Source organism: Mchenga conophoros, linkage group LG1 (assembly GCF_057382185.1).
Source record: "Mchenga conophoros isolate Kocher_MC1m ecotype Shallow Benthic linkage group LG1, M_conophoros_male_GT1.1, whole genome shotgun sequence".
Classification (NCBI taxonomy): Eukaryota; Metazoa; Chordata; class Actinopteri; order Cichliformes; family Cichlidae; genus Mchenga; species Mchenga conophoros.
The window spans coordinates 3,441,538-3,585,716 of record NC_140526.1 but is presented as its reverse complement, the minus strand read 5'-3'; the positions used below and the strand labels follow the sequence as shown (position 1 = coordinate 3,585,716).

The 144,179-nt window shown below is 43.7% G+C and overlaps 2 protein-coding genes and 1 pseudogene across 9 annotated transcripts; all 3 read right to left on the bottom strand.

The window, feature by feature from the left end:
* Window positions 1-23,985: 23,985 nt before the first annotated feature.
* slc9a5 (solute carrier family 9 member A5) lies at window positions 23,986-46,470 on the bottom strand. The gene is made up of 16 exons (XM_085284995.1): window positions 45,949-46,470; window positions 40,903-41,205; window positions 39,784-39,947; window positions 37,535-37,613; window positions 37,283-37,460; window positions 36,845-37,065; window positions 36,234-36,436; window positions 34,493-34,582; window positions 34,342-34,412; window positions 34,121-34,247; window positions 31,849-31,940; window positions 31,573-31,699; window positions 31,227-31,376; window positions 29,429-29,498; window positions 29,138-29,263; window positions 23,986-28,369 (listed from the first exon to the last, which is right to left on the bottom strand). Exons 1-16 carry the CDS (start codon window positions 46,301-46,303, stop codon window positions 27,753-27,755), a joined length of 2,973 nt encoding a protein of 990 aa, XP_085141121.1. The 5' UTR covers window positions 46,304-46,470; the 3' UTR covers window positions 23,986-27,752.
* A 1,925-nt stretch (window positions 46,471-48,395) lies between these two features.
* fhod1 (formin homology 2 domain containing 1) lies at window positions 48,396-98,966 on the bottom strand. 7 transcript variants are annotated; one of them, XM_085284349.1, is made up of 28 exons: window positions 98,740-98,966; window positions 88,819-88,925; window positions 85,997-86,061; window positions 70,988-71,055; window positions 68,438-68,543; window positions 67,433-67,527; window positions 67,246-67,357; window positions 66,963-67,057; window positions 66,742-66,885; window positions 65,811-66,280; window positions 64,369-64,476; window positions 63,733-63,822; window positions 62,935-62,961; window positions 62,422-62,472; window positions 59,715-59,872; window positions 59,503-59,559; window positions 59,256-59,393; window positions 58,970-59,136; window positions 57,721-58,320; window positions 57,084-57,239; window positions 56,802-56,984; window positions 56,536-56,655; window positions 54,643-54,804; window positions 54,373-54,563; window positions 54,096-54,288; window positions 53,252-53,429; window positions 52,323-52,499; window positions 48,396-50,832 (listed from the first exon to the last, which is right to left on the bottom strand). In XM_085284349.1, the coding sequence occupies exons 1-28, from the start codon at window positions 98,908-98,910 to the stop codon at window positions 50,747-50,749; spliced, it is 4,275 nt and encodes a 1,424-aa protein (XP_085140475.1). In that variant the 5' UTR covers window positions 98,911-98,966; the 3' UTR covers window positions 48,396-50,746. The 7 variants fall into 7 exon arrangements, with proteins under 7 accessions (XP_085140475.1, XP_085140557.1, XP_085140715.1 ...); XM_085284431.1 differs by lacking the exon at window positions 62,935-62,961; XM_085284589.1 differs by lacking the exon at window positions 64,369-64,476.
* Window positions 98,967-101,017: 2,051 nt separating this feature from the next.
* On the bottom strand, window positions 101,018-118,361 carry LOC146582740 (protein NLRC3-like; annotated as a pseudogene). Its single transcript, XR_014893659.1, has 8 exons — window positions 118,332-118,361; window positions 108,480-108,707; window positions 106,589-108,368; window positions 105,567-105,741; window positions 104,717-104,890; window positions 102,856-103,181; window positions 102,462-102,635; window positions 101,018-101,348 (listed from the first exon to the last, which is right to left on the bottom strand). The product of XR_014893659.1 is annotated as a protein NLRC3-like (transcript).
* Between the last annotated feature and the right edge of the window lie 25,818 nt (window positions 118,362-144,179).

Sequence of the window (144,179 nt, the reverse complement as noted above, 5' to 3'; positions counted from 1 at the left end):
CCCTTTTTACTCAGTCTGGAATCACTTATGGAAGCTTCTCTCTTCCATCAACATCAATGTTAATGTTGTTTTATGGCTCATAAAAGCTGCACAACACATTTGTTTCTGCTCCAGTTGGACAGGAGAAAAAAAGAAAAAAAAAAAGACCCAACAGACTGCAACACAACAGTGAAATCAGCTGTGAAAACTCTTCACACGCACCGCTGGTCACACAAATTAGCACTTTTACCTGTCTGGAAAACACCTCTTGCAAAACTTGCCTGACATTCCAGGAATTCCCAGAGCCATAAACTTTGAAGGAGTAAACAGATGTTTTCTTTCAGTTCTTTTCCATTTTGTTCACTGTATTTATCACAGGGAGGGCGACTGATGGCTCCATCTGCCTCGATTCAGGTTTAAACAGTCTTTTAATGTCAACCAGAACAGAAAACATCAACAATTTTACCTGAAAGGGAGGATCTGACATACGTTCCATCAGAAAGAGAGAATTTAATCTGTTTTTACTCATCTGTGGATATATTCAGACATTCTGCAAACAAAGATGAGACTGTAACCGTTCAGCTGTGCTATTCACATATTTCAAACAACATTAAAAACAATCTTTTCCCTTTTTTTGATTGTGAATAAAGCCATCTTGCAGCACACCGACTGGAACTGCAGAACTCCTGGGAGAAGCACGAAAAAGCTGCAGATAAAGCCAGCACAGTGTGCAGAAACAGCAGGAGAAGAAGCAGGCTGACAGCTGAAAGGCACTCACTCACCCTGTGTTTGCAGCACGACGCCCACTCTCCTGCTCTCAGGACAAAGTTAATCCAAACTGAAACTCAAAAACACTCCAGATCTTGAGAGAGTAGCTGAGCTGTGACAGCAGAGCTAGCAGAGCCAGCGAAGCTCCATGCATGTGTTCGCAGAGAAGCTGCCTGACAAAAATCAAGCCTGCAGGCTCATCCAGCTCCACCCCCGGCTCTCTCCCCTCTCTCCCCCTTCTCCATTTGAAGCATGCGAGTCTCTATCAGATTCTCTGGATTTACCAAACAGCTGATAACACACACACACACACACACACACACACACACACACACACACGGCCTGAAGGTGCTGGCAGCAGTTAAGAGGACATTCTTGGGACAGTAAATCAAACCTTTAAATAGTACAGCCGAATGCTGCTGAACACCAACACAGAGGGAGAGCTCAAAGAGGCAGCACAGGATTCACACCACAGCTGCTACAAAAGGCTGGATGTGTGAGAGTTTTACAACAAATGAACAAACACATTAAAGCCAAATAAATTCCCACTTTACTGATCCAGACCATCAGCTCCAGGTACATCACCATGCTCAGGCTCTACAGCATGGCTATTCAACTAAGAAGTTAGTTGGGCCAGATTTTCAAACCGAGGAATTTATCTGGGCCAGATATTTTTTTGCAGCCAGTAAGCAGCAGATCATGATCAATTTCAAACCCACACAATTGTATTGAAAAACAAGTAATTTTTTTTTATTCCTTTTTCCCCTGTTAATCTGGTGACCTCACAAATGCACACCAAAAGGTCCATTTAAAAAAGGGGAGCTATAACTAAACTATTTTTTTTTGCACATTTGAAATAATAAAAAATACATTTTGATAATTCCCTTTCAAATTAAAATAAATATTTTGCTGACCACTCACTTTTCCTGCCATGGATGGAGCCCCATCCGTCACAAGTATACAGACACGCTTCATATCCAGACCATTTTCCTCAAAAAGAGCTGAAATCTTCTCAAACATTATTTCGCCAGCTGTGTGTCCCTCTAACGGTAGCAAGCCGAGCAATTTCCCATCCAAAAAAAACGGACATATATGCACAACTGTGCATTATCAGTTCTGTCTGTGAACCCATCTCCTGCTATAGATATTACATCAGTTTTCCTCAGGTCATCTAACAGCATTTCAAACTCGTTTGACGCCAGAACTTCATCTCTACGAACTGTCTGACAGGGGTACGATTTTTATAGCAGATGTCACACTTACTTTAATTTTTTCGTCACTTATCACCGCATCCACCACAGCCAGCATGCAGTATTTCACTGTTTCAGAATCTGTGAAAGGCCTTTTCTTCTTCGCCAAGAAGCAAACATGAAGGAAAGCTGCTGCAACTCTCTCTTGGACTGTACAGGACCCTCACCATGGTAGTACAACTCCGGTTGTAAGATTATTAAACTCGCAGTTAAACTGTACTTTTGCAGCCCTCTCCTGAGATTGCTCTGGAAAGTTTGTGTAGAAAGTCTGGTGTTTGTCATTGTGGTGCCTTCGTAAGTACAGCAACACACTCACTGCAAATTAAACACATTGGTTTGGCATTTGGATTTGGCGGTAAAATGAATAAGTATTTGTCAGTCCAGGCAGGGTTCATTGTCAATTTTGCGCTTTTGGACTGAGAAAGACATGCTGTTGTCGCATCATATATTACAATGATTGTTTAATATGTTTACATCACAGTGCATTGTGGGTTAAATATTGCTAGGCTACTAGGAGTGTTGCATTCATAGTCTACACTACGCTGTAGGAATTTTTAATTTTTTAAAAATTAATTTTTTGCGTTTTCTCTGTGTTTCTGCCAGGACCACAGGCAGGGCCACTCACAGGTTGCTTCTGGGCCGCATTGGACCCGCGGGCCACCATTTGAATAGGCTTGCTCTACAGCCATGAGATACAAGTTGAATTCAGACCATTTTGATCCTTCAGCATTTTTCTGTAGTGACCATAAAACTGCAGCTTTACCTCATGATCCAAAATAAGCAAAATAACAAATAAACAACTTATCAAAGAAGCAATTTTAAACTTTATCTTCAGGCACTTCGCTACAAGTAGCCGGTCAAAAATAACAAAACAGAAAAAAAAAAAAAAAAAACACACATCATATGTTCCCATTTCATTATATTAATCAATGAAAATACCAAAGATAGTACAGCTTGACATAAAATAGTATTTCTCCAGAGATTTATAAAATTTTCCAACATTTCTAGACATTACTAAACATGTTTTAAATTCTTGCAGACTGGTGGGAATTCACAAAACAAAAATATTTGAAACCACCTGAATCTTTAAAAGGAAGGGAAGGGCTACACTGAAATGTTAGGGCATTTAATTATTACTAGATTTACTCTAATGAAAGCTGCAGAATCAGGATTTTCTGGGCGAGTGAAGCCAACAGGATCGTTTTTAGAAGGAAAAGTGATTATTTTCAAATCTGTGCTCAGCTATTTTAGAAACTTCACAGTGTTGTGAGCTATTTAAGCGCCCCGAGGGCTCACACATCTGAGGAGAACAGAAAGAAAAACACTCAAACTCGCACCGAGGTGTTTTCATTTCATCAGGCAGCAGCTGCGAGGGATACGGTCAAAAATTCAGTCTGCCGTGTGCGGCGAGAACAAACCGAAATGTTAGACATTCCTGGAGTCCTTGGTCCTGCTACCATCAGCATCCGGCTGCCTTCATCTTTATAGAAATGAAGCAGCACAACTCGTCATCATCGCCACACAACATTCGGTCCTGAACACTTTGCCACAGAGCTGCTTAGACTCACGATTTTACTCCCTCTGATTACATAGTGCATGATTTTTAATTATAAAATTGCAAATAAATGAATTAGCTTTAATATATTTGTTTATCAAATGGCTGTAATTACAGTAAATAATAGAAACCATGCATTGACATCTGTTATGTAAGGGTTTGCTTTAACTCTATGCAGATCAATCCAGTCTGCGCCTTTTAGAAGAAAAAAAAAAAGTATTTCTAACAGAAATGCTCTCAGTACATAAATGAAGGCGCTGTATCTGAGCTATTAAAGTAAGATTTCAAACAATATACATCAATAAATCTCATAAATCACCAGTTTGATTGTCACAAATATCATTTTTGGGGCTGCTGAACTTGACTAAACTGTCATAAGGAGAGAGGCGGGGTACACCCTGGGCAGGTCGCCAGTCTATAGTAGGGCTGGGCCTAGGGGTGGGCGATATAAATTTGGCCAACGATAGAGATTTTGACTATACCGCTCTATTGCGATAGCGCATGTTGATGATGTCATCAAGCTGCGCCTGTTTTGGTCGAAAGCATCGCAGCGGCTAAAACCATTATCATCTGCAAATTATGCCGGGCGACAGTCACAGCAAAGAGATGAAGCACTTTTGACTTCCGTAACATTGATTCATTAATGTTGAATTCTCTCGCAGCTGTTCTATTCCCATGTTGTTGCAGTATATTAATAACTAACCTTGTATTGTGGATGAATAATCTCATTTGTTGTCCTGACTGAAGTTTGGCCCGTGTATAGCATCCTGCTATGCGATTGCGTTTGTCCTTGACCACCAGAATCCCTCACGTTAACTTTTATCGAGTGGAAAAAAGGTTAGCATTTATCCTCCAGCTTCACTGTGCTAATGTTATGGTAACATAGCTGTGTCGCTAGCAATCACGTAGCACAACATTATATACCAGGTAGTCCAACTTCAGTAACCCTGCAAACGCCACTGCTGTTTAGTTTTCTGTCTTTATTTATGTTGGAAGTGATAACAGAGCTGTACGTTTGAATTAGTTTCAAAAATCTCTCAGTCAGAACATGGTATGTGATGTTTAGGTGGAAACTAGTGAGCTAACTTCCGGTTAACTTCTAACTCCGTTAAATTTAATAACTTCTGTTTTCATGGATGCCTGGATGTTAAACTTAATTGTTACACCTGCTAAAGCAGCAACGCTGATGATTTTATTAAAGATGAAAGAATTCAGACCGTTTTTAACTCTCAGTGTTCGTTTGACTTTGGGACCTGAAGAAGACGGAGTTTTGGACCCAGATTTCTCCGTGAAGCTCCTCACTACAGCAGCCGTAATGCTCTGACAATCCATCAAAACATTTTTTAACAGATTTCTGCAGCCAAAATCGGTTCGAGGTAAGTAAGCACAACCAGAATTCATACATAAAGCACACTCTCGATTTTTGAGAAAATTATATCGCGATATGGATTTTAGGCCATATCGCCCAGCATTAGCTGGGCCATATTATACCGTTAACGGTAATACCGGTACAAGGTAACGATAAGAAAATGAAATATTGCGATAGAATATGGGTAAAACACGCATGCGCAGTGCCTTTGTTTTCATACGCACATGACCGAAAAAGGCAGCGGAGAATAAGAAGGGGGAAAGAGGACTGTTGAGTGAAACGGATGAACCAGAACTGGTTTGTAAAAAATGGTGCAACTTCACTGGTGTGAGTTTGTCCGTCAGATACACAGAAAAGCACATTTTTTTGTAGAACATGCAAGCGGGCCCTCGTTATTGCCGTATTTGTCGGACTAAGGTTCTCGTTAATCTGGGTGTAATCAGGGTCCAAAGTTAAACGATCACTGCAGCATCACTGAGAGTTAAAAACTGTGTAAATTCTTTCATTCTTAATAAAACGATCAGCGTTGCTGCTTTACAAGGTGTAACTATGAAGATTAACATCCAGGCATCTATGAAAACAGAATTTATTACATTTAACGGAGTTAGAAGCCAGCAGGAAGTTAGCGCAAGTTAGCTCGCTAATTACGCTAGTTACCTAAGCATGACATAGCATGTTCTGACTGAGAGATTTCTGAAAAAAATCAAACGTACCGCTCTGCTATCACTTCCAACATAAATGAAGACAGGAAACTAAACAGCAGTGACGTTTGTAGGGTTACTGAAGTTGGGCTAGCTGGTATATAATGATGTGCTACGTGATCGCTAGCAACACAGCTATGTTAGCATAATATAAACAGTGAAGCTGGAGGATGAACGCAAGCACTTTTCCACTCGATAAAAGTTAACTTGAAGCTTCCTGGTGGTCAGGAACAAATGCAATCGCATGGCAGGATGCTGTAAACGGACCAAACTTCAGTCAGGAGAACAACTGAGATAATCCATCCACAATAGAAGGTTAGTCATTAATATACTGCAACAACATGGGAATAGAGCAGCTGTGATAGAATACAGCATTAATGAATCAATGGTACAGAAGTGGAGGAAGCACGAAGAATGAGTTGAATAAAGTTTGATTTATCTGACTGCTTTGTTTCGCTTAATGTGCCTTATAATCCCGTGCACCTTATGGTCCAAAAAAATACGTATTTGACTTTATTTGGCACACTGCAGTATAATGTTGCAAAGCACCTCTTTTTAACTTCAGTGGATAATTATATGTGGTTATGCTCAGGATATTTCTACTGGAAATGCCTTTTGGTTAAACTTTCAGCAAGGAATTTGCATTTGCACTGTTAAATGTTTATATAGCTTTAATGCACATAAATAACAGCAGCTTGTTTAAGTGAAAATAAATGGATAGGGTTTTTTGTGCAAGTTGTGGAGTTGTATTTTGTCTCACAGAAATTATATCGTCAGTTATACTGTTATCGCAAATTTTCAAATATATATCGTGATATATTTTTTTGGCCATATTACCCTGCTCTAGTCTATAGTAGGGCTTCTTTTTTTAACTCAATAAATAAATAGAGTCAATACCAACCAAAATAAAAATACCTGCATGTATACAGAAGTAAATCCCAGTATTTGCACGCGAGTTTACGTGGTCCTCTGCATATGTGAGCTCAGTCTCCAGATGGGTTTAAAACAACAGAAGCAGAACTTCTTTAATCACAAAAATCAGGTGCTGTTGTGAAACTGAAGCATGACAGTAATCATATGAGCACTGACAGAGACAAAAACTGAATAGATAGAAACAAAAATGCAACAGGATACAGGGATGCATCCTCTGTCCTGAGGGTTATTGTTGTCTCCACTAATGCTAAGTGGCAGGTGGTCCTCCTTTAACCTTAAGAGGGTCTTTAGTGGTCTCACAGGGACCCCGCGGTGTCTCCGGGGAAAAGACACGAGGGGAAATCAGATCAAATGAATAAAAAGCAGCACAGGGAGCTCGGTAATGAGCGTATGTTGTAGGTCACAGCTGTGTTCTGCTGCAGTGACTGAGTTAAACACTCTGAGCCTCACAGTGATGCTCAGACCAAAAACAAAAAAAGGACACAAAACTAACGACAACAGAAGCATCAACTGAAACATCTCAGGGTTTCCACCAGAAAAGATGGAAGCTTCAACCAGCATCACAGGCAATTTAGTGTTGCACATAGTCAGTGCAAGTCTACCAACCTCTGTAATGTTATAAAAACAAGATGAAGACAGCCTATTCCGGCCAGAGATCAGAGTTATTGGACTATTTTAAACATTTTTACACAAGATTTAAGATTGAATAAACTAGAACTTATGTATTCAGTAGTTCAGTAATGTCTTAAATAACCCTTTTCTTTGCCACATGAGGCAAACCGGAGTATTCCTGCAAATAAATATTTCTGATGCCTCTTTTCCTCAAAAGTGCTCCCGTGAGGACTTGGTGGGTCAAGGACAGTCAAAAAGCAGCATGTGGAACCACCGCTCACATAAAGACTGCAGCTTGTAGCTCTTCTATCTAAAGCCCAGCAGAAGTTGACGTAGACCAGAGGCAACGCTGGGCTTCTAATGGACTCACAGCCAAATGCCAGGCACAGTTCAGATAGGAAGATCCAACTTAAATTTAAACATACAAACACCACCTTCATAACAGACTCAGCAGACCCAGACTGGATGAATACATCAAAGGATTAAAGGTTGCAAAGTGCGGACGCACTTCACCAAACACAAAGAAGCAGCTGTGAACTCTGTGGGAGTGTATTCACGTTAAAGAAGCCTGATGTTTAAATATAGCAACAGTCACCATAGCAGGTGTATATCAGACTGGATCGGCGACAGCAAGATTTATGAGCAACGGCTTTTATCTTCCCCTTTCAACTGTATTTACAGCAGGATAATCCTTTAGTGGGTGATGTTCTGTCTGTGGAGACTCTGTCCTCCAGGAAGGAAGCTGCCTGCAGTCTGTTCTCATTTACTGACAACACTCAGACCTCCATGAGACAAAAGCAGCAGCCAGGGTATCAATAACCAGGCACAGGATATCTGCCAATCAAATACTGACATATCAACCTAAGCACCAAAGTTGGTTTTTTGTTGGTTTTTTAGAAGAAACAGTTAGCCCCCAGTTAGCGCATCATTATATGTCAACTAGCCCAATTTCACAAACTTTCTTTCAAACATAGCTGGTATTTAGTTTTATGTTTTTATTTATAGCCAAAGTTATAAGGACTATATGAATTTTTACAGAAATACTTCAGCCAGAACATGGAACATCATCTTTAGCTGTAAACAAGCCAACTTCCTCTTTTTCATAGACACCTGTACTATAAAAGGCACAGTCAGTTGTTTTGTGTTAATTTAATAGAAATTATTGTACTTAGAAAAATACACTGATGAGTGTGTAATTATGTCTTGCAAAAATGGATGCATTCTCATGAACTCCAATTGAACTCCATTGAAAAATCAATCAGAGCAACCTATCACATTGTTGCATTTAATGAATTAAGTTTTTGGCATGTTCTAAGACTTTTTCCCCCAATAATTAAATCCAAGCTGTAAGAACCTGTGAATCAACAGGTGGCCGTGGGTTACTTTCATTTAAAATCTTTTTTTCCACGTGGTTGACAGAAAATCAAAGTGTTTGTCACCAACTCTGCTTCATGCTTTGTGTGAGGAATGTGAGGATTCAGCCAAACGGAGTATGAATAAAGAAACATTAACAGGAGGAGGAAGAGGTGGAGTTGATCAAATAAACCCTGCAGCGCTGGCAGAACCAGTGATTAATGACTGCTGGCAGGAGAGTCGGTTTGACTTTCTGTTCAATAAATATAATGACAGCATTAACAAGGCTGGAAGAATGGAAGCAACTTTTGGATCCATTATTGATGGGAGGAGCCCACACAACAGCAACTATTACAGATAAACACAAGTACTACTAAGTACTGGGACTATAAATCATTTTGGTCAATACCGAGATGCTCCTTATTTTACACGCTTAGACTTTTGCTTTGAAACAGTTACTGCAGATTTCCCTGAATCCAAAGTATAATTTAACTGAAGACACTAAATGAACTGTGTCTTTTTAAAGAGTTACAAAAGTAAAGTAAAGAAACTGTAAATGAAACTATACAATTTCTTTTTTTTACCTGATTAAAGTTGAAAGTCATGCAGGATCATTTTCAACAAATACTCCAATTAATCCAATTTAACAGACATCTGTGTATGATGGTGGGATTGTGAGACATCAACAGGCAGATATTGTTTTTGAGTGGATGCTCCAGACGTTGTGGAGCTCTCCTGGTTGACATGCCTTCAGAAAACTGAGTTTCTCTTTTTCAAGATGGAGGACCGCAGGGTGTGTTCCAGCTTCAAAGGGATTGCTATCCAGGCAAACGTCGAAGTCAATCTGGCTGTGGAACACTGGACCAGCTCTTTATCTCAGTTTGTCCAAACAGTGAACTTGGCTTCAGCCAATTCCTGCTGCGGGTTTTCAGGAGTAATATCAGGCTGTTGCTGCAGGTTATTTGCTCCCTTGACAATCATAGTGACAGTTTTTCCTTCTGGCAATAAGTCAACCTGTTTCCATGGAGCGTTGACATCATCAGGTCTGCCCTGTGTCAGTGATGTTTTGGTGCAGCCAAGGGGCAGAAGATGTGCAGTTCAGTTGTTTCAGGGTCTACTGCATTATCTCCTTTTCGTAGGTGATATACTGATAACATGACCAGCTGACACTGAACCACCTGTGATGACAATGAGTCTGAGGACATGGTCAGGTGTTTACTTGAAACCACAAATCCTTTAATCTAGTTCATAATTTCTACTTATGAAAATCAGCAAAGAAACAGATTAAAGAAGCAGGCTAATGTTATGATTTTAACACTTTACTTCTTCGCTGATATCAATCCACCCAAGTCAGCTAATTAAGGTGGAATGAATCTTTTACTGCTGTACGAGAAGAGATAACTGAGATTCCACTCTTGGAGATGGTGGGAAATAAACGCCTTCTCTTATCTTATACTTGCACTGTTTAAGTGTATGAAGTGGGCAACAGTCCCGAGTAAAGTACCATTACAGTTCATATAGCACTCCACTGTTCACGTCAAAGCGAACACTGCCTCGATGACGCTCCTTCAAACCCCATCTCCTTCCTGTTGGCAGTAAAAAGGCTCCCTGCCGCCGCTCTTTTCTTGCAGCGACTGCATATTTTGTCCTGCTGGTCTGTTGTGGTGAGCAGCTTCAGTTCAGTCCTGAACCCCGGCCTTGAAGAGGCCTCTGTGGAGTCTGCCTTGAATCCAAAGCTTTTATGTGTTGGCCAGGCTTCCCCGGAGGGCTCCTTAAAGGCAACACTTTAGCCTGACTGCAGCTTCAATGGCCTCAAAACGGCCCTCTTTTCATGTGACTGCTGAATATGGAGAGAAAAGGAAGAGGGGCAGGAGGGTGAACCGGGTCAGCTTGCTTCACAATCAGTGGCTTAAACCGCCCAGTCCCAGCTCCATTTATAAAGACTCCTAAATATAAAAGCAGTCTCCAAAAGTCAGCAAGGGTTTTCTGTTGTCTCACATACTGCACTTTTCAAAATCGTTTGAACACAATTACACTATAAACCTCAGTAACTGTAAGAAGGGCCGACATCGACTACCAACCGAAACTTAGCTTTATACCACTAAAAGCAGACTAAGTAAGGAAGCCCCACAACTGTAGGCAACCTTTAACGATCTTTCCACAGGCTTTGTTATAACTTGTACGTCTTTTAGATCTTGTTGACCAAAGGTTTTCCCTCCTCTTTCCTGACTCAGCACGAACCAAACTGAGTGATTTTAGGCTCTCTGGGAGTGGAAAAGGTGCACTGCTGCAAAGGAAAAAGCCTGGGCTTGATTTATAATCGCAGACAGCGAAGGCGAGGGGTGAAACTGACTATAAAACCACATGTTGGTTAGTTAACTGTCAATCACAAGCTGTTAGCCACCGAGCTTACCTCCTACTGAGTAAACCCCCAATCTGACTCTAAAAATGGTTGTAATTTATGAATTTCAACATTTATTGAAGTCATATTTAAAATTAACTTCAAGATTTAATTAACTGAACATCTTACAGGGTCACCCAGCTAATCACTCAGCCCTAAAAGAAACTTTTGTCAGTCATAAAACAAAATCTTGTGTTCAAAGAGTTTTTCTTACAGGAATTTTGAGAGCGGGTTCTTTGAGTTACTCTGGTTATTAATCCTGGACATGCAACTAAACAACTACATTTGATAACTACATTAGTGTAACACCTCTGAACCTGGTGATAGATAGATATTTCTCTCGTTATGCAATCACACTGCGTTTCATACGTGTGAACAAACACAATGGCATGCAGAGCAGTTTGGACGGGGCGTCCAGCGTGCAGTCACATGTAAAGTGGTGATTATCCAAATAGGCCTGCCTCGGTGGGCCCGTTCTGTGCCCTGTTGTATAATTACTGGTGCCGTGAGAGCTGAGAGGCACAGAGACATCTACAGGATGACAACAAATCTATAAAACAGTACATCTCTCTGCTCTGAGCTGTCCGAGTGACAAAACAGCTCATCGGAGAAGAATGTGAGCAGGTTTTCCACCTCGCAGAACAATTTCACACAGCCAATGAGGAGCAGGGCCAGGCTTGGAGCTAAGCCCTCATAGAATAGCTTCATTCTTGGCCGGCTGGTCCTGGTTCTGTTTCCAAAGAAAGGCAAGGACCTCCCAACTGGGCAGCCACATTCCCCTGTGGCTGAAGGATGGATTACTGACACATTATTTTTACTAACCGGAATAATCGCTGCTCCTTATGTAAAGGAAGACTCACTTACAGCTGCCATCAGATAGTAAATCTAACAATGAATAGTGCCATCTTTAAAGCTATTCTCCATGCACTGCATTTGAATAAACTATTACATAACTTTAGTAGGTCTACTTCTTCAGAAGAGTGTTTTTATTTTAGCTTTTGTGTGGCGAGCACGGCAAATGAATTAGTGTAACTATGGAGCAGGTATCTGTCCACTTTGGTTCACATATTACGGCGGGATAAATCATTTATTGCTGTATGATGATACGTCCCACCAGTGAAGCCTTTCTGTTCTCTTCATGCTGGAAGTGGCTGTCTCATCAGCAGCAGTTATGCTGTGTCGTTTTTATTGTTTCAGCCACACACTGTACATGAAGGAGGGCGGCTGACAATCATCCCACTCTTAATGAGCCATCAGTTTATGTCAATGGCAGCGATCACAGCCTGGTCAGAGCAGGACTAGCAGTTCTCCTACTACTCTCTTACAGCTGCAACTTCTGATTGGCTCAAGAGGTGCTCAGCAAAGAAATATTCCTCCTGGCTCCACTAGATTGTTTGATAAGGCACAGAAGGCTAAGCATAATATTTATAACATCAATCAATTTAATTCCATTTTAAAGAAGAGAAGAAGTGAGCAATTTTGGAATATCAAATATATTCAATATCAACTACACAGGTTACAATCATGTCAATCCACCTGTGTTTTAGTACTGACATATGATGTGATACACATGTGCACACATCACATTTCTGAGGTTTTACTCTAATATTACTATCTGGAGGCAGTGAGATATAACATTACAGGGATGTTCTAGGACAGCGACAACATCTGGATAAACAGGTACAGTTACTCAAACTTAAAACAAAGACCGCAATGTCCCATAACTCAGGCCAACAAGACACGCCCAGCATCTCCTGCAGACAGTCCACGTCTTCATTGCTTCATTGCGCAGAAGTAAATCATTATTACACTACTGCAGTGTGTTTCTCTTGTTATGGATAAATACTTGGTTAACCTCCTAGGACCTGGCGTCCACATATGTGGACATCACATTTTGGGTTATTTAGACCAAAATACTCAATTTTGCTCTACAAGGGCCTGATATCCTCTTACGAGGCAGCACAGTGGTTAGCACTGTTGGCGCACAGCAAGAAGGTCCTGAGTTCAATTCCACCACCAGGCCAGGGTCAGGACCCAATCAGCCCAAATATCAAAGAGAAATTAAAGATGCATGCCATGGAAGAGTTCGGGTCTTAGGAGGTTAAAGTTCATGATTTCCTATCATTTTTCACCACTTCTTTTCACAGAGAGACATTTTGAGCCATATAAGGTAAAAATGTACAATCTGAGTGGATCTCTAAAAGTTGATTCTGTTCATGAACAGAATCAACTTCTGGAGATTTACTTACCTGGATGACTGAGCATGCATCAAGATGAAATCTGAGTGGATGATGACATTTTTATTTTCCAGACTTTTAAAGAATACATCACAAACAGCAGCTGAGATATCAGTGGGCTCACACTATGCATGTCACAGGCCATGTGCATAAGATTTCAGAAAAGAAGATATGAGTGTGGGAGCTGAAGCGGCTCCATCAGAGAGTCTGAGCGGGCGTGTCCTCCTCATTATACACCCAGCTTCCTCAATCTGCTGTTTACAGCTGGCCGGCTGTCTGACAAAACTAACAATTAGCCTCAGATTTACACCCACCAAGCCAGGTGAGACTGCAGGCTTCATAAACAACTACATCCACTTAGCTGCTGAGTAGGCACGGGGAAAGGCAAGCAGGGTTACCCCGCTGACCTGCAACACATAAACATCCATCTCCTCGCCTGCTGGGTAAGGAGGGTCTTATACGCTGCTTCGAGCCCAGGCCTGCAGCTCAGCCGAGCACGGAGTCAGAGCGACGGTCCTGCATACACAGAGCCGTCAGTAATGACAGCACTCTGCTCTCTTCAATTACAATGCATGAATCATCACTTCCTTCAGCCTCAAGCTCTCTCATTAAAACTTTCTACATGTCTAAACACCCAGCCAGGCTTTATATACACAACACCAGGACTATGACATAACAGTGTCAGGCATCTTTATAAACCGGGGCTGAAGCAGGAATCTAGCTTTAATTTATCATTCACCTGGATAACTCTCAGCAATATTTATAAGCATGCATTACTCCAATATTAGGATTCCACAGATCAGGTGTTGGTGACCACATGCTGATTAATCATGTTCGGTTCCACACCGTTCTGTGTTTACTTCACCCAACAGCAGGGTGGCAGCAGTCTGGAGGTTGTTCCCACGTGCTGCACCAGCAGCTTTTCTTTGGTTTTTGGAAGTAAAGGAAGTTTTTGTTTTTTTTTTTGTTTTTTTTTACTTCCTTAATAAAAACCAAGGGGATAAATTCCTTTATTCAGGAACACTGTACATGTTAGAACCTGTTACTAACAAAGTGATAATAAAGTAACGTGATATTTAATCCCAGTATATTATTACCTATGTTGTCAATACAAAAGTGAGAGTAAGAAACAGTTTGAGCTCAATCTACTGACCCTGAAGGAAAAGTCAAGTGCGACATGATTTTTTAAATCTTGATACAGTATTTTCTATATGTTGATGACACACACCACACTAGTCAGTTTTCATAAATCATAGCACAGCACTGTTCTATGTCAGCCAAGTTGATCTTCAACAGGTTCTTCTCCGTATATCACGGTGAACACACCGTCTTTGCTCTGCTCACCCAGACTCAACACTGGGAGAAAAACTGAGCAGGAAACCTGATTTGTGACAAGGTGTTTAAAACTTTCTCTTTTGTTGTTCTGCTGTCTGATGCAGCAGAATCACTGCCTGCCAGGAAAGCGTCCATCGGCCTGCTGAGGTGTTGGTATGTGCTTTCCCTGGGGCTCAGGCCTTACTAGACTGTTGGAGAAGCCTGATGGAGGGCGAGGCTGTGATTCACAGGATAAACTCTGAGCAACAGCAGCAGCTGAGAGGTTAAAGGAGACGCAGATCTGAGAGCAGTTGTTGTAAAACAGATGTGTCATGCTCCAAGTCTGCGAAACAGGTGGGGTTTCCATTACAGCCCAACTTCCACCTCAGAGACTAAAGCTGCAGAGATAAATGCTGAGGGCTGCTTGTTTTCTTTTAATCATCAGCTGACAGCAGCTGAAGGAGGATTTTTTTTTCCCTTTTTAAACCAAATGCATATCGCGTGAGGTCACTGAAGCCTCCGTGACAGGATAAATCAACAGCAGGACACTTGAAAAGATACGAGGACGAATGACTGTTCTGGAGGTCACTTAAGAAGGAGAGGACAAACGGCTGCTGTGCGCCAAACACAAACACAGTGAACAGGAGCATGTGATTCTTCTTCCTCAGATACAAAGAGGTAAAACAGGCAGAGACACTGAAGGATATAAAAAGACTGGAAGACAGTAAATGTTAAAAATGCCAAAGACATGGAATCAGATCCAAACTACATTTGGCAGTGGGTGGGAATCTGACTCTAATCACACTCTTACCTGTGAAATCATTCACCTTGTCCCCACCCCCCAAACACACCTGTACATTTCATAGCATGCAGATGTTTGAGCATGAACTTGACTGAGCTGAAAGTGTCAATTATCTGAGACTACAGTGAGGCAATTCAGTATCAATCTCATAGTATTAATAACCTTAATTTGATGCATGAATGAGGATATGAGCCAAAAATGAGTAAAAACAAAATGAGCCATCATCAGTAACCTTGAGCATTGGTGATCCCCAACATCAACAAACACATGCAGCCCTACTCCACGAACAGCTAGCATCTGTGGCTAATAATGAAACGATTTCATGAATGTGGGAGCAATCCAGCAAACAAACAAACAAACGTGTCCGGCAGCTTTTGCAATCAGAATTATGACCTAAATGCACTGTGATGCCAAACAAGATCAGCTCTGTAAATTCTCTATAGGCTCCCCTTGTTCAGGGTTTATCTGTACATTTCTTCATTTCCATTTGTGCCATTTCAGTTATTACATGGTTATAGTTATACGTGGTATCCAGTAGGGGTGCAACGATATTCGTATCGATATTGAACCGTTCGATACAGTGCTTTCGGTTCGGTACGCATATGTATCGAACAATACAAAATTTGTAATTTATTTTATCAACTTTCCTTCTGACGATGCTGTCTGTGTTGAGCGCTCAGTGAATCTGCGTTCGACTACTCCGCCTAGGGTCGACAGTGCAGCCTAGGCGGAGTAGTCGAACGCAGATTCACTGAGCGCTCAACACAGACAGCATCGTCAGAAGGAAGAGCGCAGGGCAAGCTAGCGAGACAGAAGTTAAGCTCTCCTTACAACATGGACCTCCCCACCCTCATTCAGATCTGGCGTTTGGAATTATTTTGGTTTTCATGTGACGTATGACCCTGAAGGTAAGCGCGTCATGGACAAAAGTAAAACAGTATGTTGGATGTGCCACGCAATGCTCAATTACATGGGTGGGAACTAGTGTGTTAGCGCAGTTAGCTCGTTAACGTGTTGGCCGTCTAGCCCCATGCACGGGGCGATCGGCGGTAGCTCGTTAATGGAGATTTGCCGTGTTGTGGCGTTAAGGTCATTTCAACGAGATTAACCTGAAAGTACTAGCGGGAACACAACGAATATGACTGCACATTTACGCCGACATCATCCTAGTGCAAAGACAAGTGGAAGCAGAAAAAAACAACAAGCATGCTACTAACTTTAGCCGAGTCATTTAGACAGCTGTTTAATATGCTGCTGAGAATATAGCCCAGAAGAAGCGGATAGTATAGCTTTTATTTTGGAAAGAGACATTTCTCTGTAATAAACTCTCTTTTCCAAAGATGAGTGATTCCTCAATCAGATACAGGGCTCGCAATATCGCTAGCCCAAGTCCCGGGGCTAGCGATTTTTTCAGTCGGGCTACCAAAATCTATCTCTGCCCTGCCCGTCGGGCTATTGTAGGAAGGGAAAATATATGTCAATGCTTTTGCATTCTTTCGGAAATGTAGCTGGGTAATTATGTCATTGGCATCGGTGAGCCACTGTCAATATGTGACATATTGAAATCACGTTTGAATTTGCGCTTGTTTTTTTGCTTTCACTTTGCAATCGTGCGAACTGTGTATAGAGAGCGACAGCACTGATCTGTGAGTGATGATAATTTGTGCACCAATTCCTCTGACATCGTCTTATTAATCGTTAGCTTACTATGCAAACATGACAAGTGAAATCTCCCGCAGCTTAAACATGTGAGAGGTTGATCGCGCAGAGAATCACTGAGCTTATGTGAGTGCGCGTGTAAAAGCAGCAGGATATATATTTGACTACGATGACCTGGATGACTGAGAACCTTCACAGACAGATATATATTTTAGTTCTGCTGAGCCAAATAAGACAGGTCAGGGTGAAGAAGTGACAGCCAAATAAAAGCTTACCACAAAACGGAAAAGTTATGACAAATCAGACTATAAGGCAAAAAGAAAGTGCAGCTTTATGGTTTCATGGACAAAAGAATTTCTGTGGCTGCAATATGACGAGCTAAATAACCAGGGCTGCACATAAGTGGTCCGCAGGTGCGCATTTGCTGTCAAAATAAAAAACACGCACAAGGGTTAGGGTTAAATTTAAAAACTGTACTTTTGAGTTAAAATATATATTTATAATTTTAATAAATGACAAATTAAAAAGGCATGAACATTTTTTTTGTATCGAAAAAATATCGAACCGTGACACCAAAGTATCGAACCGACCGAACCGTGAATTTTGTGTATCGTTGCACCCCTAGTATCCAGTATAACAATGGCTATGGCAGGACAGTCTGAATCTGAGGTATACACTACAGAAAGAAAGAAAATGAGGCCGGCCAGCAGGGTAATGCTGTAAACACTTTCCTGATGAGTTTATAGTCTCGGTCGCCGGTTTACAGTCTTACTGAATCCAACTGGATGTTTGTTTTGTACATTCTGGCCTCTGCTAGTGCTCAGAGGACAATAAAGGATGATTGGGGATGATTTACTGTGAGACTGACAGTCCCTCAATTTCTCTGTCAGATCACTCGTCTTTGATTACATAACATAAAGATGGCAGAGGAGGCCAAGTTTTCACTCCTGGACAACACAAAGCGATACGTGATGTCGCTGTAACTATGTCCATCTTTAATTTAATGTCTCTGATGTGAGCGTGACAGTTTTGTAAATGTTAGAGCAATAATCACAGTGAAATGCTACAGATGTACACAGATGCTGAACAACAGAAGAATCCAGACTGAGAGACAGTGACTCTTAAGGTTCCCCCTGTGACGAGTCCAAATGTCTGCAAGTGTCTGTCAGCTGTTTAGACTCTGAAGGCTTCTCCTGGTTTGTGGGTCACATTCAAAAACATTTATCTGGCTCTGAATTCAGCCCAGAATTAAACTAAAGAAACCTTTCATTATAATATAAACAGAATGCCCATCCTTCACCTTTCTGTTTGAAATACTCCAAAATATTGACAAAGAGGCACATCGACGTTTGTCACATGGATTTCTTTCTTTTCCAACTACCAACTATAGTGGAACTGAAATGTGCAGCACTTAACAACAATAAAAAGAAAAAGAAAATCATACTTTCTGATAGAGACGAAGGTGAGCAGCAACTCTTCAGAGGCAGGAAAACATTACAGTTGGTGGATAATGAAAACAGTTTTATTAATCCTTAATCACAGATATAAGGTCTTTAAACTGCTGTACACTCACAGGGCTTTCCTGCTTGGAACGGGTGTTTGATGGTGTCAACAGTCTCCCTGTTATTTGTGGCTAGTAATAAAGAGATTGCACATAAAGCCCACATATACAAAACACTTAGCTGTGATCCATCTTTGGCAATTATTGTAAATATTACAAGAATCACTTTCGGTGTCACACAGAATGCAAGGGGTTAAAATGAAACGGTGAAATCTGACCGATTTACAACTTAAAGCACTCATAAATATTGTGTTTTACATCTGATTGCCTCAAGGCCTTAATACATCCTCCACACGATGCACTTGAACATATAAAAATGATGAGCACCTCTTTCATTGACTTTGGAGTGTTTTATCAACCTTTTTACATCTGTGGTGTTCCTGGTCATAAGTTACCGCCATAGGAAATGAATGGGAATCCACTCAACAACCACAGCCCCCCCTCCAGCCACCCCCCACCGGCCCCTGACCGGCCCACTGAAGGACCAAATGAAAGACCCACTTTACGACCTACTGAACAACCCACTAAGCAACCCATTGATCCACCCACTGAACTGAATTAAGTGGTGAAAAATGTTTGTTGTGCTAATTTAAGACCTGTTAAAACAGAATGGTCAATTTTGACCGGAAGACTAAAGTAAGGGGGTGGGGTGCACAGAATTGGAGGGTTAAATATTAAAAAGCTGAAGAACATCATTATTAGTTGACTACTGATAAAAAAAATGCTAGTTTTCATCTTTGCTGTCTCTAGTAAACTTTTTTCTCATAAATTTATGACCTATAAATCCCCCCCAAAAAAATCGCACATAAACAAACTGAAAAAAGCAGACCTACGCTTGAGACAGGTTAAATCCTACCATTAAAACCACCTGTACCATCTGCACTCATTTTGGACCTTAGACAGTACAAAAGTTGGACTCAAAACATAAACAATGCAGCTAAGCTGTCCAAGTTACAGCTGATCTGCAGTTTTATGTGACATTATGAATATTTTTGGTATATTATTTGTATCTACCAGGTATCACAATTAACAGCCAAAGCAACTGTTCCTTAACCACCCAACTAGGGCTGCTCAATTAATCGAATTTTAATCACGATTACGATCTGGGCTTTCAACGATCATTAAAAATGACTGAGCCGATTATTAGCCCCTCCCTCATTTATCCACGACACCTTAAAGGCCGGTCCGTGAAAATATTGTCGGGCATAAACCGTCCGTGGCGCAAAAAAGGTTGGAGACCGCTGATTAAGAGGACCCGAGGGAAGCTCGGAAAGCTAAGCAGAAGTTATTTGGAGAGTGACTGCCGTTGGTTGAAAAGAGAGTTTAAAAAAAAAAAAACTTCAGTGGTGTTGCACACTATTTTATATTATTTTTTTAAAGTCATTGTTAACCCTTTAAAGCCGGTCAGAGCAGCACGCTCCGTTTTGCGTAACTATTTTTAAATCCCTGTAGAACCTGAACCGTGTAAGCTAGCGCAATAATTTGTTTTGCATATGAAACCGGAGGAGTTGTACTTACATCTGATGCCATCAGCTTGTCCTCGGTCACGGTTTCCTTCCACATATAGCTTTGCAAAAATTGCATAAAAAGCGCTTGCAGGAACAAAAACATAATATTCCAGAAACACGCTTTGCCGATCCTATCAGCTGTTCGTAACACTTCCCACAGTGAAATGATGCACATGCTGTTTTCTTTGCAAATTTGCATCATAGGATTGTTTTTTGTTTTTCCTGCAGTATATAAAAATTGGTGTATCTCCAAAATAAAACTATGAAGACACTCAAAATAAATTTCCTGTTGTTGTAAACTATTTTTTGCAACTTTATTGTATTTAAAGTTTTGAGGGATAAACCTCTTAAATTTCTCCAAGTAGAAATATATGTAAACAAAACAAAAGCGATTTTCAATTTTTTTTGTAGTTTATTGCACTTTTTTGCAATTTATGTAATTACTATGGACTTAATGCATACATATTATTAAAATATGGGCTATAACAGTTGTATTGATGTATAGCAACTTGAAATGCTCCCACAAATGGCACTACAACATGTAAAAAAAATAATATAAGCTCTGGTGGACTTGGTTCCATAGTAGGTCTTAAAGGGTTAAATAAATATCGTCAAATAATCGTGATCTCAATTTCAGTGAAAATAATCGTGATTATCATTTTTGCCATAATCGAGCAGCCCTACACCCAACTTCCCAAAGTTCAACGTGCTCCTCCTAACTGTAGGGAGTAATTACAGCCAGTCGTCCACCCACTAAACACTGTTCCTACAGTATGTTTAAGGCGCAGGGCGTGCTGCTGCAGAGCTCACAGTTACACAACATGCAGCTCGAGGCTAAACTCTGGAAAGACATAATGAAAATCAGACAGGTTTACTGAAGGAGCTGAAAGTTACATCTGCAGGCCATCATAGAGCACAGAAAACTACAACTGAATACCGTCACACACAATCATCAGGCCCTGAAGGCAAAACTGTTACTTCCAAACACACCGCTAATGACTGTTATCCAACTTTAACCTGACATGGTATAAGATAGTGACACACACTGTCAATCCTGAGATCAAATCCAGAAGTTAGTGAAGAGACTTGATTATAAAAGGACTTAAAGTTTAAGCATTCAATAAAATAAAATGTCAGGAGTTTGTTTTTGTCTTTTATGAGAGAGACTAAATCCCTGCATGGCTTCCAAAAGTCCATTTACTGCTACAAGTATCAATGACAAAAGTTGTATAATTACCTATATTATTCATAACTAAATTTATTTTTTAAAATTAAAACAAAACAAAACATAAATTCAGACTTGTGAAAGCTTTATTCCATTTCTTAAAACTAAAGAGAGAGAGGCGCACGAGGCTAATTTCAGCTTAAAGGAAGCTAGCAAGAGTTAGCCAAACCGCCAAATACGTTAAACAACCGTTTGAATTACGAACTTCCGGTCAGGACTCTATCAGGCAGAAAACACAAAAATCTTCACCTCACGGCCACTGAGGAGCTGTCTCCATATTTAAGGACATACCCATCCTCCATTTAGGCTAACAAATTAGCTAACAGGTGTGGCTAATGTCAGGGAGTCAGGTTCAGCTTGAAACCGACCCTGGTGCGCGGTATCCGGTTGTGTGTGTGTGTCCACACTCACCACTGTTTGGAGTTCTTCCTTCAGCCAGGATTCAGGAACACTTGTCCTGCTTCAGCGCTTCATCACAAATCATCCTTCCAAATATATCCACAGGAGACCTACTTTCACCCCTTCACCTGCATGGCGTCTGCACTGTGCGTGCTCGCTCCACAGCGCCCTCTGCAGTCACGCAGCGTGCTGTGCTGAGCTGCATGTTTCAAGTAAAGGAAGAGCCAGGGTACAAACAGCTAAATTCAAATACCATGCACACCGTGCTTACTCATGCTACTCTCCATGAACTGTAGGAGGTATGACACAAAGTGGTTAGCGTACAGTACCACAGACACTGGTTGTATTTATTTTTTATTTGTAGTTTTCTATAAGGGTGTAAGAGGTCAGACTGAATTGGTCTGTTCAGGTCCTCAGGCTATATTTTGTATCTATTTAATGTCAAACAAGCAACAGCAGAAACTTTTCATTTATCAGTTTCATGAACTCGCTCATTGTTAAAGGGGAAAGAGCAACGATTCATTTGGTAAGGCATTACTGTTCATAGACAAGGTGAAGGAGCAGTGCTGATCAGTTCACCTGATATGTCTGAGAAAACACTCATTAATCTCTACCAAAGACAGATTTTCACTTTAAATTGGATGAAACAAGAGGTCATATGTCATATCAAGCTCATGTTAAAATAATAAAGAAAGCCTGCTTTACATGATGAGACTTTTCTGCTTATTTAAAGTAGGGAATAGTTTTGATGGATATAAAAAGTAAGACTGTGCTGAAAAACACAACAATTCTGTTTAAGGCACTGCTTATTTAAATAGTTTTGTGAATTTTGTGAAATCGGCTGATATTTTCTGTTTGACTTTGTAAAAAGTTTGAATTCATTTTTATGTTCGTTCAACTCAAATTCAAATTTGAACTTTTCCTTTTTAGGCTGCAGGACTGAATAAAAACAAGCTGTTCTAACTTTAAATTTCACATTTTTTAATTTCATCTGTTTGTAGTTTTTGCTGCACGTTAAATGACGTCTGCAGAGGTGAACTACAAAGCGAGCTGCATTCAGAGATAATCTGATTATCAGTCTCCTCGTCAAGACCTTGTTTGTGTACATACCAGCAGATCTGGCAGCAAATCAGGAACAACAAAAGTAAAGAGAAATATTTGTACAGTTTCAGCACGGCCAGATGAATGCATGTCGGTTCTTGTTTCAACATGATGCATACAGTACGTGCTGTAAGGCTTTGTTCAGAAGCACTGATACCATACAGCTCAACGGGTTTACATTTACACACAGCCCCTGGCTTGTTACAGCTATAACAAGCCAGGTATTTAACTTGGTAAATACCTGGCTCTGGTATTTAACTCTGACGCTTTTAAATGTTGAAAATACTCCTGAACCTTCTGAAATTAACTAAAGTTGTCGGCCCAATCTGAAGAAACAAAAACTATGAGTTTAACTGCCAAAAATATCTACTGTGTATTGTCCTGAAGAGATACCGACAGAAGCTAAAGAAGGGCTGAACTGTACTATGAGTGTAATACGGGTTTGTACCACAAGATGGTGCTGTGAGTGAACACAGCTTTATTTTAAATGGAAGGTCAGGAGAAGGGTTAAATTGAGCTGAAACAATAATTAAATCTGATTGGAAGTTTCATACAAAGTATGAATGAGTTCATTTTCATGTGCTGCAGTCTAGCACACACTCTGTCTGCCAGCTTAGGGTATGTAGCTGTATTTTCCAGAGAGGGGATGTTTGCCTTCTTTGCATCCATCATAGTAAAAGTCCTGCAAATGAAAAATCCTTCACAAGACCAGAGGTATTCTAAACCTACCGAGCGACATTAATGATGAAAATGTCAGAAGTGAAAAACTTCCCAGAGTATCGAATGTTTTACTGCTGTAACTGAAACCAGCAGAAAGAACATAAAGCACTGAAACTCTGGGGTGGAGCCGACTTTTAGTCCAGTACTGCACCGTTTGAGAACACTTCAAATTATGTTTACTTTACTAACATTTATTTTAGTGATGTCTGATATTCTGAAGGAGAACTGTAAAATAAATGTCAAGTAAAAATATAACATTTCGTCTTAAATGAGATGGAGCAGAAGGATAAAGTAGCATAAATTACTGTGTATTATAGTATTTCTGTGCACTGCTAAGGTACATTACAGTGTACAGGTGTAGTTTAAAAACATCTGTCCACTGATTGGTGGTTGCATTCTGAGGGCGTTTTAGGTTCTGTTACTCTGCACAGGTCTTGAGTAACAGTATCAGACGTAATGAAGCAAGTTTCCCTCAGACATTAAAAGTAAAGCATCAAAAGAGTAAAGCAGGTAGAATAAAGAAGCACGGAGACAGGTGGGCTCATTCAGAAAAACACTCCTCACATTTATTGACTCTTGGATCTCTGGGCCGAAGCCAAAGCTAACACACATTTGGCACAAAGACAGACACGATTCATTGGATTTTTCCAAACAACGGCCCGAATCACAGGCCTAACAGACGAAGACCTGCCGCTGTGCAGAACGTTCCCCTGTCTCAGAGATTCAGGCATCACTGCGGCAATGATCGACTGGACACGGCGAGGTCATCCCCTCGCATCCACCGCATCAGCTCCAGGTTCAAGTATGTTTACAGTGCGAAGACCTCTCTACAAGCAGCGACATGTTTCCTGTTATCACGGCTGCACCACGAGGCGACAGCAGAGACGAAGCAGATCACAGCAGCCTGCTGCAGCCACTCAGCGTGCACTTAATTCAGGTCTTTGCACTTCAGTTATTTACACATGCGCTGCTACTTTGTGTTAGCTTTTTCAAGGGGTAGCTTCAGCCTAACATGCAACGAGGAAGGAAAAAGAACAGAAGAAAGACCAAAATGTCTGGTTTGTGCTTGGGATGCCAACTTTACCTGTGTGAAGTTACAAAAACAGGATGCCACAAAAAATATGTATCGGTCGTTTTAAAGCAAAGCTGATTAATTTTTGAATCAAAATATTACAGGATTCTGAGATGTTCTCAGGCCCTTTGTTTTAAACGAAGGACAAAATAAAAATGTGTCAGTTCAGCGAGCTGGAACAGGCGTTGGCGTGTTTACTGAGGTTGAGATGTTGACATTTCTGTGAGTCAGGTGGCTTTGCAAAGACTTTTATTTACTCTGAATGTCTTAAATCCTGCACTCTAGTAAAATGAAAAACCTAACAGCAGCTATACTGTTAGGCAGGGAGTTTCAACTTAAAGATCAATAAACTGAAAATGAAAATTCTTTGGAAAATAAAGAAACTGTAACCTTCTTCCATCCTGCAGCTTCCTGTGTGACACTCACAGAGTTTTATAATTAGCTCACTCCGGCTGAAATGTTTTGAAGTGCAGGTCAAAGATTGATGTCGCTTCTGGGTCTGAAAAGTGAAGCCAGTGCAGAGCGTATTATTTCTAATGGCCAGCAGGGGGCGTCTCCTCTAATTGTAAAAACAAAACCCTATATTTGGATTTGTATGTATATGATTATTCTATATTTATTTCCTGATGAGTGCATCGTCTAAAACTCTGGTTTCAAGTTTTACTGAATACAACACGATGTTCATTTTGGAAATTATGGTCCCCTTTAAACTAAAACAGAGGATAAAGTCGGCTATGATTTACGGCACAGCTCTCTTGCAACTGTCAGAGCCACCTCAGCCCGAGGCTTCAAACATGATGCTGTCTTTTATATACAGTCTATGGAGCATCAGCACTGTGGAGAACAGTGAGATCTCATGTCAGTTTTTTGTTCTGTGTGCTTTCTGGATCGAGAGGCCGACGGGACTTTGAGGGTGAAGCTGAGCGGCTGCAGATGCTGCAGATTTGTGATCGGCTGACAGAGTAAAAGCAGCTCGATGAGACGTTAAGGCAAAAAAACATTCTTTGGCAAAACAAGAGAAAACTAAAGAAACATCACACAAACATGTTTGCCTGCTGGTGGGATAAGAACGTGCGGACGGCCCGGAGACTGTTGTCCACCTCTACACACACACACGCACACACACACGCACACACACACACACACGCACACACACACGCACACGCACACACACACACAGAGAGAAACACATGCAGTAAGACATGAACACTGAATCAACACACAGCTGAACACAGACACGACAGAGTAAGGCAGTTACAGACGGACGCACGCCATAGATATGTTCATTATGCTTGTTATTACACACTTTGGTCATTTAAAATAAACTATTCTGTAGATTTTATATGTCTGCAGTTTTACAAAATACATTTTCAGATTTTTACGGTTTACGAGCAGCTTTGACAGAATAAATACACACATTCAGATTCGGAGCAAAGCAAAGAACTCTGTCAGAAAAGCTTCTATCAGCTCAGGTTAAAGGGTGGCAGCAGGTGGAGGCCTTAACACTAGCATCCCCTCTGTGCAGCAGCGCCCCCTGCTGCTGTCTGCAGTTGGGTTTTACAATCTGCACCAGAAAATTTGCCTCAACCAGCAACTGATTAAAGGACATTTAAAGGGAAAAACAACCTCTGAATTTGTGAAGGTATTTGATTAGTAACAAATCAACATTAAACAGGTAAAATCAGGCCCAAGTCAGCAGCTGCAGAGAGGGGTTTGAATGCACTTTGCTACAACCAAGGACCAAGGATTATTTTTATTGTTTTATTCATAATCTGTGATTATATTGCACTCACTATGTCACTTATAACTCCTTCACTTTGTAATAAACTACATAAAATATGAAATTGTCCTCCAACTTGTAATCAAATGGACTTTGTTAATGTCCATCTGCAGCAAGAATATGCTGATACGTGATTACGTAGTCATAAATTGCAGATTTGATCAATAACACACAGATTTTCCTACGCAGACCTACAGCAGAGCAGCAGCGAGACTGAGAGCTGATTCTGTCCATGAGGCCACACAGAGATCAGACGGTTCACGTACAGACTCAAACAGACAGTGAAAGGATCAACTAAAGAAGTTTGTCTGCAGGACTTTCTGACAGAAAGACAAAGGCCACTTTGACTTCACGGCCCTGGTCGTGCTTTTAAAGTTACTTATAACTCTCTCCCTGTTTGCCATCCACTCTCAGACATCAGGATAAATAAAGCTGGCAAACATGTTTATGAGAGAGAAGAGCTGACAGGAAGCTGCATATTTAATCTTTACTAGAACGCTGATGTTTAAGGTGCCTCGGTTTTATGCCCACTGTGAGGACATCCATCTGTGGTGCTAGCGGTAGAGCTTTGTCTGATAATCACTGGGTTGGCAGGTTGATTCTAGGCTTGAGTCCCTCCGGATGGTGAACAGATAGTTAGTGTTTTGTGGCCTCTCCACTTTTAAAATGAATCAGAAAGCCTTGAAGGGAAACTTCTCTTGGCTCTGGACTTAGATGTTGATTAGCCTGCCACTAAAAATAGCTCCAAATAAATACACTATGTCCTCCTGTTTATCTGATAAAACTACAGAGAGCTTTCTGAAGGAATTACCAAACCTTTTCAGAAAGCTTTAAGGCTTCAGCACTGGGCTCAGAGCTGAGAGCCGCAGACTGAGAAGAAACGATCCTGATGAAACAGCAGCAGGAACTCAGCTAATTCACTCAATCATGTCCAAAAACTACAACCACGTGGAGCTTTGGAGTACCATCAGTCTGACCCCTTTACCCTGCTTTGAGGTCAAAAGACAAAACTCTGCATTTTTGAGGAAAATGAAAAGGCTAAAGAGGCGGAGACAGGAAGCTGAAAGCCACGAGAGACACATAAACACACAGCTGCTTTGAGTCTGAACATGAGATCTGATAAAATCTGTAACATCACACCGTTCACCTGCCTAACAGTCACCTGAATCTGAACACCTGTCTGCACCTGTGTCGGCTGGTGACGCGCAGATCAAAAGCAGCAGGTGACCTCTGACCTCTGCAGGTTGGTCACATGGAGCTCAGGCTACAGGAGAGAAGATCGGACCTGCTAAGAGGTGCAGCTGTGGGAGGATGGATGATGAGCTAGTTTCCTATTGGACGGCCTAACAGGAAGCACATCACCTGATGTCTGTGAGTATCCTGAAGCTGCTGATTGGTGGAGTCCAGCCCTGCTCTGCAGGTGGCTGATGTTCCACTGATCTGGCATCTGCTGTTACAGTTGGGTGGGGCCTCTGCTGTGAGGCTCAGGAGGGGGCGATGTCACCAGGCTCCTCAGGTACACACAGGGGGTCCTCCTCCTCCCAGAGCCAGGGGCGGAGCTAGGTGGCGGAGGTGGAGGCGGCAATGGCCCGGGGGGCTTCAGGGAAGACATGAGCGGCTGCATCTCCGCAGCCACTCCCCCTTCCACGTCCTCTTCTTCTTCCTCCTCCTCCTTCTTCTTGTCTGGGAAGAGGAACGAGCCCTGAGACACCTGAGGTCCGATGGAGAAAGTGCTGCCCGCTGCGCTGCCGGGTGGCGTGTAGGAAGCTGGGCGGGGTCCACCCAGCCTGGAGAGGGCGCTCACCCGTGGGTGGATGGGCTCAGCAGGGGCCGGTGGGGAAGAGATGCTCTCCAGAGAGGAGATGCTCTGGTTCCAGGCCTGCTGGAGGTCCACTGGGATGATCTTTGTGGCCTCCAAAGACACGCAGGGGGGAGGCGAGCCCAGACTGCCTTTCCACGGCAAATGACTGTCCTCACTGGTTGGTGAGGAGGGTGCGGGTGGTGGTGAGGGCGGTGCAGGTGGTGGTGGTGGTAGTAGCGGAATTTGACACCCTTCCAGAGCTGCTGGCACTGAAGGATGAGACACAACAGGGGGATAGTTACTGAGCAGCGAGGCTTGAAAGACTTAAAGGTTCACACTCTAAGAAAAGGAGGAGATTCTGATTCTGCTTTTAGTTAGTCATGTGACTTTAATCAGACGTTCACCTCAGGGACTGCAAATCAAAGATGGATGTAGCTTCTGGATCCAATAAGTAAAGCCAAGACTGAAGTGCCCAAAATCTGCAGTCTTCCTAGCAGCCAGCAGGGGGCGACCCCTCTGTTTTCTACAAGAAGTCTGGCTCAGTTAAAGTCTATGAGAACATGTCCCTAAAACTCACTTAATCTGTTAGCTCAGTAAACACTTCCTGATCACTTCACAGCTTTATTTGCCTGTTCAGTTCATTTTGTGAATGCAACATGATTTTAATTTTGTAATTTATGGTCCAAGGGCCGCTGTCCTGCAGGTTTTAGATGTGTCCTTGGTCCAACACAGCTGATTTAAATGTCTAAATGACCTCCTCAACATGTCTTGTAATGTCCTGGTAATGAAATAATCATTTGATTCAGTTGTGTTAACCCAGGGTGAGATCTAAAACCTGCAGGACACCGGCCCTTGAGGCCTGGAGTTGCCCACCCCTGCTTTAAAGCATGTCTTCCTTCGGATTAATAAGTTGCTACATTATGAGCTTACTGTGTCCCTCTGTCTGCCACTCCACTCCTCACTTATTACATCCAGATTCACACACACAAGAGAGTTTGAGGTCCACTGAGTTTTTGAGTGACACAGTGACGTTTTACCCGATTTGGGTCGCTGCTTTGGCGTCTCGGCCTTCCGAGCTATGAAGGTGATCCCGACGTCTTCGTCTTTCTCTGGATCTGAATGTTCAGCTTTGTCCTCCGTCTCCACGGGAACAACCACCGGATCTGAACACAAAGACAGAGAATCACGTCTGCTGATAGGTGGAGACATTAAAATCCTCTCTGATGGCAGAGGAATCTTTCCTTAGACGTTCAGAGCAGATGTGTGGATGCGTTGGTAAGTAGAAAGAGCCCGCTGAGGCTGCAGCGCGCTCTCTTTATTTGCGTTACCTTTGTCCTGCCAGCTGACGTTACGTCTGGGTTTATCGCTGCCGTCCTCCTTGACGTCGGATCCTCGCCGCTGTTGAAAGGGGAGAGAGCAAACGTAGTGAGCCACAACAGGAAGCAGCCGGCCTTCAATCAGCAGTCCTTCGTGACAGACAGCGGTAAAAGCCTCTGCGCTGTAATCCACCAACCGTTTCACAGTCTCAAATGTCATGTTACAGTTAAACAGACTGACGCAGGGATCCATGTGCACGTTTAGACATCTTTGTGAGGACAGAAAATTGGATTGCTACTATACTTGTGGGGACAAAGTGCCCGTCCCCACAAGTTTAAGACTCAAAATCTCTTTAAAACCTTTAAACGTTGTCTCTCTCTTTCATCTTCCAGCTGCGTCACTCAGTATGAAACGTTTACAAAAGTCTAAAATATAGATTTCCTTGGACCCGTCCAACGACCGATCCACCACGTGTCCATAGTAATCTGCGGACCGCACCGTGTCATTTAGAGGGCTGTTAGTGGTAAAATGGGATTCTTTGTGAAAACAGGTTCACTCCAGAATGTCTTTTTCTTTCTTTGTTTTTAAGAAATAATCCAGTCATTTTCTGTCCGTCTGGTTCTTTCTGTTTACTGAGCTTTCCGCACAGGTAGTCCGCTGCATCATGCCTGCATAAATAAAGCTGAATGAATAACTCGCACCTCCATAATCAGCTTCGCCCACACGACACAAACAGAGAAATTTCGCCATCCAGCTGATCCGTCAGCCTCTCTGTGATATTATGGACCTGAGCTGGAAACTAGCAGGACTTTACTGAGCTTACAGAAGATATACACCCAATAAAAATGCTCGATTTGGAGCAACGGTGAGAACAGATGCAGGTACTGCATGATGTGCACTTTAAGTCCCAAAACAAGCCCAGTGAGAGCAGAGCAAAGCCAAGCTTTAAACAACTGATGGGGTGATCGTGGCTCAAGAGTTGGGAGTTCGCCTTGTAATCGGAAGGTTATGGTTCTCGGTCGTTGTGTCCTTGGGCAAGACGCTTCACCAGTTGCCTACTGGTGGTGGTCAGAGGGCCCGGTGGCGCCAGTGTTCGGCAGCCTCGCCTCTGTCAGTGCGCCCCAGGGTGGCTGTGGCTACAACGTAGCTGCCATCACCAGTGTGTGAATGTGTGTGTGGATGACTGGATGTGTAAAGCGCTATACAAATACAGGCCATTTACCATAACCGATCAGTGCACAATGAGACTCACTCATTTCACAACACAATGACACTGTTTGTCTTCATAATCTTTACGCATAAAAATTTTGCTGTGACACCAAAGGAAACATTTTCCAGCTACAGTACAGTAGATGTAGAAGTAGAAACACTTTATGAAGTACATCTACTGTACTGTATTTTCCTCCATCATCATCATCATCATCAGGAGTCATCTGATCGTTCCAGATCCATTCAGTCCAAACAGAGCAGGTCATGGGTTTTCTCTTGATTTAAAAAAAAATACATTGTTCAGAGCATGCTCAGAAAAGTGATTCTTAATCTCAAGCATTTCACTTCCTGGTTCATTAAAGGTGAAAAAAAAATCCCAACCAAACTAGACAACCGCAAAAACCAGTCTGTAACGACAGCTGTTATTTCAGCATCACAATCATTCTGTTTAACAAGAAAGACCGAGGACCCTGGGACCGACTAAATCCTGGAACAGTCTAAAAGCTGTTCCTAAAAAACTGGCGTCTGGTGCACTAAGCAGAACTTTATGTTTTCTCTGGACTTTGGTTAAAGCTTGTTTCGGTGACTGATGCGTCTCACCTTTTTCAGGCTGCGTTCCTTCTTGTGGCGTTTGTATCGGGTGGATTTGAAGGTCTCCATGCGGCTCCTCATGTTCCTCTGAAACACCTCCCGGTCCTGGCGCTCCTGCTCCCCCAGCGGCATGAAGTGACGACTGTAGTGGGACTGATACTGAACACAGAGGACACCAGCCTCAGCCTCACGCACTCAAACACATTTCATTTCCCAGTGAGACCTGCTCCCCTGTCCTGATCTTCTTTAAAGATCTCAATAATGACTTTAAAGACCCTGAAACATCTTGAGTGCCCTCCAACACAATCTCCACAACTTTAAGAAACCTTGGGGCTCCAAGAAGGGAAAAACTTACCCGTCTCCTGGGTTTGTACAGGTTTCCAGCGAGGACATGGTGCGTCTCCATGTCCTCCTCCACTTTGGCTCCAGGAATGTTATCGATGACCTGGAGGTCCAGACACACACCGCTGCCGTTCTCACGTCTGGAACAGACAAACATCAGCGAGCATTCAGGCCAGTCAGAACTGAAAAGCTCACAAAGAGTTTGATAATTCACTTATCAAAGGGCACAGGGTGAAACCTGAAACTTTTATGAGTCCGGCAGGGCAGATTTTGCAGTCATGTGACTCACAGATAGTTTGTGACGTTGGTGACTTCGGGGAACGAGGCTCTGCTGGCCATCGAGGGCAGAGACAGTCTGGCTGAGGTCAGGACGTTCCCACCCTACACACACACACACACACACACACACACACACACACACACACACACACACACACACACACACTCTTCAAAACATGTCTTACTGCAGGTGCACTACTTGCAAATCACCTGGTGGTACAGTTTGGTGGTTCAAACGAAGCGGTGACCTCCACAAAATCAAATGAAACCAACAGCGAAGCACCAAAACTTGCAGTTCCTTTAATGACCACCAGAGGCCCCAGCACTCAGTCAGTCATAAACAGTATTCAATCTGAGACCCTCCTCATTTGTTACAACCCACAGTTAATGTTATTGTAAACATTTTTGTGGTTTTCTGACAGGCAAAGGGACATTTCACCCTGAAGTCAAATTAACAGGAGCCACCTGAGGAATTCCAAGCATGTCCCACTGGGAGGAAGCTCCAGGGTAGACCCAGAGTGGATATTCCCACCTGTTGTGCTGTTTATCCATCAAACTAAAAGTCTGTTTCCAGAAATGCTGACCTGGTTTCTAAGAAGTTTTCTGTAGGAAAAATGATAAAGTTACTGAATTTTTAAATGCTGCGTATGGATTTTTAGCGGTGGAGATTTTTGTGCTCTCCTAAAAACATATGATGGATCGTCATATAATAAAAAGGCTGTCTCGTTCCTGTTTTCCTCATAAATCTGGTCCAGGGGTTTTCCTCGTCTCAGCTGGTGGGCTGATAAATAAAACTCACCTCTGCTCTGACTCTAATGTCGGCCTCACGGGGGGACTGAGCGTTAGCCTGGAGGCCCCTCACTGTGTTTCAGGCTGATTTATTAAAACGCTCAGCTTGTGCAGGTGCGGGTCAGACTGTTTGTGTTTCACTCTGCTGACCAGGAAAGTTCACAGTCGTGAAAGGAGACGCCAACAAGTCCAAAATCAGAGCCAGCTCAGTCTGAGAACACTGAGACAGAATTTAAAGGAAGGACCTTAAAACTGGAAAATTTTCAAAGCCATAAAAGAGACGATTTCATGTCTTTTCACAGGCAATTTATCTCCAAAGGTGGGAAACTCTTTTGTCAGAGAGGTCAGTGTAGTTATTCTTCTTCTTCTTTCAGCTGGTTCCTTCAGGGGTCACCACAGCAGATCATCTGCCTCCATGTCACACATTCCCAGCATCCTCTTCTGTCACACCCACGCTCTGCACATCCTCCTCCTCTGAAGTCTTCCTCTTTTCCTCCTGCCTGTTAGCTCCATCTCCATCCTCCTTATATATCGCTCTCCCTGCTCTGCCTCTGTCTCTGATGTACTCATTTATAATCCTGGTCCAGCTCGGCCTCCATCTCCAAACCACACATCACAGCAGGTCTCACTGCCATCCTGTAAACCTTCGCTTTCACACTTGCTGCTGTCTTCTGTCACAACTCAACTCTGACACTCGTCTCCACCCACTCCACCCTGCCTGCACTCTCTTCTTCACCTCTCTCAAGCACCGTCCTCTCTGTTAATCACAGCGTTAAACTAGAACAGGAAAATTTTTTTATAAAAAAGCAAGTAGAGCAGAATGAAATAAAACAGAATAATACAAAATATAGTGTGTCAATAAGTAAAAGCTAAATAAAATAATACAATGAAAGATAACATTCCTGAATGAAATAAAAGTTCATAGAAAAAAAATCATTTTCTAAATATTTTCAAATTATATTTTCAAAGTAAAAACAAATGATGCTGTTTTCTTAATGCGTCTGGATTTGTACGAACTGATGCTCAGGGATCGACGAGTCTCTGTCATATTTTGAATGTTTCTAAAGTGTCGTCTTCCTCCTACACACAGCAAACCTCTGTCAGCTTCACACTGAAGCCTACTGACTCTAATTCTTGGTTTAGTTCTCCACCTGGTGGCTTTCAGAGGAACTGACAGAGACGGGACGTCATCGCTCATCGGTCCATGAAATATGCAAGTCACTGTCAGCAGAGAGGGATTATACCTCGTCGTTTACGGGCACGTGTGTGGTTCTCTTTATGAATCTGGTCCCTTTCATTTTCATTTTCTGAAAGTTTTCAGTGTTGGCAAAACCAAAAGCCATAACTGACTTTCATACATGTTATTGATATAAAACTACGATAGATGTAAAGCTGACACGCTTTAAAACTCTCTCGATGTGACAGTGAAGGACTTGCTGGCTGCTTTCCTTCTTTACACTTAATGTTAGTAATGCTTGGATGGTTTTTCCGACCTGGTCGATGACGCTGATGGCGTCTCTGATGTTGATCTTCTGATAAGCCTCCCACAGTTCACTCTTCCTGTAGACGGACTTCCTCAGCAGCAGCTTACTCAGGTAGTTCTTGTCAAACTGCTCCCACCTGAGCTCAGACAGGGCGACAGGTATGAAACACTTTGTCTCTGCAGCTTCCTCTGATGTTGCTGTAACATTGCAGTGATGTCGGGGACACTCACTTGTCTCTCCAGTGGTGATATCCCTGCAGTCCTGCGATGTCCTCCACCGCAGTCAGAATGTGGTCGAAGGCCTGGAGACAAAACATTAATGAGAAGGGCGACGGTGAAGAAGGTGAAGAAGAAGAGGAAAGGGGGAAGAAAAAGAAGTCACCCTCTCGTGGATCTCCTCGTTGATGGTAGGCTTCCTGTTGGTGGCACGAGGAACTTTGAGCCACTTCACCAGCGGTTTGATGGTCAGACCCTGATGACGAGAGAAGAGTCTCAGAGAGCTTCTGGTCAGAAGTATGTGGACACCTCCCCCAGGACCTTCTCTATTGCTAAAGTCGTGATGGCACTTCCAGTCTAGCATTTTAATCTCAAAGAGACATTTACCATCGAGGTGGCAGCAAACCCACCAAAACAGAGCCATCTATCTTCGCTGTACACGCGTCTGAATCCATTAAAGGTGGATTTACCAGCACTGGATTCTCCTGTGATGGAAGATTTAGTGGAATTTTCTTTTGCTTTTCTAAATATTCCTGAGCCTTGTAGCAGTGTTTTTGCCTTCTGGTGCTTCTTTTTGTACATATTAGATGAATTTAATGTATACTTTATTGATCCCTGTGGGGAAATTCCTCTCTGGATTTAACCCATTCACTCTATATAAGTATAAGCACTGATTCTACGACATTACAGTGGAGCTAAAACTGGTGCAATGTAGCCCTGCCTCATGTCTCAGCCCCCCAGAAGACTCACAGCCTCTGAAGCAGTGTTCCAGTTTCTTCTACTGTTTCTCTAAAACAGCTCATGAACTTGAGAAGTGATTTGGTCATAATCCAGAGATGAGTCAGCGTTATCCACGTCTAAGTCACGTTTTCGTTATTATCTAAGTGATAAACCATCATCTGTTGCACTCAGACGGTAACTCATTAACAGAAGACATTTGTGGGAATCACCACCGTCTGCTGAGGTCCGTGATTCATGATGGGAATCAAAGGTCCTTCAGCCTCAACGTCAACTCATGACTTACACCAAAGTATACTCTTTAGATTTAGTGTTTAGAATAGAACAGAATAGACTAAACAGACGCTAACTCAGTTGGCTGCTTCTGATTCCAGGGGATCCTTTTAGCTGGAAATGCTTATTCTATCTAAATTAAGATGATATCAAACACATGCATGTGTGATTAACACCTAAGATGATGGAAGGATGAATCTGTGAGTCCTCCTAACAGCCTGAAGCAGACACAGTTAATGCTGGGTCCTCATTTTGATTGGTTGCTTTGCAGTTGACTCCGTTGGGTGACTTATAATGATGGTGAGAAGGCCTTAAATGGGTTTTTTTGGAACCCAAAAACAATTCCTGTTTGTTATCTGCAGAGGCTTCGAAGCACACTGAGTGCAGCATGAAGGACAGGGATGGTTGGACCTGCTGCTAAAGTCTGTTTCACTAAAACTTCCAAAAAATCCACGTAAGAAATAAGGTATCAGCCGAGTCCGACTTTCCTCCAATTTCCTCGATAATTGCACCACTGAATGTGAAATTAAAGGCCACTTTATAACATCGACAAACTCGTTTCTGTTTTTTTAAAACACTTAACTTGTGACAGATTCCAGGTCTGACACAGATCAACAAGCGAGTCAAATTTCAGTCAGTCAGCAGCCAGTTAGTGAGAAAAACAGAAAAATGGCTGAAGCGAACAGACGCTAATCGGTCAAATTTAAGGGGCGAGGGGAGCAGGGCAACCTCAGGTCGCCCTTTAGCCACGCCCCTGCTCCCATCTGTGCAGAATAGTGTAACTCACTGGTGTCAAACTAAATTTAATCTGTGTAAAAGTCACGGCGTGGGTCACCTGACCTCACTCGTTTGCTCGTCTGTCTTTCAGGGAGGGCGCTGAACGCCGTCATTCCTACCTGAAACATGACGGTGAAGAAGACGACCACGATCGTCGTTGCGACGAAGTAATCCTTGGCTTTGACTTGCTCGCCGTCTAGCAGTACCACCAGGGCGAACGCCACTGCTCCTCGAAGGCCGCCATATGACATCACCACCTGGTCAATCTTCTCCAGTGGCACGAGGCGGAAGCGGTTCAGGACCCAGGTCTGACCAACCACACCTGGAGAAGAAAGGACGACAGTTTCACCTTTGTGCTGCATGAAATATCTTAATTTAAGGGTGGAGAAGATTCGACATATTTTCTGGATTCAATTTAAATTCTGCGCGCCTCCTTTCAGCAGGGAGAGGTGGAGCAGGAGGGGGAAAAGCCTTAAAGGTTAAAAAGGAGGTTTTTCTCTGTCTGATACGAGTGTGACATTTGAGCGTGCTCAGTTAAAGATCAGCCATGCAAAAGGTCACCGCAGGAAAAGCAAACAGAAAAGGACAAAGCTGGTTTATTCCATCAGCGATCATCGAGCAGATGCTCCGTATTTTTCTGCTTTTCCGTGAAGCCGCCGTCTCCTCGCACTCTGAAACATATCCTAGTAAGATGCTGAACTATTTTAAGACACGATGGAAACCGACTGACCGACAGCTCTGAAAATTAAGATGAAGACGAGGGTGCAGGACACCAGGCCCGTGTCCCAGGCCCACTTTGACTTGTCCACAGCTGAGATGCCCAGGAAGATGAAGATGATGGTCTCTGCGATGCTGGCCAGAGTCTTCATGGTGTACTTCACCGTGGTTCGAGACTTCTGGGAAATGTTGGCCTCCACATATTTGTTGGCCCCGATGCCACAAAAGGTCATGCTGAGATGTGACAAAAAGACAAAGTGAGACATGCTGTAAAACTTAAAATCAGACCAGAGTTGATACAAAAGATGGATGGAAATGTTTTTGTTTTTGCAACCAGAGAAGTCGCCATCTGCTGATGATCAGAAAGAATGCAGATTTGCGACACCTTAGACCCAGAACCCGCTCCATCTGTTGTACACTGGTAGTTCTGATTTATAGAGGATGGACTTACGACAGGATGGCGGACAGGGAGAAGAGCTCGGCGGTCAGGTAGGCCAAGTAGACCATCAGGAAGACGAGGAGCGGCTCGATGATCCGGACTTTCTTGGTGAAGCGAGTGATGAAGCCCAAGATGACGGCAAAGATCAGACCCACCATAGTCCCCCCGATACTGACGATGAGGAAGGAGGCTGCAGGAGAGGAGGAGGACGTAAGTCACAGGACTCAGGTTTAAGTCAAAGTTTGATCCTTTCTGTGGACTCACCGACTCCTTTGAAGTAATCTGCTGTCTGCACATTCTCTGCTCCCACTTCCACAAAGGAAATGTAGACTTTATATAAAACCTGCAGAACACAGACAGGTTTAGACTGTAGGTGTTTGGAGGTCTGAGCCCACGGACGGTCTAATGTTTAGTGATCTGCGTCTCGGGAAAATCAGTTAAAGTGCAGGTGCTTAATAGCACCACAAGGTGGAGCCTCATTCTTTTTTTGTTATTTGGAGCTGGAGCGCTCACAGGCTAACAGAGGTCATCATGTATGACCAGGCAGCAACCTTTGACCCCGGGGCTGATAAATGAAGCCATCATGAGGTGATAAAAACTGTAGTTCCTTGAGTGGCCACTTGAGGCTGACTTCAAAAAGAGTCATTCCCCCAACAAACGGTTTCCATTTATAGCTAATTATTTTGTTTTGTTGTTTTTTGTATCTCACCTGTATAGATTTTGTTCACATTTAAGGACTGGCAGCCTCAGCCGGCGGTTCTCTGCTTAGCCTCACCTCAACTTAATTAAGTTTTTAATATACTCAGTGTCTCAGCAGTGTGGAGGTTCACACGTATTGCTTCACACGCAAAAGATTCCAGATTTGAAAGCAGGAGGTGACACAGAGCAGCCTCAGGGGTCACAGGCTGCTGCACTCCGAGTGTCAGCCCCGTGGGAAGGTTGTGTCAGGTGGGGCACGTGCTGCAAAAAATCTGCTCCCAATTATTGCAGCTTCATTTTCTGCGGCTTCCCTTTGGGAAACCTCTCAAGAAGTCTGTGCTGCAGTTTCTGTGATTTAAACTCTAATACAATCAAGATGAAGAAACATGTTGTTGCTGTTCTGTTCACTGCCAGGTCACCTCTGTACGGTGCATTTTTGAACGTACTGCCCAACACTAGTGATAACCAGCTGGATATCAGCTCACTTCACTGGGTTATATTGCTTTCTTTTTTATTGTCCTGCAGTGGAAACCCCCTCCCTGCTTTTCAAACACTGATTTCATGTCCTCTGCTCTCTAAGCTGAGTCACACAGTATGAATCTCCACTTTATACCCACAAATAATCATTTCACAGCAGGAATTCCAGGCATTCTTACTGTTTACAGGACCTTAATGTGCTGCGTGACAACAGTAAATTATGGCGTGCGGCTTCGGGGAAGCATGCAGCACTCAGCTGAGCCTGAACAGTAATAACTGTGATGTGAAGCGATTGAGCAGCAGTAGTGAGCGGCCAGCCTGAGAAAATGAACTCCTTCCTTCGTCCTGTGCTTGCAGGTCATGGCTGCAGTGCTCCCACACTTTGGATTTTTCCATTTCTTGGTGGGATTAGCTCAGATTCGGAGTGCTGCTGAGGATTAGACAGTTGCAGTGTTAATCTCCTCACAACTGATTAATCTCAGCTTTCTCAAACAGTAAATGTGAGAAAATGTGAAGGTTCTGCTCTTCTGTCCTGGTCCGTGTTCATCACGCAGCTCTGCTGCTCCGATTCACCAGATTCTGTCTCTTCTCTGTCTCTCTTGATGTGGAGTAACATCGTAAATCAGCGGACCTGCTGCCGCTCAGACCGGCACCAGCACCCACACTCGACCTTTCACTGCCACCATCACTTCATACAAATGCAACAAGTGAAGTATGAAGGAAACGATATGTTCGCACAAACACGGCCCACAGTGCGTCCTTGTGTGCTAGTCATTGTTGACCTTGTAAGCCGCTCTGTTGCCACAGCAACACACCTGACATGATGAGGCATGTGTGAGAGCGTATGTGTGTGTGTGTGTGTGTGTGCAGCTCTGCCTTAACATATCATGTGTTTCTGTGCTGGTTTTACACCTACTGTGGGGACGTACGTCTGTTTGCTCAATTGTGCTCAATTTTAAGATGTGTTTTGAACAGGAAAATACTGTGTGGAGATGCACGTGTGTGTTGTTTATTTTTTATTGTAATTTAAGTTAGAAAATATGACCTTTGATATCAAGAACTGTTTTGCAAATGTGTCAGCAGAGATTTCACAGACTAAAAAGAAAGAAAAACACATACATACAGAAAATAAGTTTACACATGTATCAGAGTTTCTGGTGATATAATCATGATATAAAAACTTGTATTATTATTGGAGTCTTTCAGGATTGGGTGATAAGTTACAATTTTAACACCATCAGTAACAATAACCAGCTGGTGATTGTTATTGACGCATGTGTGCGTGCCACTTTCCATCCCCTGTCCCTTGTGCCTGACGGACTGTGTGTGGTTCTCACCACGGTGACGGCGTCGTTGACCAGTGACTCTCCAAACACGATGATGAAGAGCGTTTCATTGACGTGAACCTCCTCGAACACGGCCAGCACCGCCACGGGGTCGACGGCTGAGATCAAGGCGCCGAACAGCAGGAAGTCCAACATTTCGGCCTGCACGTGCTCATCTGCAGGGACACGCGGGAAATATGAAGAGACGGGACAACACAACAATAACAGGAAGTTTCCAGTTTTAAACGAAGCAACTTTAACATTTTAAAGGAAATTATTCTGCGCCACTGGTTCTCAGATGGTCGGCGAACTCTGTCAGTACTGTGTTTGCAATGATTACGAAATCTATCACAAACCAGTGAAGACAACAGAGAGTTCAGAAGAGAGTGCAGGTAGGGTGGAGTGGGTGGAGATGAGTGTCGGGGGTGATTTGTGACAAAAGGATAGCAGCAAGAGTGAAAGAGGAAGACCTCAGAGAGAACATGCAGGGGGCTGGTGTGACAGAGGAGGAGACGGAGGCAGGTGAGCTTCTGTGGGGAAGGAGAGGTGATATGTGTTCGTTTATTCGCTGTCATATATAAATCGTGCTCAAGAGTAGGAAGCATAACCACGACCATGATATACATGACCAAAGTAAGTAATGAGGTCAGCACACGTCTAAAAAAACCTGTGAGAAACGAAGAGTTAAAGGAAGAGGAGGTACAGCGGCTCGTTTCAGACAGAGGATGGACCGGAGGGACACACCGAAGCCCAACATGACAACATAAATAAGGACTATGTTGAAATTTGGATTACGGAAAGCTGCTCTCACTGAGTCCAGAAAATAACAATAAAGGTGGAAATGAGCACCATGAATCTCCTTTAGAGGCACTTAATGTACTGTAAATTTACTGCTGTGTGTTTGTCCTGAACAAATGCTGTTCGCTGGCACATTTAACTCAAATTTATTCACAAGTTATTTCTGTTTCCTGGAAAGAGGCACTGCCTTAAAGACTAAACTCAGAGAACAACAAACTGATTGCTGTAAAGAGCTCGGATTGAGGGCAGACTATAAATTTACACAGAGGTGGGGCTATGCAGGACTGCAGATGCACACCTGTGACCTATGACCCCTGCACCCACAGCACTGACCTATGAACCCCAGCAGTTTGGCAGCGTACAGGGAGAACCCAGTGCAGAAGGCGTTCCACAGCGTTCCCACCACAGCGTATGTCAGGATGGCTCCCAGGTTGTCGAAGAAGAGCCTGGCCGGCATGAAGTATCCGGCATCACCCACGATGGTCGGCAGCAGGAAGAGGAAGAAGAGGCTGGGCTCTAGCTGGTATAGCTGCTTCTTATTGGCTATGAGGACGACCCCGCCCAGGACCAGACCCAGCAGAATCAGCATGCAGCTCTCTGGGACCACGGTGGTGAAGCGCTGGGAGAAGTGGAACACTGCAGGACAAGATGCACCGATTACAAAACAAGGCATGAAAAAGTTTGCATGACTTCGTTAAGTTTAATTATTTATCTGCTTTTCTTAATTTACCTTCTCTACCTTCTGTTTCCTGCAACAGCTCCTCTTTGTTCCTTCTGCTACTAAATCCTATGTCAGCTCTATTTTTCTCCACCTGCTTGGCTCCACAAACATCTGACTCTGCAGCTCCTGACTCGTGCTTCATTTTAGTCAGGTCTGCAGGTGTGAACACGGACATGTGTCGCACGTGTGCTGAGATGTGAGGAGGCAATTATTTGCTCTCTGAATTGTTTATATTTTTGCATTTGATGAAACACATAAACAAAAATCAGCGCTGCCATTGTAGCCTTGGACATGCAGTTAGGAATCCATCAAGGCCTGCGGTGAGTCACAACAAGACACACACACACACACACACACACGCTGGTGATGCTCCTCATAAATCAGGACACAGGGAAAAAACATCAAAGCCTGAACGAACATACTGTGTGCGTCTGTTTCCATGATGATTCATTTACACCAATCAGAAGGCTCTGCTCCATCAGCCAGGGCTGGATCACCATCCAGACAAACTGGGAGTCAGAGGAGCCTCTGTGCATTCAATGAACACATTTAATAAACTATAATTAACAAATAAAATGTAATAAAATAACAATGCAGCCCATAAATGTTGAGTAAAGAAAGAGCTCGTTGTCTGATCAACATCAGTCTGAAATAAAATCCTAGATTTTGGTGCTTGACGCTTCATTGCTTGTTTCAAGAGAAGCATGTTTAATATTTGCCTTGTACAGTAGTACACACACACACACACACACACACACACACACACACACACACACACACACACACACACACACACACACACAGCCGAACCACCTACACACCAGACGCACAGCGAGGACAAAAAACACTGAGAACATTCAGCTGCTCAACATGACGTCCAGACATGGCCATTTATACACCACACATCCAAAGCAGCTCTGAAAACAGAGACTGACAGCGTCTGAGTCTGATTCCTCAGAGCTGCAGAGCTCCACCATTAAAACTCATCCCTGAGGCTTGTCTAAGGAGCTTGGAAAGAAAAGCGTCTGGACTTCTTTAGGTTAGGTCCAGCTTTTCTTTCCAAGCTCCTTAGACTACGATGACCTGGATGACTGAGAACCTTCACAGACATCGCTGAGGCTTCATCACCATCAAGCTACACACATACGGTGGTTTATTCTGACTCACTGCAACATGAATCGCCCCTCTGCCAAATAAAATCTAGAGCAACAAACACTGATTCATCCACTGCAGAAAATAGTCCCCAAAATGGTCTATTAACTCCTAAATGATAGTGAACAGTCTCTTAAAGAAATGACTGAGCCTAAAGTTTATATATCTGTTATGGAGGTTTGACTTTTGAAGATCAAAAGCTTAAAAGTTTTAGCTTTAAGAATGTTAAAAGACACCAGGAAAGAGCACATTTGTCTGAGACCGTCTTCAGTGTCGGATTAACCCACCCGTGGCGCTCTGTGAGCCTGGAAGAATCTCACAGTGACAGGAAACGGGGAATTTAACAGTAGATGCTTGTGTTCGGCTTTAACAACAGGAAGAACACGCAAGAGATCACCAGACCTGCTGATTTATGTCTAAATGATCTGAATGTGTGCAGCCAGCTAGAACAGAGCCACAGTGTGTGTCTGTGTGCACGCATGTGTGTGTCACTAACATTACCACATTAGTAAGCAGTATGTATAGCATGTGCGTACTATTGTCAGTGACTCACCAGCAGCTTGGGAAGTATTTATGTCAACAGGTATTCCTCATGTTGTGGGGACTTAAATGTGCAATCATGCTATGGGGACGAGCCATTTTAACAGGGACGAAAGCGTCAAATTTTTAAGGTGAATGCAGCATTTAATGTTCGAGATTGTCTCCAGGAAGTGAATGAGAGTCATGGAAACATGGCTGTGTGTGTGTGTGTACCTGTTCAGACGTCTTTGTGAGGACCAAAAATTGGAACCTTACTATACTTATGGGGACCAACAGTCTGTCCTCACGAGTTTGAAGGCATTTCTGAGATTCAAAACGTGGTTTTAGTGTCAGGGTTACAATTAGGTTATGCTTAGGTTTAGGCATTCATTTCGAAGGTTAAGGTCAGAGTTATTGTAAGCGGCTAGGGTAAGTGTTATGTCAATTAGATGTCCTCACTAAGATATCAAAACGAGAATGTGTGTGTGTCAGTTAAAGTCCTGCTGCTCTGAAACGTTCTGAAACACTGAAGCTTTCGAGGATCGAGGTTCAAAGGTTTCTTTGTTCTTTTCACATTTTAATACTACATAAAGTTTATTGTTCATTACTATTAATGTTTAGCAGACGTGGCCAGTTCTTGGCTGATGAACAGACTCATCAACCCACTCATCCAAGCACACACGCCACATAAGCGACCTCTTACTCTACCTACAGGGACTCCTTCAGTTGTGTCAAGATGGAGACATCTTGGGGAAACTGGGGTCTCCTCCGGGATATGGACCCAGGACCTCAAGAAACCCAAAGATTAAGGATCATTCCTCTACGCTCTTCTTTCATCTACTCCTGTGCTTGTTGCTCCCTGTCAGTGGGACCCTTTCCAGCTGAAAGTGGGCTCTAACAAGATGCTGAGGTGCTGGGGTAGCACCGGTTCAACAGGATGCAGCTGATATTGAGCGGGTAGTAAGCTACTTGCCCCACAGGTTCAGGTTTCGCCAACTAAACTACTCTGTTGTGGAGAAAAGAAGCACTCACTTTAATATTGGGCTTTGAAACTCTTTGAAGTGTATTTAGGCAGCAGTGGGAGTCCTCTTGTGGTATATGCCAACCACAATCCTCTTATTTTTGCACACTGTAGAGAACACAGATCAGCACATGATGAGAAGGTGCTCATTTTAACAGCTCTGCCAGCTGGATGTCCAACATTATGTCTGTTTAGTTTTTTTTTTATTTTGGGAGTTTTCTTCTTCAGTTCTCTTAAAAGTGCTTTTTAGGTACCAAGCTGCTGAGAACAGAATTGGTGAAGGTAATCTTAGTATCTTCATAAATACATTTGTTAGTCTTAATGACTGAAGTAACAGCTGGTGTCACTTTTGCTATCTAATCATAACAAAACAAAACCAGCCATATTTCAGACAGAAAGGGTGCAGGTCGAAGCAACAGCTTCGGTACACCTACCCCTCATATTACACAGTTTAACCAACCGTGAAGTGATTGCTACGAGTCATTACGTAGAAGAGTCAGATAAAAATTTATGTCCAGAAACAGACATCAATAGCTGAAATGTGCTGTCAATGTTAAAAACTGTTAAATTTGAACATTTACAGTGATGCAAAACCAACAAATACCACCAATACTACTGATAATAATAAATGTTATACTTAATATTATGTTGTACAGCACTGATTTATTGTTGTGGCCTCATTTATCTGGAGTCTTAATTTCTTTTTATGAAAACAATATAATGACTGATTCTGTTCATGTTTTATTCACTAAATATGATTTTCTTATTTTGATCTTGGTGATATCTCAGTTTTCTGATCTCGCTTCTTTTTATGACCTCCATTTATCGTCTAATCTAATCCCCAAGAAACTAAATGTGTTTTATTACTTCGACAACTTGTTTATCATGTGAAGATTAGTTTTATTTCTGTCTTCTGTCTGGGTGGCTCATTTTTAAACTAAGCGAATAATCAGAAATAATCAGATAGATATAAATAAAAGTTGTTCAACACTGGATTAATTAACATGAAAAGAAGGCACTGTATGGAAGGCCTCAGGTTTGACGATTTCCTTTGGGTTTCTGTAATATTACTTAGAAATCCAACCTTTATTAAAAATGTACACAGAAGAAGAACATTTCATATGCAACCAAAATCTTAAAAAGCTCAGTTATTTTAGTTTGTACAGATGCCATTTGATTAAACTTGGTCTTTTATCGAGTTGTTCAGCATGTACAGTGACTGATAAAGATTTCATAGGAGAACTGTGAGGCTAAAACCAGCAGTTAGTTCTTCCTCCTTATCTAAAACTCCAATCATTACTTTCAAACTCAGAAAATATTTTAAACTCTTGTTTCGTCGATTACAAAAGTGTTCATTATCAGAGAAAACTATAAAAGAAGGAAATTATCCCAAGCTGAGTAGGAGACCCCACTGGGGCATACTGCTAAAATAGCGTGGTCACTTGTTGGTTAATATTATTAGTAAAATATTACAATTATTGGCAGTTATAAGTGTCTTCGTTTTAAAAAAGAAAATATTTGTTACTTATTTTTTCAACCATTTAATGAATTAAGCCATCAGCTCAAAGTCACCATCAGTAATGAGCCTAATTCTTCTTTTAAAGTTGTTCTAAAAACCCTGGTAACAATCAAACAAAAAAAAAATCATTTACTTTTGCTTTTCTCTACCATTTTTTAAAATTATTATTATTATTTTGGTAGCTGACAATAATCAGGGTTAGAAACATCACCAATGATTTAGACATCAGTGTTTACTATATCAAAAATGGGGTGGGTTCGGGGGGCCCAGCAGGAACTTTGTGGCCCGTGGCTCCGCAGCAGGTGAGTCCGGCAGTGGCTGCAGCCATTCCCTGACTCTCATTAATAAACTTCCAGTCTGGTTCCAGCTGCAGTAAGGAGACCAGTGAAGTTCCAGTCTGTGTACTGGTGCTGGGAAACAAACACACACAAACACACACACACTTACAGATCTTGGCCACGCTGGCCACCAGTAGCCAGATGGCGATGATGTACGGGGTCTGGACGTAGCTCCACTCCCACTGGACCACCCGGTACCCGCCGCCGTGATGATGATCATGCTCCCCTGCGTCTTCCTCCTTTCCGGTGCCTGTCGGCTCCTCTGCAGCGGACCGGGCCAAGGCGACGCCGGGCGCCCCGTATTCCGCCCCGGGCTGCGGGAGGAGGAGCGGCGGGGCGGAGGGAGAGGCGGGGACCGGTGGAGAGAAGCCGAGCCCCGGCCCCCGGAGCGGCGGAGCGCCCGTCCCGGGCAGGTCGGCGGCGGCGGCCGGCAGCAGGAGCAGCATCAGTCCGAGCGGCAGCATCTCGTCCCTGGAGCTCAGCGGGCGGACATCCTCCGAGTCTTTATATACACACCGGGACACGGAGAGGACGCGGAGCGAGGCCGGGAGCCGGTTTACAACATCAACAACACACACGCGCGCGCATGGACCCACGCTCACACACACTCAGACTCCGGTAAGACACGGAGGAGGGGACACCGGAGCCGGCATGTGACCCGCCCAGTCCCCCTTTAAAGAGACGGAGACACTGCAGGTGAAACTCTCCTGCTGACTGACTCACAGCTGATGCTCGGTACCGATCGGCTATGACGTCACACATCAATACTGCTCGGCGTGACGTCAGATTTTCAGTTCATTGACATGTTTGAACTTTGCAAACATCTGGTGATTGTAACTGCTCCTTCTTTGGGAGGATTACTGAGGAGGAGCCATGTTTCTGGAGAAACATGGTGAAGGGGCAGAGCCAGCTTGGGGGGGAAAACACTGAATGAGAAGACATGAGGTCACATCTGGGTCATTCTCCAGCAGAAGGAAAAACTATATGAAGATTTAATAAATGTATGAACAGCTGTGATCATCTTGTAAAACCAGAACATGAACAAGTTAAACTACAGTCCTCACCCAAAACAGCACAGTGTAAAGCAGGCTCATGATTAAATGACAGCCTCCTGAAACAGACTGTATATAGAAGATGGGAGTGATAATCGTGTCAACTCGCTGGTCAGTAAAGTCCAAGGAGTAGATGCGACTCGGGCACACTGCTATGGAGGACCACAAGAGCCGCACACATGGAAATAAAGAATTCTGTGCTTAAATAAATTGTACAATAAATTATGCATTTGTAAATTCACTATTTACAGAATTCTTTATTTCCACGTGTGTGGCTCTTGTGGTCGTCCATACGCCGCACCCTGCATAGCAGGAGCTTTTTCACAATGAGGCCGCCACAACCTGAGGCACTAATTAAAGCAGAGAACGAGAGTGTTCACCCGAGCCGTAGCTAAAAGCCTGGACCCGAGCTGGAAGGGAAAGACTCTCGCCCCATTTAAAAGAAAACAAAAAGCAGTGGTCAGTCTGAGAAAATAAGTAGAATTTTATCATTTTTCCATTTCACACAATACAGTGGAAATACACAAAACCTCCACACAGAGCAGGGATGTCAAACTCGTTTTACATCACGGGCCTGGTTTGGGCTTTAAATGGCCCAGACCAGTGAAGCTTCTCTGTCTGGGAATGCAAAGAAGTTTAACTGCACATTTAATTCCCGCGATATCTTAATATAAGGAAGAAAAAAAAGAAAAGAAATGCATACCACTCAGTTTTGCTACAAGATAAAGAAATCTGTCAGCACGAGTCTTTGGGCTTAAAAGTAAAATTACAGAAAAGTTTCTGGGAGCTCACCGAAACCTGTTAATGATTGTCGATGAAATATTTTGTAGTATTGTAGTAAACCCCCCAAACAAACAGACTGTAAAACCTGCAAAATATAGTTCAAAACCCAAAGTTTATGTCCTTCTTCAGTCTTTGCTGGGCCGATTCTGCCCCCCGGGCTTTATGTTTCACACCACTGAAGTAGAGATTGAAGAGGGGTGGAGATTAAAAAATACTTTGAACTTTCAGACGTTTTCATACCAGGAACAGAAACCAATCAATCGCGGCTGATACAAGAGAAAACATTTTATTCATTACAACCATGAAACTTGGGTTAGACCATACACACATCAGGAAAGTGTTTAATGAGGTTTTAAATCACCAGATTAAAGAATCTGTTTCCCCTCAGGCTTCTTTTTGTAACCTCAGTTTCTTTAACACACAAGCTTTGGCTGTCCATCTTCTATCTACAGTCTTTGGTTTGCAGCTTCATATTGCTGCATTGTTGAATGCGTCATTCCAGCGTGCTGAAAACCCACAGAGGCTGCTGTAAGTGTTGGAGAGCAGCTGTTTAGCATGCAGAGTGGAAAAGGAAGGCGTTGCTTTAATCTGTGGGAAATGAAGGGTGTGGAGCCACTGCAGGTGTAGTGGGTGGATGTCCAGTGGAAGAATATAACATGAGGCACGAGGAACGTGACAATATTGTTGTGTGGAGTGAATGAACAGACTGCAAACACGTCTCTCTTCTTAAAAATCTTTATTAATTATACAAGCGACACATTCAACCATCCATTTAATATTTTTATAAAATGTTCGTCTTGCTCTTTAAGTTAAAACAAAGTCGTCATCTGTTTGTGAATGAAAAAAAAAAAAATATGTGAAGAAGCTTTTCACACAAACTGACCTGAAGTCAGCCGCAGAAAGAAACCATAAAAACACCTCAGAGTGCCAAAAACACCAAGACCGACGCACACTGTTAGTCCTGTAATCACTCCCACACACACACACACACACACACACACACACACACACACACACACACACACAGATGTTTGTACCACGTAAGTGATTTTAGGTTTTAATCCAACTTTTTTTTTTAACATGTGTGATTAAAATTTTCCAAACTGAGCATTAATCGGTTTGAAGACCACGCCTCCACGAGGGCCCGAGTCCGTGTGACCACGCCTTCCAGTCCGTGCCATGTGTTTTGACCTGATGAGCCCACGTTCACCTTGAATTTAAATAAAACTATACAACTGTCAAGTTTTTAAACAGACCACCTTTGTGCCGTTTGTGACGCTGCAACAGCAAACTCTGCAAACTCTTCAACTCTGTGCAGGTCGGAGTGCAATTCAGCTTCAGGATGACAAATCTAACAAGAATCTGACCTTTTATTTGCAACGTATTCCTCAGATAATCCTCAGAACAGCCACTAAATGGACCCTGCTGTTTGATAATTATGTCAGCTGAGCTTTCTATGAAGTACATTTGCCTCCAAATCCATCAAACACACTTTCACTTACTTAGGAAAACAGGTTTAAAATTGTAATTTTATTATGATATTTTCTAAAGTCTCACAGTCTCCGGGTTTAAAGTTAAAACAGACCAGTTAATGAGCTAAACGTGAGGATATTTCACACACTTCAATAAGTTAAATATATTCACCAGCCTGTCGTTTCTATTGAATTTTAAAGTTTACCCTCTGAGGGAGGAAACTCGCAGCCATTTCTGCTGAACTCTCAGACTCTTCCTGATCCTTCGCTGACAGTTTTTGGCTGTGAAATAAAGAATTTGAGGCCATCCAGTAACGAACCTTTAACAGAAGAGTCCATCCTGTGGAATACGACAGTAAAAATAAAGCTTAGCTTTGCATAAAAACTGGACATGCAGAGAACTGGAGCCTGGATCACCTGACAGCAGCGGTAAAGCCCACCAATTAAAAATGTTTTATGTGCCGGATGACTTCTTTCCCTCGATTTCATTTTTGAGGACGGGCGTTTGGACGTGGCCAGTAAAACTAACTCGGACTGCTCCCATGCCAGTTTCACTCATGATGTCATGTTCAGACTCAAGCGCATCATCTCACTGTTCTCTCTGGCATTAAATCTGCATCCACCTTTGCAGACGTGCTCCGAAACTACACACTGTTGTGGCTCCCTTATTATATACTTTTTAAACTTAAATTTAGGAAAAGTTCATATTAAGAACAGCTGTGAAATTTTATTCCCAGTTTATAATTTAAGGAGCGAAACTGTTCCTTCACATCGCTGATGGTCTGTTTACACGCGCTCTAAAGATTATGGTAACACTCCAGTCCAGCAGGTGGCGGTAACGCAGAAGACTGAACAACAAAAATGAGCAGGTACAAGCGACGCGTGTCGGAGAGGCCATGCTCGACTTAAAGCAAAAACACAGACTATAAACTGGGGACTTCCCAAAGTTATCTTAAAGTCAGTGAAAATGTAACAAAATACCAAAAGTTTCAATTTAAACTAATCACCAAAAAAACCCAGAAACAACTTTCAAAACAACAAACCGCCGGCCTTCTAAAACAGCCGGGGTGGCGTGCCCGAGCGTGCCACGTGTTCAAAACCCAGAAACTGTTTTGAGATCTCGATGAGCTCGAGCCGAGAGTCAGACAGGAAGAGACACACAGACAGTGACACTTCAGAGCCAGCAGCGATTCAAGTTAAAACAAACATGGGAGCAGTTCGAGAGGTCGAAGGCTTTGCTGTGCTTCTGCTCGCATTTCATTTATCCGACTCTCACACTTTCAGTTCTGGACGGACACCTGACAACGACACCTTAAACTCATTTCTCAGTAAGACCGCAGCTCTGCGTCCAGATTTCCTCGTGAGCATCTAAATGTTTCAAAGCTGCAGGAAACCAGTAAAAATCTGTCACGCGGGAAAAATTCTTCTCACAACTATTTCTACAGCAAAGTGTCCGAACAGCTGCGGCAGATGTGCCGGTGGAGGAGTCTCCAAATGCAGAGCGCACGTCTCCCGACGTCTGCTGGAGCCGCTCAGCTGGTCTGGGTTCAGTCTCTGTAATCAATAGTTCGCCGATTTATCGATCAGCTGCAGTCGCAGCTCAGACTCTGTCTCCTGCCGTCTTGTTGTTGAGTCCCAGAGCCTGAACCACGTCCACACTGAGGCCGCTCTTCAGAGTCCTCCTCACTGAAACACACAGAAACAACGTCAGCATTACAGGAAGCTGGGGCTCAACTTTCTTCTTCATTGATTTTGATTCTTTTCACAAAACTCTTCAGAAAATCTTCAGCCCAAAAATAAAAAGTTTAAAATATCTCCTGCCTACGTCTTAGAACAGACCAAAGAGGAGGCTCGGGTGGACCAGCGACTCCCAGCTTCTGCCTGATAACAACTATTTTACTTGGAAGAAGAAAAAAAACAGCCATTTATCTGCTCCTAGAAGAGAACGCTTCAGGAACTCGTTCCTACAGGTCTTCATAACACGTCTTTCTGTGCTATTCCACACATATTTCTCTATTATACCATCTTTCAGCCTTTTTCTCAGATTTATAGCGTAAATGTACTAATTACTCATGTAATCTGCACTAGTTTCTTGCACAGTGTCAGTTTTAGTCATGCAAATGTAAATAATCATCATCATCATCATCTCCTCGAATCTGAGAAGCCAGAAGCTGCAGATTTGTGCGTCTTTTGCTTTAAAACACCTCGTGAAGGTCAAACACTCCAAAAATGTTCCAATCAAAGATTGCACTTTATCGCACTGCCGCCAAGTTACTTAGAAATGAGTCTGCAGCCTGCGAGCAGCAGTTCATCGTGTCCTGCGCTCAGCAGTAGGATGATGATGATTATCTGCTGCTGTGGACAGATTTACTGAGGAAGTGCAAACAGTGATATGAAGCTGCACAGATATCAGCTTGTTTTGGACACACAGCTGCTGTTGTGTCTCCACGCAGTCTGAACCAGACTGAAGCTCAGAGGACTCGACCTTCAGCAGGACGGGTCCCTAAACCTTAAATAACACAGCAGGGGAACGTGAGGGGCAGCCGCTTCCCCTCGCTCAGGTTTCGCTTTTCAGGTCGTCCTTTGGAAAGCAGCGTTGCGTTCGTCAGTTTAAACTGTGAGTGGAAAAAAGGGACTAAAGTAAAACAAAAAGAAGCTTTGAAGAATTCTCAAAAGCAAAAATTTAAACATGAGTGAAACCGTCTTCAGCTGTGTTTGACCAAAATCATAAAATTCACTAAAATTAAATAAACAAATACATAAACGTGAAAGATTTAAAAAAGAAAAAAAAGAAATGTGGTTTTTCTTCCGGGTGCCCCTCAGCAGGCTTCTGAAAGTTAGCCAGTTAGAAGAAAGCACATATGGAGGGCGGAGCTTAAAGAGACAGGCGCTCATTTCAGACAGATGATGAACTACATGAGACTCATTTAAATGAAAATGCTGATTTTAAGCCAATAGACTGCTTTTGCAGAAATGCACCCTGGGAGTTGAAGTCACATAAAGCCTCGACTACACTCTGTTAGGGACGGCTGGAGACCCGAAGGCTCAGCAAAGCCAACACAGCCTAAATGCTCCGCCCACAAGTCTGCAAGGTCACAAAAAATTAGGCACGTCCTCGCACTCACCATCTGATGACGTCACAGGGAATCAATATTAAGAAGTAAATTCATACTCACGGGACTTCCTATTCAGTCGGGACCGCTTGCGGTTCTTGGGGCTGGACGATCTGCCGGAGGGATTCTGGGTAACAGACTTGACGAGTCGGTCCATGATCTCATCTGTGGCGTCGTCCTGGGAGCTCGTCTCGTCTTCTTTGGCTAAAGACATCTTGGGCGGCTCCACCCGGCCGAGACCTGAGGACCAGAACCGGAACATTAGCCACGAGCAGGAACGCGATAAGGAGCAGGGCGAGGGCGCCTGGGTGTTCCCATCCCCAGCTGCTCGAACTAGTTCAGAGTTTAGTAGTATTTATCCCAATTTTCTAACTTTCGGCTTAATTTCAGTGTGACGCAGCATCTGCCAGACTCACTAGACGTCCGAATATTTAACAGTAAAAACGAAATTAATTCAGAGCGTGCCGAAACAATCGCTCATTACGTTAGTTTATAAATGGAGTCATTATGTTGATGGAAATGTTCGGAAAAGAAAACTTTTTTTCATTTTAACCAACCAGAGTAACTCTGAATGAGCCCTGAAGGACGTTTCTACAGCGTCCGGTGGAGCGGCGCCGGCCGCTGATGGCTCTACTCAGATTTAAGCAAAAGAAAATGATTTCACTTTTTTCTCTGCAGCTCCAGCAGAGGTGAAAATATTCAATTTTTCATGCTTTCCAATAAAAAAGAAAAAGCTGATTTAGCGTGTCTGAGTTCAAATCACGACGCAGTCACATTTTTCTGCGTCCTCACTCCGATGACATCAAAATGTGGGGAATGTCGTGCTGCAGACCGGATCTCTATGTCTGATTTTACTGGTTGAACGCTCATTTCTAGCAAAAGCAGCACGAGCCTGACGGCCTTAAAGTTAAACTGATGCCGGAGGTGAACGTGGCGCTGACAGTCAGTTATTGTGGGAGTCGTGTGGAGGTGAAGAAAGCTGCTGGTCTTACTGCGGACAGCTCGGGAGCGCCTCAGGCCTCTCTGATCACAGTTCAGGGTGCTGCTGCGACTGATCAGCAGGTTCTTCATGTTCTCATGCTCCTCCTCCTGATCTTGGTCTGCCTCCGCTGCCATAGAAACGGGGGACGGGCTGTCCGGACGTGACACCGCCCCTGAAAACTTCTCCGTCTGAGGACGGGAGAAAGAGGATAAGCCCACTTTAGAATATAATATCTGTAAACAGTGATTTAATCTCTAGATTGTAAATGTTTTCTTTTATTCCTCTCTGTTCAACAGTGAATTCTGGTGGCATCCTCTAAGGATCGAAGAAGCGTCACAAACTGCAGTTCCTCGAGTGGCCACTGGAGGCATACTCCAAAAGTGAGTCACTCCCCATAGACTTCCATGTTAAAATATCCAACTTTACAGCAGAGTTAAACGCATTTACAGCCTGCTGCAGAAAAATGTTTTGGTCTGTGAAGCTGATTTCCTCCTTTGCAATAATCACACAGGCAGTAAACTGATTTATACCTCGTCCATTTGAATTTAATTAAAGCCTGAAGATGGAGGCGTGGCGGCTCTGATTGAGAGGTGTGTTTACAGTGGTTTAAATTGTACTGAAAGATCATCCGAGAAGTTCAGTGAGATTCAACCATTATGTGAATCTGCTATTTAAAAACTACAAACCTGGGAAGCTAGAAGTCTGTGGGCTTTGGTGCCGTTCTCTAATTAATACAAATATTTGATATTCTATGTAGATAACGGTGTTAACTGATTGGCACTGGCTTAAATCAAGTAACTCAGATTTTGTGATTCTGTTGCCGCTGACCTCTGACATGCAGGGGAGAGTCTTACCTCGGTGATCATCTTTCCTCGCGTCTTGGTGCGCTCTCGGTGAACTGCGCGTTTCCGTTTGATGGTGAGCACTCGCTCTCTGGTGGTGCGATATTCCAGAGCAAACTCGCTGATGATCCGACAGAAATTTGTCACCTTGACGTCTCTGACCGAAGACGACGGCTGACCCAGGAACAGCAGGAAGGAGTGGAACCTGGAGGAGGAGGAGGTCAGTGCATCATCGTGCCGAGGACAGTGTGTGTGTGTGTGTGTGTGTGTGTGCATGCTGATGTGTCACCTGTTGATGACTCTCCTGTGGACGACCTTCAGGATGATGATCCTCTGCGTGCAGTCCTTCAGGAAGTCCGTTAGTTTGTTCTTCAGCGCCGCTTTGGTTTCATGTTTGGCCACCACCTTCAGGTTGTCCCATGATGCTTTGCAGCGTCTCTCAAGCTGGACCAGGTTCTCCGATAGCAGCTCAAAGTCCACCTGGAGAAAAAAGTAAACTAGTCAGCACCAGGCGATTTTACATCAGGGCGGCGTGAAGGTGAGAAGGACTGAACTGTACTTTGGCCGAGCGGGTGATGGCGGGGATCTCAGAGTAGACGTCAGAGGATTCTGGGTAATTTTCCACCACCAGGTTACAGGTGTGATGAAGCAGAGACTGACGGTGAACCGTGTCCTTCACCTCCACCACTTTCTCCAGGTAACTCAGCTCAAAGCCTTTAGCCTGCGCACACACATGCACACACGCACACACAGATTCAGAGGACGATGTTTGATCTCCGCCTGAAATCTCCAATCTTGACTCTTTGTTTAGAGGAATAACAAACTGGCCCTCGCTGTCAGAGATACGTTTGGATGTAAACAAAGCACCGTGCACGTGTTTGAGATTCTTACCCATCACAGAGGCGTCTCATTGGCCAGATCTAAGATCCCAGACGAACTACCGCTTGAAGACACGCAACCATGGTAACCAAACCCCACCCATGACATGATCCAAGTAATGATTAGCACATGTGAAAAGTACACTACACCCAGTAAAGTAAAGATACTTGAACTAATAGATCATCACCATCCAGCAGTGTCTGTTGTGACACAGGTCACTACTGCATTGCATTGTGGGATATTATATTACAACATTCCCACAGAAATAGCTTGGACGTGGTGTAGTGTCCAGCAAAACAGCCCTGCAGCGCTCTAACTGTTCTTTGTGACTTCAGCGAGGTCAAACAGCTGGGATCACTTCCTGGGATCTGTTTTTCTGACTCCACTGATTTATCAATGATAAATTAGTACATCAGAGGATTTGAATAAATACATATGTGCAGGCTTTTTAAAGGCCTGATTCAGAGTGCCAGCACGTGGAAATAAAGCTTAAATCAAGCTCTTTCAACCTGATTTTATCTCACTTTTAATAACGTGCAAATATATAAACACAAATGAAAGCTTCAGCCGAAAGTCCGTTTGAGAGCACAAACCTCCCTCTTGACACAGTACCACAAAATCTGAGCTTTCCCTTTAGAAATGTAAAATGCTGCTGTGTATTTATTCTAGCTTGGTTTGCTAGTCTGTAACCTTTACAGTTTAAACTGTGCTGTCATGATGATGAGGAAGATGGCGACGACATCCTAACAGCGCCTTCAATCCCCTTCTGTTAGGGCAGCAAACACGATGCACAGCCTCTGGAACAGCCCTGCTGTGGTTTATGTTCAGTTCTCTTTGATGTGATAAAGTGAGGAGGACAGCAGCTGTTAGCAGACCTGCTGCTACATCCTTTTTAATCAGCCATTCAATATTTTAAGCCCTGGTTCGTTTACTGTCACAGATCATAAAACTCTTCCTAAACACCGATGTATTCAGTTTTTATAAAGAAGTCGGGGAATAAACATCTGCTTCCATCTTCCTGTGAGTAACCGTGCATACAGCCTGTCTGTGAACAGCAGGGTGCAGTGAAGGAAACGTGAGGCTGAGGCTCTCGTGTTGTGTAGCAGCTGCTGTCGGCTCAGATTGAAGCACCGCTGACCTCCCTGCTGCTGACTGGCTGCAGTCAGAGTGCTGTCACATGTCGCTGAACCACCAGGGAAAAGTGTTTTTAACCTGACAACCACACTACTCTGTGCAGCAGCTGTTCAGTTTATTTGGATACGTCTGGAATATGTTATCACTGCCTGCTGCAGCAGTAAAATCCCTCATATGCAAGTATGTTTACTTTAATGACGTGTACAAACTGCACGTGAGTTTTTCTAACCATGGAGAGATTCACATTTCCTGCTGCGAGAGTTGAGTTTCTACACCTCTTGTCATGTGTGTGTTTGTCTATTTAGACAGCTTTGTGGGTACAGTTAGGATTGTGTTAGGGTGAGGCTGAGGGTTAGGCTGAGCGGCTAGGGAAAGCATTATGTCCTCACTAGGATATCAAACTAGAATGTGCGTGCGTGCGTGGGGTTGGGTCCCTCACGTTGGAGCTGTTGAGGAAGTTTCCGATGGCGAGCAGCGTCGCCAGGATTCTCCTGAAGGTCTGATTGGAGGCGAGCTGCTCCATGCCGAGCTTCAGGTCAAACAGCGGTTCGGCTATCTCCTGCAGGGGCGACACAGTCACAGGCTCAGCATTGCAGTATAACAGCCTAACTATAATCAGATCCAGTTTTTCTGTAATCTTGCTGAGCTGAACTCAGGTGACTTTCAGGTGTAAATCTTCTAATGATCTGCAATCAGCTCGCTTACCTTCTCCAGAGCCTCGTAGTTCAGTTTGAAGGCCCAGAGCTGAAGGCGGGGGGTCAGGCCATTGATGGAGGCCAGGGTGAGCAGGAACTGCTCTGCTGTGCCCAGAGGGAGGTCGGGATTGGCGAGCTGAGCCTCCTGGATCTTCTGCTTCTCCTCCTCTGTGGGGGTCATGGTCAGGATCTTCTGCTCAGGACAGAGAGAGGGCCCATAGCGTTAAAGTTGAAGATGAAACAGCAGATGGATCAGACTGTGATCCGTCCGCACACAGGAAGTCACCCCTACCTCGATGCCCTCTTTGCTAATGGCGAACTCGTCGAAGCTGAGAATGGCCGACTTGATGACGTGGATCGCTGGCAGGACGGTCATACCGATGTTGATGGCGTTACTCCTCTTTGAGTCCAGAACCAGAATCTCAGTCTTCTTGGTCTCCGGTCCTTTCTGCACACAAGCGACATGTTAGAAACGCGACGAGTGCGACAGTTTTCCTGCTCAATAATTCCTCCTCCAGCTTTGGAAGAGAGCCGCTCGAGCGCGACTAGCAGTGTCAGCGCTTCCTGTGATGTCATAAAGTTACACAGTAACACTTCTTAACAATCATCACTTTTAATGGTAAACTGATAATTGGTTAAACTAAACACACTGATCATGTTCATTTTCTGTTTAGTATTCACTGCTTGTTTAATTTGTGGTTTGAGTTGAAACATTAAGTGTAAAAGTGAAGGGATTTTACAGCCCGCTGGAGCCCCCTGGTGGTCAAACTGTGGCAGACCGCTTTAAATGAGCTCGTATGTGTTCGACATTGGATACTCTTTCTGCAGCCCGCCTTTTTACAGCCTCTCGAGTGCATCTCATTTTGCTCTCTGTGGGTCTCAGGCAGGGTTTTAAGTTTTTTTTTTAAGAGAATCTATCATCCACCCACCTTGGTTACAGGGAGCTCCTTGCCTTTGGACTCAAACAGATGCTCGAGGCGGGCGGTGTCCACCGCCACCTTATCCAGAGACGCCCACACCGTCCCCCGACCGAAGCGACACTTCTTCGGTCCGTCTGCCTGCTTCAGCTCCTTCCAGAACAGCTTCACCGTCTTCTTCTTCTTCTGAGAGGCCTCAAGAAGAGGAGGAGGGGGGACACCTGGTGGAGGTGGAGGAGGAGGGGGTGCGAGGCCTCCTGGTGGAGGAGGTGGAGGAGGAGGGGGTGCAAGACCTCCCGGTAGAGGAGGTGGAGGAGGAGGGGGAGGAGCCCCCGGCATGCCAGGAGGGGGAGGAGGAGGGGGAGGGATTCCAGAGAGGGTGAAGGATGAAGCGGAGCTGTCGAAGGTGTCTATGTCCAGGACGTCGATGTCCTCCTCGTCCAGCAGGTCAGAAAAGTCCAGGTCCTTGATGCGTAGGGCGGCGGCGCTCGGCTGCAGCTGGTCCCAGGCGTCGTTGGAGCTGCCGGGGCCTAGCGGGGTCATCTGGGTGGTGTCCAGACTGGCGGCGTGCGCCTCGGTGTCGATGCTGCTCTGGTGCCGGATGTAACGCTTCTGATGGTGGATGGAGACACATTTATCAGCTTTACGTTCAACCTTCAAACTGCACACATGAGCCAAAACATGATGCGGCCCCGCAACTCCACCTGCTCTTTAGCACCAACGTGAAGCCAGCGGGCCTCAAACTGGAGCCACTGATGCAGGCGGGTGTGGGAGGGGCTACAACAAGAAAGCAGCACCACTTTAATAAAACAGAGGAGCTGCAGAAGCATGCTCTCTGTTATTATTGCATGTCATGACTTGTAGAATAAATTTCATGAACAGCAAACGCTGATTTGTTCTGCTCGCCATGAACGTCGTGTCTCAGAAATGACCTCAGCACTCGTTACAGGAACTCTGCTGAGCTCCTCACGACATTTCAGAGAATCTCTAGAGTCCTGTTGGAGAAGTTCAGCTCCTCACCTGAATGTTCTCATAGACCCAAGAAACTCTACTTATCCAGACCATCAGGTTTTGGCTCATGCCTGTACAGTAACTCGGTGCATCAACTAAAACCCGATTCACTTTAAAGATAGATGCAGATAAGTGACTAAAGAACGAAGGATAAACCGAGTACAGAAACACTGCTTTTAAAAACCTGCGGATCCGCAGAGAAGAAGAAGAAAAACATCTGCAGACAGAATAACGTCCTTCATGTTCTGACCTGTTCTTCAGCCAGTCGGGCTCGTGCCGCCTGCGTTGAGCCTTCCAGACTCTCCAGCTCTGCCCTGCGGGAGGCGCTGCTCTCGTTGGAGGTGGAGGACTCTGCCGAGCGCGCTTTGAAGCTGGACAGACGCTCAGTCACACGACCCCGAGCAGCCACATCGTCACCTGATGGGAAAGGGAACGAAATCACAAAAGAACAGAAGAACGTTTTTGCAACTTTATTTATTGTCATAATATTAATAAAGTCTGGGATGTGCAGCGAGCTGCAGAAAAGCGGCTCTCACCAGGCACGAAGCTCCTCTCTTCTTCATTGGTGTCTGCAGCTGCAGAGGGGCTCATGGGTCCCGTCTTTGAGTAGAGCATGTCGAGCATGAACTTTGTGTCGTTGGATAACGTGCTGCCCTGTCGCTGCACAAGCGGTGCTGCAGACAAAAACACTGGTTTTTAAGTTTATGCCAACAGACTGATTCAGGAGAAGATGTGTCCTGCAGTTCCTGTCTCTGCCTGTAGAGGGCAGCTGTAGGCTCTCACCTGGGTCATCCTGGGAGTCTGAATGTCCGTTTGTTTCCAAACTGCTTGATGTTGAGTCTGAACACACACACGAAGCAGAAGAGTGGCTGTCAGCTCACACATTCACTTAATCTGGAGTCACAGGAGCAGCATTAACACCATCACACAGTAACAGAACCACGTGTACATCAGGAGGCTGTGTGCAGCTCTCTGACTGTAATGTGAAGCTTTACCGTGACGTGACGGCACTTCGGCTGCGCCCTCGTCCGCTGTCCCCTCCAAAGTTGACGTTACGGCATCATCAAGTGAGGGCAACTTAATCTCGCTCAAGTCTTTAGTTTTTCGCTTCCTCTGCCACTGTTGGGCAGCCAGGATGCGCAGGAAGGCGTCTCTGAGAAAAGAGAGAGAGGAGAGGGGGGAAGGGATTAGACCTGATCCCAGACTTCGAGGCTGCTTTGAGGAGCCGGGAGGCAAACTCTGGACTTCTCGCGTCAAGTTAAAGAGGACCTTTTCAGTCTCTTCTCTTATTTCCTGTCTTCTTCTGATCGTTGCACTTTTGGACGATCATATTAAACAAAGGTTTGGCCAAAGTTTCAAATAAATAGGTCAACATATTTAAAAGCTCAGGTGCTACTTATGGAGGTTTGCCAATCAGGAGGCAAATTTAAGTGGAAAAGGTCCCCCTTAAGTTACTTTAATACCGAATCATCGCAGTCAAACTGATCTCAGATTCATTTTTATTCTCAACTGCAAACCAAACCAGATTAAACACCAGCAATTAGACTCCACCCAGAGTTACAAAAGACAAAACCAAACCAAACTCAGGACCGGAGGACGCGGTCAGCCCCACCACCAGCAACACACCCCTCCCCCCACATCCGCAGCACTGAAACATCCCACCGGTGCAGATTTATGACTTTAATATGTCAGGATTTGGACGGACCGCTGAGCCGCGGAGCCAACAAACACACACAAACCCAAACACATAATTTTTATATGGTGTTTTTATTATTCAGTTGTTCTTGGCCACCAAAGAATCTCTTTCAGCGTTCAGAGGTCCGCGCTAATTTAACATTTTCTAGTTAATTTTATGAAATGAGACGCTCTTTGGTCACATGAGGGGGTCAGTTTGGATGCATGGTAATCATAATGTGTCTGTTTGTGACAGCGTGCAGTTTCCTCATCGATGACTGGTTCTACAAAAAAAAAAAAAAGAAAAAAAAAAAAAAGCTGTGAGTAGGAGAGACTCACAAAACGATTGGTCCCAAAGTTGGAGCCGGCGATGGGCTCCTCTAAGAAAAGTCATATTTAGATAAAAGTGGAGCAGAAGCAGGAGACGCTTCTGAAAAGTCCAAACCACCTTCCAAACATAACCGACTGTGTTACTGCTGAAAACAGGGCCGTGTGGGCTGTTTTCTCACTCTTTGTGGTTGTTTTGCATCTTTTATCTGAGGTCACTTCGTACAGAGACACGGGGGTCCTTGGTTATCGCTGCCCATCCACGCCTGTAGTCACTTTGAAAGCATAAAGAGTATTTTGTAACGTTTCCGTAAAATGTGCAGAAACTTTGCATTAGTTACATATTCAGACAGAAATATTATTATATCATCTTTGATTAGTTTAAAGTCTTTAATAGTGGCAGAGATTTGGAGGCGGCTTAAGAGGTTTCTCTCAGCCAAGTGGAGAGAAACACTTCTTACGTGAGAAATTGTTTTTACACAAGTTTTAGCTGCAAGCATACTGAAAAGTATGCTATACCATGTATATCAATACACATGTAGTTAGCTTATTTGTACCAGTACAGTGCAGTACAGTGGAGTGGAGAGCGGTACTTTTGGAGATGGAGCGGGTCCAGGTCCGGGGGACCGCAGAGCTGCCGGGTTCGGCTCTGCGATCGACGATCTGGGCTTCACGTCTGTGTTTAGTGGCTGCAGCTGCCTCCCAAAAATCACACAGCTACATTTTTGCTTCACTTTATGAGTTTCTATTGTTCTGGTCTGAACCACAGGAGGACAACAGATCCAGACCAGGACCAGGACCAAGAGAAAACTACAGCAGGGTTTGTGTGCTGGGAAATAGATAATCTACATTTAGCACAGAGATACTGGAGGCTTTGCTTGTGCTTCTCATTTGTGTGAGACTTGAGCTGAGAACATTAGAGACGGCGTCACTTTGAGCTTCTTTGATCCGTTGCTGCACATCCTGCTGCAAAATGTGACCCCGCAGCAGCTAAAGACCCTGACATGCACACAGACTGCATGTAACATGTGACAATGCATGAATGCATCCAACGCATGTTTCCATGCTACATCCCGCTGCTACAAACAAGCTTTAGCTTTCTTTGAAGGAATCCATGTCCATCTACTCTGAGCGTTTCCTTTTACAGTGCTGCTTTCTCTCTTTGGTCAGTCGACACAGAACGGCAGCCATCGTTGGCTGAAAGATCACGACGAGACCGTGCACGGCGTCATTACACCGAACGACATCGGCACGATTCTTTCACGCCGGTCGCCTCGTTTGAAAACCCAAAATGACATAAAAGCAGCAGCCTTAAATCTGCATTAAGGGAGTTTAAATGTCACTCAGACAGCGTCATAACACACAACCCAACCCACTGAGGTGATGCAGTCCAACCAACACACACACACACACACACACACACACACACACACACACACCCCAACCCACTGAGGTGATGCAGTCCAACCAACACACACACACACACACACACACACACACACACACACACACACACACGTGAGTTACCGTCACTTTGAATCACATGAATTAATCACTTCCCATTGACTCACCTTTACTCCAAACTACAAAGAGTCCTAAAGTTGATTTCAGTGATGACACACACAACCCAAACACAATCACCAGAGCCCGACAACCATCCCTGCAACTCCCAGCATGCAGTGGGGCTGCACCAGTACTTACTCAAACTTCCTCAGCACCGGCTTGTCCTGATTTACATTACAGTCAATTGGGCTGTAGAGACACAATACACATCTGAGCATGACACACGCACACACGCACACGCACACCAGCAGGCTTTCATCATCCTGTTCAGGCAGCAGTTGCATGCTGGTAACCGGCTACTTTAACGTAAAACCTGCTGACAGGTGCTCAGCTGCATAAAAACCCTTAAAGGAGCCCCTTCAAAGTCAGACCTCTGTATCTGTGGCCCAGCTTCTAACAATGAGACAATCCAGAGAATCACGTAAAAAAGCAGAAACCGAAACCAAACAAATAGAGCCTGAAAAGAAAAGTGTTCAGCACAGAGATGAATGAGGTCAGTTAAAGGTTCCCCTCCCTTATCGAAGCACCTGAATCCAGCCTGATGTACAAAAGTGTTACTAGTCAAAGACTCATTTTATGCAGCTGAACACCAGACTGACGACTACAGACACACAGGACGATGAGGAGGAGCAGGAGGAGACGTGTACTTACCAGAGGAGCTCCTCATCCTCCCCAGAGCTGGGAGAGGAATAAAAGGAGACGGGAAAAAAAAAAAAGGAGCAGGAATTTTGGAGGAGAGACAAACAGACAACACATTATAATGTTATAACTGAAAGAGGAAGTGCGCAGAGAGTAAAGAGTAATAACGGCGAGAGCGAAGACGCTGCGGCTGAACTTTTTACCGTCTGCAGCCCTTCTTACTGCATCGTCACAGTTTTTATCAAACTGAAAATCAGAGCCAAAAATCATCTTTGACAAAAAAAAAACTAAAAGAAAAGGTAACGAGACAACAACAACTTAAACATGGAAGAAAAAGTTCAACTAAAATGATCCAAAAAGATAAAAACGTCAGATTTTAAAAGATCGCAATAAAGATGATAACAGATAAGATAAAGAAACAGTCCTAAAAAAGTATCGTTTTAGAAAGAAATAAAAACAACGTCAGGAAATTATCCAGGAAAACTGACATAATCCATCTCAAAATAATAATTACATTTTCCATAAAATTATCTGGATGCTCTATACACGGGATTGAACGGGAAAACATCAGCCAGGAATTTAAACACAGAATATAATCAAGTTTTTATAAAAGAAAAATAATGAAGGTCACAGATTAAAATAACCCACAAAGTTCCAGAACAACGCTGGACCATTTAAAAGGCTAAACCTGATCCCTCCTGCAGTGATGACCCTGCACAGCGATGCCAGAGACGCGTGGTTTAACCGTCCGTTAAACAAACAAACAGAAAAAACAGAGCGCCCCCCCCAAAAATCAACTGATTCACTTACTTCGCTTTAGTTTTGGGCTCCGTCTTGTTGTCGAGCTGCTGCAGATTCGACTGGGAATTCTCGCGCAGAGAGAGATCTGGCGAGGATGGACTGTAACACACACACACACAGAAGAGAGTGAGACTGCTTTAAAAACATTGCTCTCTGCCAGTTCATTCCACCACTGCTGTGTGTGTGTGTGTGTGTTGCTCCACGTCTGCAGCGACCATCAAGAAAATCAGTGCTACTGTCAGCGTCTGGCTGGTCAGTGAGGAACATGTGACCAGATGTTAGATGAACCCTTAATGAGTTCCTGTTACAGCAGGTTTTTCACAGAGCTGTGTGGACAGCAGAGTGGATGTGAGTAAGACTGAAAGCTAAAAGTTCAGCTACACCAGTTTACACAATAGTTGCCTTAAGCTTGTGTGGTATGAGAAATATACATGATAGTGAGAAACGCATGTTATTGGTCTGTGATTTTGCAACAAAACGTAAAATAAATAATGACAGTGATTGTGAATCCTAAAGGGACTGAAGGCATGGCAGCGGACAGAGTGCTGCAGGGAGCACGAGCATGACTGCAGAGTGTTTGTTAGTCGACAGCAGACAGGCAGGAGTCCTGGTTGCAGGTTTGAGGTCGGTCTCAGTGCTACAGACCTGCAGTCGGCCCGATGCTCCTCAGAGATGGAGCTGGTTTTGGAGAAGAACCTGGACTTCCTGCTTAGACCCAGAGACGACATGTGGTGGCTGAGGAAAGAGCGACTCCTAGTGGTCAAGATGCAGGACAGCACAGCGAGGGAGAGAGAGAGAGAGGGGGGAGGGAATCGGTGGTTAAATCAGAGACAGAACCGACACCAAGACACCCAGATGAGGGGGGAAAAAAAACAAAAAAAAAAAAAAAACCCCAAACAGAAAAAGAGCCCGAGATAAGAGGAAGAAAAAACATAACCAGAGGTGAGAGAAGGCGTCCACGGTGGTGTGATTTGTTGAAAATCACCACAACTGGAAAATCCTCCTGATTATTCTGCCATCATGACAATAATCACCTTTAAAAATATTTACACCCGTTTTTAAAATCAAACCAGTCACTTAACTAAAACAAGAAAACTTAGAATGTTTAGGCCAGCGGTGGGGATCTCCAGGCCTCGAGGGCCGGTGTCCTGCAGGTTTTAGATCTCACCCTGGGTCAGCACACCTCAATCACATGATTAGGCCTCTGGAGAACTTCAAGACATGTTGAGGAAGTCATTTAGACATTTAAATCAGCTGTGTTGGATCAAGGACACATCTAAAACCTGCAGGCCCTCGAGGCCTGCAGTTTCTCCAGGCGGTGGTACATGTTCAAATAAGGACCACATGAAGAACAGGATGCAACGTTTCCCAGCAAAACATTCCTCTGCAGTGACAGGATCGCTGCTCCTCACGTCAGCCGTTTTCAGTGTTTCTGTTGTTATGGCTGATTGGTGTTTAGATTATAATATAGATCATGACGGTTTCACGAACTCGAACAAGTCTTGGTTGTGAACCCAGAATGACTGAAACCAGTTTCCCCTCTGGCTCTGCAATGACTAAAACACGACTAACATTCAACCTGCCGGCGTCCCTTTAAACGCCCGTTTCTGCAGAGGCCAAACACGAGCAGAAAGGTTTACCCGCTGAGGACAAACATTCCTGCTGATTGAACTCACAGAAAAGCTGCTTCCAAACAAAACACGCCCCCCGTCTTCCCCCCTCCTCGCTCCGTCTGTCGGGCTAAACTTGGTAAACTGAGCAGCGGGAGAAGGCGACGGCGCAGACCACAGCACCCGAGGGAGACGCAGTCTGACCGCTGCCTCCGATTAACAGCCGACACGGCGTTTGACCTGCAGGAGAGTCACGATTGCAGGAAGGACTTCAGGTCGTTTCCTCCCACAAACCTGCAGAAAAGCACGCTTGCACATCTGAACCTTCGCTACTGCCTCGATTTCAGGTTTCTACTTGGGCTCCGTTTAGCGAAACGTCTGGAGCTGTTGAATGTTATACTAGCTCTCATTGATTAGTCTAATTGATTATTAATGATCAGAATCAGGAGGTAAAGGTCACGAGCAGAGTGAACTCACGGGCTTGGCGGCGTTTTTGTTCCCTGCTCCGTGTCCACGGTGCCGTTGGGGGACATGTGGGGCGGCAGTGGAGATTCTGTCCGGGATCCGGACGGACTGGAGGAGGAGCTGCTGTGCTCGGAGGCCAGCGGGGACGAGGCCCTGCTGCCGAGACCTGCCGTGGGGCTCGGGGAGGAGATGACCGGGGAGACGGTGGGAGACGCAGCGGGGGAGACTGTGGGAGACGCAGCGGGGGAGGTGGCTGGTGACACTGAGGAGTTGACAGAAGATGACAAGAAGAGGGTAGGAGTGGTTGGGGCGGTGGAGGGAGATGAGGACGTGGGCGAGGTGCGGGCGTTGAGAAGATTCTGACTGGACAAGTGGCGGCGGCCCCTCGATCCGTCCTGCTCGCCGGTCGCCAACTTTCGTCTCTCTTTACGTAGGAGGGGGGAGGAGTCATCCACCTCACCGTCTTCGTACTTCAGAGTATTCTGCACACACGCACACACACACACAGAAAGACTGAGCATGCTCTAAGATCCCTCATATAAGGGGTAACAGAAGTCACATGACTGAATGATGATGTGCTGGTTACAGACGTGCGGCTCATAAATCCAATGCTTCTCATATTAGCGCCATAAATCCTGCGATTGCTGCTCGTTACACACTGAAGCGGCATCACTGTGCACACACATCCTAAATCTCGCCGTATCAGCACTCAATGTTGGGATGTTGTGCAAAATGCAAATAAAGCCGAGATGGAGCCACGATTTTTTATTGATAACAGTAAATGTTTTTAAAGGTTGAACTACAGCAGGGCAGCTGTAGCACTCAGGACCTGCTGGCAGGGCGCTTTCACCGAGAGACTTTCACTGAAAAAGACGTCTGTTTGGAGGCAGCACGTGTTCCTCAAAAATGGAAATGTATTTAAATCCCCGTTTCTCGTCGTTACCTCGTATATGGTGAACTGCGTCCGCAGGTCTGGCTCCGTCCCCTTGTTGTTCATGTGTTTGCGGATGACGGCCTCCATCCCCAGCAGCTCCAGCTTGTCCGTCACATCGTAGAACGAGTCCTGGTCCGGGAGCGCCACCAGAGTCTGAGAAGCACACGGAGGAGTGAGTTTGTACTTCCCAACTTCTGACCTTCTCGCTTACATTTGGAAATTTTGCTTACCTTGTTGATGAGTGTCATGGCAAACACGAGCAGCTCCGTGTCGGCGCCGTTCCTCTCCTCCAGGACCTCCATCATATAACTCCATGGCTTCGCAGCTGCCAGACACACACAAAAACACGTGATCATCATACGGCTGAGCACCTGGTGAAGCTACCCACGTCACATTCAGGGCATCCGTCTAGGAAGAGGTGATAGGTCACATGGAGCAGCTAATGAGAGTAAACGTTACAGACACGTTATATGTGATCTTACATAAAACCATCATCTGCGTTTTTGTGCGCACCTCTCTGTCCAGCCACGGTGTTGACGGCTCTGATGAGCAGAGGACTGTTGGACTCCGAGTACTCCACAAAGACGATGAGCAGCTTCAGGGCAGTTTTCACCACCAGGCGAGACTAAAACAGAAAAACGTGTTGAGTGTTTGACCAGCAGGTGGCGTCGCACCACTGCTCTGAGGTCCGAGGACTCACCGAACTTCCCGTCAGCGTGTACAGCCACTGCACCGTCTCGTTGTGGTTGATCACTCCGTTCATGCCGTCCACAAACAGCATGATCTGACTGAGAGCTGAGGACACACAGACCGATGGATGAGCGCTGGCGTTTCCACAGGAGGCTCCAGCAGCTGCAGACTATAATCTGCAGCGCTGACTCAGCTTTCTGTGGGTTTGCTGGACTTGTGAAGCCGAAGCTCCGTTTCCATTCTGACCGAACACGAGAGCATGCGCCGATCCGAGCACGCGGCCCCAGGTCTGCGCTTCTGCGCTGGCGCCGTCGGCACGTTCCTAGCGAAAGCGCCAAGTTTCACTGCTGCCACTGTTTGCGTTCCTGTCATTTGGGTGAAATTGTGCCTGCTGGGCAGAAAGTGCTGCAGCTGACACAATAATTTACACATTTGTGCTTCTGGGCTTGTTTTTCCTTTTCCAGTTATACTAAAAGCTTCCAGCTGATCCAAAATGCTGTAATTCAAAGTAACCTCAGTAAGCTTTACAGCAAATCTCACCATTAAAAAACACAACACACATCTAAACTTTGCATCAACTGAACCAATATTCGAGTTCGTCTACTATAACCTTCTGATATTAAATTAAACTAAATCAATTTTCCTGTTAAACTGAAGCTGGTGTTAATGTTCGTGTGTCACTGTAGATCTCCTAAACGCCCGAGCAGGTGGATTACCTGCAGGATTATGAGCTGCGTTAGACCAAAAACTAAATAGTCCTACAGTTAAACACAAACCTTCACATCAGGCACGTTCACTGAGTGAATATCTGCTTCAGACAGGCTTCTCACAGATCTGTGTTCAGCCGTGTGACAGCTCAGGCACGATGAAGTTAGAGGAGCGTTTTTGGGATTTACAAATGCTTTTTCACCTTATGTGATTGACCTCTGTGCTCTGAGCATCTCTGCGCACACGCAAACATTCAAAGGTTTCACAGCCTCCCTTTAATCCTCAGTCAGAGTCGGTGGAGTCTCACCTCTCAGGATGTAGTTCTGGTAGTTGTGGTCGGCCTCCGCCCCGACTTTAATGAAACACGTCAGCCCGTCAGAGGCCACGAACTCTGGAACCAGGTCTTTATCATCCTACAGACAGAAAAGACTCGTTTAGGAGACCGTTCCAGCCGGTGTTACAGAGACAGAGCTCCTGCTGCAGAGGCAGTCACACTGCAGCTTGTTTTTAATACTGAAGTGAAGTCAGACCTTTGTTCCCTGAGGTTAGCCTGCAAGGCAGCGGCTCCTCACAGGTAACAACAGCTCGCACAGACAGAAGCATGAAGCAACACATTAATATGTCAACAGTTAATCTCAAGAACTTCAGGCCAGTTTATGTGCTGACCTTCAGAGTCTGTCGTTTCACAGATATGGCTCATGTGACTTTTGTGCTTTATGTGTTTATATTATCTTTGCTGATGGATTAATATAGAAACAGGATGTCCCCGCAGCTGCTTCTCAGGGTGAAGCCAGTTTCTCATATAATCAAACTCATATAATAATCAAATATTTCCTCATATTTTGCCTTTGAAATGCCAGTGCTGCAGCGTGGGGAAGGCAAGTGTGGGAACGTGGTGTTGAAGTGTATTGTTATGCCTCGAAGTGGCCTCGAGCAGTAAGAAGCCACTCGCTGATGAACTTTGATCAGGAACACCAAACTCGGCTCCTGCAGTCACTTGTTTTCCTAACGTGTGCGTTCTTGTGAGTCTGACTTTGTGTCAGAGTCAGCTGCAGTTACAACATTCATGCCAACGGCCACTGAAGAAATCTGAAGACTGTCTCATAATTACCAGATATTACAGGAACCAGCAGCAGTGTGACCTGTGTGACCCATTTCCTTTAATCATGCAGGATAAACAGATCCGAGAGGGTTGTTCGACTTTTTGTTTGAAGCTTTAAACAGCTGGTTTGCATTTAAGACGTTTTTACATCATCGTAGCCAAAGACACTACATCAGGTGGCTGCCATTAATTATTTCCACTTTTAGAGGAGATTCTTTTTTCTAATGTTAATCAGAATAAACCTAAAAAAATCTACGTAGCAACCAGAGAAACTAAAACTACAGCCACAGAGCAAACAACAGGTGCAGGCGTCTCCCAGGCTCTAGCTCAGACTACTAGACTAGTCTCCAACCTTTTTTGCGCCACGGACCGGTTTATGCCCGACAATATTTTCATGGACCGGCCTTTAAGGTGTCACGGATAAATACAACAAAATAAAACTAGTACCGGTACCGAAAAAAATAAGATTTATTTATAACACACGTAAAAAGACCCAGGAAAACCGAGTTACCGATAAACACGATGACAAAAATAACGCTGAAAACCGATAAAAACCCTGAAAACCATACATTTCAGACCTGAGCCTCAACTCTCGCGGCCCGGTACCAAAGACTCATGGACCAGTACCGGTCCGAGGCCCGGGGGTTGGGGACCGCTGTACTAGACGAATGCAATCAAGACCTCAGCTGAAAAGTACAGTATTTTTTGGACTATAAGGCACATTAAGCGAAACAAAACAGTCAGATAAATCAACTTTACTCAACTTGTTCTTTTTGCTTCTTTTACTTCTGTACCATTGATTCATTAATGCTGAATTCTCTGGCAGCTGCTCTGTTCCCATGTTGTTGCAGTATATTAATGACTAACCTCGTATTGTGGATGGATTATCTCAGTTGTTCTCCTGACTGAAGTTTGGTCCGTTTAAAGCATCCTGCCATGCGATTGCATTTGTCTCTAACCATCGGGAACCCTCGAGTTCACTTTTATCCAGTGGAAAAGCGTTAGTTCATCCTCCAGCTTCACTGCGTTTATGTTATGCTAACATAGCTGTGTTGCTAGCGATCACGTAGCACATCATTATATAGCAGCTAGCCCAACTTCAGTAACCCTACAAATGTCACTGCTGTTTAGTTTTCTGTCTTCATTTATGTTGGAAGTGATAACAGAGCTGTACGTTTGAATTTTTTCACAAATCTCTCAGTCAGAACATGCAATATCATGTTTAGGTGGAAGCTAGCAAGTTAACTTCCTGCCAACTTCTAACTCCATTAAATTGAATAAATTCTGTTTTCATGGATGCCTGGATGTTAAACTTAATTGTTACACCTGGTAAAGCAGCAACGCTGATCATTTTATTAAAGACAAAAGAAATTGCACAGGTTTTACCTTTCAGTGATGCTGCAGTGTTTTGGACTTGAAAGGACGGAGTTTAGGACCCAGATTACTCTGGGAGACTCCTGACTATGGTAGCTGTAGTGCTCTGACAATCCATCAAGCAGTGCAGCTTCGTAGCTTACCAAAGACTTACCAAAATTTTTTTGACAGATTGTTAAGCGCTGTGTAGCACATAAAATCGGTTCTAGGTCAGTGAGCACAACCAGAATTCATACATAAGGCGCACTGTCGATTTTTGAGAAAATTAAAGGATTTTAAGTGCGCCTTATAGTGCGGAAAACACGGTAAAATCATTTCACGTGAGTGTAAGCTGAGCTGTGCTTAAACGAGAAGTAAAGTTCTGACAGGTGAGCGTGTTACCTGGAAGAGCTGTTTGAGAGAGAAGAGGGACCGCCGGAGTTCTGGACCCTGGGAGTTGTAAAGTTTCTCTGAAACACAAGGACAGATGCAGGAAGTCACTTCATAACCAGTGGTGACATAAAAACGTCAATACTGTGGAAGTACCACAAGCCTGACTTCAAGTTTTAAGCACAGCACTTAGTACTTAACCTAACTTAACCTACAAAGCTTCCCTTAAACAGAGGATGGAGATGGGGGGGCTAAAAACAACAATTTCCAGTTTTTTTACCCCCTACCACAGCCTCTGATTTTCTCAGTATCAATGGTATGTTTGAAATGTAGCCATTCAGAAGAAAAGGCTCATTTCTGATGACAACAGTTTAAGTGAATCTAAACCAAAATATCGTTCAAATATCATCAATTGCACAAAATCCTCAAACACTCCTTTTACTTTCATTTAAACACAGTGAATCTCTGCAGAGAGCTGAGCAGGAATGACTGATTTCCACTTAGATGAACATTAAGCGTCTTTACTGCTCTTAAACACAGACTACACCTGTGCAGGTGATGTGCACGTACAGGTCTCTTTAATCCAGGAGGAGTGGTGCAGGTTTCTGAAATTTGAGTCAGGTCAGATCAGGACTCTCAGGTCCACGACAACACAAACACGAGCAATCAGAAAACAAACAAACCTGCAGTTCATCAAACAAACAGCAGGTGGTGCAAAGACGCTACAGCAGAGGAGACCACACTCATTAAAAAGCTCAATTAAAATGTGCGTTTTCTGACTCTATTTCCACTGCTCAGTGCACCAACCACAAGCATCTTACAACCAGAATGAATGAGTGAGCCCCTGCAGTTTCAGTTGCATGCTCTGCCTTTAAGCACACTTTGGAATTTCTGTGTGAAACTTGACATTCTGCCCGTGTTAGCCAGTAACTGCTGTTTCAGTTGTAAACAGCACTCAGTCTATAGGAGTGAGCTTGCACTAGTCTCTGCTCAGTTTCATGGTCATGGTCGGTCAGCGACACTGTCATCCACCTGTATGCAAAGCTCCACCAAGGCTCAAATTTTCCTCCACGACAGATGCAAATGGCGTCAAAAAGCATCAAACTGATGTCTCACAATTTTTCGTTACCTTCTTCTGTGAATTTATGAAACTGTAACACAAAAATTAAAGATCAAAGTCAATATCTGGCTCTGAATCAGCTACAATGTAACCAAGACAGACTTCTCAGAAAATTTCATGCAAATCGCTTCATAATCCTAATTACAAACAAGCTGAACCAATCCCGTGTCCTCTTTGGTGACACCAATGACCCCATAAATCTGTGTTCTGACCTTGTTTTGGGGAGCCGGGAGAGGACTTCCTTTCTACTTTTTATTTATTTTTTTAATCTCCCATTAGATGGAGCCTTAGCTTTTTTCTTACAGCAGAACCACAATTAATATGTTCAGGTTTTACTGGTTTCCAGAGTCTGACTGGACCACTGCAGGTTGTGGAAACACTGCCCCCTGTCCTGCAGGCGGCCTCGTAACCACGTGTGAGCCTTCAGGCTCAGGCCTCTTGAGACTGGCACCAAAAATGAGTCAATCCCCACAGACTCCCAAAAAAATCCAACTTCAGCATTAAAAGGCATATTTATAGCCTGGTACAAAATAAATGCATAGTTTCCACTTTAATCACAACAGGACCTTTTTAAAAACACCTGTTTTGGTCAAATCTTAAATTTAAGGGCTTGGCTGCTTTGATTGTGCCGCCGTGATGATACAGGGAGCTGTAACTGCTACACCTCTGAACCGGGCCTCCACACCATGTTTTAGGAACAATTATCTGACAATAACTCTGCTTTCTGTTACAGCTCGTCTAAGAAGTTTGTGCTTCGGTCTCGCATGCACCTGAGAGCTGCGTGCATCTGTTATATACCAGTCAGACACTTTTGGTTGCAATGCGATTTGTGTGTCCACTCAGAGTACTGACCTTAAAGGTCAACACTGTCTGGGACATTAGAAACGTATCAGCATCGTGCTCAGAGACGTCTCCTCTATTCCTCAAGAGCTCTGGGAAATAATCTCAATCTGATGCTGAAGCTAAATAAACTGGAGACAGTTTGAGTGAAAGTAGAGAAACAGAACTGATTATAAGAGTTCATGAGAAACTGACTCTGGAACACAAATCAAAGCAAGGAAAAAAAAAAAAAAAAGGGATATGAAACAGAAATAAATAGAAACACGCAGTAACCAGGGCCTATCGCAGAGGGAGGAAGTCACGGGAGGTGTACGTCGCTACAGCCACATAAACATAAATCACTCCTGAATGGCCCGCGATCACCAGCAGCCGCTCGTACACAAATACTGACTGATCGATTTTATACAAGTGTGATTGGCTGGCAGCTATGACATCTAACCAAATCAAGGAAGTTCAGTGTTTACACGTCAGACAGTTAAGAGCCTCTTTAATGATGAGGGATGTTTGCATGTTATCAAAACACAATCGTGCACAGAGTTCTCTTCAGACGGAGACGGATGTCAGGTGGACGAGCGTGGAGAGACACATTTCCTCCATCGCCCTCGGCGCTACAGTGACGCCAGCCCTGCAGAAATAACAGGGGCTTAATAGAAACTTGTGACGAACAGCTTTGCAGCCTGATGTTAAACGGCTGGAGAAATATTTCAGCGGACGGTGTGACATTTCTAAATCTGACAGAGCCATCCAGAAAAGCTGCTCGTCAGCACGATCAGAAGAAAGCGTCGCAGGAGCGATTCCCGACACCTGCAGGGAAAGTGAGGACACACACCTGCAATGGCCACTTTCATCGGTTTGCATCTGCACTGAGTTTGTACGATGTAATAGCCAGCCTGCAGTTGGCATGGCAACAATCACAACAACAAGACAGAGGATGTTGTGTGTTTGTTGCGAGTCCTGGTTTTAAGATGGTGACAGAGTTGACAGTGGGGTTTCCACCAGAAATATTATGAAGCTTTGAAAGCCTCTACCAGCTACCAGCACTACTTCGACTAAACTGCTTAATTTAAAGGTGAAAATCTGCTTTCAGTCACGCCCTGGAGGACGGGGCTGTGGCCCCCCCACACCCTCTAGCAGATCATTACATGAAGGAACCTTTTAAAAAAACAAAAAACAAGCACGTCCATGCTCACAGGTGTACACACGGGTGATCACACCCACAAACTACACCCTTTTTGGCTCCTACCTCAAAGCACACTGTGTTCTGTTGATCTTATGTGCTGCACAATAATGTTTAACATTTAGTATTTACTGTCATATTCCCATATATCATTGTGATGTTGTTTATTCTATTACTCTTGTTCTCTTCTGCTTGTTTTCTTTTTTCTTTCTCAGCAGGTGATCCAGGTGATTGATATATGCATTTTTTTTTCTCTGCCCGTTCTGTTGGTTTTTGTCTTTTGCCCTTCTCCCCCGTCCCTCTTCTCAGCTGTTTCTCTTTCCCTCTTTCTTTCTCCCCTTCTTTCCCCCAGTCAAGTCTGTCCCGTATTCAGTAAGTGAAAATAAAATAAACAATAAAAGGTGAATCAAATGGACCATTACGGCAAGGCTGGGATGGTCAGTTTGGTAAAGTAAATCCGTTGGGCATCTTTCTTTGCCTTTAGACAACAATTCTGAGGGCAAAAGAGCCAAACGGGACAGGCCAAAAATAAATAAATAAATAAATAAATAAATCAATCAATCAATCCACTATGCAGGTGTCCAAAAGGCAAAAATGGCCACAAAATCTTGGACATGACTGTAATTCGGGCCTATTTTCTGTTGCGGATGCGTACAGATATAGAAGATAAACCTGAATGGTCACGCTCAGGGGGCATCTCTTATCTTAGCTCCTGTCTCTTTAAGGCGACACATGAAAAGCTCCAGCTGTTCTGATTGGTCAGCTGGTTACAGCATACTGTGACCCTGATTTCTTTAGGAGCTGCTGGTTGGTAACCAACGTGCACGATGATAGGAGAATCAGAGCCAGGACAAGTAACACCTCCTGTAGAAGTCCCTCTGTTACTCGGTCACCGATCTCTGATGGTTTGCAGTGGGATGATTTGTTCTTCCCCAAACTTTGCTCCTGTGTCTCACATTAAAGCTGCAGCTGGTGTGTTCGTCTTTCAGAGGCTCAACTGAAACTCCTCAGTGGGCAGAGGCGACTTATCATTTCAAACTAAATTACAGCTGACAGATGAATAGTTGGTGATATTTCAGACAAACAGAGTGAGGGAGATTACAGAGGTGCAGACACAGGCAGGCGGGGGGAGGGGGCCGCTGCTGGGTTCCTGTCAGCGGACACGAACACAAATAAAGCTCAATCTGAGGAGCTTTACCAACGTCCGCCCCGACGGCCTCCTGCAGCTCTGAGGCTTAAAACAAAGGCTCCAATCAGCCCAGAGTCAGTCTGCACATCTGGGATGACAAAGATGGAGCTGAATGGAAACAAGTCCTAAAATATTTCACAACCGCTCCAGTGTTTCACCACAGAGCCAAAAATAAAAAAGATGACGTCAGAGGGGTGAGTGTTCGCTTCACCACAGAGTCACAGGAGCCACTCTAGCTCCAGTTTGCTGAGGGAACCAATACTGGTCTAGCTCTCGAAGACTGGAGTTGGACACCCCTGCCCATCAATAATACAAAGAATAACCCAACAATCAAATAACCCCCTATGAGCAAAGACTCTGGTGACAGTGGGAATGAAAAACTCCCTTTTAACAGGAAGAAACCTCCAGCAGAACCAGGCTCAGGGAGGGGCGGGGCCATCTGAAGTGACTGGTTGGGGTGAGAGAAGGAAGACATGCTGTGGAACAGAGGCAGAGATGAATAATAACTGATGATTACATGCAGAGTGGTGTGTAAGCTCATAGAGTGAAAAAGAAACAGTGCATCATGGGAAGCCGCCAGCAGCCTACACATATTGCAGCATAAGTAAGGGAGGATTCAGGGTCACGTGATCCAGGCTGTGCTCTCACCTATGTGTGCGTTCAATACTTTTAATTATGTACTACAAATATTAGAAGATGTGTCATATTTTTAATGACTGGCTGAGGAAGACCATGAAAATCAGACGCCGCCCTGTGTCACAGCTCAGGCCCAACATGCTCCTGTACTTGATCCCACCAACAATATGTTAGCCTAATGCTGAAGAGGCAGAGTGGGGAGCAGCAGGCTGGAGGCGTACTAAGAGCATGAATCCTGAACTCAGAGAGTCAGCAGAGAAAGCCAGGCTTGTTTACTGACACAGCGAGCTGCAGTTCTGTAGCTCACATTAAGACTCAGGTAATATTCTGACCCGGGTCAGACTGGGCTGTCCGCCCTCTGGAAGCACTGCACTTCACTGCTGCAGACCATTAACATTAGCATCCTGGCGGGAAACATCTTAACCTGGTTCGGGAACAGCACCATGCAGGACAGACGAGCTCTACAGAGGGTTGTGCGGTCAGCTGAGCGCACCATCCGCTCCGAGCTCCCTGACCTGCACTCAATCTACAGCAGGCGGTGCTGGACCAAGGCCAGGAAGATCGTGAAGGACCTCAGCCATCCCAACAACAGACTGTTCTCTCTGTTGAGGTCAGGAAAGCGATTCCGCTCCCTGAAGACCAACACAGAGAGACTGAGGAGGAGCTTCTTCATAGCCTTTCCTTTTTTTGTTTTCTTTAGGTCACGAGCAGTTGTCCAAGCATTTCACTACATATCGTACTGTGTATGACTGTGTACGTGACAAATAAAATTTGAATTTGAAATTTGAAGATAACCATCAGGCGGCTGCCTGCACAGTTACATGGAAACCCAAAATCAAACACGCGCAGTAAGAAAAATGTGGAAGACTCCGGCAACTTGAGCTATCAATCTGTCAATCCTTTCCGTGTCCGGGCCAAATACAGTCAAATACAGTCCAACCGCCTCTCCCACAAAGCTGCAGTCACACCTGAGTGCAGTCAGACCTGCAAGCCTCTACAGACTCGCTTACCCTGTCAGTGACCTTGAAACCTGCCCGGCGACACGAACAGGATCAACGGGAAGTCACAGCCCCTGGTCATTTTTCGCATTAGTATTCCCCCCCCCCCCCCAACAACAACAACCAAGTAACTTAAGCCACACAACTTCCACCCAGAAAACACTTGACCTGTAATGTGCTGATCTCCGTTCCTGGCAGCAATAAATAACACTTTTAAGCAACGTTACTGTGGATCTACCCGACACGCAGCTGGTAGATCCACAGTCAGATATTTAAGGATGGGAAAAAAAAGAAAGAAAAAAAAAGCAAAGCAGGCTGCAGGTTTTAATTATCTGTTCATTTAAAAAGCTGGTCAGCTTTAGCTCTCAACAAACAACAAATACTTCCTGCAAATACTAACAGAAGAATACAACCCCGCCAAAATAAAGCCAACAATCAATGCCTTGCGATGATTGATGGGATGCATTTAATCCTGCTTATTTTCTCTACATTTCTATTTTTGGCACTCCGCTAGAATAACTTCATGACTGAGTTACAGCTAAAAATCCCAAAATATCATGGAGCCTGTTTGAGTAACCAGCAGTTTCTTTCTCTCACGGTTGCTCTGTTTACTATCCAGAATCAGTACTAAATATTTCCTTCTATTATGGAGCAAAAGTATTGATCTGTTATAGCAACAAGGAAGTGGTTCCACCTCTAATTATATCTTTCTACTTCCTGTCTGCACAGGAAATGAGGTTGTGTCCCGCTATATAGAGAGACATTTCCTGCCTGCACCTGTAGTTTATCACACATATAAACAGCTTTCCATCACATTTCTAACGTGATGAAGAGATGAAGGAGCGAACTGAAACAGTTCTCCTGCACTGACCTCAGATCAGCCCTTTAAACCTGCTGAGCTAACAAACAGCTACGACTTGTGAGCCATTTAATGCTGCATGCCATTTAGCTCCAAAGACTTTTGAAGGCGTTTTTAATCTGATGTGTGCAGTGGACATGGTCCTGCTTTGGACCTGAGTTTAAAGAACCGTTCAGTCTGCTGTATTCAGCTTTCGTGTGTATCTGCAACTGTTGCAGCGCTTCGATGTAACGAAGCACACAACATGCTGTGTATCAGGTGAAAACGTGTGAGCTCCTCGTAGCTTATCCAAGATTATTTGTTGTCACTGAGAACGTCAGCACCTGTTGACAGCAGCTCAAGATAAAACGCTTAAAGTTACTTCTGTCTCTCAGAGGACCGCGAGTCACTCAGACACCCATCTTTGACCCAAGATGGCCACCAGACAGCCACAGTTTCACTGCCGCGGCCGAGCATCGAGGAGGGAACGTGCCGGGATTATAGAGAGCTATAACTGCTCTATGATGCAGCGCAGACGCAGCTGCTGAAATTCCTCCGTCCTGACTGAACTCCCACACTTAGACTGCGTGAAGGGCAAAGGATTCATGTTGCTTTTCCACCAAGATCAGACCAACTCGTTCTGACAAACAGAAAATCATTTCAAGTCTGTTTCACCCTCACGCTGGCAGCAGGGAAATAAATAAACAGGTGAAATACAAAAAAAACAAAACAAAAAATAAATTAAAATCAGCTGACCCACTGGTTTGCTTACATCCGTCTGACCTGATGTGAAACTTACTGAGAACCTCAGACACATTTCAGCTCTTATTTTGTTGGATTTTATTTACAAAAAAAAAAAAAAAAAGCATTTTAAGAGTTGAATGTAAGAACTACAGAACCGTCTCACTGGATGTCTGTTGGTTTTTAGCTACAAACTATTCACATTGTTTTATATGATCGTGAGGTTTAGACTGAAACAGCAGACTGGAAACATTATTTACAACTTTATGAATCAAATTTAAGGTTTAATATTCTTGAAGTCTTTAAGAAGTCAGACATGTTAATATGAGGCCAAATCTGAAGCTTGATTTATAGCACTGCTTTAAATCTACAGTCCAGCCTGATGTGCAGATTCACAGAGACATCAGTGCAATGCAGACTGTAACTGTGGGTCTGTCTAGTAGTAATATGAACACGGTATAATGATAATGTAAAATGACTAAGTCTCTGTGGAACAAGCTGTAACTGACAGGCTTGCTGTCTGGTCTGTCCTGAAGTCCCGAATTTTACAAAACATATTCTATCATTTGGAAAAGTTCTTTTCATGTATTTGTGTGATTACGGCACTTTGGAGCAGAGGCAGTGTTGCAGTCTCCGGTTCACATCCCGTGCTCTTTCACATTAGCATGCTGGATTCCCTGCTGAGGCTCCAATTTGCTGTGCACCACGTCGGCTTTAGTAACTTCTCAAAAATGGCACATTTGGTTTGACGGTCATTCAGCAGTCCAGCTGAAGCAGTGAGTCGGGTCCCTTTCACAGAAGTTTGTCTTGTTTTTGTTTCCTTCAGCTGCTTTTGTTTGATTTTCTCTGTTTATTCCCTGGTAAATGTCACCTTCCTCCCTGTGAATCAGGCCCACTGAAGTGTTAATCAGTGCATCTGCATGAATGCGGATACAGCAGGCCGGAACCACGGATCTGAAGAACTGCATTCACTAACGACCATCAGAGTCTTCTTTGAGTCGAAGGAAACGTCAGACAGGCAGAGGGACACAATGGGAAGAGGTCAAACGGTGCTTTCGGTGTGTTGACGTTTTTCTCCGGCAGCAGCGAGCAGATGCAGCAGAGCATGAGCGATTCTTGTTCTGTGTAAATAAAGCTTGTTTACATCCGTCTGTCGGAGACAAAAACACATTTCTAGAGATTTATTTTTCAAGCGTTCCTCATAAATAAAGCCCATCAGACTGCAACAGCAGGGCCCTCGTTGAGCTGATTAACGAGCATGATAGCGATGACTGAAACAGAGGGACACTGGGAAGGATTCCTGTGTTTGTCCTGTGGAGACAGGAAGTGAGCTACATTATCTCAGCGTGGTATTTCCTGTTAGTGTGAGCGTTGCTAATTGAGTCCAAGCCCAAAAGGGAAGAAGCTAACTAAAATCTTCAAAAGCATAATTTACTATAAAAAGTATCAATATAAGCAAAGGCATGTGATCTCAGAGAAGCCATGATTGTAGTTTTCTCCTGACTGCATGGCGTGGAGCTCACGCTGAACACGATTCAAATAACTTTGCTTAAACTAGAAGAAAAGGATTTCCCCGAGAGACAATCAGCTCGTCAATCAGCTGGAAGGAGTCAAATAATTGTGTTTAGCTTCTTGAAAATAAGATTTAATGCTTTTTTGGTCCCACGTGACAGGTAACTGAACATTTTTGGGTTTTGGAAACAGGGACACGTTCCTAATTTTTTAACTTACCGGTAGTATAGACAAAAGATCCAACAAGGAAGTAAAGACGGGAGTTTAATGAATTTAATGGGCAAACTGAGATGATATCAGGCTAACATTCACTTCTGGGATGGTTTTAGCTTTGCAGATGTGAAGATTTGATGTTTTTCATTTGCCATTGTTTTTTCTGATGACTGGGTGGACTGAGTGGCACTTTATTCTATTTCTGACATCGACAAAGACTCTTTGCAAGAAGGAAACAATGGCTGGTTGCAAACCTCAGAGTATATTTAGAGCTGACACAGCCCAGACTCTGTTTGAAATGTACAATTATTATGAAATAAACATTTTATTTTTAAGTGACATATCTGCTGATTTTTTTCCCCCCTCTGAATCTTTGATGCTTTTTCATTTTCCTCTCACAAAGTCAAAGACGTCATCTTGGACTTTACAGAGAAGCAGTTTTAGAAGATTTGGTAATAAACAAAATGTGATCTGAACTCATGATCAGGAACGCCAAGTAAGTGTGTCAACATCCAAGCAGCCGCCACAAAGCAGGGAAGGAAGCACAGTCAGTGCATTATTGATGACATCATCACGCCGCGAGCCAACAGGACACACAGACAGACACACAGCATTGCTGGAAAAATGGCACTATGAGCTTCATGTAGAGTCTTGTCAGGATGTGACTTTAAGGTTCAGGTTGAGACAGGTGACCAAAAAGAAACACATACATGTTTTTACCTGCAAGTTTTACAGTAGTTGGCAAACTTAAACCTGAATCTGTGTCTAACCTAAACCCTGAAACCAGGTCTGAACCCTCCGAGGGTCCCAGTGGAAGGACGTGGCATCCTCGTAATGTGTTAATCTCCTCCTGTGGGCTTCAAACTGATCCCAGAACAGTCGTGTTGCAGTGCTATTTTACTTCATAAAGAAGCAGATAAAGAAATGGATCATTCTCAGTCTAATAAGACTGGTTCTACAGAGAGAAACAAAAGGTAAGCTCTGTGAGCTATCCGTCCTCGCTGGAGTGACAATCACAAACAAATCACAGCGAGGGTTCCAAGGAGTACACATTCTGGGAAATCCCCTCCGGAGCAGGAAGGGTGGGGTCATGCCAGGCAGCACGGGAAGGAGGAAGGGAATAAGTGGCTGACAGCGGGAACTCTGGGAAAGTTCAGCATTTCCCAGGAGAGGAGATTCTGACCAACTGAAGTCAGACCTCAGCAGCTACCAGAGAAACGGACACTGATCTCAACAAACACATGGAAACCTCCAACAACCCAAGTCTGAAGCTGTTCACAGGATCCTGAGATTCAAAGACACACAATAACAAAGAGATGCATAACAATTAAAGAGACACAAACGGAAAAAGCTAAGTGTAGTTGATGAATCTCAGGGCTCCTCTGTGTCATTTAACAGCCACTGGATCCTCTGAGATCGTTTCACACTCGGCCTGCAGAACCTGATTGTTTCAAAAACGCCTTAAAGGAAATGAAAATGACAAATTTGGAGTCAGAATAATGCAAAACAAAGACGACAGAGAGACGCACTGGTCTTCTGAACAGAACTACTCCATCTACAGGTGGAAGCTTTTTGAAGAATGCATTTTAATGATGAGTTTATGGCAAAACACAGTGCCACTAAACACAGTTATGTGTAGTTTATGAGTGCGATTGTCTCAGGATGTCCTCTGGGTCATTTGACTGGAACACAGTCTCTCCCGTTTCTCACTCTGCCTGCAGAACTTTCCAGCATTGTTTCAAAACTCTTAAAGAAAATGAAAGCGAAGGCTTTCTACCTCCGGCTCCGTCCTTTCTGACGCTGGCATGTCCAGCTGCTGCGAGCAGCAACACCACAGGCGCAGATAAGGGCAGAAAAGGGCTAAAAATAAAAACCCCAAAACCAGAGTGGAGCTTTGGTCTGCTGGGATGAAAACAGCTACAAACACAGAAGTGTTCAGTGAACCGCCGAGAGGCTCGGAAGACCATTTTAAACAACCATCGTGCCCAAAGCCAAGACACAGTCAGCAACAATAAATAATCAGCCACACGCAGAGCAAGAGTGCAGATGAGGTGAATCCGCTCAGTTTGAGCTGCTTCACGTTGTCTGTATTCACTGGTGTACACCACTCTGGAAAGGTTTTAAGTAACAACCACAGGGAGGCTTTTAGACCGCGACGTGAACGCAAACACGCAACTAAATTTCCATTTACACCACATCAGGATCGAACTGTAGAAATAAATAATAATAATAATAATAATAAATTTCATTGATATAGCGCTTTTCGGGGCCCTCAAAGCGCTTTACAATACCACTATTCATTCACTCTCACATTCACACACTGGTGGAGGCAGCTACAGTTGTAGCCACAGCTGCCCTGGGGCAGACTGACAGAAGCGAGGCTGCCATATTGCACCATCGGCCCCTCTGACCATCACCAGTAGGCAACAGGTGAAGTGTCTTGCCAAAGGACACAACGACCGAGCCGGGGATCGAACCGGCAACCTTCCGATTACAAGACGAGCGCCCAACTCTTTGACGATACCCACAGATTTATTTTACACAAACTGCTCTGGTGTATAAACAGACACTGTCCTCATTTTAACATGGACAACCCCCGCCTAATATGCATTTACTTCTTTGCATATACGTCATTCTCATATTGAAATATTGACGTCCGTAATATCGTCCTCAGGAAGTTCTCTTAAAGACAGTGGAGCCAAAACTGCTTATTTCAGACAGAATGAACTGATAGGTTCAGTATAAAATAAAGTTTTATTTTATTTTATTTATGAGTAGCAAAGTATGCAAAGCTACTATATACTAGTCAGCGACTAAAAATATAAAGCTGGAAACCGGGACAACGGGTCCCCAAATGTGTTCCTGACAGACAGACAGCAAATACAACAAAGTGACCAACAATAAAAGCAGGTGGTGCAGATCTCTTATACATGTCCTTATATGCCCTCATTTAATGTTCATGTTTCTTTTTTCCACTTGAAAACCAGAAAGTGAGAGCCAATCAGAAAGTTAATTTAAAGTGGGCGGGGCTAAACTGGCTCATTTCAGACAAAGGATGAACTCAGAGCAAGGCCCAATGTAAGATGATTAAGGAGGATTATGATCTGCGACTCATGCAGAGCTATTCTAGTAGGGCCCTCTAATAGCGTTACATAAATGACTTCCTGTTTGACTCACAATTAAACAACATGACTAAGAAGAAAAAGCCAGCTGGTGTCCAGAGATGAGACTCATTAACCTGCAGAACCCAGAGAGCCGGTCTTTAAACGATCAGCAGCAGGCTGAAGCACTTTAAACCGCGCTCTCCGTTTATAAACAACAACAAACAATAGAGTATAAATAGATCACTCAGCCTCTTTGTTTACAAACAATAAAAAGTTAAATATTTGCAGGCTCTGCCCCTCGCTGAGCTCCTCGGGGATTTCTGATGATTACCAGTCATGAGCCGGTCTATGAGCCGTTCAGCACGCAGCCACACCCAGCATGCACCTGCTGCAGCCCGGTGGCTGTGTTTGATTTGGATCCATCAGTGTGTGCACCGGATGGTGCGCTGGCAGCGATTAATTAGAGGAAGGCACAACAGTTTCTTTAAACTTATGCCAAGCTAATGCCTCAAAATGTGCCTTCCTTTACTCTGTGCTTGCCCCCCCACCACATCCTGATAGTCCGCGCCAGGTCGTCTTTAAGTCTGCAAGTAGGTGTGTCACTTCCATCACGGTGCTGACAGATGAGAAACCTTAAAGTTTAAAACTTATAATATCTGATAGCTTTGAGGAAAATAAAACAAACAGGTTTGATCATGCTGACCACCAACAGGAACAGCAGGCTTCATATTACAGGTCTCATGCTTAGGTCTGCTCCACGTGACTGTGGAGGTTTAAAACTGGTACAACAACACCCCTGACAGAGGTCAGAGGTCACAGAAGGAATATAACCAGACACGCAGTGAGTAGAGGAAACGAGAGCAAAGGGAAGCTTTTAGAGATGGCATGAAAAGGTAAATCAAAGCACAGGATGTACAGAAAGTGCTAATACTGCCGTGACTGATAACTGATTCGCTTCACCTCGCGCTTTCCCAGTGAGCTCAGATGTAAACTGGTTTATGTGAAAACATTTAAATAAATCAGAGGGGTAGACTGATGTTCAACACAGCCAGGCTCTCCTTGTGTTAGCTGGCTCGACAAAACCTAAAATCATATTTGAGATAACGGTGCGATGATAGTGGTTATCATCTTTCTCTGCTAATCCCTGCATCCTGGGTGGCTGTAGCCCAGGAGGCGGAGCAGGTCATCTGCTAATCAGAAGGTTGGTGGGTTGATTTGATCCAGTCTGCGTGCCAAATATCCTTGGACAAGATACTAACCCAGAGTTACTACAAATGTGTGAATGTTAGATAGAAAGCACTGGCATAGAAAAAGTCTATAAAGAACATAAAAATAAAAATGTAACACTGCTGCAAATAAGACGAGAGGTTCATACTGCAGAAAATCATCAATCTGGTGATTACAGAGTTGCACAGAGCAGATAAAAAAAAAAAACCTTTTAATTCGAGGCAAACACTCCCACTGGTGACGGCTAAAACTTAATATTTAAATGGATCCAGTTTAAACTTGCTGTCCTGCAGCCTAATAAAGGAGATGACTGCACAGGTGTTCCTGATGGTTTCTGTGATTTCAGCAGCGTGAAAGCGATGAAGAGTTTAATTTTATGCACAGAATAAGTATCAGAACATTTAAATACTTCCTGCATCACCAACTCCGTACATGCACAGCTCACTGACAAGTTTGCAGTCTAAGTTTATAGCTGGTGCCATGTTAGTAAGGTACAGGTGAAATGGAAAGCCTGAAGATAACCTGATCCCAACCAGCTCCTGCATTCAGCGCGAGTTACCACAGGGATCTAAGACGGTAAAAACCACAGAAAGCTCCGACTTTAACCTCGACATGACTCGCGATAGCATTACTCTCGCTTGTCAAATACACTCCTCGGGACTGAAACGAGACAAGCAGGAGCCACGACTTCATTCAGTTTCTGAAGATGAAATCTGCGATAAACGAGGCTGCTGTGAGGAAACCGCTGGATGAAATGAGTGATATCATCAGGAGATCCACAATATTTCCTAACATAGTCCTGACACTCTTCAACATGCCCGCGCTCCTCCTCCTGTTGTAAACGTAACCAGGACGAGTCCGGACAGGAGCTCGTCTTCTCAAGCCGATCCGTTTCCATGGAAACCTCAATGGGAGATTTTTTTCTGGTCTTAAAAATTCTGCAGTGTCAGACTTTAGTTGGAGCTCGCCTGAAGTGAGAAGAGTCATGCTAATCCTGTCTTACTCACATTTACATGCAGCAGTGAGCTCCCTGTGGGGTCAGTCTGCAGGAAACTACATTTCCCAAAATGCACTTAAAACCATGAAGCTTTTAAAGACTTTCAGCCTTCCAGCAGCCTGCTCAGAGGACACCTCTGATCCCTGTAAACAAGCTTCAGAGGAGCTACTGCTAACCTTTCCCGATGTTCAGCACCTTCAACAAATAAAACAACAGCCGAGTAAAACTCTAAACCTGAGCTCCACTTCATGTGGAGAAAGTAACCGCTGTATTTTCTAAGCTGCAGACTCAGAGGGAGGAAATCCTCCCAGCTGAGTGCAACACGTCACCGTGGTGGAAGATGGCGAGAGTTTCCCCTGAGTCATCACTCCTGTGCTGCAGGAGAGGACGGAGGGAAAAAGTAAAGCAGAAGACTGAGGACATAATTACCCAGGATGGAGTGAACACGAACAGAGAGCTGAGTCCTCAGAATCAGGATGGGCTTCCTTCCTTTCCTGTGGAAAAATAAGAAACCGTTTGAGTTCAGAACAAAAAACAGTCACGACTCAGAGTTCAGGTTCAGTCAGAGCAGCCAGCTCCGTGACAGACATCTAACCAGATTAACTTTTGTGTAATCGAATCATCGTACGAGAGGGACATGGCACTCAAAGAGTCCCGAGTTGGCATATTTGAGAGAACACAGAGTCAGTAAAGACGATGGAAGAAGAACCTCCAAAGTGGGTTTTATCAGATCTGAGTGCAGTTTTCACAAAGACTTGCTTCTACAAGGAGTCCTGATCCACTGTCAGTGTGATCAGTGTGTGCAGACAGCTGGTCTGAGGTGATCCCAGAACAGCTAAGTTTCCACATACAGTCAGACTGCGGCATGCTGGGATTAGAGTATGGAAAGAACGACAGCATGAAGGTATGGAAAGAATGAGAGCGAGAAAGAAGGAGAAATGGGAGAAGGGAAGATGTAAAGGTGGGCGTGTTTGTCTGGAGGCTAAAAGAGGAATACGTTTTTCAGACGCTCTTACAGCATCGCACAGAGTTTACACTGCTGGACACACACAGTCACCAAGCAGCTATAATGTGTTTCAGTTCCACATCACTGAAATGAATGTGATTCTTCACAGAAAGAAGATCCAGTCTGAGGCCTGGATTTGAACCCAGATACTCCAGCTTCCTCCCACAGTCCAAAGACCTGCATCGGGCTAGGAAGACCAACCATAGGTGTGCAGGGTTATCTGTGCACTTTAGTCCTGTGACAGACTGACCTGTCCAGGGTGTCCTGGGCCTCCTGCCCTGTGACAGCTATGATAGGCTCAACCGCCTCCTAACCCTGAATGGGATAAGTGGAAGAAAACTTATCCCACTAATTCTACTTCTTTTACTCCTTTTATGCATTATTTTGATTATTCATATTTCTATTACCTCTACCAAGGAAGTTGTGTTTTTGGTGCTCCTGTCTGTAGACACGAAGTTTTGATCGGTGACGAGCGGGGTCATGTTAACAATTGATTAAAAAAATGGCTTCCATCCCCCGAGGTCTTTGTGGTTAACTTCATGATTTATTGGCTGAAAATTTACGACAACTTACAAGCGTGCTGTCTGTTGGCAACATGTGAAAAGTATAAATTTAAAATATCACCTTCAAGGTCAACAGATGGATCCGAAGGTCAAAGCGATGATGCCATACAGAGTGATTTAAACCCATGTTTCTGACTCAGACAACGTTTACATGCACAGGGATTCTAAATATCACTCTGGACCTCTGAGCTTCAGATGTATATTTTAAAATTGTTATTATTTTTATATAAAATAAAATAGCAATCATCTTTAATAATGAAATTTAAAATGGTACTTCCTGTGATCTCACTTTCACATTTCACACCTGCCTTTTTTAACCCCCCAGAATGTTTTACACCTTTAAAGACAGTGTTGGCAAGAGTGTATAGTATATACAGCATAAGCTCAAATTATTCCAGTGCATCTTAGCTGATGTCACAATTGGGCATCATCGTTATACTCTGAGGCACGTACGTTTTCGGGCAGCCGGTCAGTATGAAGCCGGCGCCTGCAGCGAGCAAAGCGTTTAAAGCGCCCGACGACAAAAACTGTTTTCACTTATTTATCACTAAACGTTGTGGAGATACAGAAATTCTTTTATTGCTGCCATATAATCTGCATCATTATAACTGCATTGATAACATTCTTTACAGCATTATTTCATGTAATAATATTTCTCACAGTATTGATACTGCATTACAGTTGTTTATTGAAGATGTTCATATGAGGATCCTTCCATTATGTTAACTTTTATTACAAGTACGGTTGGAAGTATTTTATACACATTGCATATCTGTGCTTACTTTGAGTTGATGTTCGGTTCATTAAGGGTTTTAAGCTTCACTGGCGTGACTTTCCAGGTGATACATGCTGAGGGAAACTAGAACATAGAAGGATAACTGCAATGCATGCTTACAGTACATGTATATAATTTAGGAATGTGTCAGGCCTGAGGCCTTAACCCATTTGGAGTCTTACTATATTTTACTTTACTTGGCAACAGATGATCAGAGTCAATAATCAGCCTCAGAGATCCTGAGGGCTTGAAGTTTTATTACCTTGTATGGAAGGTGTTACAGAAAAGAGAAGTTCTATGTCTGCTTATAGCTATTAAAGACGTACAAGATGTACGATTAACTGTGACTAATGTCGCGTGTACCCCACTGCTTTATAAGTGTCCACCACATGCATTTTGGTCAGAAGACATATGTTGATGTTTTCTCCGGGCTGTTTGATTGCACTTTTCTGGGGCCTCCGTGGTTTGTGACACTGCTCTGCATTGATCGATTTCGCGACAACGTGTAAACAACTTTTACTAAACAATCAATGTTACACATGTACTATATGAACATAATTAAAATGAATAATAACAATAGTACTTTAAATTACATAAAGTGTATTATAATGAGTAATGGTAAACTACTATTGTTTTACAATAAGGATAAAAATGTGCTTTGTCTTTATTTTAACTTGGCTATTTTTCCCCATATAATTTTTTATTTTATTTTAATACTTGAGTATGTTGTTGACAGCGTTCGTCTTGGTCTGTGTGGGTCCAGTGCTTCTTTTTTCTGTTTGTGGGGTTACAAGGACGGCATGTCTCTGCATGACATGTTTGGCTGCAGTCATGTTCCCAATAAACACAAACACACACACACACACACACACACACACACACACACACACACTAAAGCTTTTCTTACGCCACATCTTCGTAGAAGCTCTCCAGCTCGTCTCGCTGCTCAGCCAGAGAAGAGTCCAGGTCCAGATAGTTTCCACTGGGAGACAGCTGGAGGGTGCAGTCTTCCAGCTGATGGACACACAGACAGAGACATATGTGAAGATCAAGTTTAACCAATGCTGAATCACGACAGAGCTCAGCTGTGAACAGATTTGTTTGTGTGTGAAAAGCCGAGGCAGAGCGAGGGACACCGATCTCTGGTGTCAGTAGAAACCGATCCTGCAGCCGCTGCTGCAAACAAACAAAACTGACTCGACCGGTTTAGCCGATGAGGTCTGTGGATCTTTGCCTCTATATTCATGTGGGAGAAAGTAATCTGCCCGGATACTGGCTAATCTGGATGAGTCTCACACTAAAGCTGCACCCAGATTTCTAAAGGATCATCCAGCCTCATAAAGCTGAAGACATTTTGAGATTTGGTAACTAATGCGAGGACACCTGCTGTCCGAATAAATCACAGACTGAAAACAGTCACATTTATGGCAAATACAACAAGATTTAAGCCACCAACTTCAATTAGCTGATCAATAACAGCTTTTCTGGACGATTGATTCATGCATTTATTTACAGCACAGTGTAGGACAGCTGTAGATCCGATGCTTGGCTGCAACTTCTATTTTGTGTCAACTCTAAAGCCACAGGACAAGAAAAACTCCTGACGTTGATTTACTCCAGGATCACATCGATCCATGTTGTCCTGCGTCAGAGAGAAATGCCATTTATACTTCAATATATTTATTATATTCTTGTTAAAAACAATGGAGTCCGGTGTATCAATGTAATGTAATGAGACACAATGCTGTCAGATTCAACAGCGGCAGAAAACACTCGACTGTTGTGCCGATGCTTTAGCTCAAACAAATGCGATTCCTCCACCGTCGTTTCTGCACAACGCCCGATTTTACTGAATTTACATGACATGTAAATCTTCTGGCTGACTGGAAAAATAAAGACAAAGCGAATTATCAAGAATTAACCACGACCATTATAAAGCAGGACCGTATAACAACTCTATTGTACTTGTATATAAATAATTCATAACAATGGGCATCTCAGGACACTTTATATTATAGGAAGGTACCGATCCAACATCGTTCAACAGACGTAGTGGTTCAGTGGGAGAAACGTTTCATCACTGATCCGAGTGCTTTGTTCAGTCTCAGCTGACTGCAGGTTTCCAATGACTGAAACCAGCCCCTCACTTGGCTCAGTGACGAAACGTTTCTCCCACTGAAAACGTTACGTCTGGATGAACAGAATCAACTTTTTGGGATTTATTTACCTGGATGATTGAGTACGCTTCAAGACATTATTCAACACAACTCCTTTACTTACGCGCCTAGAGGAGCGTAAGTAAAGGAGAGTTTAGGGCAGGGGTGGGCAATCTCAGTCCACGAGGGCCGGTGTCCCTGCAGGTTTTAGATGTGTCCTCGAACCAACACAGCAGATTTAAATGGCTAAATTAGCTCCTCAACATGTCCTGAAGTTCTCCAGAGGCCTGGTAACGAACTAATCCTGTGATTCAGGTGTGTTGACCCAAGGTGAGATCTAAAACCTGCAGGGACACCGGCCCTCGTGGACTGATATTGCCCACCCCTGGTTTAGCTTCCTATTCTACTTTTCATCACTAAGAACCACAAGAAAGCCCACAGTCTGAAACTGAACAGCCATGTAGGGAAATGTAGGAATAATATGACGCTAATAGGTCTTTAATATTACCGTTTCATAACTCACAAGTAGTTTTCCAGAATGTAAATGATAACATTAGAGACACGGGAGGTTTCTAATTTTTTTATAGTAAGCAGTCATGCATATTTGTTTAATGTGTTTGTTGAAGGAGACACTGATTAAAGTGACTCAAAGGTTCCTTGCAGTGTTAACAGAGGCCAGTGTAATGCCATCAGATTAGTCAATGTGTTTCTGAGGTTAAATACAGTAACTTCAATTTAATCTGAGTTTAGCAGCAGGAAACAGGAGTCATCTCGCCCTTTGTCTTTAAAACATGACTGCAATTTAACTGACTCGTGTATCTGGTTGTATTGCTAAATATAACTAGGCATTACCTGCAGAACAATGGAAATGCACGCAGTGCTTTCATGTTATACATTCTTCCCTTTGGCAGTGAAAATAATTGGTCCCAGCACAGAACCCTGGGGAACTCCATGACTAACCTCTGAGTGAAGAAGGCGCGCCATCCAAATAACTTGGATTTTTATTATTGAAACTGGAACACATTCAGAAAAATCCATGTAATCTGTAATAAAACCGACTGCTTCATGCAAACAAAGTTGGTTTAGGCTGAGAGAAGCTAATTAGTAACCTTCGCTGCTGTAAATGTTTTACAGTCATTTCTAAAGCTGGAGCTGGTGTGTGACATTTGTGCTGTTGGATAATCGTACAGTTATTCAGCCGTCGTACCGTCAGCTGTAAAACATGAATGCTGCTCGCGTCAGACGTTATTCTTTTTATTTTAGAAATGGCTGTTTAACCCCTCCCTCCTTTTGTATCTGTGGTTTCTATACTTTCACTGATTTTATTTACATGTGACAGAAAGTTGCTTTAAAAAACCGATCCAACAGGTCACACACGCTCTGGGTTTTCTGGGGCAGTATGCAACAGGAATGTGTTTTTTACTCTCTCAAACAGTAAACAGGGTCTGATCCACATCAGCTTCATGTCTATTTATAGCCGCCCTGCTCGGCCTGGCAGCATGTTTGTAGCAGAGCCATGGCCAGGTACAATAATCAGTTATCAAACACATCAGGTCTGCTTTTGAGTGTCAGACTCTAGACCTGCAGGTCCACATTCTTCCTCTCCAACAACACAGATCCTTCCCGTCAGCCTGGAGCTGCACGGAGGAGGCGGAGGAGGCTCACCTCCACATTTTTAACTGATGGTGTAACTGCAGGTCACGTGGTTGTTCGTGGATTTACATTTTCTTCGCTATAATTTTCAGTAAGGATTTAAAGAAGACAGTGACCATAAAAGCAGCTCCAAACATCCCTCTGACTCAATCTGCACATTTTCAGGTTTAACTAATCTTACATCTGAGTCTACAAAAACCTTCCTTTTCTGTGAAAAGTTTGTTGAGTTTGCACTCACATTTTATACCGAGTAGTCTAAGGAGCTGGGGAAAAAAGCATCTGGACTGCTTTAAGTTTCTTGAAGACGTTTCATCCAAGAAGCTTCTTTAGTTCTAAAACCAATTGGTTGCAAATCCCAGATTATTAAGGCCTACTGGGAGTGTCCCTAAGAGGGTTGTTGACCGACTATTGATCATCTGAGTCAGGTGTGGAAATGGGTGTAGGTCATTATCAGCCAAGGTTTCAGGCTAACCCATAGTGAGACCACGCCCCACCCTGTCATGTGATCTATTGAGATCAAATGGCCCAGGATGCGAGTGGGCGTTAAGGCGTCTGGGAAGGATCTCAAAACTGGATTATAGATGGCACAGTGGGTGTCATAAGCCCCGCCCTCTGTTCAAAGATGGTTGTTCACAGTGGACATAGATGCTTCTTTCACTCCTCTTTCAAACCATCTGTCTTCTCTGTCCAAAATGTAAACATTGGTATCCTCAAAAGAGTGACCTTTGACCTTTATGTGCAAACTGAAGAAGCTGCTTCTCGCATGAGAGGTGAAATGTCTTCAAGAAACTTCAGTCCAGTCGCTTTTCTTTCCAAGCTCCTTAGATCACCAAGACCTGGATACTAAGAACCTTCAGACTGAGAGCTTTTCTAGTCTTACCGACCACTCAAGGCGCTTTAACACCAAGTCACATTTGAACCACAGAGCACATCTACCTCACATGGTAATCTAGAATCTCCAGTTAAGCTAACAAGTGTTTGGACCGTAGGAGGAAGCTGGAGTACAGACACAGGAAGCACACACCGACTCTCCATCTCACCAGGATTCTGCCCAAATAAAGGAGTTCGGCTGTGAGTGTTAGTATTTTACGGTGATCTCCATGAAGTGGGGACAAAATGGTTAAAAATGTTTTTTAACCTAACATCTTAGAGTGGACAGGAATGGCTTAAACACATACGCACGTTGTGGCGCCTTCCTCCTCCAACTTCCCCCCCTCTTGGTCCTCATTGATTAGCATCCTATTGACCCACTGGGTCAAAATGTAGATGCTTCCGTTATGCAGAACTGTGTCATCACTGTATTTATTATTTTGCAAAACCAAACAGGAAAGGTTGAAGAACACTCCACCTTTTCTAATTTGAATCAGCTGGATTAGATGCCCTGCTACAAACTCTGAGGACAGAGACGGTAACCGTGCAAAGGATTCACTCCGAGCACGAGTGTGTGTTCTTGGGCTGCACAATTAGTCAAATCTAAATCTCAATCACAATTTTGGCTTCCCACAATTAAACTAAATACTAAAAAGCATGCTCTGACAGCTGTTCCCTTTTCCAGTCTGTATGAGTAACAAATGTTAAAAGACAGATTTACAACATCCTGTCAAAACAAACATCAAATGTCTGACACAGCAGGAAGTGAAGAGCTTGCCTCCTGAAGGGGATCATCATCCATTGTTTGGAATTACTTCAGATTTGGGGCAAGTGACGTTAACCTGGAAAGAATCACATACAAAGAGTGCTGCAGAGTTGTAACACAAATAACACACAACTGCCTGAAAACACAATGCAGTGGTTGCAAATGCGCCTCGTCCAACATCAGCTCAGACGAGTCTGTACAGCGCATCGGCCTATCAGCGCATCCATCCAGCTCCCACCAGCCAATCACATTTGACTTGATTCTAGATAAGAGTCCAGTAAACACGGGGGAGTAACGAAGGCTTTGGGAAGACGTTGAGCTGATTGGACGCCTGATACGTTATCCTCTCTCTGTTCATTTGTGGCAACAGCTGACAGGGGAAATTAGAAGAGGCCCCTCAGCTGTTTTGTTCACATTCATCGTGCAGGTACAACAAATGGAGTGAAACCTTTACCAGGACACGCTCTCATGCCAGGTCAATAAACACCTCGTCTGTCTGCAAAGAAGTTCTAATTGACAGGAACGTACCATGACAGAAAAGTGAAAGTGGTGCCCGGATGACTTTGTGTTTTATTTAATTGATGAATTGTATTAGAGCAGTCGTCTGTCTGAACTGGTTTGGTTGAGGAGAAAGAGGAGAAGGCGAGACGTCACGCACTGCCTAAACTAAATGAAGTATTTCCAGTAATGACAAAACATATGTGGAGAATCTTGTGCCGTGTGTGCTGAATGCAAGACGGGACAAACTCAGACGGTTTCCCGCGACACTGTCCGGAGATCATGTGCAAACAGCTTTACACTCGATTTAAATAAACACTGCTGCTAATTTACTTTGATCCTCTTTAAAGCCGACACTGAGCGTATGAAACAAAACTCATCAACAGACTGTTTGTGCAACTGCTGCCTACAAATTTTAGGAAGGAAAAGCCTGTTCAGCTCTTATCAACACATTGCTCTTAGTATTACATCCGTCCATGCATCCATCCGAGCTTATCTGCTGTTTACAGGTCCCACCCTTTTCCTCCAAAAACCAGGCAGTGAAGCAGGAGGACGACGATGAAATAGAACCAGCTTCGTGCAGCACAGCAGATGTAATGGCTGTGTACCATTCTCACTATCTCACTGAATCTATCAAGGAGGCGGGGAGCTGCCTCAGGTCGAGCCCTGGGGCAAGATGGGAACAATTAGGGGGTCAGTGGAGGAATGTAATCTATAGGGACCAGCGTTCTCTGGTGCTTATCTGATGCTCGAAATTCCAGCCGGGCTCCGGCCGCCTCGCGGCAGGCTGGTGTCGGGCTCACATGATGGCTATGAATCTTTGAAACAGAACTTCCTTTTTTAGAAAGTGAGAAATCAGCACTAGTGTTTCACAGAAACAGTGCAGAACATGTTCAAACAAAGACTGCTGAGCAATGATTGCTTCATCCTTCTTTTAATAACTGCAGAGGGAAAAAGAGCAAAATGTGACGTCAATAAGATGGATGAAGGCAAAACTTTAAATCATACCGCTGTAACTTTTCAACTATTAGCAATAATACATATCTGAAAGTCTGTACCTGGCAGCTCACACGGATATTTCTATTGTTTTTGTGCGCAGCGCTGTAACGTCTCACCTTCCAAACCCAAATCACTATTGAATGCTCGTAGTTACTGTAGTCTGATTACTGTCTAAAGCGGCACAGTTACATTTCTTCTACATTCTTTTGAGCATTAACGGAAACATGAGGAGTTTCTCAGTTTGACCAAGTGTGGCTCTAAAGCCTCCACCAGCTCCTAGAAGTTACGGGTCCCGTTTCCTTGTCTGCAGCTATGACCACGGTAGCTCGAGGCTGAAGCTTGTGAGAGCTTTTGATCGCTTGAGAGCTGGAAATTTTTCCTGGAAAACTACTTGTGCATTTATGGCAGTCGGGTTAAGACAGATGAGGGAACCATCAGTAAATTGCTCTTGTGACGCTGACTGGATGGACTAACCATTAAAACACATCTTCAGATATGTCATCGTCATGCTTCGGTTTCACTGTTAAAGCTGTGTTTGCACTGCAGGGACTAGGAGGCTTTGGAAGAGCTCAGTGTGTTTCCACTGCCGGGACTCTGTTCTTCACTGGCAAAGAAACCGCTTTACAAAATAAATGTCTGAAGGAATTATTATCTTAAGGTTCTGGAACTTTTTGGGTCAGCCTTGCAGCTCGAAACGCTCCTGATTGGTGCTCACCACTATTATTAAAAATAAAAAATATGTAGTTGTTGCTAATGCGTTTGTTTACTATGCTGTGGCCTTAGAGCAGCATGCCAAACATGGACTGAAAATAAGGTGTAGTAGAGTCGTGCACAAAAATGACATGTGTGACTCATCTGGAGCACAAATGCAGAGAACTAAAGGCCAAAGGTGAACAAGGCTCCTGGGACTAAAGGTTGTGAGTACACTGGGTTTCATGGCAACTTCCATTCTTTTGTGTTAACACCAGATGAAACAAGGTCTAAATTAAGCGCCAAGTTTTACCTCCAAATAATTCCTGATCCAACTTTCTTTCATAAGTACATGCAGCTTCCTGCCAGGGCTTGCAGCTCTGAACATTTCTGACTGGTTCAGTTATTTGGAGTTTTTTCAACTATTTTTTCAAAGACCATTAAAAAAAAAAAAAAAAAAAAAAAAATACTAAAACTACAACATGGAGTTACAAAAGACAGATGGAAATGACCACACAGTCCAAGCTTCATTAGGCTGTAACAGTGAAGAAGAAATGCACGGGTACAGACAGTTGTGAGCAGCTCTTGGTGTGTGAAAATAATGCAACTTTAATTCAATTCCAATTAAATGCAGTGGAACTTTATATAGCATCAAACAACACCTCAAGGTGCTTTATTTTTAAAAGGTAAAGACCCTAAAACAATAGAGAGAAAACTGGCAACCCATTATGAGCACGCATTTGGCGACTGTGGGAAGGAAAAACTCCCTTTTAACAGGAAGAAACCATCAGCAGAACCGGGCTCAGGGTTCTGCTGCGAATAAAATACTTATTATAAATACCTGTGAAAAAAAACCCTTTAAAAATTAAATAAAGACAGAATGTGAAGGAAAAAGATGCTTGTTTATGTACAAGGCTGCACTTTAGTGTAATACCACTTTTCACCACAGTAAAACGAGTGTATCTCTTTTAACCAAACACGTAACTAAGAAGACATAAGGGTCTGGAAAAAAGGCTGCGCTAAAATAAATAAATACATATTTGACTTGTAATAAACTCCTCCTGACAGTGGACTAATTAAAACGTGCAGAGTGTCATTACAAAAGGCAGCTTTAAAAACAGCCCTTGCTTTTCTTGATAAGTCAGGTAAATAATAACGTTCTCAAGGAGCTTTAGTACGAGTGAAATCAAAGATGGCAACTTTAGCTTCTTGGAAATTTTGTGGAAATTAGGTTCGTGTACAGCGGTTGTCACGAAAACCATCCAGCCTCAGAGAAATCGCTGCTCTGAAGTTAGCCTGTAAGTTTCCACAGCTTCATAATGCTACCTAATGTCAGACAGTCCCACAACACTGGCACCATCAGGGCTCACTGAATTATAACACTGCTGCTAATCTTCATTTAACAGGCTGCAATTAAAAGCTTCTTGTATTACAGCCCATCGTAAACTCTGTAGCCAAAAGTCATTTAGATGTTTCTGACAGTCGCCCATTAAAATTAACCTCATTTCATTTTGACGAGTAAACCAGACGCCGCTTTTGTCAGCAATGTTACGCAATCACTTTATTGTGCCGTGTACTTCAGACCATCAGAACTGTGGAATGTGTGCTTACATGTAACATGACTAACTGCAGTGTAACAGCATGCTGACATAATGCTGAGTGAGCCTGAGTGACATGACGCTGCAGTCACTTCCTGTTTGGAAAAACAGACTCCTTAGCACAAAGAAGCATCATTAGTCACCCAAGCAACAGGAAACAGGACCACGAAGCGTATTCCGCTTTTCCAAACAACGACGCATTAAATTCACCATTTTCAGCCACATTTTCAGCTCCCTGACAGAATGGACCATTGAGAAGCGGAGCAACACGACTTCTCATAATAATTTCATGAGGCAAAACTGCACATACATAGCTTCAAAGGGCAGGAAGACTACTTCTTCATTTTGAATCAATCCAGTTTTATTTATACAGTCCCTGTTCACAACAATCACCTGCAGACACTTCCCAGTGATACAAATGTTCAGAAGATCCAGTATGAGCAGCACTTTGTGACAGTGGGGAGGAAGAACTTCCTTTAAACAGGAAGAGACCCTTAAGGTCTGCCTCCCATTCTACTTTCAGAAAAGCAGGAACCACAAGTAAGCCTGCAGGCTGAATAATATTATTCTATGAGGTCTTTACAATATGACACGGCCTGATCATTCGGTTTGAGAGGGAAATAATAGGACACAAGTCCCCCCACAGCTTTCAGGCATTAAATGAAGATGACATAAAATGGTCTTTTTGATGAAAGACAAACGATTTGGTCTTAAACCCGTGATGAACACAGAGTCAGCAGGGTTCACCCTTTAGGGAAGATAACCAAGTGTACAAAATGTTGTTGACATTTCAGTCTGAGCGCACAGGGTGCTGAGTGTTTTGGTTTTTTCCTTTGAGACTTCCCGGTGGGGTCATTCAGGTCTACCTTCTGTCCCCGAAATAAACCTGGAGTTACAGTTCGTTAATTTAACCTTTTCCACTTAGCTTACCTTCACTGCACCTGCACTTATTCAGTTCCTAACCTTTCATCTTTCTGAAGGCACATTATGCAGTTTTATATTGCCTTCTGCCCCTTTTCCATCTCGATTAAACAGACGGCTTTATTTTGTCTCAGGGTGCTGCTGAATGCCTCTGCTGTGAAAATAACCCTGCAGTGACGTTAAGCCTTATTGATTATGTTCTGATCGATTCTGAATCCCTGACAGAGAAAGGGGGCTTGGGACTAAGGAAAAAGCTCTCACGTGGAAAATCAGACTGAAAAAAGAGAAACGGATATAAGTCTAATTAAAACGTTTTCTACTTTAATGAGGAGCAGGTCGATAAAGTCCTGTTTCTCTTACACTTGTATTGATTTCAGTATTAAATGTGTAAAAGGAATAACAGCTGCTATCCTGTTGAACGACTCGCGTTTCGGCTCCAACTCGGACGCACCAGGCTGTATGATTTTAAAGTCCGGTGTGTGTTTTTGGACTGCAGCAAACATCATAAACGCCTCTTTGACACCTGAAAACTGTCGCCTGCCTCGGATAATTCGAGGCATTTAAAACTTATTCCCACCCCAGCCTCTCTGTCCGGTCCGGTTTCGCAGGTTTCCCCGTAAAGGTTTAAGCTCCCCGGCAGGACTGGCGTTAACCAGGTAGTCCCGTCAGTGACCCACCTTCAGCGGCGGCTCCAGCAGCTTGTGGATCCCGGCGATCTGCTCGCTGAGCGGCAGGTTCTCTTCCAGGTTCACCGTCGGAGGTCTCCGAGGTTCGGGGAAGTTTGTGCAGATAAACGGATCCGAGTCCTCCAAGTACTGGACCCGGCAGACGATGGAGGCCATGGCCATGCGCCCGTGACCCGACTGCGGCTGTAAAAGTGCGAGCTGTCGGCGAAGGTCCGTCCTCCGCTGGAAGCAACTTTAAATGAGAGGAGAAAGTTTCAGCTCCAGATATAAAGCCGCCACACTCACTTCCGGCGCCTTCAAAGTAAAACTAAAGTGTAAAAGAAAAAGACATGATTCAAAAGAACACTTTATTGATGATGAGATTATTTCTTATTTATTTCTTATTTTCATCAGATCTGGATTAGGTTATAGGTCATATTTCTTAGTGCATATCAGTGAACTCACCCTCCAATCTGCTCAGATCACCCAAAGTTACCCTTATGAGATCACACTAAAAGACCAAGTTTTTTTTTACTTAGATTGAGGCATTTGAATGGCACTTTTATTCTAATTAAAATTATACACAAAGGTCTGACAAAGTATACTTCAAGATAATCAGATAGCAATACAATACCCACTTCAGGAAAATCCTAATCTCAGTATTCACTGACCGTTAGTTGGACTAGTCACTGATAACTTGTGTTCTTGTTTGCAGCAAATGCTGCATTTTTTATGCAGACTGGTGGTTTTTGGTGTCAACCAGAAAATAGTCCACCAGGCTGTGCCAGAGACCATCATAAGGTTTAGGATGTCACTGCGGGGTGGCACGCTCTCTGTGCGATTGGCTCAGTCTGTCATGAAAGTGATGGCGAGGACTGAACGTCTATGATCGGTCGGTATTTAGACAAGCACAGAGGTTCTGTCAGATTGATCACATGTCCTCTATGCTGAGTACGAGCCGAGTATTGGCTTCTGTATGTGGCAGAACATACGGTGAACTGCTTTTAAACTTCATTCATGTTAGTCAAGCTTTTCAGCAAGTTTTTAAAAGTTATCTGCACATTAAAAAATGTTTATTGATTCTTTGTGAAGGCAGGTTATGTGACAGAAGCTGAGCACATGTGGTATTGTAGTTTATGTTGGTTGCATATAAGAAAACATATGTAACCAATCAAACTGTCACGGGCAGAGCTGATGGATGAGCATGCAGCTCCTGGAGCCTCGGGGTGCAGTGTGTTAGGCTGCTAATCCAGATTTTGCGGCGAACTTTTATTTACTAACCGCTCCATCCTCACGAGGCCCGTCAGCAGAGCCGTTTGTTGATCAGCAGCGTCCTCTGGTGGATGACTGACTGTAGTACAAAGATTTTCAATGACACATTAATGCTTGTTGTTCTTCTAGCCAGCTTAAAGAGTGATGCCGAAAAGTGTCCTTAGGAAATTAAAAAATATACACCTGCAAACACCTGCGCTTTTTCTCTGTCATAAAAACTGCTTAAATCCCCACAAAGAACTTGGACTCACTTTCTTAACCCCTAGGGATACAGATGTATAAATGTTCAAATATCAAATACTTCAGCAAAAAAAAAACAAAAAAAAAAACAACATGACAGAAAAATAAAAATAAAAGAAATATCCTTTCAGAATATTTCTTTTTACATTTCATGTGGCTGAAGTTAATGCAAAAAAAAAAAAAAAAAAAAATCAAAAAAAAAAATCAGAATACTTTATTAATCCCTAAGGAAATGATGTAAAGCTACACACAACCTACATATGCACACTGTCATAGTCAATCTGACATCCCAGGTATAATCTTACCATAATCATTGTAGCATAAATATGTATGTCTGTTCCCTAACTCCTGCTAGAGGCATCAATCAAGCTGGATTAAACTTTATCAACATCTATGAAGCTTTTAGGAATTATTTTTATGTCACTCACATGCTTACAAGTTATATAAATGATGTGCAGTAGCTGATCTTAAAACAAATGGCAACATTACATCTATGTTAAGCAGTTTTTAGCGCAATGGGACTTTGAGACAATTGTGACTAAATGTCAGACAGTGATGCTAACAGTGCCTGTAACCCATCACTTTGTCTTATACAGTGAGTATGTAGATGAAGAGAAGAAGAACAATAAATACATGTTTATTATTCATTTATTTGCTGTTTATGAACAGAAATTTTCATCACCTGATCATATACAGTATTATAATGAAAATAAAAGAAATAAATTATAAATGATCATACATGTCCATCTTTTTATACATGAGCAAAGCAAAGAAGCACTGCTGGCCTGGCAAACACACAGGGTGCTTCTTGTATGATACAATGATATCATGGGTATAATTACAGTTTATCCTTCCATGGTGGAGTTCACATGGTTGGCTCTACATTGTCTACATTTTGCACTGCAGCACTCATAGTTTTATGCGTTTCTTCCGATTCTTATATCAGTGACTGATGGGTGGAGCTCTACTTGACACACCACATCCCAGTAACATGGAACAGTGAGAGACTCTATGCACAAACTGCTGCTGCTTCGACCTCTGTGGATCTGTGGACTCAGTTCATCTTCTCTCAGCACATGCATTACCCCATTTACCAAAATGGCAGCCATCTGTGGAGAGAAAAAGAAACACTGAATAAGTGTTTATGTGCAGCACATCCAGTATAAAATACAGCAGAGGTTCAGATCTCTTCAGAGCAGCAGTGGAGAGGCTGTGCAGTGTAGCTAGCGCTCTCTTAGTTCTTCATGTTAACATGTTGGTGTGAACATGCTGAGCTTGAGGCTCACAGACCTGCAGATGCTTTTAGCATCAAGTCTAATCAACTGAGCACCCCACAGGCTTCATTACTGCAGAAATTTGTTAGGGCCAGCAGCCCCCGGTGGCACCTCCTCTCTCCATGCTGGTCCTCGGGGATTCCATTGTCAGGAACGTGCGGATGAGGGGGGCGCTCACGCTGTCGTTCCCGGGAGCCACCGTTGTTGACATAGTGGACAGAATTCACAACATCCTGGCGTCCCACCCACAGGCCAACCGGCTCATCATCCACATCGGCACCAATGACATCCCCAAACAGCAATCTGAGCTGCTGAAGTTGGACTTCCTCCAACTCTTCAGCCTCCTTGGTCAGTTGCAGGTGAGTGCTTTTATCTCCGGGCCCACCCCCACAGAGGGATAGGCAGTTTCAGCCGGCTGCTCAGCCTTAACACCTGGCTTTCCTCTGCCTGTGTCTCCCACGGTGTGGGTTTTATTAACAATTTTGATGCCTTCTGGGAGAGGAGGCATCTTTTTGGGGCAGACGGGCTCCACCTCAACGCCTGGGGACGCTGTTTGCTGTCCGCCAATTTGGCATTTGGCGTACAGCACTCCCGCACACGGCCCTGTCATTACCCCAAACTGACATTTCCTGCTGATCTGTCCACCACTGACTGATGTCCCCTGGTCCCAGTCCTATATTTGTTCCGCTTTTAACAGTAATACACAAAACTCTGGACTTGGACCTCTCTCGGACACAACAAAAGCAACTGTCTGGTTATCAACTTAAACACAAGACCACAGCAAGCTTCTGGTTGAATGTGACTGCTTGACATAAGTTATTATCACTGTTCTCCTCTCAGTTGTACTCATGAAAGCCTGCAGGTTTACAGGAAATGCCGAAGGGTTGATACTAACTTCAGTTCAGTGTTCCTGAAAACCGCGTGGACCGACTACCATCGTTTACTGACCTCAGAATCTCCAGTAAACAATGCGGACTCTTCATGAGATTAGACAGCTGCTTAACTCCTGAATCCTCCAGGATGTTGTGACCCAGGTCCAGATGTCTCAGATGGGAGGGGTTGGACTTCAAAGATGAGCCCAGATAAGAACAACTGGTTTCCGACAATTCACAGCCCCTTAATCTGAGTAAAGAATAAAATGTGGAGATAAAATAATTGATAATCCAACCAGATGTGTTCAGGTTCTAAATGTGCAGCTCAAGAATAATTATTCCTAACCAATAAGCTTTTTTTTTTCTAGCTTTCTGTAATTATGGACTGTTATCTTATCAGCTTCTATCCACTTAATCCAGATGTCCTTACATAAGGATAATGGATGCAACAGATAAAAAAGTAAACTGACCTCAGAGTTTCAAGCCTACAGTGTGAACTCTCCACAAGGCTAGCAAGCTGTTTCACTCCTGAATCCTGCAGCTTGTTGTCACTCGTGTCCAGATGTTTCAGATGGGAGGTGTTGGACTTCAGAGCTGAGACTTCATATCATATTCATCCTAGTGTACAACTAAAACATGGTGTCTAACCTCAGAGTCTCCAGTCTGCATTGTGGACTCTTGAGAAAACCACACAGGTGCTTCACTCCCGTCCAGAAGCTTCAGATAGGAGTGGATTGCATTCAGAGCTTCAGCCAGGGAAGAACAGCTGGTCCTTGACAAATTGCACCGAATCAGTCTGAATAAGAAAAAAAATTATATACATTAAAATCACAGATAATTTGATCCAGGGTTTTCAGGTTTTACATGTGCATATTTACAGCATTACTGTAGTGACCCAAATCAAACTCTTCATCAAATGGCCACTGAACCTTTATTATGCCAAGTACATTTTCCAAACTAAATTTGGAAGGAAGTGTATGAACAAACAAATAAAAGCTGGCTCTGGGTCAGTTCCATTCAAAGAAAATAAACAACATAGGCCCATAGGTCCCCAACTGGTTGTGGCAGATGGCCGCCCCTCCCTGAGCCTGGTTTCTTCCTGTTAAAAGGGAGTTCTTCCTTCCCACTCTTGCCAAAGAGCTTGCACAAAGGAGGTCATATGATTGTTGGGGTTTTCTCTGTTTTCTTTGTATTATTGTAGCGTCTTTACCTTACAATATAAAATTCTGCAAGGCAACTGTTGTTGTGATTTGCCTCTATATAAACAAACAAAATGGAACTGAATTGAACTGAATCAATTATGACTTAAAATTAGGGCATCCACTGTGTAAGACATTTTTTGCATTGCTCTTCTGAGTATTATTTGAAGTATCACAATAATAGTATACTGGGATGCCAACCTTGCAAGAGTATGGAAAAAAAGGAAAACAATAAAACAGTCGAGGTGACAAAGCTCAGTGTGTAAAGCAGTAGTATGAAAGGTCGTGAAAACAGACACTATACTGGCTGCAATGAACATCTTAAAGGAGTTTTTCATTAAAAAAAATATCAGGATTATGGCACCATAGCAGAAATGAAAAAGGAGATAAGGGATTATTCTGAAAGGGTGAATAAGCCAACCTGCAAATGTATTCAGCAGAAGATGAAATTACTTGTTGTTACCAAACAAAACTTATTATTTAATAACGTAATAATGTGTTTAACTTGTAGAGAAGATAACAAGTGTATAACATTGGGCTAGTAAAGCGAATACCCCTCAGAGAACACTAACAATAAATTTCTCAACCGCAGAGATAAGCTTGTAACAGTCACAATGGTGTGGTGTCTCTTTAAGACAATTTAAGGTCAGAAATATGCGCCACTGCCCTCTGTGGAGTATGAGAGCAATGTGCTAGCACGTGAGAGTGTGGACAGACACGGACTTTATATGTTTTACCCCTCTAACAATTTGCAACGTTACGGGTTGTAGAAACACTGTGCTTCATGTATGATAAACAGTAGCCGTTAGACTGGGCCTTGTAAGGTTGATTAAGAGAGTGTGCATTAAAGGACAAGCACTGTGGAATTCCCAGTACCAGTGTGGTCGTGAGTTTTTCTGACTGTCCTGCTAAGTGTTTCTACCTCTCCTCTCAACCACTGAGTACAACCCATGTTAGGCACAGTAATTAATTTAATTTGTACAGTGTGCTAATGAATGTTATAAACCTTCTTTATAAGCTCCTCTTTGAGGAGCAGACAGTCATTTGGACTTCAATACAAATAAAATGAAAATTAGTTTTTAGACAAAACTTTGAACAAATTCTGCAGACAGACCAAGATTTTGAATTTTACCTCAGAGTCTCCAGTCTACACTCCGGGCTTTCCAGAAAACCACACAGCTGCTTCACTCCTGAGTCCTGCAGCATGTTGTCACTCAGATCCAGATGTTTCAGATGTGATGGGTTGAACTTCAGAGCTGAGCCAAGAGATGCACAACTGAACTCTGACAACCTGCAGCCCTTCAATCTAAAGTAAGAATAACAAGAATCAAGAATCCAGTTATTGCACAAACATTTACATTTTTAATTGTGCAGTTCAGTATTGCTATAAATAACCAGTAAGATTTCCATAAATGAGTAGAGTGACCTTGTCCTTTTGCAATTGTGGTTCAAACTCCTGAACAATAACTCATGTCAACACAGATCAACAAACATGCTGCTGTCCTCAGTCAAGTCTCATAGCAAAATTAGTATCAGCTCACACATAAAAGCTGTATATATTACATATGATATATGTAGGCATTTGTCAGGCTAAAAAAATCTATCAGAAAAATAGTAGAACCTTTAGGTGTGGCCACATTAACAATCTGATATATTGTTAAAAATGACATGATGCAATTTTCAGCTCAGCAATAGCAAAAATTCCTGGAAAACCACAGAAGAGTGGATACTGATAGAATTCTTTCCCTGGTGAAGAAGATATGACTCACAACATTTACCCAAGTCAAGAACATCCTCAAAGCGTATCTTTGTCAAAGTCTACACTCAAGAGATGCCTTCTATGTACAATGTACAAATAAAATTTACAACAGGGTGCAAACCACTGGTTATATTTAAGAACAGGAAGACCAGATTAGACTGCCATAACACACAAAACTTGGCCATTGGCCCAAATCTTATTAAACTAAAGTCTGTGACCTGACCTCAGGTGCTCCAGTCTACAGTTTGGATTCTCCAATGCAGCAGAAAGATTGCTTCACTCCGGAATCTTGCAGTTCATTGTAACTCAGGTCCAGCTGTGTGAGATGGGATGGGCTGGACTTCAGAGCTGAGGCCACAACTTCACAGTGAGTCTCTGAGAGTCTGCAGCCACAAAGTCTGTAAGGACAAACATTACCCTTTAGATCTACTTTACACATTTGATGACAGTTGAACATATCCCACTAACATGTCAGCTTATCTTCTTTCTTTTAATTATTTTAATAATTGTTTAGCTTTAATCTGCAGAAGGGACTTAAGTTGCATTCAGGCTGTGCACAGTTTGTTTACATGACCTGATTCTGCAATTGGCTCCAAAAAGTTATCATCTGGATCCAAATAACATTTTTACTGGCCACTGTGTTAATGTGATTTTTGTACTGGGTTACTCATTAAACAATTCCAGTTGTGAACGATTATCTTTGTTTGCTGCAAGAGTCATGTATAAATTTAGGATGGAATTTAAATGTTTTTCAGACCTTTGGTTAATGGTGTTCTCTGTGACAGACTTGTGCTTAGCATACACATGGGTTCTTTCTTTTTAAACCACAGAAGTCATTTAGAGACTGGTGATGTAAACAAAGCATGTGAAATTGATAGTTAATATTAGATACTTACGTTCAAAGAGGGGAAATGGGTTACCATATGTTTTGTAGATAATCAAAATCTGATGATTTTTAAATACTTGTAGGATGCTGAAATAGACTAAGCTGATAGATGTTAATCTGTCTGTGAATGGCGCTGGAGGCCATTGATCAATGGTCATGACAATTAATGATCATGAAACTGACCTCATTGTTAGTCAGTGGTGTTATTTTGCTCATTGTGCAAATGTACTGTTTAGTACACTACGTCCAGATGGAATTCCCTTACCTGGATGATTATATCATCAGGACGATATAAAAAAAATGAACCTACTTTGAATTATACTGTCTGAATTGTTAATGTTAATCACATTTGGACTCACCCAGCCCTTTTACAGTTCCTCACAGCTGGGCTCAGTCTCCGTTTTCCTTTCTCTGATGCATTGTATTTCCTCAGATCCAACTCATCCCGAACCTCCTCTGACATCTGCAGCATGTAGGCCAAAGCTGAACAGTGGATGTCAGAGAGTTTCTTATCTGATCTGTTCTTTGACTTGAGGAACTCTTGGATCTCCTAATGGACAGAGATTTTTCATCTCCATCAAACAGTGAAAGATGTTAATGCTTCTGTCAGGAGACATTTCATCACTGTTCATCTCATTCAGATTGTTCATGACTATTTGAACATTTTTTAGACTGTTCTCCGTCCGACCCAGCAGACCTCCTAAGAGTCTCTGGTTGGACTCCAGAGAGAAGCCATGAAGGAAGCTAACAAACATGTCCAGGTGGCCATTTTTACTTTGAAGGGATTTTTTCATGACTCTCTGTAGAAAGACATCCATAGATGGGGAGCTGTTTTTGTATTCGCAATCTCTCTCCAGGAAGTCCTGGAGCACTTCTGTCTTTCTGTGGGTGAAACTGTAGAACAGATAGACTGCAGCCAGGAAGTCTTGAATGCTCAGATGAACAAAGCAGTAGGCTGCTTTCTTGAAGATCTCACACTCTCGTTTGAAGATCTCTGTACAAACTCCAGAGTACACCGAGGCTTCTGTGACATCCAGCCCACACTGCTCCAGGTGTTCTTGGTAGAAAAGGATATTTCCTTTCTCCAGATGTTGAAACGCCAGCTTTCCCAGCTTCAGGAGAACTTCCTTGTCAGCCTCTGTCTGCTCCTGTGGACTCGTCTTATGTCCCTCGAGGTACTTGTTCTTCTTCCTTTTTGTCTGAACCAGCAGGAAGTATGAGTACATGTCAGTCAGGGTCTTGGGCAGCTCTCCTCTCTGCTCTGTAGTCAACATGTGCTCCAGAACTGTAGCAGGGATCCAGCACACATGATGTGGAGGCTCCTGGATGTCTTCATGTGGGAGATGATTCTGGACAGCTCTTCATCACTGAATCTCCTCCTGAAGTACTCCTCCTTCTGGGCATCAGTGAAGCCTCGTACTTCTGTTACCCTGTCAACACATGTAGGAGGGATCTGATTGGCTGCTGCAGGTCGGGAAGTTATCCAGACAAGAGCCGAGGGAAGCAGATTCCCCTGGATGAGGTTTGTCAGCAGCTGGCTGACTGATGACTTCTCTGTGACATCAGACAGCAGCTTCCTGTTGGTGAAATCCAATGAAAGTCTGCTTTCATCCAGGCCGTCAAAGATGAACAAAAGTTTACAGACAGCGAGCTTCTCTGCTGTGACCTTCTGTAATGTTGGATGGAAAACATGGAGCAGCTCCAGAAGACTGTACTGCTCATCTCTGATCAGGTTCAGCTCCCTGAATGAAAGCAGAACCACAACACTGACATGTTGGTTCTCCAAGCCCTCTGCCCAGTCCAGAGTGAACTTCTGCACTGAGAAGGTTTTTCCAACACCAGCGACGCCGTTCATCAGAACCCCTCTGATGGGTCTCTGTTGGTCAGGTAAGGCTTTAAAGATGTCGTGACACCTGACTGGAGTGTCATCAAGAGCCTCCATCTTGGAAGCTGTCTCCAGCTGCCTCACCTCATGTTGGGTATGAACCTCTTCACTCTGTCCCTCTGTGATGTAGAGCTCAGTGTAGCTCCTGCTGAGGAGGGTTCTACTTCCTGTTTCATAACTTCCTTCAGTCACACGTTCGCATCTCCTCCTCAGACTGATCTTATGTTCATCTAAAACCTCCTGCAGACCAACATCTGCTGAAAGACAGAAAATCAATGAGACTAAAGAGAAAAAAAACTCCTACATAACACAAGAAGTCGAGTTTTCAGAAATGAGTCTATCAGCAGACAGATGTTCAATCGTACTTTGCACTTTGGGTTCACTGGCTGTCTGCCGTTTAGCTTCTGTTGTGGGGATTTTTCCACACTGGGGACAGAAGAAGTCTCCTGATGAAGCACACTGGTCCCAGTATGAACAGACACACTGTTTGCAGAACCAGTGTCCACAGCTGGTGAAGACCGGATCCTTCAGGACGTCCTGACACAAAGCACAGCAGGACAGCTGCTCCTCGAACATTGCTTGTCTTCTTCGCTCTGGACACAAACGAAAAATTATTCCATTTACTGATAAAATACATAGTCAAAAACAAAAGTTTAATACCAGCGCTGGCTTACAGGGAAAATATTGTTTTTTAAATAAAAACATAAAATGAAATTATAACAATAATAGTAACGTATAGACAGAGGGCTGGATCCTGTATCCTGGGTTTTGCTCTGTGCCTGGCACGTGTTCCTGTTACTGGACACTGGGGACAATTTTCAATGAGCAGATTTCATGTGCAGATAGATTCCTTCACTCTGAACAGAGCTGTACAGTAAAAGCTTTAAAAAGTGTTCATTCAGTCTGTAACCCAATCTCAGCATCACAGGAGCATGTGTTGTATTAATGATCCATCCAATCATCAAACACAGACACATGTTATAAAGAAGCTGAACGGACAAGGTAAGCGACTCATGTTGTAACTGACGTCAGACGCCGGAGATTTTGGCGGAAAATTAAAGCAAATGGTAGTTTAGATCTGAACAAATTCATTTAAGCTTCAGTATTACCAAATACACTTATCAATTGTCTTATAACTAACACTATTTGTCTAAATAATCTCCAACACCCTGGAGAACAACGAGGAGAGTTTAGAGACTCTCCAAGATTATATTGATCAGTGCTTTCAGGATCTCGTGATGAAGAAGACCCAGTGTGCAGCTTCCCCGGCCAAACCTGAGACGCCGTCGTCGAAAAGACAACGCCCGGCAGATTCCCCCGGCTCAACATCGCCAGCCGGCAAAGATATTGCCGACATACTGGAGTCAATCGACAAGCGATTGTCCAGTTTCGACGCAAGGCTGTCCTTGGTGGAGATTCTTCACCGAGAATTTAAATGCTTGCGAGAATCCCTGGAGTACAGCCAGCAGCAGGTGGAAACGCTTGCTGCTGAAAATGCCACGCTAAGGGAGTCGGTGAAATGTCTCACAGATAATGTTACCCAGCTCAATAGAGAAAATAAAAAAATAAAAGAAACCGTTATCGATCTACAAGCTCGTAGCATGCGTGATAATCTGGTATTTTCTGGTATTCCAGAAGCTGCTGGAGAGGACGCGGAGACCACGGTAAAAAGCTTCATCAAAACCCACCTGAAGCTGCCGGAGGACACTGTGAAGAACATTGTCTTCGATCGGGTACATCGCCTCGGCCCCATTCGGGCTACGGCCGGGAGACCACGTCCTATCGTGGCCAAATTCGGCCACTTCAAACAAAAGCATCATGTGAAAAGCCGCGGCAGGGAATTAAAAGGAACGGACTTCAGCGTGAACGACCAGTTCCCCAAAGAGATCTTGGAACGACGCAGGGTCCTCTTCCCAATCCGACGCGGCTTCATCCAGAAGGGCTCCCGCGCTGTCATCGCTGTGGACCGGCTGTACGTGGACGGACAGCTCCACCGCGACCCCAACATCACTCCGTGGCTGTATTAACCTCACACCAGATAAGAATCAGCTACACCATTTCCCTATCCACTCACACTAACTTGCATTAACATCTGTTTAACTTACCAGCATCAAATCGCATCTTAAAGTGTGATTTCATAGCAGAATTAACACCGTCACTCTCCGTCAGTGATTTAATTGGAATGTTTACGTTTTGTTTTTGTTTTTTTTTTCTTCTCGTTTTTTTTTTTTCCTCCTCTCTTTTCCCTCTCTTGGTTTTATGCTGCTCACCCTTGTCCTTGGTTTCTTTCTTTATTCCTTTCACTGCCTCGATCACCTGCTTCGACACTCATCCACAAACATCCTTTATTTCGACACATACACACCATGCGCTCAACGGCAGCACATTTTACTTCAGTCAGAAGTAAAATGTCGTTTAGGATACACACACTTAAGCCAAGCCTACTCATATTAGTAACTATGCATACACAAAGTCAGACTCAGGGAGCATCTCGCCACACATTTTTTCTCTCTCTCCTTCTCTTTATTTATGAACAAGTGACGTATTCTCTCCACCTGTCTAAGCGACGCACACAGCATACATCCCTAGTTATACACAAACATCTATGGGTACACTGAGGTTCATTACATGGAATATAAATGGAGCTGGCTCCAGAGAAAAGAGGTTAAAAATATTTAACCAACTCAAAAAACTACAGGCGGATGTTGTCCTTTTACAAGAGACCCACAGACCTCTTAGAGGTTCGAATGAACTTAAAACACCTGAGTTTCCTAATGTGTTCTCAGCTTGTTATAATTCTAGACAAAGGGGAGTAGCAATTTTAATACATAAAAATATTAATTTCACAGTACTCGATACAGTTATAGATCCAGAGGGCAGATTCTTAATCATTAAACTATCTATACTTGATAAAAAGCTATGCATTGCAAGTGTATATGGTCCAAATGTTGATGATCCCTCATTCTTTCACGGTTTTTTCAGTGCACTCTCTGAACACTTAGATGGCACACTTGTTCTTGGAGGTGACCTCAACCTTGGACTAAATGAAGACATGGATAGGCTCAATACAGCGGGAACTCAGCGTAATTGGCAGTCCATAAATATAATCAAACAGTATATGAGCGACTTTGGTCTTTGCGATGCATGGCGCTCCCTTCACCCCACCAGTAAGGAATATACTTTTTTCTCGCATGTCCATCACTCCTACTCTCGTCTGGATTATTTTTTGGTCAGCAGCTCACTGCTGAACGACATTTCAGACACTGAGATTCATCCTATAGCTGTCAGCGATCATGGTCCTGTATCTTTAACACTAATGCACAAGAATAATACTACGCCAAGAAAAAACTGGAGATTTAATATATCACTACTTAAAGATGAAGACTTTATTAAATATTTTAAAAAAGAGTGGACTTCATATTTGGACTATAATGACACTCCCGAAACATCAGCTTCTGTTCTATGGGAAGCAGGGAAAGCTGTGATGAGAGGTAAAATAATTTCTTTCTCATCACATAAAAAGAAAAAAGAAAACAAAAATATTCAGGAATTAGAAAAAAACATCAAATCACTAGAAGAAGCCTACGCGTCCCACCAAGATCAGGAAACATTGAACAAAATACGCAAAACAAAACTAGAATTAAATGAGATAATTGATAAAAAAACAAAATTCTTAGTACAAAGACTACGCCTACAAAATTATGAACATGGTAATAAATCCGGTCAATTTCTAGCAAACCAGCTAAAAATAAATAAAGAAAAAACAACTATATGTGCTGTTCAAGATTCATCTGGGAACACAATATATGAACCGATACAAATAAACAACATTTTCAGGGATTTCTATAAAACGTTGTATTCACCACAAATAAACCATCTAAAAAAGAAATTGATCAGTTTTTGGACAACATAACTCTTCCAAAATTATTGGACACTCAAGCAATGGCACTGGATTCACCACTGACACCAGCTGAACTCCAGGAAGCCCTGATAAGTATGCCCAATAATAAGGCTCCAGGTCCAGATGGCTTTCCTGCAGAATTCTACAAAGAATTCTGGTCGATTCTAGCACCAGTTTTCTACAGAACGTTGTTGGAAATTAAAGAAAAGGGCAGACTTCCATCAAATATGAATTCTGCAAACATTAATCTCCTGCTAAAACCAGGCAAAGACCCTGTATATCCCTCAAGCTATAGTCCAATATCCCTTATAAATGCAGACCTTAAAATAATCTGCAAAGCTCTCTCAAAGAGACTGGAGAAAATAACCCCCCTCTTAATTCATCCTGACCAAACTGGTTTCATAAAAGGTAGGCACTCATCAACAAATACACGTAGATTACTTAATTTGATAGACTACTCATACAGTAAAAACCTAGAAACTACAATATTCTCTTTAGACGCAGAAAAAGCATTTGACAGAGTTAACTGGAAATTTCTATTTGCAACTTTACACAAATTTGGTTTTGGATCCTCTTTCATAAACTGGTTAAAAATATTATATAATTCCCCAACAGCTTGTGTTAGAACAAATGACCAGACATCCTCCAGCTTCTGTCTCTTGAGGGGCACCAGGCAGGGATGCCCACTCTCCCCTTCACTGTTTGCAATTTTTATTGAACCACTAGCAGCAGCAATTAGACAGAATTCAGTAATTAAGGGCATAAAATGCAAGAACGTGGAACATAAAATCAGCCTTTATGCGGATGATGTGTTACTCTTTCTCCAAAATTCACAAACCAATATCTCTGGGGTGATTGAATTGATAAACTCTTTTGCAAGAATATCAGATTACTCAATTAACTGGTCAGAATCTACAGTCCTACCGATTAATTGCTCCCTCCATAATTCCTCTTCTACACCACTGCAATCGGGAAATATAAAATATTTAGGTATTAATGTTTCTCCCAAGCTTGCAGATCTAACTAAATTAAACCACATCCCACTTTTAAAGAAGGTAGAAGGTGATCTGGCTAGGTGGAAATGTCTACCCATATCACTCATGGGAAGGGTTGCCGCTATAAAAATGATGGTCTTACCAAAAATAAATTATTTATTCTCAATGATCCCAACTAAACCGCCACAAGATTGGTTCAGATCTCTAGATTCATGTATGTCCAAATTCCTTTGGAAAAATAAACCCCCTCGTATAAGCTTAAAAACACTACAAAAGACCAAGGATAAAGGAGGACTAGAACTGCCTAACTTTCAGCACTACTTCTTAGCCAACAGGCTTCAGTTTATCTCAGGATGGCTAAAACATACCCTCTTAGATGAACCTTGGCTAGATGTAGAACAAGCACTCTGCAATAATCTAGAGATCTCAGACCTACCATTTATCAGCTCAAACATCCAACGACATGAATGCTTTAAAAGCAACAACATCAGCTCTTCTCTGACAGCATGGTGGGAGTTTCTAAAATTGACGGCGTCTTCATTAATCCCATGCAAACGTACACCTATCTGGAACAACCCTGACATATTACAAAACAATAATATGATAAACTTTTCAGATTGGAGTGGTAAAGGAATCAAATATTTAGAACATATACTAGAAGGAACAGAATTTATTTCATTTGACGGACTAGTTACACAATATGGGATCAACAAGAAAAGATTTTTAGAATATCAACAAATTAAATCCATAGTAAAAAAGAAATTTAAACCGGGTCAAGTTGAACTACAAACACCACCAAGTGTGGTTCAATTTCTTACTCTTAAAACCCCCAAATTACTATCCAAAATATACAGAATGCTTTCTAAAACAGATGAATCAATATCACTTCCTATTGCAAAATGGGAAGCGGATTTATCAGTTAACTTAGACCTAAACTTCTGGTCTCAGATTTGCTTAAGAACCTTTCATCTAATTAGAAATCCCAGTCTTCAATTAATTCAATACAAAATATTACATAGAGTGCACTATACAGGTCATCGGATGTTCAAGATGGGCTTTACGTCTACCAACAACTGCTCACACTGCCAAACCAATTCACCGGACAATTACATCCATGCTCTTTGGTTCTGTCCACCAGTTCAGAAGTTTTGGCGCGAGATATGTGAAGACTTATCGAAGTGTCTGAAATGTAACATTCCAACTTCCCCCTTAGTGTGTTTGTTGGGCAGCTTAGATAATGTCACTTCAGAAAAGAATATCGCCCATATGGTTTTCACTGCCCTATGCATAGCCAAGAAAATGGTCCTCATGAACTGGAAAAATAAAAATAATCTTAATTCTAACCAATATAGAAATTATCTATTAGATTACATTAGTCTTGATACAGCCTCTGCCACCACATCAGATCAATTGCTCTGGGCCCCTTTGATCAGCTCCATCACCTAGTGGGGGTGGGGGGTCATAGTTTGGTCCCGCCTTCACTGTTGTGATTGGTGTGGGGGTAGGGATAGGCTTAGGGCGTCGGGGGGTTCCCCGGAGGCATCTTCCTTGGGGGGCTCAACCCGGGGTAGCGGTCATGTCCGGTTAGGGGCTCTGTTGGCTCTCAGGTGACTGTTTCCTCGCGGCTGCGTGCAGCGGGGCTAGGGGAGGGTCTGTGCTGACGGACGTGGGTTACTGACCTGGTAGCCTGGCTGCCCCTGGGTGGGTCTGGGATGGGTGTGAGGTTCTGGGGGCGCTCCGTCTCTGGGCTGGGGCCCGGGCCGGGCCTCGGGGGCTTGGGTCCTGGTTGGTGTGTTGCCGGGGTTGTGGGCGGGTGGGTGCATGGGGGCCCAGCCCTGGAGCAGGGTGCCGCCGGTGCATCGAGCCACCTGGGGGGCTCTTCAACTGGTGGGGAAGATTGTCACATCTTGCAGGAGCTTTCCTCTCCTCAGGGGCTCTCTCTGCAGGAGGGGGAGATACAGGAGAGGTGGAGGAAGATCTCAGCCTGGGTGTTTATTGTCTTATGTAGTCTGGAAGAAGAGTGGATGGTGGGGTGGGTGCAGTTTTCTCTGCGGTGGGGTTGGGTGGACTGTCCCGGGCTCTGTGGGGCCGGGAGGCGCTGCTGCGCTGGGGCCCCGGTCTGGATGGGCCTGGGCCCCCTTTCCCTGGTGGGTCGCGGAGTATGGGGGTGCCTACTGGGGTCAGCGGGGGAGCTGGCCCCAGGGAGGGGTCACTTGCCCCTCCCCTCCTTCCCTCCCCATCTCCAGCTGCCTCCCTCTTCCCACTCCACCACAACCACCCACACATGCAGGACCTTGGAGTAGGGGTATGTCACCAGGGTGCAGAGGAGGCTACCCCCCCCCCCCCCCCCGTCCCCTTCTGGCTGCCTCTGCCTCAATTTTATCCCACAACTTAGACATTCACATTACTCACACTCGCATTACGCATACATATAGGATCTTGGGGGTGGGCACGATACACGGAATCCAAAGTACCATCAGGGTGTACACCCCACCCCTGGCGTCGTTGCCCACCTCTCAATGTTAAATACACGTAGACATTGAGGGCTAGCAGGAGGGACCATGCGCTTACCTGCTGCTCTCTGGCAGGTAGCTCCAAGCCCTCCTGGGTTTTAAATGCACCTTAGAACACACATGCATCAACACTACAATGAGCGGGTGGAGGGAGGTTTGGAGTCTTCTCTCACCCCCATTCTCTGCGACCTGCTGGAGCGGGGGGGCTAGGAGGAGGAGTTGGCCGTCCGACTGCGGTCTGGAGTGTGGGGCCTCCCTGCTGCTGCGGAGTCGGGGCGGTCTGCCTCCCCCCACCGCAGGGAAAAGGGTAACACCACCTGGGTCTGGGTGCAGTTCCCCCCTCCAGGGGCAAGGGTACCTAGGCCCGGTTTGTAGAGTACGCTTGGGGAGTGTGATCGTGTGTACAGCGTCTCTTTATGTCTGTCTCCACGTTGGTTGAGTGTGGAGTAAGTGCATATGAGAGCATGAGGGTGGGAATGGATGTTTGTATCTGTGTGTGCCTGTATGTCTGTGTCTATATGTCAGGTTGGGTGTCAGGCGCCACCTCTCTGGGGACATCTCAGGCCCTCCAAGGTTTGGAGGCCTATCTCCCCCTACCACCACTTCCCCTGCCAGTGGCGGACCCCCTCAGACATCGGTGCGTTGGTGGTTCTTTGTGTCCGGGGATGGGCGTCCAGTTACACACCGGCTCACTCCTTGGCGGCCGCTTATCGGGGCCTGGAGCCTGGGGCTCGCTCGGGCCACTTCGGAGGTGGGGTGCCCCTGGCCTCTCGGCCTGGGGCTCGGTCACTCAGGCACGGCTGGCTGCCGGCGGAGCTCACGGGCGCGTCACTGCAACCCCCCCTGGCTTCTGCTCCGCGGCTGCTGAGTGAGCCCTCATCTGGGACTCTCCTCAGCTCTTTCTGGGACAGTGGCGCGGCTGCCCCTCTGTTGGTCTTCCTTGGTCTCTTGTGTTCTGGGGGCCTCTGGATGTCTGGAGTTTTGATCTCCTCCATACCTGCTTCATACCCTGGAGGACGGGGCTGTGGCCCCCCCACACTCCCTAGCAGATCATTACATGAAGGAACCTTTTAAAAAAACAAAAAACAAGCGCGTCCATGCTCACAGGTGTACACACGGGTGATCACACCCACAAACTACACCCTTTTTGGCTCCTACCTCAAAGCACACTGTGTTCTGTTGATCTTATGTGCTGCACAATAATGTTTAATATTTAGTATTTACTGTCATATTCCCATATATCATTGTGATGTTGTTTATTCTATTACTCTTGTTCTCTTCTGCTTGTTTTCTTTTTTCTTTCTCAGCAGGTGACCCAGGTGATTGATATATGCATTTTTTTTCTTCTTTTTTTTCCTGCTCATTCTGTTGGTTTTTGTCTTTTGCCCTTCTCCCCCGTCCCTCTTCTCAGCTGTTTCTCTTTCCCTCTTTCTTTCTCCCCTTCTTTCCCCCAGTCAAGTCTGTCCCGTATTCAGTAAGTGAAAATAAAATAAACAATAAAAGGTGAATCAAATGGACCATTATGGCAAGGCTGGGATGGTCAGTTTGGTAAAGTAAATCCGTTGGGCATCTTTATTTGCCTTTAGACAACAATTCTGATGGCAAAAGAGCCAAATGGGACAGGCAAAAAAAAAAGAAAAAAAAAAAAAGAAGCTGAACATTCAGATGTCTCTGAAATCTGAGCAAATCAGGTGGCTGCATCCCAATTTTTTTCTTTAAAGTGAAAATTTTAATGCTAAAATGTATGTAAGAGACTAGATTTGAAAGAAAACATCTTCTATCCATCCATCCATCCATCTTCTTCCGCTTATCCAGGGCCGGGTTGTGGGGGCAGCAGCCTAAGCAGAGAAGCCCAGACCTCCCTCTCCCCAGCCACCTCCTCCAGCTTATCCGGGGGAACACCAAGGCGTTCCCAGGCCAGCTGAGAGATATAATCTCTCCAGCGTGTCCTGGGTCTGCCCCGGGGCCTCCTCCTTGTGGGACATGCCTGGAACACCTCATCCAGGAGGCGCCCAGGAGGCATCCTTGTCAGATGCCCGAACCACCTCAGCTGGCTCCTTTCGATGTGGAGGAGCAGCGGCTCTACTCTGAGCCCCTCCCGGATGGCTGAACTTCTCACCCTATCTCTAAGGGAGAGGCCAGCCACCCTTCGGAGGAAGCTCATTTCCACCGCTTGTATCCACAATCTCGTTCTTTCAGTCACTACCCACAGCTCATGACCATAGGTGAGGGTAGGGACGTAGATCGACCGGTAAATTGAGAGCTTTGTTTTTACGCTTGGCTGTCTCTTCACCACGACGGACCGGTACAGCGTCCACATCACTGCAGCCGCAGCACCGGCCCATCTGTTGATCTCTGGCTCCCTTCTCCCGTCACTCGTGAACAAGACCCTGAGATACTTAAACTCCTCCACTTGGGGCAGGAATTCATCTCTGACCCGGAGTGGGCACTCCACCCTTTTTCGGTTGAGGACAAGAAAACATCTTCAAGTTCCTGCTCTCTTTTCTTATGTGGCTAAAATGCAACCTAATTCAGACTTTACAGCTAAGACGTCAGCTGGTGACCTGGTGGCTGGTAAATGCATCAAAGGATGGTGTTGTTTAAGAGCCACTGATGGCTCACATTTATGTACCTTGTAAAAGTAGCCTTAATAAGATGTTGTTGTCAATAAGGACCACCATCGCTGTGAAATGCTCCCAGTTTTAATTCAGGATTATTTAAGTGTCACTGATCTAATATATCACTCAGGCAATCTTCCTCATAGATACATGCAGAACAAGTTGGTTTAAAGGAGAGACAGTCACTTACTTTATGTGTGATAGAGGTTCATTACTGAAGTTTAAAGGCACTCCTTTGGACCTATTACTCTTCATAGATAAACACTTGTACTGCTTACTGGAGACTCTGGTGGAGCCTCATCTTCCCCCAGATCACTCATCTCCAGTCAGTCTGAGAGGAAAACCAGCAAAGGTTCATTTTACAGAGACAGAAATGAAAAACACCAGAAAACCACGAGAAAAGTCGTGCATATTAATCTTTCATTGGTTTTATTTAATATTCACGTGGCCTAATTTGTCGTTGGAGAAATTGCAAATTTTTTCTTTTAGCTGAACGTTTAGTGGGTGGTGACGTCACTGCTGTTCGTAAAGGCCCTGCAGTATCAAAGATGAAATAAGGAAACGATATACCGTATATATATATATATATTTCATGTCACTTTATTATTTCTCAGATTATTCTATTATTCTATTCTAACACGGCATAAATAAATACACAATAACACTCACCTCGTTGTCCTTCTGTTGTGTAGACTGTAAAATAGAGTCTGAGCTCATAAACCCTTCACTTTCACTTTCAACCTAACATTACCCCGCCCCGAGACAACGTCACAGATGTGTGACATCAGCTTCTTACAGAGAGATGAGCGCCTGTATTCGACTGAATACTACAAAAATGAATCTAAATAAATAAGCGTGAAAGGATGATACTTGGCATCACACACAGACCTCAGACCTCCGTGATTCTACACACATAACCACAGCTGCTGATGCTGGATATAAAGTGTCACGGTGGTTAGCTGTGGTTTGCAGTAATGACCAACAGAATGTGAAGAATACGTGGAAATATGAGGATGAGCTGTTGCTGATGTGACAGGAAGCCAAGAAATGGGGAAACGTTTGTAACTCAGTCCAACAAACTCATTTATGAAGTGAAATATGCTGCAGCTGCTGTTTGCTGTAATAGTAGAGTAAAGTAAAGCTTTTGTGGATCTGAACATCGCCTACAATTCCAGGTGCTGCCATTTGGCCTGTCACTTGGACCAAGACTCAGGTGGTCTCATCAGGTGTAGGCTCCTCCCCCTTTACATCCTTCTGTTTTGAAAACAGTTACAAGCTGCTGTGGAATGTCAAAGCTAAAAATAAAAATTAAAAAACACTGGATACTGGCATATAAACTATATTAAATAAATTTCAAACAGAAAGAAGCACAAACGAGTGCAAACTACGCAGAGAACAGTATCTGTGCTCACTTTGCTGTTCTTTGTTTCTGTTGAACATCTGTCGATGGATTAGGCCTTCCACGGCTGGATGATCTCAGCCCAGTGAGTGTTGATCTAAAGATCACTCCCCCAGGAGCCACTTAATTAAAAAAAATATGTAATCAGTGAGTGAGAAGAGTCAGCTGATCCAGATTCGTCCCATTCATTCTGGAATTCTTCTGACTTTTCAGTCTATGTCTGAACCCTAACTTTATTACAGGTGTGTATGTATTTATAACCTGTTTATTATCACTGTAATCCATTGCACTGTGCATGTCTTTTATTGGTGTTTAATTCAAAAATGCTGTATTGTTTTTGTGTAACTGGGTGAAGCTTCTTTTGACGGCTTCCTTATTCACAAAGGGTCACCACAGTGTGCAGTTCCATATGTTTAAGCTGGATGACGCTGAGTTTGGGATCTTTCACTTTATAGGTGAACGTGTGAATCACTACAAATGACAAAGTTTAATCTTGTTTCTCTGTTTTTTAAAATTTTTATTATTCTGAGGATGCTGCTTTCTGATACCTTCTACAACATGTCTCAGTGCTCCAAAAGCAGCAAAATCTAAATAAATACAAAAATGTGAAAAAGTGGAGTTTGTGTTTGTTCCAGCAGGTGGCAGTGTTTCTGCACATTTCAGCATTTCAGTGGTTGACAGCTTGCAGCGTGATTGCATAAGAAAAGTGATGAAACTGGTTGAAACACACACACACACACACACACACACACACACACACACACACACACACACAAGGACTTTGGTTATTTTAACTCGACTGTCAGTCAGTCAGTCACAGCAAGCAGTGACCCATGAAGGGACACTCACCTGGGTCTGAAAAACGTCCCCAGTGAAACTTGTTTCCAGACAACCTCTGCTCACATCTGTCCAGTCAGTGAAAACATCATTTGATCATATCATGGAGTGACTAGTTAGGAGGAGGACAGATGAGGAAATAAATAAGAATGAGAAATACTGTAAGTAGGAAGGGAAGCAAAAGACCAGAGTAAGGAAGGAATGAAGAGGTATGAAGGATGCAGTGAAGAGTATGAGGAGGTAAGGGAAGAAAATAATCAGAAAGGGGAAAGACGTATAAGAAATGGAAGGAAAGTAATGAGGACGAGGAGTTATTATGTAGAAGCTGGTCTATAAATAGTTGTGCTTTTTACCCTCCCCTGTTTCCTCTTCTCTTCTCTCTCTCACTTAACTAACCTTTGACCTCTGAAACTAAAAAAGACAAACTGGCCCTGACAAATTGGCCTGTTGTGGTTTTGGCTCTGCGGTGCTGGTTACTAGCTCTGACTCCATCAGCACAGCTGTTTCTCATTGGCTGCTTCTTGCTGAATTTCTCTGAGCTCCTTCCAGCTACACTGCAACACACAGTCACACTGGGAATACACCAGTTCAGCCGCAGACCGGTGTACTGGTAATGCAGCACTCCCAGAGGAACAGGTTTCTCTGTCTCTTTGGGATATGCTTGTTTGTCTGTTCTGGTTCCCATTCTCTTTGTTTTCTGTGCTAAAATCAGCCAGGTGTGTTCAGGTGTGTTTCTGTCCAGTGTGGTGCACTGACAGAGGAGAGCTAACTGAGCTGCTCAGCTCACTGAACCTTCTACATCCAACATTTGGCTCCATTTTTTAGGAGGCAACAGTTAGATGTGAGAGAAATTTTTGTCTTTTATTAGTCAGTTACTCATTATTGATTTTGGGTAACCGAGCCTGTGGAGTGCACTCAGGGACAGGATGCAGCTTGCTACATAGAGAGAGCTGAGTGTAAAAGCAAAGCTCTCAATTTACCAGTCGGTCTACGTCCCTACCCTCACCTATGGCCACGAGCTGTGGGTAGTGACCGAAAGAACGATATTGTGGATACAAGGAAATGAGCTTCCTCCGAAGGGTGGCTGGCCTCTCACTTAGAGATAGGGTGAGGAGTTCAGCCATCCGGGAGGGGCTCAGAGTAGAGCCGCTGCTCCTCCACATCGAAAGGAGCCAGCTGAGGTGGTTTGGACATCTGACAAGGATGCCTCCTGGGTGCCTCCTGGGTGAGGTGTTCCAGGCATGTCCCACAAGGAGGAGGCCCCGGGGCAGACCCAGGACACGCTGGAGAGATTATATCTCCCGGATAAGCTAGAGGAGGAGGCTGGGGAGAGGGAGGTCTGGGCTTCTCTGCTTAGGCTTCTGCCTCCGCGACCCAGCCCCGGATAAAGCGGAAGAAGATGGATGGATGGATGGAGAAACTAATCTAAAGGTTCACAGGAGAGTGTACGAAAGAGGCAGGAGAGGAGGATGAAGAAGGAAAAGAGCTGAGGAGAGTACGTTGTGTATAAACGTGATCCTCGAAATCTGTAGATGACTATCTTAAGATCTAAGTAAGACACGGACTTCGGGATGAGCCCGAAGCAGATCTGAGATGATGAAATTTACATTACTCATAACTTTGTGGTATTCTCTGAGTTTAAGCAATCAGCCTCAAAGCTCCACGTTGCAGTTTTTCACGGCCACTTTGAGGCATCTACTTTTTCTTCTTCCTCCAAAACAAGCCGTGAAAAAAGTTTAACAGTGTTCATTCCTGAACACCAAGAACGAGGCTGGTGTTGTGTTTAAAAAAAGGCACATTAAGAAAATGAAGTTAAATGGCCTCCTTGCAGGAGCCACTTTCATAATTGCGCTCCGTGATATGTACGTTGTGCGCTGCCGACTACTAACTGACCCTCCTGAGGTGCAACAATGACAGTGATCCACATACTGTTTTTATATCATCTCACCTCTGATCTGTGTTTCTGCTCTGTGATTGAAAACAATATCAGGCCTTCCCATGTGGAGTTTGCATGTTCTCCCCGTGTTTGCGTGGGTTCTCTCCGGGTACTCTGGCTTCCTCCCACCGTCCAAACACATGCAGCTAGTGGGGTTACGTTAATACATGATTCTAACTTGTCCACAGGTGTGATAGGAGTGTGACTGGTTGTCAGTGTTGGGGAGTAATGGAATACATGTTACGCGTTACGTATTTAAAATACAAAACATGAGTAACTGTATTCTGTTACAGTTACCATTTAAAAAGGTGATATTCAGAATACAGTTACTTTGTTGAAATAAATGGATTACACGGTGGTATTTTCCTGTTTCATATGTTAGGCTATTCCTCGCCAGTGGAAACAAAACAAAACACACATTAAAAGCCTCTAATGCCTGTGTCTCAGTCTCGTAGCCCATGCCACCTCTACTTGCAGCCGCATAATGACGTGAAGAAATATTTTTTTAAATTATTCACAAAAATAATTTGAAGGCAACAGGCAGAGTGTTACAGGCATAGCCCTAAAGAATGTAGCCTCATGGGCAGTGTAGCCCAGCTGTAAGTAAGCTGTTAAGACTTGACTGTACACTTTTTTCGTGTTTTCCTCTGAAACAATACGTTTGGTTGGAGCAGCCTTTCAACGCCTCTCTCTGTCTCTCGTTAGCAAAGTTGACCCAGACAACAAAGCAAAGCTAGTTTTCGGTTATGAGCCCGACACGAACCCGACGTATTAGCCAGAGGTCCCTTTACTACGGTTTGGAGCCGCGGACCTGTTTTATATACGTGTGGAATAGTTTTCTATACGAGATCACTGCAAAAAGTGCAGCCTTACCTAATGTCCACCTACTGTTACTCATTTATATTAAGATTTAAACATCTAGTTGGTGTTGGTATGGAGAGTAACCTTCAGTAAAAGTAATAAATCACACAGCAATAGTACATTCATGTAGCTGTAAAAAGCATGACAATATATTAAGTAATCCAAAGTATTCAAAATACGTTACTTTCATTGAGTAACGTAACGGAATACGTTACAAAATACATTTTGGGGCATGTAATCTGTAATCTGTAGTGGGATACATTTTAAAAGTAACCTTCCCAGCACTGCTGGTTGTCTGTCTCTGTGTGTTAGAGACAGACTGGCGACCTGTCCAGGGTGTCCCCCGCCTCTCACCCTATTACAGGCTCCACCCCCTCCCGTGACCCTGACAAGGACAAGTGGAGGAGAAGGAGATATGTATCGTGTGTTAGCTCCAGAAACGTTTTCTTTCAGTCTTGGTTATTTTTTCTCATCTCCCTTTTAGTTCGTGCTCTTTTTTTCTTCTTCTTCTTTTTAAAATATTGCGGGTAAAATTGTTTATTCTGTCAGAATCAGCCTGAGAAACGAAAATCTGCTAAAAAGTGCTGATTTGCATGTTTATGCAAAACAATGACTAATTACTAAACATTGTGGAACACCGTAAACTGTATTTTTATAGAGCTTCTACGTTTCGAGGTTGTTATAGCAGATGGAGTAATAGACGTAATTATACTGAAAAGTTTTTCTAATATTTTGCCCACTCCATTAACATAGAATAATGGGAGTTTATAACAAACGTAACTATTGTGTTTGGATTACACAACTGTACAGGTGTTCCTAATAAAGTGATCAGCGAGTGTAAATTCAGTGTTTGTGCAGTGATTTTCGGCCGGTGGGCACTGAAACGCTTCCTTGTGTATTGAAACTTTAATCTGTTGGTGCCGTCCGTGTTTGCTCAGCACGTCGGATTTGCTCACGGCATCACTGTTGTTTTTGGCAGCAGATTATCAGCTGCTGAACACTGAAGTGTCCTTAAACGCCCCACACATGGAATTTCATAACAGCTCCTGCTTGCCAAATCAACACAGAAGCATCAGAAAGTGACATAAACACAAACACACACTAAGCACAAAAAAGGAAAACCGACATGAACCCAACTGTAAATATTTCCATGCTGAATGTGGGGTTTTCAATATGAGAAGGGTCTTTGTTCAAAGTTTGAACACCACAGTTATTTATGTATGTTTTCAGTGCAGTTTGTCAATCAGCAAGAAAACTTCATGTTTAGGTGGAAAAAGGCGAGTCCATCGAAGTCTGGTCAGGACGCAGATCACTTTTTATTTTAAATAACTTCACAGCAGGGCAGTGGTGTTGGTGGACGAACGCACCCACCAAATACTTTTCTTATCATTAGTTTTATAAAACACTCCAGTCAACATTTTGACACTGATAATGCAGTAAAGGTTACCATGATTACTGACGAAGTTACTGCTTTGGGATTTTCCTGAAAGGCTTTTACAGCGTGACACATGACAGGAGCGGAAACTATCCAGCTGTGCATGAAGGACTGAAATGCTCCAAGTGGCCTGCAGGGGGCAACATCTATCCACCGTGTGCTTCGAGTCAGACACGAAACCATCACGTTTCAGCTGATACTGTGGGCTTTCCACTGTACCACTTTATCATTTAACATAATTACATTTAAATGCACTTCTTGTAAAAGTGCATTGAAAGCTTCATTCTGAAACGTTTTGGCTGTAACAGCAAGCGTTTGTTCTGCCATGTTTCCCATTTGAGGAGTAATATGAGAAGGAGCACCTCCTGGCTGTAGGAGATGGAAAGCTCCTGCCAGCCGTCTATAGTGATCCTCTAGTTGTTCACCCATCAAGAACCTAGTGTTGGTAAATGGTGCAACTCCTTAGATCATCATCATCATGTGTAATTTAGCTTTGTGTAATACTGAACGCTCTGAGGTAGTTGTTACTTAATTATGTTCAGGCAGGCTCTGAAATCTAACTCAGACACTGACCTCAGCACTAGCCCACATCAGCTGAGGGCTCCATGCAAACACTCCAAACGTAGACCCAACATATGGCACGCTATTAGAGCTGCTTTAGCCAGCCTATAGCTTTTACAGCTCTGCAAGCAACTCTTCAACCTACCGCCACCCCAACTCCTCCTTTCACGCTCTGTCATGTCAGCTGTCACCTCTTCTCAGCAGAGCCACACCATAAAATATAAATGAGTACAGATCGAAATGACATCCCAGTGGTCCTGACTGACGAGGCAACTCGAGCGCCAACATACAGAGTTATGCTCCAATATGGTGCTTTATTGAAATGACTGATTTTCTCAAATGACAGTGCTGTTGTGCATCTCTGCCTGCTCTTTCAGCCCTTACACACACCTGTTACCGCTGTTGGCTCCTGCCTAATATATCCATGTGTATCATATCAGCAAAGCACGAAGAGCTCAGAGCCTAGATGCCAGATTTTTACTGTATTCTGCTGCTGTGACAAATCAGCCATTCCACTCACAAGTTTCTGACTGAATTTGAAAGTTCCTGCAATGACTGCAGAGCTTGAGCGGAGTCTGCTGATGGTTCCATTGAGGTTCGAGCTCTCATTTAGGAACTATCTTTTGGGAGAATGCTCTGCATCGCTCCAGAAGGGTTTCACAGACATCATATAGTTACAAAACATGCTGGACTGAGCAGGCTTGAAACATGCTTTGGCTGTGTTAAACGAGTGTTTGGATTGGTGCGCCAGGACGGCTCAGAGCGATGGGGTCACAGATCCCAGTGTTGAGAAAACTGATGCAAGAATCGAGATGCATGATAGATACAGAGCGGTCTCTGGTCAGCTTCTCTTTGCCTCGTCCTCTTGCAATCAGCTTCATTAACCTCCAGCATCCATTAGCCTGAGCCAGCAGTTTCAGCCAAATCACCCCACGAGCAAGAAACGACACATCAGCTCGCCAGCTGTTTCACAACTTCTGCATCAGCCTGGTTTCTAGAGAGAAGTTAAAAATACACACAGAATGATCAGATAAACGGACCAAGCACAGTCCAGCGTCATCTTATGCAAGCTGTGCTGAGCAGTGGGGAGGACAGGAGGAGTGATGGACAGCCTGCAAGCTCTGGAAGGACCCCCTCATAACGCACCCCCATCCACCCACAGAGGCCCTGAGTGCTGAGGGGGACATTCAGTCCAAAATACCATCGTAAGCCTGTGAGCCATGTGGAAATGCATCCGTCCATTCACATGTTATTTTCTTAACCACTGTCCAATTCAGGCTCACGAGTTTGCTGGAGTCTATCGCAGCTGTAGAGCACTCAGGGTTAACAAACAGAGACAGGTAAACATTTGAGCTTACATTCACACCTGGAGTACCTGACAGGAACCAGGTGGCCAGTGGCTTTGAACCCAAAGGAGGGAACATGCTAACCACCTCACTTGGTCCTGGACCTCTGATCCAGAGTTTGGGTTTGCACCAAACATCTGACTTATGATTAATAATTATTCTCTGATTTGATTATAATCTCAGTCTTTGAATCGTTGATTTAGAGCAGCAGTCCCCAACCTTTTTTACGCCACGGACCGGTTTAATGTCAGACAATATTTTCACAGACCAGCCTTTAAGGTGTCACAACAAAATAAAACGATACGACCAAGACAAAAACGGTGGTATTTTTTAAATATAATAATAAACATGAATTCACTGTGTAATTGTGTAACTTTATTAGCAGCGTTTCAATAGTCCGTTGTTCTTATAACATAATAGAAGCCGTTCCAGTTCTCTAAATACTAAGGACAGGAGCCCCAATGCTTCCTTTATTACCTCCTTTAGCAAAGGATACACCGGAGCATCCTTTATGAAAGGAGAGGAGAAAATGCCGTCCGATAATTCAAAGTGGCACACATCATGTAAATGTTAATTATAAGTGCTTTTTCCATCATAACTGCAGAAATAAAAACTATGTCTTGTTGAGTTGCTGCCCATGAAGAACACAGTTCTATATACACTCGAGATTCTTTTCTAGATGAACTGATCAGTTCTGTAAAATAAGTAAATCAAGAATATCATAAATGTATTTTTAAATTCATTCATGTCGGTTGGATAAGTGATGGTTGGAGGGAATTTTGCGCACGGAGGATCCACTGATCACAGTAGGTATAAATATATAAAATCCTATTTAATTTTAGGACAATAACATGTATTTCATACTTTTGACTATCGAACAGATTTACTAACCTCAGGAAATCATTGTGATGTCATAGTGTGCCTCAGGAGGGAGCGTGAGGGAGAGCAGGGCAGGCCTGCTAGCCAAAATAATCCAGCTCAGGTTTCACACAAGTGTTTCTCTCTGAAAACAATTCAGATAAATGAGAGGAGGATGAAGCAAAATCAATCTGCTTTTAATATAAGAAGCAACTCTGCTGATAGAAATCAGGCCTCAGGTGCAGCGCAGGATTTAATCAGAGGATTGCAAACTGTTCCACCCTATAAACCTGAGATCTGTGTGGTGAGCTGACCCGTACAAAGCATTATTCACCATCAGATCCCGAGTCCTCCACGTGTTAGAGAAAACACTGTCACTGTGCCACGTGTGCAAATTTTAAATAGCACGTTGCAACATTCAGGCATTAAACTAACAGACTAACACGGATTCATTCATAGCTGCATTTCTGAGTACAGATATTCTACATTAATCCTTACAGATTCAGCAGAGGAAAGCCTGTCGCTGTGCGCACTGCTGAGAAAAAGAAGTGAATTTCTGCTCTGTATTCTCTTTTTTGAGAGGCAACCTGCGGGATTCACCTCTGAGCACTCAGCGAGAGGACTGAGTGCAGAGTCTCAGGACAGTTTCGATAACATTGTTGTCGTTCTGATAATATCTCCCTCTTCTAAAAGTACGCACTCCTAGTAGCAAATACCACAACAGGCAAAACAGGATTTTTTTTCATCGTCAGTTTGTGCAATTCGCAGTAAATTGTGAGCCACAGGCTTTTTAATTCACATTTGTGTGACTCGCTCTCCTGAAAGGGAAACTCTAACAAGTATATTTGCCACAAGGCCATCTGCACAAATACTCCTGCTCACAGCTTTCAGTCACAAACTGACACTGAGCCTCTCCGCTAAGTCAAAGAAGGCTTTTGGTAGACCCGGCCCTAAACCTCCCTTCTTCCTTAAATTTCCAACCTTTGGAACGAGGCGATGTTTTTCTCTGACTGTTCTCGTTTACATGACCTGTTTAAAACAACAGAGTTAGAACAGACTGTGGTGAAGTAAGATGTGGTGAAGAACTAAAAGAAATTACAGATAATTTTGGTTTAACACAAATGATCAGTGATCCCACTACAATAACAAATTGCTCTGGAACTCTAATAGACCTGGTGTTTTCTAACAAACTGGACAGAATGATAACAACATAGAACTTTTTGACTAGCTTGTCTGACCACAATGCAATATTCTTCTCTAGAAAGCTGACTAAAAAGCGACTGAGATGTGTCAGTAAAAGCATGAATATAAAAAAAACCATTTATTCCAAATAGTCAAGAACAACATTTAATGGCAGCTCTAAATAATTTTGATTGGACTAGCATACTATCCTATGATGACACTAATAAATGTTGTGATCTATTATACTCTGCTATTAAAGGGGTCTTGCCACAGTTTCAGAAAGACAGACACTAAAGAAACGAGTTTATTCCTTGCTTTGGATTAATATGGAGTCTAAACAGCTTATGAGACTCAGAGACCAGTTACTTAAAAAATCGTTACAATCTGGATAAATGCTGATCGATTACATTTTATATCTCCAAGGAATAAAGTCACGCAAACTTTGAGAAATTTTTTCATGACTGTAATTAATAGTGCCAAAGGAAACTGTAAGCTAATTTGGGAAAATATTAACAAACTCCTTGGTAACAGTAAGCATAATGCTGATAAAGACCTTGAACTTAAATTTGCCAATGAACTGGTATCAGAGCCTCTCAGCCTCGCTACTAAAATAAATGATTTTTTCCAAAGTACCATTAATGAAATTGCACAAATGTGTTCTAATTCTTGTGACCCTCAACAAAATATTGGGAATGCCGACACCAAAGAGGATGTTTCTTCTCAAGATTTAAAGTTCAATATTCAGAAAATTACAGAAAATGAGGTAGAAAATATAATCTCTAAATTAAGAAGTTCTAAAGCAAGGGATGAGTTTGGATTTGATACCAATTTCTTGAAGTATTATAAATCTTGTCTTTTGGTGCCTGTGACCCATCTTATTAATTTATCAATCACGCAGGCAGTCGTTCCTCTGAGTTGGAAGGTGGCAAAAGTTACACCAATTTATAAATCGGGTGATAAATCAGACCCTGCTAACTATCAACCTATTAGCATACTCCCTATCTTTTCAAAGATAGCAGAAAAGTGGGTTGCTAATTCTATCATTGAACATCTTAATCACTCCAATCCGGGTTTGCACCCTATGCAATTCAGATTTCTCACTCTTCATTCAACTGAAACGGCTGTCTGTGTTTCTGTTGAGAGAGTGAAATCTTACTTAGACAAGCGCAGTTATGTTGCGGCTGTTTTTCTTGATTTCAAGCGTGTGTTTGACACTGAATCATCTTAAGCTCTTGTCTAGACTGTCGACATTTAACTTTAGTAATCACACCGTTAAATGGATACAGTCTTATCTATCAGATAGAAAACAATGCGTGCAAATAAAGAATAGTAAGTCACCCTATCTTTACTGTGCGCAAGGTGTCCCTCAAGGTTCAATTCTAGGCCCCCTGTTATTTTCACTTTATGTAAATGCCTTGCCCAATGTGTGCAAAAATGTGGACACGATTATGCATGCTGATGATACGGTAATTTTTGCGCAAGCCAAAACTGCTGCTGATGCAGCCCATCGGCTTTCATTGGCATTACATGATTTACAAACATGGCAGAATGACTCATGCCTGTGCCTTAATGTTAAAAAGACCGTATCAATGTTTTTTAGTAAACCTAAATCAACCGTGGCTGCAGTAAAAGTTTGCTTGGGTGCACAAGAACTAATTAATGTTGAGGAATTTAAGTGTTTGGGAGTGCTACTAGACTTTTAAATTATCCTTTAAAAACACGTTAAAAAAGTAGTGAAAACTGTGAATGTTAACATACAGAACTTTAGACATATCTGCACATTATTAACAGACAGCAGCGATTACATTCCTGCACTCTATGATACTGGCTCATATTGAATACTATACGAGTTTTGCTGCTATTGGGCCAATCGAAGTGTGCTACAAAAGAGCATTGAAAATATTAGATAAAAAACCTTTTTCACATCACTATTGTCAAATTTTCGATAAATACAAATTTCTAAATTTTACTAATTTCAAATTACTTAAATCTGCCTGTCTAATATACAAAGTTATACATGGTCTGGCGCCTCCACCAGTCAGTGATTTTATTAAACAAAAGTCCAGCAGTGTTGCCAGGTGTCGACTGACTCGAGCCACCGTTAGAGGTGATTGTGAACTGGCATTCAGACGGACCACCTTTTCACAGAATGCTCTGTCATATCAGGGAGTGAGCTTCTGGAAAAGTCTTCCACTGTCAGTGAGGGAAGTACAAGTCTCCTCATCTTTAAGAGTCACTTAAAAGGGCGGCTGAGGGACACACAAACATGTGATCATGTTTAATAATCATGTTTTATATTGGACGTGAAAAAGAGTTAGTGTATTACAAAAAGGGAAACAACTATTAGTGTAATGGGTCAGTGCAATATCAGGACTGTCATGGTCCGGGTGAGTAAGGGGTTTTTCCACTCCGCTGGGCTCCACCTTCAGGCAGAGACTCCAATCAGCTTCCACACCTGGTTCCAATCAAGTCACCAGCATATAAGACCAGCATTCACAACAGACCTCTGCCAGATTTTCTGCTAACTCACGTTAGTGCTAGGCCGCCAAGCCCTTGCGAGAGCCGTTAACTACTGCTTTTCTCCTCACCGTGTTTTCTTTGTCATAGGACCCACCTGACAGTCGCACTTCCCAAGCCAAACTACTCACATCTCTGCCTGAACGCTGGTTCTGTCATCTGGTTGCTTCCTTTCCATCATTGGACTACACCTGCCTGCCTCCCTGCCAAGTCCCTCACTCCAAGTATATTCTGGATCCTCTCTGGACGCTCCTCACCCGGAACCCCTTGGCCACCCCCTCCTTGCATGACACTTTAACCTGCAACGCGTAAGCCCTAACTACCATAGTCTAATCCTTCAGCTGTGATTCACTAGACTGCCACTGACTACTTGTCTCCTCTCATTATAGTGACTGCGTGCCTCCATCCAAGCCGCTGCCCCTTTTTCCATTCCCAGGATCCATCCATGAAATCTAGCACCTAGTCATAGCACTCAGAGTTTCATGGGGGGCTCTTCAACTGGTGGGGGGGATGGTCACATCTGGCAGGAGCTTTCTTCTCTCAGGAACTCTCTGCAGGAGGGGGAGATACAGGAGAGGTGGAGGAAGATCTCAGCCTGGGCGTTTACCGTCTTATGTAGTCTGGAAGATGTGTGGTTGGTGGGGTGGGTGCAGTTTTCTCTGTGGTGGGGTTGGGTGAACTGTCCAGGGCTCTGTGGAGCCGGGGGGCGCTACTGCACTGGGCCCCGGTCTGATGGGCCTGGGCCCCCCTTCCCTGGCGGGTCGCGGAGGGTGGGAGTGCCTACTGGGGTCAGCGGGGGAGCTGGCCCCAGGGAGGGGTTACCTGCCCCTCCCTTCCTTCCCTCCCCATCTCCAGCTGCCTCCCTCTTCCCGCTCCTCCACAACCACCCACACATGCAGGGCCTTGGAGTGGGGGTATGTCACCAGGGTGCAGAGGAGGCTACCCCCCCCCCTGTCCCCTTCTGGCTGCCTCTGCCTCAATTTTATCCCACAACTTAGACATTCACATTATTCACACTCTCATTACACATACATATAGGATCTTGGGGGTGGGCACAATCACGGAGTCCAAATCACCATCAGGGTGTATACCTCACCCCTGACGTCGTTGCCCACCTCTCAATTTTAAATACACTTAGTCATTGAGGGCTAGCAGGAGGGACCATGCGCTTACCTGCTGCTCCTTGGCAGGTAGCTCCATGCCCTCCTGGGTTTTAATTGCACCTTAGAACACATATGCATCAACACTACAATGAGCGGGTGGAGGGAGGTTTGGAGTCTTCTCCCACCCCCATTCTCTGCGGCCTGCTGGAGCGGGGGGGCTAGTAGGAGGAGTTGGCCGTCCGACTGCAGTCTGGGGTGTGGGGCCTCCCTGCTGCTGCGGAGTCGGGGTGGTCTGCCTCTCCCCACCGCAGGGAAAAGGGTAACACCACCTGGGTCTGGGTGCAATTCCCCCCTCCAGGGGCAAGGGTACCTAGACCCGGTTTGTAGAGTACGCTTGGGGAGTGTGATTGTGTGTACAGCGTCTCTTTATGTCTGTCTCCACGTTGGTTGAGTGTGGAGTGAGTGCATATGAGAGCATGAGGGTGGGAATGGATGTTTGTGTCTGTGTGTGCCTGTATGTCTGTGTCTATATGTCAGGTTGGGTATCAGACGCCACCTCTCTGGGGACACCTCAGGCCCTCCAAGGTTTGGAGGCCTATCTCCACCCACCACCACTTCCCCTGCCGGTGGCGGACTCCCTCAGGTGTCGGTGTGTTGGTGGTTCTTTGTGTCTGGGGGTGGGCGTCCGGGTACACACCGGCTCACTCCTTGGCGGCCGCTTGTCGGGGCCTGGGGCCTGGGGCTCGCTCGGGCCCCTTTGGAGGTGGGGTGCCCCCGGCCTCTCGGCCTAGGGCTCGGTCACTCAGGCGCAGCTGGGGGCCGGCGGAGCTCACGGGCGCGTCACTGCAACCCCCCCTGGCTTCTGCTCCGCGGCTGCTGAGTGAGCCCTCATCTGGGACTCTCCTCAGCTCTTACTGGAACAGTGGCGCGGCTGCCCCTCTGTTGGTCTTCCATGGTCTCTTGTGTTCTGGGGGCCTCTGGATGTCTGGAGTTTTGATCTCCTCCATACCCGCTTCACACCCTGGAGGATGGGGCTGTGGCCCCCCCACACTCCCTAGCAGATCATTACATGGAGAAACCTTTGGAATGCAAGCATGCTGATCCACACAGGTATGCACACATGGGTATTCACAGACGCGGACTAAAGCTTTCTTGGCTGCTGCCTCAAAGCACACTGTGCGCTGTCTATCTTGCGTGCTGCACAATATCGTTTATTACTTAGTAAATACTGATATCTATGACTAGCTAGTTTATTGTGATGGTGCTTTGTTTTCTCTATTATTATGTTGCTCTTTGTTGTTTGCTGTCTCCTCTGTTTGTTTGTTTGTTTGTTTGTTTGTTTTTTCTCCATACAGGTGACCCAGGAGTTTTTTTTTTTTTTTTTGTCTCTCTTCCCCCCCCTTCTCACCGTCTCTTCTCCCCTTGGGTTTTCTTTCTTTCTCTCCCCCTCTCTCTCTCATTCATTCCCCCTGTCCTATTTATTAAAAAAAAAAAAAAAAAAAAAAAAAAAAAAAAAAAAAAAAATGACAAAGGATGAACTGAAGCTCTGCCATCACGTAATGTCGCATACTGCTGTTTCTGATGTCATTTAAAAAAAAAAAAAAAAAAAAAAAAAAGAGTTTCATGTTCATAGTTTGGCCTCACAGTTCTCAGTTCATAGCATTCTCCGTTCATAGCATTCATAGTTTCCTGCTTTGTAAGGTAACTAGGCACTGTAAATAAAGCACTGTGTTCACGCCCATTTTGCCTCCCTCTGTGTCTGCATTTGAGTCCACACCCACAGCCTGGCCCTCTCGGCCCTAACAAGGACAGTCAGCGCATGTGCAATACTGGGGTTTGTGCGTTATAATTGATGTGTTTCCGTTATTGTCATCTATATTGTCCTCTGTGTCCACTCTTCTTGTCATTGTTTGTTCTAGTATAATGTGATCACTGTTTTTGTCACATGACCTGTAAATAGTGTCTCTGTATGTTTTTACTAACTTGTGTTTAACACCAACCTGCCAGAGGGTCTGCGGATGGAAATTTGTCCAAGGCTATAATCTGGCATATTTACATTTCTTAAAATGTTAATTAATATGCATTGCCCCTCTTTCTAAATAAAATAAAATAAAGATGCACACTTTGTAGTCTTCTGCACATTGTAGTGTTAACACAGCAGACATGCCGGTGTTCATTGCTAAGCACAGACTAGTGCAAAGCTGTTCCAGGTCTGTAGAACACCGACCTTCTCTTTTCCTAACTCCTTCTCAATTCTCCTACCCACCTTTCCTTGACCTCGGTGACGTTTTCATCAAGGCCAGAGAGATTAGGAAAAAGAGACAGCAAGGTGAGACGACACTACAGAGTGCACGAGGAGAGTGCGTTCCAAAAATCCGTCCCGTGTTCTCCTATTTACTTCCTGGCCCCATTTCTGTGTGTATTTCTTAACTTTGTTTCCAATAAAGCAATAAAGCCGTTTGCATCTGCAACCTGCGTCCCTCACGACGACCTGTGACAGTTTCCAGTTTGTTTACAGGCTGAATCTGGAAGTTTTGGCTGTGCACACTTTGATAGCTTTGAGCTTTTTCAACTTGTAATTTATAGCCGTGGCCACTTAACTAACCATTACATTTATTTGATTACTATTCAACCAAATGCTTACAGTTCTGGTATAATTCCAGCCTGGCCGCTCAGCACGATCTCTGGGTGAGGCTCCAGTACTTCACAACACAGCTTAGACTCTTAAGCCCTTGGTAGCTAATTTCTAAGCTTCTTCAATTAAATTCAAATCAATTCGTACAGTGCCAGTTCAGTGCTTTGCACTGTAAGGGGAAGACACCACGTACAGTGATAAAGAGAAAACCAAAACCATCAATTGAGCCCCATTCAGCAAGCACTTGGCAACAGTGGGAAGAAAAAAACTCCACAAGATGACACGGTTATTTTTATGTGTGTGTTTGTGACAAGTGGAATTTCCATTATCTCTTTGACTGATGGCTGCTTTTGAATGAGCGCTGCTGCTGAACCATAGAGGACGCATTTTTCCATTGTGATGATGTAGAGAGTTCGCACCTATGATCTGTGATCAGATCTAAAAACAGGCAGGAAAAACACCGTGTCCGTTCACGCTTAAGATGAGTGCGGACCTGCTCTGGTCTGAGGCCAGGAATGCTCTGGCTGCAGGTTTAAAACAACACGCAGTGACAGACGGCAGGTTTTCACGGCTCTGCGGTGGCTGTAAATCTCTCACTTAACAAGACCATTATTGATAAAACACAGACCAGTACCGACAGGAAAATCTCACACAGGTGAGTCTATGTCATCCTGCAGGTGCACTGTGTTATTTTAAGATCTGAAGATAAATATTTTACCTACAAATATTTAATTACTAGATTATTATGGCGACTCCAGCGGCCTGACTACACAACAAAACCTGCTGTCAGCCTCATAATATCTTCACTAATAGCAGATTAGTGAATAGAAAACAGCATTATGCTTCCCTCACTTTTCCTTCATTGTACATGAAACTCGACAAAAATTGTGGTCACTAAAGAATGAATGAACGTCACCATGCCGGTGAGAAGAAATGGTCAGAAACGTCATAAAACAGAGAAAAACTGCATCCATCTTTAAGTTTAGGTTGGTGCTGTGCTGACACATGCACGCAGCAGATGTTGGGTAAGACACACTGGGTGTTTTACGATTTTGGATTAAGCTGCTAAAGAAGCTCGTGTGGGGTGGCTGTGGCTCAGGAAGTAGAGCAGGTCGATGGTTCAAAAGCACTGGCATGCAGATCGGCTCCTCCAGTCTGCACGCCAAATATCCCGAGACAAGATACAACCCCACTAACTCTGTGTTCATCAGAGTGTGAATGCTTGATAGAAAACACTTAAGCATAGAAAAAAGGACTTGCATGAAAGGGTGCTAAAGGGTGAATGCATGCTGTATAAAGCGCTCAGGTAGAATAGCACTATGTGAGAACCAGTTCATTTAGAAGAAGCACAAGTTGCGTGGAAAAAATAACTAAATACTTAAGAGAGGTGTACCAAGGAAACTAAAGTCACCAGACAAAACCGTGACTGACTGGATTTAATTAATGTGGTGGATCTGCGGATGATGGGGTCCTGCTGGCGCGGTCGAGACATGACCTCCAGCTTGGATGGGGAGGTTTCGGGGCAAAGGTCTCTGAATGATCTACAATTCTACCCTCACCTGTGACCATGAGCTCTGGATAGGGACTGAAAGAATGAGACCGCAGAGACAAGGGACAGAAATGAGCTTCCTCTGGGCGGTGTCAGGGCTCACAGTTCAAGACAGGGTGAGGAGATTGGCTCAAAGTGGAGTCACTGCACCTCCCCAGTGAAAGAAGAAGATTATCTGAGATTATCTGAGATGTGGATGTCTCCCAGGTGTTTTGGTCCTGGAGGAAACCCAAATGTTTTAATTTCTGATGCATAAAACTGATCAAGTCCTTTAAATTGGTGTCTTCTAAATAGGGTTTGTCTCTGCCCTGCTTCAGATAATAAAGTAAATCATCCACAGCAGACATCATCCACATAAAGACAAGACGAACCCACATTTTTTTCTGGCAAACATACAATAATATAGCTTTAATGTCGCAGAATTAAAGAATGGGTTTATTATATTATCTATTCAAGTTTTTGTTGTGATTTCACCACGTTAATCTCAGAGATTTTGCTACGTCGGGAACGCCTACCTCCCCCACAGACTGAAATCCAGTCCGACTTGCTGGAGCATCAATTTTTTTTCCATTCTTACCTACAACTTAATACCTGAACTACAGGTATGTTTTTATTGTCTAGTTTTGTTTCTAGTTTTAACAGCTGCCAAACAATCAGAATCGAATATTAATGTGACAGTCGGCTGCCAGATTTCCGCAACTTTTGATGATGTTCTTATCTAAACAGCCCGCGGCTTCGTATGATGCTGTGAAGCTCTCAGTCACCAGCAGAGCCAGATTTGTTCTCAACCAGGCTGAATAATGGCAGGATGCCTGGACAATCAGAGGTTATGCAACAGGCGGCTCCCATGCTGCCTGGTCCGACCTGAACCTGCACAACCTCCAGTGTGCAGGCAGCTGGAGGAGGGCTCGCAGCTTCTCCTTCCATAAGTAGAGTCAAAGGTCAGTGAGGAGATGTGTGTGTGCGTGTGTGATATGTCAACAAAGTATTTATATGACTTATTTTTGTTCTTCATGAGAAGATGCCACAGCCTGGGGGAGATTTGATTACAAGCAGCAGCATGCTTCCCGTCCCTGTGAAGGCCGCGAGCTGTTGGCAGGAGTCAGGTGTGATTGTTTCAACCTGTGTGCGGCGCAGGAGGGGGAGACTGGATTGAAAACTACACTTATTGTGGGTCTTTGTCCTGAAACAGAATAAATGCACTTGCTGAGTAAGGCCTCACGTAAAAACACTCAAGTTTAGCTGATGAAAAAGTTCCTGGGACCAGGCTGCTGATCTCTCACTCAAGACAAGTACAACCAAAATCAGGAAGAAATCACACACGAAACAGCTTCAATTGTATTTTTGTCCATTTCGTCATTATGCCTGTAAACACGGCTGAACCGTGTATATTCAAGAACCAGAAGTGCTATCACTCTAAGAAAAACACCGAGCTGCGTTTACAGTAAGTATCCCTGTTGGATGAACACTGTTTGTTTGTTTTTAAAGAGAAAGGATAAGCGGAAGAGGATGCCTGCATGGATGGAAACTACTTTGCATATTTCCAGCTCCATGTTTTTATTCTCAGAATCTACTAGAGTGGCTTTGCATGATTCAGTCCAAAAATAATGGTTACTTATCCAGATCCTGACTTTTGTACAGACCCTCAGCTCATCATGAAACCATTTTAGGTCCTTTCCCTTTAAACCTACCTTCTCCTTATTGGCTGGCCCTTAAAAATCAGAAAGTTTGAAAAGGAGGTGGGTGGGATGTTTTTGCTCACAGCCACATTTATTGCTTATCCTTAATATGAGGAACCACTATTTTAAGAGTATGAAAGTCCATAAGAAGTAATAATAATAATAATAATAATGGATTGGATTTATATAGCGCTTTTCAAGGCACCCAAAGCGCTTTACAATACCACTATTCATTCACTCTCACATTCATACACTGGTGGAGGCAAGCTACAGTTGTAGCCACAGCTGCCCTGGGGCAGACTGACAGAAGCGAGGCTGCCATATCCCAGTCCCAGTTAATGATGCATCTACAGTTGCTCTTGAACTTGTTGGACCTTCCATTAGTTTGATCCAGGAAAGATGCTCATTGAGTGGAAAAACCACCGGCATTCCCTCAGAGTGAAAAGATTCATTACAGTTCAGTTTTATCTATTTAGCACCAATCAGTAAATAATTACTGATTACCCCCCAAAACAGTAATCCCGTTACTTTACTGATTACTTATTTTCAAAAGTAATTAATTACTTAGATACTTAGTTACTTTTTAAAAACACGATTTACAACCTGAATAGGTGATAAAGAGATCTTTAAGCCCAATTCTACTTTTTCTGCATAATCTATCATACAAAATGTAATCAAATGGAAAAGTCCCTTTTTAAAATTTGTTTTTGTTTTAATCTTTTAACTTTATGCATCAAGCAAAAATGTAATTATCTGCAACATTCTAACTGGAAGAAATTTGTTTAACATTTAAACCTATTTTCTGCACATTCCAGCACACAATATATATATATATATATATATATATATATATATATATATATATATATATATATAGTGTTTACACCCAGTCAAAGACTCAGCGGTCCTTTTGCCCTATTTTCACCTGTAAAGCAGGAGTAGGGTAGGCGGAGGTTTACCCTGTACCGCGGTCAGTTGAACAGTCCGCGAGTTTCTCTGTGAGTTTCCCATTACGTCGTAGCTACTCGGTGCTTGTTGGAAGTTTAGGGGTTTTTTTCGCTGTAAAAAGAAGTTTTCTTCCCACGCACGGCGGACACTAATGTTTTTGTCACTTTTTATGGAATCAAACTCAAAGTAAGGTCAGTACTTCCACGCTTTAAACGCTGCACGCTCATACTCTCTCCCACAATCGATATATGATCCATTGTTGATCTGCACACAGCTGTTGTCACAAACGTCGCACTCGCTTACGTCACTGTCATGAGACATTCTCGCAAAAAATCACGGTTTTAGTAACGCAGTAACGCAGCGTTCCTACGGGAAAGTAACGGTAATCTAATTACCGTTTTTGCAATAGTAATCCCTTACTTTACTCATTACTTGAAAAAAGTAATCGGATTACAGTAACGCGTTACTGCCCATCTCTGGTAAAGACCCTACAATAATACACAGAAAACCCCAACAATCAGCATGAGTGACGGGGAAAGGAAGAACTCCCTCAGAAGACACCTCAGCAGAACCAGGGTCATAGAGGGGTGAGGGGAGGAAGACGAGACAAAGACAAAGAGATGAATAATAACTAAGGGTTAAATATTGTGCAAATGAATGAAGACAGACCTTCATATTTGATTAATGTGCATCATCTGGCTTCATGCATGAATATGGCTGGTATCATTCGCAATAACAGTAATAATATTGCTTAAGGAAGGAACTTATTATGTAAAAAGTTTGGTCCCAGATCGGAGTTGTAGCTACAATAGACAAGGTTGTTTGAGAAAGTCATTCTGAGCTGTTGGATAAATGTTGCTGATCAGAATGAGACGAGTCTGTGGCTCGGTCTAACATTCCCGCTGCTTTTAAGACAAATTACTTACTCTACTGCAGTAATACTGCAAAGGGCACATTAATACTGCACGTGTACAGTAACACTGCAGCGTCGTACTGTAATACGGTACTGGCCTTCAGTGCTGGTGGTCCCCGCAGCAGCAGCAGCGGTGGTGCAATTGGCACCTCGCTCCAAATATTGAACAACTCTGCGGGGACTCGAGGCCTCGACCCTGGCAGCACGTGTTAAACTGACTCTCGGTAGGCCACCACTCAGAGGGGGTCGCTTGATGCTAAGCCACTTTCCCCCCACATCCACAGCCAATCAGAGAACAAAACAACTGGGTGAGGGGTGGCGGTCGGCCCGCTGCTGTTGCTCAACTGGGCCTCCCTCCTCCTCCGTTCCACGACACCTGGGGCCAGCTCCTGCACTCCAGCGTCCTCTCCAGCGTGTAGCTGAGCACGCCTGTGTTTCCCTCCTACTCTGCACATGCCAAGCTGCCTGATGTGCGTTTCTGGCGCCGCTCGTTGCCTCCATGCTCCCCGGAGGAGTTTCAAAATTAGTTGATGCAACAAGCAGCACCATTGAGTGAACGGACAGACAGAAGTACAATGATTAATGAAGTACCATTGACAAAGTGTGAGTGTGTTTTGTGTGTTTGTGAGCAGTTCAGCTGAGGTTTTTGTAATTTAAATGATTGCAGCTTTTTTGTAAATTATACTGGCCAATAACAGCGCCGGACACTGGATCACTGCACGTCAGATGTCCCACAAAGAGCGCATCAGCAGGCAGGATAAATAAATCAAGTCCTTCGCCTTTTTAAAAAATGTAAACTCCCCTTATTTTGCAGGACATCCACAACATGTCAGTAATGCTGACCAGTGTAAACCCGCTTGTGCTAAAGACAGCATATATCACACATGGGCAAAGTTGAGCCCGTGTGTGATGTGGACATCAATCACTTTTCAAAAACTAAATCCAAGCATCACTTCCTAGATTTTATCTACTGTTCTGATTTTATCTGTTTTGATTTTATATACTGTTGTTTGTTTGTTTGTTTGTTAATTAGTTAGTTAGTTTATTTGCTTGTTTTAATCAATTTTAAATCATGCTTTTTATTTGTTCTTGTTTCTAATGTCTCTGTAAAGCACTTTGAATCACCTTGTTGTTGAATTGTGCTATACAAATAAACTTGCCTTGCCTTGCCTAGCAAATTAATGGGTAGACACAATCCTTGCTTCAGTGCATTAATAATTGCAGGAGCCTTGATGCAGTTTGTGGAGCTTACATGATTAACATAATTTGGGTTAATGATTGGGGACTATAAAGTTATGGCCAGTGATGGGAATAACGACGTTACAAGTAACGGCGTTACTTTTTTCAGTAACGAGTAATCTAACTAATTACTATTCCTAGACCTGCCTGCATACCTTCTCCGCATGAGGCCAGACATTGTCATGCACCAGAAGGAACCTGGTACCCACTGCACCAGTGTAGGGTCTGACAGTTGCTCCAAGGATTTCATCCTGATACCTGATGGCAGTCAAGGCGCCATTGCCTTTAGAGGTCTGTGTGTCCCTCCATGGATATGCCTCCCCAGACCAACACCGACCCACCACTAAACTGGTGAATGATGTTACAGGTAGAAATACATTCTCCACGGCTTCTCAAGACCCTTTCTCGTCTGTCACATGTCCTCAGGGTGAACCTGTAGAAAACACTGGGCACCAGTGGTCATCCTGCCAATTCTGGTATTCAATGGCAAATCCCAATCAAGGTCCACAGTACTGGGCACAGGGCCCACTAGAGAATGTTGGACCCTCAGGCCACCTTCATGATGTCTGTTTCTGATCAGTTGGTTGGAGAAATTCAAACCAGTGACCTGCTGGAGGTCTTTTTGTAGCTCTGGCAGTGCTTATCCTGGGCTGCTTTTGCACAAAGGACCAGAGACCAGTCCTGCTGACAGGTTAAGGGCCTTCTACGGCCCTGTCCAGCTCTCTTAAAGTAACTGCCTGTCTCCTTGAATCTCCTCCATGCCCTTGAGACTTCGCTGAGAGACACAGCAAACTTTATGACAATGGCACATATTGATATTGCCTGATAATTTGTTACTAGGATTAGGGGTGCAACGATACACAAAATTCACGGTTCGGTTCGATACTTTGGTGTCACGGTTCGATATTTTTTTGATACAAAAAAAAATGTTCATGCCTTTTTAATTTGTCATTTATTAAAATTATAAATATATATTTTAACTCAAAAGTACAGTTTTTAAATTTAATATTGCTGAAACAACAAAGTAATACAAAAATAAATCTGATTGAGGAATCACTCATCTTTGGAAAAGAGAGTTTATTACAGAGAAATGTCTCTTTCCAAAATAAAAGATACACTATACGCTTCTTCTGGGCTATATTCTCAGCAGCATATTAAACATATCAGGTCCCCATAAGGAGAATCCTGTGCTAACGGCTGTCTAAATGACTCGGGTAAAGTTTGTAGCATGCGTGCTTGTTGTTTTTGTCTGCTTCCACTTGTCTTTGCACTAGGATGATGTCGGAGTAAATGTGCAGTCATATTCGTTGTGTTCCCACTAGTGCTGTCAGCGTTAATCTGAAATGACCTTAACGCCACAACACTGCAAATCTCCGTTAATGAGCTACCGCGGATTGCCCCGTGCATGGGGCTGGACGGCCAACACGTTAACGAGCTAACTGCGCTAACGCACTAGTTCCCACCAATGTAATTGAGCATTGCGTGGCACATCCGACATACTGTTTTACTTTTGTCCATGACGCGCTTACCTTCAGGGTCATACGTCACATGAAGACCAAGATAGTTCCAAACGCCAGATCTGAATGAGGGTGCGGGAGGTTCAATTTACCATGTTGCAACGAGCTTAGCTTCTGTCTCGCTAGCTTGCCCTGCGCTCAGTGAATCTGCGTTCGACTACTCCGCCTAGGCTGCACTGTCGAGTGCAGATCCACTGAGATCTCAACACAGACAGCATCGTCAGAAGAAAAGTTGATAAAGTAAATTAAAAATTTTGTATTGTTCGATACATATGCGTACCGAACCGAAAGCACTGTATCGAACGGTTCAATATCGATACGAGTATCGTTGCACCCCTAATCAGGATGTCCTAAAAAATCCCCGGGAAGCCTTCAGTGATCCAAAATGCGCTGGCTCTCTTCCAGAGTGTGTCTTTTGTTTTTTCTTCCTCCCCTCACCTCCACCGGTTCTGGCAGATGGCCCCGCCCCTCCCTGAGCCCAGTTCTGCTGGAGCTTTCTTCCTGTTAAAAGGGAGTTTTCTCTTCCCTGTGTTGCCAAATGCTTGCTCATAGGCCGTCACCTATTTTTCTGGGGGGTTTCTCTGTTTTCTCTGTATTGTATGGTCTTTACCTTACAATACAGAGGTAAATACAATACTTTAGTGCATCTATTGTTCATGCAGCGCCAAATCACAACAACAGTCGCCTCAAGGTGCTTTATATTGTAAGGTAGACCCTACAATAATACATACAGAGAAAAATCCAACAATCATATGACCCCCTATGAGCAAGCACTTTAGTGACAGTGGGAAGGAAAAACTCCCCTTTAACATGAAGAAACCTCCAGCAAAAGCAAGCTGAAAGTGACTAACAACTCTGCTACTTAACTGACCAGATCAATATTCCAGAATTTTAATTGTCTTGATGCTATACTCTGATAAAAACAAGTAGACTTGAATCTCAATAATATGAAGAACTAAATTGAAGCAACAGCTCCCATTTACATGTGGTATTAGCAAGTTATCTGTGTTTTGATCCATTTAATCTGCATTCATCTAAACAACTCAAACACAGCTGAAAAAAACAGAACCATGGGATAATGTAAGATTCTAGAGAAACAAGAAACAACCAAAATATTAAGTACATTTAAACCCAAGAGGAAACTAACATTTGGACACCTCAAAACTCTGGGTCAGAGACCCTGGACCACGACACAAAATTCCTTTAAAGAAGTGTCTCTTTTCCCGAGAATTCACTTGGTTTCCATTCTGAGATAGTCATGTGGGAGGGATTTGATTAACATGAAACTGAAATGACATAAAATGACTTGTAATATAATAACTGCAAGAAGAGAAGCAGGGATATATGAAAGGAACATTTGGCATTCGTGGTTCCTGTGGCCGAGATCCTGCTTGTCTGCATCAGGATACAGATAAGTTGATGTCACGTGTAAATGTGAGGACGGGGGGGGGGGGTGTCTGATCACCACTATGGCTCAAACTGTAGCGATCACCTTTGTTTGAAGCTTAAAATGTTTTTGCTTT

What these genes read in the sequence shown, in the direction of transcription:
- slc9a5 (XM_085284995.1), bottom strand. Translation starts at nt 46,303, where the DNA reads ATGCTGCCGCTCGGACTGATGCTGCTCCTGCTGCCGGCCGCCGCCGCC. An exon ending in CAAACTGCTGGGGTTCATAG is followed by an intron (nt 39,948 to 40,902) that starts GTCAGTGCTGTG and finishes GTGTCCCTGCAG; the next exon opens with ATGAGCACGTGCAGGCCGAA. An exon ending in TCCCTGTCCGCCATCCTGTC is followed by an intron (nt 37,066 to 37,282) that starts GTAAGTCCATCC and finishes GTCACATCTCAG; the next exon opens with CATGACCTTTTGTGGCATCG.
- fhod1 (XM_085284349.1), bottom strand. Translation starts at nt 98,910, where the DNA reads ATGGCCATGGCCTCCATCGTCTGCCGGGTCCAGTACTTGGAGGACTCG. An exon ending in ACACGCTGACGGGAAGTTCG is followed by an intron (nt 67,358 to 67,432) that starts GTGAGTCCTCGG and finishes TTTCTGTTTTAG; the next exon opens with TCTCGCCTGGTGGTGAAAAC. An exon ending in ACTACGAGGCTCTGGAGAAG is followed by an intron (nt 56,656 to 56,801) that starts GTAAGCGAGCTG and finishes TCGCCCCTGCAG; the next exon opens with GAGATAGCCGAACCGCTGTT.